The sequence below is a fragment of the Sebastes fasciatus genome, chromosome 22 (genome assembly GCF_043250625.1).
Source record: "Sebastes fasciatus isolate fSebFas1 chromosome 22, fSebFas1.pri, whole genome shotgun sequence".
Taxonomy (NCBI): Eukaryota; Metazoa; Chordata; class Actinopteri; order Perciformes; family Sebastidae; genus Sebastes; species Sebastes fasciatus.
The window spans coordinates 12,766,544-12,888,439 of record NC_133816.1 but is presented as its reverse complement, the minus strand read 5'-3'; the positions used below and the strand labels follow the sequence as shown (position 1 = coordinate 12,888,439).

The 121,896-nt window shown below is 40.4% G+C and overlaps 10 protein-coding genes, 1 long non-coding RNA gene and 2 pseudogenes across 11 annotated transcripts; 10 read left to right on the top strand and 3 right to left on the bottom strand.

Moving 5' to 3' along the window:
* The first annotated feature begins 2,836 nt into the window (after nt 1-2,836).
* On the top strand, nt 2,837-3,855 carry LOC141760279 (uncharacterized). Its single transcript, XM_074622942.1, has 2 exons — nt 2,837-2,892; nt 2,977-3,855. The coding sequence occupies exon 2, from the start codon at nt 3,045-3,047 to the stop codon at nt 3,747-3,749; it is 705 nt and encodes a 234-aa protein (XP_074479043.1). The 5' UTR covers nt 2,837-2,892; nt 2,977-3,044; the 3' UTR covers nt 3,750-3,855.
* An 11,003-nt stretch (nt 3,856-14,858) lies between these two features.
* LOC141760266 (uncharacterized) lies at nt 14,859-16,254 on the top strand. The gene has a single exon (XM_074622929.1). The coding sequence runs from the start codon at nt 14,864-14,866 to the stop codon at nt 15,908-15,910; it is 1,047 nt and encodes a 348-aa protein (XP_074479030.1). The 5' UTR covers nt 14,859-14,863; the 3' UTR covers nt 15,911-16,254.
* Nucleotides 16,255-21,152: 4,898 nt separating this feature from the next.
* On the top strand, nt 21,153-22,177 carry LOC141760277 (uncharacterized). The gene is made up of 2 exons (XM_074622940.1): nt 21,153-21,298; nt 21,383-22,177. Exons 1-2 carry the CDS (start codon nt 21,166-21,168, stop codon nt 22,069-22,071), a joined length of 822 nt encoding a protein of 273 aa, XP_074479041.1. The 5' UTR covers nt 21,153-21,165; the 3' UTR covers nt 22,072-22,177.
* A 779-nt stretch (nt 22,178-22,956) lies between these two features.
* Nucleotides 22,957-25,898, top strand: LOC141760281 (uncharacterized). The gene is made up of 2 exons (XR_012592310.1): nt 22,957-23,670; nt 23,742-25,898. It is a non-coding gene; the product is annotated as an uncharacterized LOC141760281 (long non-coding RNA).
* A 7,282-nt stretch (nt 25,899-33,180) lies between these two features.
* Nucleotides 33,181-34,576, top strand: LOC141760268 (uncharacterized). Its single transcript, XM_074622931.1, has one exon. It carries the CDS (start codon nt 33,186-33,188, stop codon nt 34,230-34,232), a length of 1,047 nt encoding a protein of 348 aa, XP_074479032.1. The 5' UTR covers nt 33,181-33,185; the 3' UTR covers nt 34,233-34,576.
* A 1,549-nt stretch (nt 34,577-36,125) lies between these two features.
* Nucleotides 36,126-42,709, top strand: LOC141760258 (uncharacterized). Its single transcript, XM_074622921.1, has 2 exons — nt 36,126-36,297; nt 41,022-42,709. Exons 1-2 carry the CDS (start codon nt 36,126-36,128, stop codon nt 42,452-42,454), a joined length of 1,605 nt encoding a protein of 534 aa, XP_074479022.1. The 3' UTR covers nt 42,455-42,709.
* Nucleotides 42,710-53,098: 10,389 nt separating this feature from the next.
* Nucleotides 53,099-55,597, bottom strand: LOC141760265 (4-galactosyl-N-acetylglucosaminide 3-alpha-L-fucosyltransferase 9-like). Its single transcript, XM_074622928.1, has one exon. The coding sequence runs from the start codon at nt 55,412-55,414 to the stop codon at nt 54,254-54,256; it is 1,161 nt and encodes a 386-aa protein (XP_074479029.1). The 5' UTR covers nt 55,415-55,597; the 3' UTR covers nt 53,099-54,253.
* A 6,805-nt stretch (nt 55,598-62,402) lies between these two features.
* LOC141760278 (N-acetyllactosaminide beta-1,3-N-acetylglucosaminyltransferase 3 pseudogene) lies at nt 62,403-67,741 on the top strand (annotated as a pseudogene).
* A 5,916-nt stretch (nt 67,742-73,657) lies between these two features.
* On the top strand, nt 73,658-74,990 carry LOC141760264 (beta-1,3-galactosyl-O-glycosyl-glycoprotein beta-1,6-N-acetylglucosaminyltransferase 3-like). The gene has a single exon (XM_074622926.1). The coding sequence runs from the start codon at nt 73,658-73,660 to the stop codon at nt 74,945-74,947; it is 1,290 nt and encodes a 429-aa protein (XP_074479027.1). The 3' UTR covers nt 74,948-74,990.
* A 4,618-nt stretch (nt 74,991-79,608) lies between these two features.
* Nucleotides 79,609-82,062, bottom strand: LOC141761296 (uncharacterized). Its single transcript, XM_074624631.1, has 3 exons — nt 81,716-82,062; nt 80,545-80,744; nt 79,609-79,948 (listed from the first exon to the last, which is right to left on the bottom strand). The coding sequence occupies exons 1-3, from the start codon at nt 81,824-81,826 to the stop codon at nt 79,609-79,611; spliced, it is 651 nt and encodes a 216-aa protein (XP_074480732.1). The 5' UTR covers nt 81,827-82,062.
* Nucleotides 82,063-90,851: 8,789 nt separating this feature from the next.
* Nucleotides 90,852-92,725, top strand: LOC141761196 (beta-1,3-galactosyltransferase 5-like). Its single transcript, XM_074624528.1, has one exon. It carries the CDS (start codon nt 90,852-90,854, stop codon nt 91,824-91,826), a length of 975 nt encoding a protein of 324 aa, XP_074480629.1. The 3' UTR covers nt 91,827-92,725.
* Nucleotides 92,726-101,173: 8,448 nt separating this feature from the next.
* On the top strand, nt 101,174-103,900 carry LOC141761295 (beta-1,3-galactosyltransferase 2-like; annotated as a pseudogene).
* A 7,297-nt stretch (nt 103,901-111,197) lies between these two features.
* LOC141760257 (putative polypeptide N-acetylgalactosaminyltransferase 8) lies at nt 111,198-120,016 on the bottom strand. Its single transcript, XM_074622920.1, has 11 exons — nt 119,843-120,016; nt 117,852-118,203; nt 117,508-117,674; nt 115,676-115,862; nt 114,615-114,812; nt 114,306-114,420; nt 113,033-113,218; nt 112,712-112,849; nt 112,439-112,531; nt 112,132-112,302; nt 111,198-111,895 (listed from the first exon to the last, which is right to left on the bottom strand). The coding sequence occupies exons 1-11, from the start codon at nt 120,009-120,011 to the stop codon at nt 111,776-111,778; spliced, it is 1,896 nt and encodes a 631-aa protein (XP_074479021.1). The 5' UTR covers nt 120,012-120,016; the 3' UTR covers nt 111,198-111,775.
* Between the last annotated feature and the right edge of the window lie 1,880 nt (nt 120,017-121,896).

Sequence of the window (121,896 nt, the reverse complement as noted above, 5' to 3'; positions counted from 1 at the left end):
ATCTTCTGTATCTAGGCAACTGTGATTATGTTTTTTTTCATTAGACCATAAATTCAGGAAGTACCCATCATTTCTATCTTGCTGTGATGGAGAGAAGCACATGGGAGAAGTAGTGAGTACTTTTTTTTAATGTCAGGAATAATGACTGTTAGGTCAAATCAAATTTATCCAGGTCTAAAAATATATATTACACATGTTGGTGATTTACTAAGGTATAACACCGTGTTAGTAACTTCGCTAAAGATGAGCCTGAATTGCTAAGCCAGGCCATTTTTTCCAAAATGTTAGCTATGGGGCAAAGTGAGCCAAAGGCTACGGGGTAAGTTGAGCCACCGACTCACTAATATTCTACTATTATTCTGAGCCACTGGCTCAACTTACCCCACCATAAGGCACTTAAAGGGACTATTTGTAACTTTCAGAAATGCTTCTTAACAGCGACACCTGTGGCCGTGAAATCAACGAAAGTCAGCGTCGGGCTCGCGCTTGCTCGCTCTAAATATACCTGAACAAGCATCACTCAAAACAGTGAGGCGACACACGTCAGCTAAAACCACAATATCACTCTATATTTCAGCTGCTTGGCAGTAATGTTAGCTGACCAGACGAAGGTCTCTCCATGAACATGATTTAGATCTGATCCTAGTGTTGGCTTTTCCTGCCTAAGTGCAGGCTGATGCAGCGGAGCTCTGCAGCGTGTCTCCTCTGCTCTCTCCGCCCGCAGCCGGAGAGCAGAGGAGACACCAGCACCCAGTCGGTAACGAGAAGCCTACGTAAATCTCTGTAGAGCTCTGTCACTTCACAAGACACGGGAAACCTCTGTTGGTCTGGAGGAGCTGCAGAAGTTATTTCTGCACAAACGTCCCCTGTACATTCACTAGATATTCTCAGAGCTAAACTAACTCTTCTGCAGTGTGGAGTGAGCACGCGTTCACGTCTAGAGGTGAAGCGAGCTGAGCTGTCTGAGTGAAGGCGAGCAGGCAGATGAGGAGTGTACAGCGGCTACACGCGAACGCGCATATGGGAGCGCACATGTGTGACGACCCGCTACATTTATGCGCGTACAAAGTTACAAATAGTCCCTTTAAGTTCAATTAATTCTCTGAAGTATAAAAGGGTATTACCGTTGAGTGTTACATACAGAAAAATATACGAAAGGCTGGGCCACTCACTGGAGGTGAGGTATATTGCCTCACCTCCAGTGTATTAAAGTTAACAAAATTAATGAAATGAGGTAAATTATGCTTGATGCTTGAATATGCTTAAAGAAAAAAAAACATCCTACATCACAACTTTCCATTAATGGGTTTCCATGTATTTTGTTACAGAAAGGGTTGACAGCTCATTCTCCAAACAGCAGCCTGAGATTGCTTCTTAGTCAGGATGGTGATCCCCCTTCACATACCTGTATACAGGGGGGACAACAAGGGGACAAGGGGATGGGTATATTGAAGCTAGTTATGCAAATAAGTTATTGGGGTTGTTAACAGATCAACTAACGTTTGTTATAAAATGCTATCAACTTTAATTGATTGAATTTATTAAGTAATTGGGCTTGTGAACTCATGAATACTGCATAATATATTTTAACTCACCTATAATGGGAACAGCGCCGCACTTAGTGGGAGCAGTGATGCTGCGCTTTGGACTGAACGATGGCTGGCAGGTCGGGAGTAAGTTTGGTGGTTGAGATGCGAAGGACAACACAGAGATGGCTGTCGGTCATTTTGGTTCTCAGTCTGTTTTCATTTCATAGTTAACAGAGAAAATGTTTGCTCACATATGTATGCTGAGCCGAACAGACTCGCATCAGAGGAAACTTGGCCTTTTCCAAGCTCCGGTAGAAGTCGGGTAGAGAGAGAAGCTGATGCTGATTCTTCAGAGAATCATCTCACTGCATTTCGATAAGTTCTAATAGCAGACTCTCTTCCACTTCTTCTGCATCCATCAGGAAGGGAGTCGAGAACAGCATGATTTCTTTCTCAATGACAAAAAAATCTTGGAAGCGCTCACTGAATTCTGTCAAGAAAAATATGACGACAGACACATATTTCTCCTTTTTAGCAGAACGGTTGACCTCTGGAAAAGCAACTTTGATTTCGGACAGCGTGGGGAAGTGCGCGACATTAAAGCTGCGTAGTTGTGTCTCAAAGAGACGAAGCTTCGCACGGAATGCTTTCATGTGTGCGTAAAGTTGTGGTACAAGCTGGTCTTTGCCTTGCAGACTCTTGTTCAGTGTGTTGAGATGATCAGTAAGATCTACTAGAAATGCCAGGTCTGCCAACCTTAGAGGGTCACTCAGTTCATGAAGAGGTCGTTCTTTCTCTTTCAAAAACTGGTCAATTTCCGCAGTTGGCCCGCGGGCCGTAGTTTGGACACCCCTGGTTTAAAGACATACTGGTTGTATTTGTCTGCTCAGATGTCTGTTTTTCTCTCATCACAGTAACGTTAGTATCATATTGCTTTTGTTCTCTGTCCCTCCAGAGCTCCCACAGCAACATGTCTGTAAGGAGGAGGAGGTTCCCGTTGACCAGCAGCTCTGTATTCAGGAGAGGAACTCCAGTCTGGACCAAGAGGACCCAGATCCTCCACAGATTAAAGAGGAACAGGAGGTACTCTGCACCAGTCAGGAGGGAGAGCAGCTTGTACTGAAGCAGGAGACTGATTCCTTTATGTTGACTCCTACTCATGAGGAAGCTGACCACAGTGAAGATCACACTCTTTACTTGAATGCTGCAGAGAAACAGTCTGTTGTCAACATGCCAGTTATAACCTCTGTGGTATCGGTACACATGAGAACCCACACAAGTGAGAAGCTGTACGTTTGCAAAACATGTGGGAAAAGATTCGATGACAAAACATCATTGAAGATTCATATTAGAACCCACACTGGTGAGAGGCCATATTCTTGTAAGACATGTGGGAGAGCTTTCAGACTGAATGGTGAATTGACAGTCCACATGAGAGTCCATACAGGCGAGAAGCCGTATTCTTGCAAAACATGTGGAAAAAAATTCAGTCAGACGTCATCATTGAAGACTCATATGAGAACCCACACTGGTGAGAAGCCATATTCTTGCAAAACATGTGGAAAACATTTTGGAAGTAAAAGTAACTTAATGATCCACATGAAAATGCACACAGGCGAGAAGCCGTATTCTTGCAAAACATGTGGAAAAAAATTCAGTCGGGCTTCGACATTGAAGAGTCATATAATAATCCACACTGGTGAGAAGCCATATCCTTGCAAAACATGTGGAAAAGATTTCAGACATAAAAGTAGCTTTTTGGTCCACATGAGAATCCACACAGGTGAGAAGCCGTTTACTTGTGAAACATGTGGGGAAAGTTTCACACAAAATAGTGAAGTGAAAATCCACATGAGAACTCATACAGGTGAGAAGCTATATCCTTGCAAAACATGTGGAAAAGATTTCGGACATAAAAGTAGCTTTTTGGTCCACATGAGAACCCACACAGGTGAGAAGCCGTATTCTTGTAAAACATGTGGGAAAGCTTTCAGACAGAGTAATAACTTGACAGTCCACATGAGAACCCACACAGATGAGAAGCCGTATTCTTGTAAAACATGTGAGAAAGATTTCAAACAAAATAGAGATTTGACAGTCCACATGAGAACTCATACAGGTGAGAAGCCGTTTACTTGTAAAGAATGTGGAAAAGCTTTCGGACGTAATGGTAACTTGATGGTCCACATGAGAACATTCCACCCAGGTGAGAAGCCGTAACTTCGTAAGACCTGTGGGAAAAGATTCTTTGTAGTGCTTGAATTGAAAAGGCATATACGAGTGAATACAGACAAGTAGTTTTCTATTTGAACCCACACAAGTCAGGAGCCACATAATTGCAACACGTGCGGAAAGAGATTTTCTCAAATCACATTCTTGAGAAAACACCTGAGGGTCAATATACACAGGAGAAACCATAGAGGTGAATCTCTTGTGGAGAGGTGTTCACTAACTGAATGAAATATACTCAAGCAATAGCTACATCTTTGTAACTGAATGTGAAATGTTTTCCACAAAAATTAGATGTCAATATGTTAGTATAAAGATTCCCTTCATTTGACTGTATTACTTATATTTCTGTTGGAAACAGTTTTTCTTTGAAACAATCTTAATCTCCCAAATCAAGGAAAAGTGTTAGTTTCACAGTTAAACATGTTTTGCTCGTATTTCCGTTCTTACTCAACATTTTGAATGCACTGTGAATTACACAGTGGTATTTCTACTTAAACAATTTGAATTCTTCTTCCTTCGCTGCTTATTTGTTTTTTGTTTTTTCATGCTAAATCATTGACTGCTATTAAACAAAAATAAAAAAACAGTTGTAGTTTACTAAAACGTTCCAAATGTCCTTGTGGAATGATACATGTACATCCTTACTGTGATGGAATTTTCCATCAATTCCTCTCTTATTGGTAGAAAGGTCAGAGTGTTTGTCAGAGTGTCCCTCTGTTGACATTCTTGGGTTGGAGTCCTGTCTAGAGGAGCCACTGTTATCTGTACAGCTGTGCCTGTAGTGGAGACCGTAGAGCCAGTTGCTAGGGCAACCAGGGGAACGAAGTAAGTCATAACATGATAAGGGGTAAGACACTGAGCACCGGGGGGGGGGAAGGACAGAGTTGTGAGGCCTTCACGCAGAGAGCATCTATTGTGGAGACCTGACAATTCTCTTTGATCAAGCTTCAATAAACCTTCTTTTGTAAGACATCATCAGCTCCGGACCTCTTCCTTCTAAAGATAACTTGTATATCAATTATTCCATCACAATTTGGCGTCACGAACAGGATTTCAACATAACAACAGAAGTGGTAAGTGCAAATTATCTGCTTTTGCCTTACCATGTCTGTGTTTGACGAGATCTAAAAGAATCTGAAATTTTAAAAATTTAGCTATAGAGTAACACTCCATCTCAAGGGAGTAAAGTAATAATTCGGCTGAGTAATTTCTGAAATTTGAAATAGAAAATGTAATGGATAAAAGTGGAAATTGAAGTTAACCAGTTCATGGTAAAGAGGTAATATTAAAAAGGGTAATATTACACTTCCAGAAGGGTGGGTGGTGTTCAAGATAAAGTCTGTGGGGTTTAGGTACCACAGTACCACCAACAGGGGTGGTTGAGTTTCCGGGTTAGCTTCGGGCTAGACCCGACCAGGGGGGACTCCCATGAGCTCTGGTCCAAGAGGGAAAGACGTTTCCGGGGAGTTTGAAATAGAACTGCCTCGGCCAGACCAAGATTGACGACTATCCCAACTCTGTGTCCAGTGGGAAACTAGAGGTTCTGGGGGAGACCCCAGGGGCCGAGGGATATCCGTTTTATTGTTTGTGTACACGAGGCGTCGGGCTTTCGGGGCTCCATCTTGAAAAAATAAATTGAAGCCTCACCCTGCTGGAAGGGGAAAGGAAAAAAAAAAAAGAGGAGAAGCTGTTGATGCAGAGAGGTGTTGTTGATGTGCATGTGCCCGTTTTGTGTGCCCGTTTTGTGTGTCTATGATGTTGAACTGTGATTGCTGCTTGTTTACTGATGTGCTGGTGCTTTGCGCGCTTACGCTGCTGAATTTTGCTGAATAACTGTGTGAAATTAAGTGCTGAATAAAATGGGTGCCCAAAAGTCCAAAGCAGCAAAGAAACCAGAGAAATTTATACTTATGACCGTTTCCAAAACAGCCAAGGTTAAAAGATTTTATCAGTCAAAGAACCGACAGGGTAAAAGAGAAGAGTCAACCTGTCATTGATAAACACCATGCAAACACACACTTTGAGACGATGTATGTGCCCTCTAGTCCCGCTGGAATAGTGGGCAGACAGGCCGGATGGAAATATGTAGTTCCGTTCACAGTATTGATGTGTGATTGGACGGATGGTGAATTGCCGCATGGAGGCTCGCTTGAGACGTAGAAACTGCGGCTAACTGAGATAAATGGGCATGGAGACAATGGAAATCCAGACTGGGATTTTGCATTTATGAGAAAGTGTGCACTTTGACGGAAGAAAGTCACCGCTCTTCAAATCTGTAGTGAGAGAGTGAGTGAGAATGGCTGTAAATGGGGTTCAGATGAATTAAGAAAAAAAATGGTGGATGAATGCGTACCATTTATTGCAACATGTCACAGGCCATTGTTAAAGAACACATTGCAGACCAAAGCGGCTGAGATAGTGAGAATCAGACAAAGGCAATGATGTATGATAGGATTAAACACCAAGGTAAAACTCCGTCCCCTCAGTGTTTGTTTGAGTATGGTGACTGAAGCTAAAATCCCACTTTTAGAGCAATTGAATTGAATTGAACAAATTCACTGTTTCACTTTACCCCAAGATAACGATAAAGCAAAAGCTTCAGAGGCAGAGTTAGGAAAAATGCAGACACAAGAGTTGATATTTTTGATCACTGCTGCAGTTGAAAGGGAGAGACGGAGAGGAGCAGACATGGCTGCCCTGCAAGGAGGCAGCAGAGCAACTGGCTCAGAATTCATTGATGATCCACCAGAGGGGCGGGGTCAAGAAACACACAGAGACACTGACACAAACACACACACCTACAGGGTGCAGGTTTTGTGTCCAGAGTAAGGGGGAGAGGCTGAAGGAATTCAGCTAACTCATTTATTAATTTTGGTATGCCAATAGATTATTAGGCGAAGGTGAATTATAACATTATCATGAGGTGTTCAAATATAATTTTGTAAAATGTATTTTTGGAGTAGAAACTTGAATAAATCTAGTTGTTTGAAGGAGATGTGTTCACAGCAATATAAAATAGATAATAGAGAGGGCTGGTTAACAGTAGCTCTAAGCAGCTTATAATACATACTTAAAAATACGAAAGCCAAGATTCTGTAGAAAGCAACCAGTGATGGTAATTGTTGCAAGATTGACCATTGCAAGACAGTTTTGACGAATTTTAAATGTTTTCTGTCAGTTTGAAAAAGTGCGTTTATAATGATCAGTGGTTAAAATGACAGTTTCTGTCAATAGTCTGGTGGCTTTGAGGAGAGCATAGTAATTGTATGTTTTTGTATATTTATAAATTATAACAATTGTGTAACTCCCTGTCGATTTTATTTAGTTTTTACCATAACCTGATGTCAAGTCATAGGCCTATTTAATAATATATGTAGCTAAGGGTTGATTTATATAACCTTAACTTGATATAGGCTACAACAAGTTTTTACAACAATTTGCAAATTGGCTAGATTTGTCACAAGATCCCACGTTAGCAATTGAAGTAAATGGTAACAGTTGAAATTTTGAACCAACCACACATTATATCACCACTATGGGTGTTTCCGGTGTTCCTATGGTAGAACCACTATCAAAAAAAAATAAATCTAAAACAACAGTTGAAGGCTCAGATGTATTGCATTCATTTTTGATATCTGAAAAGTGTCCCATTAATTTGTTGGGGAGAGATTTGCCTTGCAAACTTCGTGCTTCTATTCATTGTATTCCGGACGGGTTATATTTAACTATCCCAGAAGACAAGGCCGTGCAGGCAATGCAGTTTCTAAAATCAACAATTGATCAATTGTACTGCTGGACTTTGCTAAATTTTCAGAGGATGGACACATTTACTGTCTCCAATATCCAGAAAATCGCAAAGATATAACCAAAACTGCGCTATATTGATGTCTGCTATGAGGTCTCACTTAACGTTGTGAATACACTGCGGTTTTTAACCCTTCACAGGAATTAACTCGTTTGGCTGGTACCCATGTAAAAAAAAAAAAAGAGAAATTAGAATGCAAGCAAATTTTGTTTGTAGGTCCAGAGGGGAGCGCTCTTTCAATGCTGTTGACAGAGAGACAAAGTGAATTATTTGATGATAATGATTCTTGGCCTCACATTGCAGTGGCAGTCACACCTGGGCATGAGCCAAGGGAACTTGGTAAAATGGTGGCTCGGTGCCAGAAATTGAGAGCCAGTAACGAGGGCTCTAAAACTCAAAAAGTAACTACATTAGGTTGTGAGTTGTACATGATCAACATGCCAGCACGTATTGAGTTACCGGACAGCACATTTATCACGCAGCAGCCTCCCCTAGTGACAGAATATGGACCTCCGTCAGAACTAGCTGAGGTTCCATCTATTTTGTGGGCCAGACATAAAAATCATGTGGGTTTTGTAAATTCAGCGCCGCCTCACCTAGTGACACTTAAGCCTAATGTTAAGCTACCTATGATACGCCAGTATAACCTCTCCCACAAAGCAATTGCAGGAATTGAAGGAGTGATTTGCTACACAAACAGCCCCTGTAACACACCCATTTTGCCAATTCCTAAGCCTGGTAGACCAGACGAGTGGCGTTTTCTGCAAGATTAGCAAGCAATTAACAACATTGTGGTTCCAATGACTCAATTAGTCCCAGACACCAATTCCATCTTAGCCTCATTACCGGCAAACTCTACGTACTACACAGTCATTGATCTATGTTCAGCTTTCTTTTCCATTCCACTGCATCCAGACAGCCAGTATCTGTTTGCGTTTACTTTTAAAGGTCGACAGCTGACCTGGCGAAGGCTAGTCCAGGGATATTCCCAGTCCCCGAGTGTGTACGCGGCAGCGGTAAAACGTGATCTGGACGATCTCGATCTGCCAGGAGGATCAAGCCTTCTTCAATATGCAGACGACCTCTTGATGGCGTCCCCAACATTAGACGCGTGTCGCTCTGACTCCATTTTGCTGCTCAAAAGACTGGCGGAGTGTGGCCACAGGGCATCACTCACCAAACTGCAATTCTGCCTGCCTGAGGTCACGTATCTGGGTCATGTGTTGAAGAACGGCCAGCGGCTGTTGTCGCCAGAAAGAGTGAGACTGTTGTTGGATATGCATCCCCCGAGAACTAAGAAAGAAATGCATTCGTTCCTGGGGATGGCTAATTATTGCAGGAACTGGATTTTTGAGTATGCAGCTTTGGACTCTGTGTTGAAGTTATGTTAAAAGCTTTCCAAGACCTGAAACCTGCGTTGTTACAGGCCCCAGCACTGGGCCTGCCGGATTACAACTTGCTGTTCCATCTACACGTGCACGAAAAGGAGGGTTTTGCTACAGGTATCCTGGTACAGAAACATGGTTCGCGTTACCGTCCTGTCGCGTACTATTCGGCTCGATTGGGACCCGTAGTGTTGGGCATGCCAGGTTGTCTGAGAGCTGTGGCCTCAGTTGCGATGATGATTGAAAAATCAGCCCCCATAGTACTGGCTCATGACTGTGTAGTCCACGTTCCGCATGCCGTTTTACACATTTTGAACACCGCACCAACACAACACATGACAGCAGCATGACGCTCAGGTTATGAGGCTATCATTCTGTCCAGTCCACATATTACGGTGAAAACGCTCCGCACCGCTAAATCCAGCCACTCTCCTCCCACTGATCGAGACCGTCAAGGATCATGATTGCGATTACGTGATTGCAACATGTTCCTCTCCAAGGCCAGACCTCCAGCAGACACCAATCCCAAATTCAGATGTAAATTTCTACACTGATGGCTCTGTTAGCAGACCATCTGAGGTTAAATGGTTGGTTGGCTATGCCATACTTAAATATTGATTTACTGAAATATAATGATTATATAATGAAACAACAGAATTTGTTAATATTATGTTTAGCTTGAGTTTCTATCCGTTAATTGTAAAGCCAAGTAGAATAACGAGGGATAGTTTAACATTGATTGATAATATTTTCATTAATGTAATTGTTTGGGAAGTGGAAGTGGACTGTTAGTGACTGATGTGAGTGATAGTTTGCCTGTTTTTACAGTGTTGGAGATTAACAATAAATCAAGATTAAGAACAAAGAAACAGAACAATTTGATTAGAATAAAATCACCGGAGGCAAATATAGCTTTTAAGACAGAGCTCTTGAATTATGACTGCCAAGAAGTTTATGTAGATGATATTAATGAATCATTAAGCTTGTAGAAAGAAAAATAGGCTTTACAGGGAATTTATTAAATATCGAACAAAGGATCTGTTGAAAAATAAGTGTTCGTATATATTGTATTGCTCACTTATAATGCCATATATGTCATATGGTGTTGAGGTTTGGAGAAAAGTATATAAAATAAATATAGACCCGATAATTAAAATCCAGAAAAGAGCTTGTAGAATAATACATAAAGCTTCTTAGCGTGAAACTACATATCCATTATTCATAAAGTCAGTTATCTTAAAATTTTGGGATATTGTGCGTGTAAAGACATTAGAAATACTATTTCGAGTTAGGAATAAAAGCCTTCCGGTTAGTATTAAAAAAAACAAAAAAAACAAAAAACATTTAAATTAAGAGAAAGACATTTTTATTTAAGAGGGTTGTGTGGTTTTTTTTTTAAACAGCTTAAGTGAGAACCGTTGTAAAATACAGATGTGTCTCAGTTTTGGGAGTCAAATTATGGAACAGGCTTAGTGATGAGTTGAAATTTTGTAGCTCTCTGTTGAGCTTCAAAAAAGCCTTAAAATGTGAAATAAGTAAGGATTACGATTAGAGTAAATTTTATTTTTTCTTTCCTTTGTAATGCTGATATTCTGGGTTATTTTATGGATTGTATAGGATAGAAAAAAAAATAAGCCTTGGGGCCATTGGTCATTGATTATATGAACGTTGTTGTGTGAAAGGGATACAGTATTGGTTTATATTCACACAGATTGTAAAGTTTTGTTCTTTTTGATGTATGACCGAAATAAAACTATTCATTCATTCATAGTGAATGACTGAGAAGTGATTAATAAAAACATATTGATATCTGTAAGAAACATAGTTTCTAAGCCACTTAAACACAAACATTACCATAAAGGCCATATCTGTCCTAGTTCTCTCCTACATGTGTTGGCACATGTAGTACATGGGCCTGCACATGTAGGAAAAGGAGGGATGAATGAGGTAATTTGTTCACAATGGTTTGCGCCAGGCATCACACAGGTCTCACAAACACTTGTAGACGGATGCATGACATGCCAACAAACTAGGAGAAAGAACAGTTTGATAAAACATGACCATCTACCGCCACCATCGGGCCCTTTTGTAAATATGCAGATTGATTTTGTACATATGCCAAATTCACAAGGTTTCAAATACTTGTTGGTGATCACCGATCAGTTCTCAAAGTGGACTGAGGCGTTTGCAACAAGGAAAGAGGACGCTAGAACAGTGGTGAAGTGTCATCTAAAAGATGTCATCCCAAGATTTGGGGTGCCAATGAGAATAAATAGTGACCGGGGTCCATGTTTTGTGTCAAAAGTAACACAGGGTCTCGCCGCAGTATTAGGGTTCACATGGCAGTTACATGTTCCCTACCATGCACAGAGCTTAGGTCAAGTTGAGAGAATGAATTCCACTATCAAGGAGAGGTTGACCAAAACAATGATGAAAACAGGTCTGAAGTGGCCTGACGAATTGGGTTGTACTCCATCTGCAGTACACAAAGTGCTACGACAGGGCTAAGCCCACACGAGGTGCTCATAGGAAGAGCAATGTCAACAGGGTCAAGTCCCCCGTTGACACCACATTAAACTTTGCTTCTTTGGACTGAGGAATCCCTGGTTGATTATGTTAAAGCACTAACCAAAGTTTTAAAAAGGTATCACTTACAGGTGGCAGAACGGCTCCCAAAACCCTCGGTGGAGCCAATTCATCCGTTTCAAAGTTGGTGATCAAAATACTAATTAATTCCTTGGACAAGGTGTGCTCTCTGTTTGTCTCCCAGGTGAAAGGCCCATAATAGGTGCTGTTGGTGACCAAAACAGCGTTGAAGGTCGAGGGCAAAGCAGAATGGGTTCATGCTACAAGGTGCAGAGCAGCACCTCGTGCTACGGGAGAGGGCACGCAGGGACGTGGCAAGTGACAGGATGGTCACTCCTTCTCCTCGCACTGCTGAGTGGGTTCGGTCAGGGGACCGAGCAACCTGATTCAAGGAAATCGGAGCATGAGGGCTCTCATGTTCCAGGTGCTGAGCTGAGCCTTGAGCTCGGTAGAACAACGAGCAACCCAGTGCTTGCAACCATGAAAAGAGCCAGAGTAACAGCTCAAGCTCCACCCAGTTTGTTACGACTGGGACGTGAGCTATCAAGATGTCAAAGGTCACGTAGAGGGCTGTGACAACACTGTCCGGATTGAAGAGATGCAAGAATATAACTATCTCCTCCCACCAACAACATATTTTGAATCTATTTATACCATACGTGCAAAACTAAATGAAGGAAAAACGCCACTCAAACACGGCCATTCTTCTTCTCCTTCTCCTCTTCACATGTTTAGGGGCAATAATCAGAGCTCTTGTCCAGAAAACTGCTAGCACCGTGTTACAGGCTCCCCAGGTCCGTGTAAGTGTGGGAGGCCTGGCACTCCATCAGGTAGAGACCGGGCCTTTTGGTAATGCGGAGTTTCAAGATTGGGTTCAGAGGTTGGGGTTAGAAGACCTTAGTCTGGAGGAGGAGGAGGAAGAAGAGGAGGGAGAAGAGGAGAGGGAAACATGTGATATGTAATCCCACATTTCTCCAGATGTGATCATTTTTATTTTTCATGTTTGTATTTGATTGAGGTTTGATTTTGCCCGCAAGGAAAACATCCATATCACTGTGCATCGTATGTCTTGAGACCTCTCGACAGTGATGGCTCTGTGGTGCGCAAAGCACCTGAGTTGAAGAAGAAGACTTAATCAGTTATAGATAATCATTTTGAAGATGGGTACTACTCTAATATAATCAATGTTATTCATTATTGATCCCTATGATTCTGTGGGTTAAAATCAAAGCAATATTACATGTAATCACACACACATACTTATATTTCATTACACACACATCACATTAAGCCACACACCTCAGTACACACACTCACATTTTCAATAAAGATACTGCATACACATTACACTCATCACATGGATGACAGAAAACACGGAGAATGAGTTGAATCGGTTACTCTCTCAAGGTTTAATTGTTTAAGGTTTTTCAATTTTAGTTGGTGAATTTTATAAGAATCAATGTATCCTGATATTAAAGGCTGTAGGGATTAATAGTAAAAGTGTATTCTCTGTAAAATGAACTGATATTCTGCATGATTGATTTAGGAAAAATTGAGGAAAAGACTGGAGGATTTGAGGGGGGGTGTCTGAACTGCATTGATGGTGTCCGAAAGGAGGGTGAAATTGCATCCTGCTTCTGGGTACCTCTGTGGGTAAGGATACCTCTATCTCAAAAAGAGAAACAATGATTTATGATTTATGAATTGTAAATTACTTCTTTACTTAAATTTTGTGCCATGTATTTCTAATTCTATTATCTATCCTGTTTCCTTGTATAAGAAGGAAGATTGATTTTATATTAAGTTTAAAATGCAACGTGTGATGTCATTTAATCAAGTGTGTTTGGTTATATTTGAAACATAATCAGGTAAATCACCCTAGCTCACCCTGAAGATGATCGGTTTGTACGGATGTGACAATATGGATTTTCCCTCTTTTGTGATCTGAGGTTTTACCTTTGTCCGTTCCAGATAGAGTAGATAGCGCATCTGGTCTTTTTGCTCCATCTCCTGTGAAACCGAGGCGGAGTTTTTGGCCAGTTGTCAGTAGATGCATGTGACCTGCGACCTCTGTCAAAAGAGCTCTCTAGACCTTTATGGGGTTTGGGAGGTCTGCAGGTAATTTTCCTTAGGAGGCCTTAATTGGCTTGAAGACGGAACTCGTAGGTCATTGCTAGAGGTTAAGGGTGAGTTTTTTAATAATCATGATATGTAACTGTTTTTGGATTTTGACTGTTTAAATTAGTCACTACTGCGTGGGGTGGATCAGCCCTGACTTCTCCCTGGTGCTCAATTGTTAAATTGATATGTCACACTGGGAGGGGTAATTAGTGTTGATCTGTCGATCAAAAAGGAGGGGTTGTGATGGAATTTTCCATCAATTCCTCTCTTATTGGTAGAAAGGTCAGAGTGTTTGTCAGAGTGTCCCTCTGTTGACATTCTTGGGTTGGAGTCCTGTCTAGAGGAGCCACCGTTATCTGTACAGCTGTGCCTGTAGTGGAGACCGTAGAGCCAGTCGCTAGGGCAACCAGGGTCAGAGATGCCAGAGGAACGAAGTAAGTCATAACATGATAAGGGGTAAGACACTGAGCACCGGGGGGGGAAGGACAGAGTTGTGAGGCCTTCACGCAGAGAGCATCTATTGTGGAGACCTGACAATTCTCCTTGATCAAGCTTCAATAAACCTTCTTTTGTAAGACATCATCAGCTCCGGACCTCTTCCTTCCAAAGATAACTTGTATATCAATTATTCCATCACACTTACTACTGACACACAAGTTTGAATAAATGCCACAGCAGCAGTTGGTAGCCTGTTTTTTTGTATTAGTCTACTCTATAACATGATATATTGATAAAAAGATTTTTTTTAAAAAGTAAAAAGTGGTTGCTAAATCAATCTGAAATACCAAACTTTGAATAAGACATTAATGAATATAAATCTTTAAATAATGGTTTAAAGACATACTGGTTGTATTTGTCTGCTCAGATGTCCGTTTTTCTCTCATCACAGTAACGTTAGTATCATATTGCTTTTGTTCTCTGTCCCTCCAGAGCTCCCACAGCAACATGTCTGTAAGGAGGAGGAGGTTCCCGTTGACCAGCAGCTCTGTATTCAGGAGAGGAACTCCAGTCTGGACCAAGAGGACCCAGATCCTCCACAGATTAAAGAGGAACAGGAGGTACTCTGCACCAGTCAGGAGGGAGAGCAGCTTGTACTGAAGCAGGAGACTGATACCTTTATGTTGACTCCTACTCATGAGGAAGGTGACCACAGTGAAGATCACACTCTTTACTTGAATGCTGCAGAGAAACAGTCTGTTGTCAACATGCCAGTTATAAGCTCTCTGGTATCGGTACACATGAGAACCCACACAAGTGAGAAGCTGTACGTTTGCAAAACATGTGGGAAAAGATTCGATGACAAAACATCATTGAAGATTCATATTAGAACCCATACAGGTGAGAAGCCATTTACTTGTAAGACATGTGGGAGAGCTTTCAGACTGAATGGTGAATTGACAGTCCACATGAGAACCCATACACGTGAGAAGCCATATTCTTGCAAAAAATGTTGGAAAAAATTCAGTCAGACGTCAGCATTGAAGACTCATATGAGAACCCACACTGGTGAGAGGCCATATTCTTGTAAAACATGTGGAAAAGATTACATAAGTAATGATCACTTGACAGTTCACATGAAAACCCATACAGGCGAGAAGCCGTATTCTTGCAAAACATGTGGAAAAAAATTCAGTCGGGCTTCGACATTGAAGAGTCATATAATAATCCACACTGGTGAGAAGCCATATTCTTGCAAAACATGTGGAAAACATTTTGGACGTAAAAGTAACTTAATGATCCACATGAAAATGCACACAGGTGAGAAGCCGTTTACTTGTAAAACATGTGGAAAAGGTTTCAAACAAAGTAGTGAAGTGAAAGTCCACATGAGAACTCATACAGGTGAGAAGCCATATCCTTGCAAAACATGTGGAAAAGATTTCGGACATAAAAGTAGCTTTTTGGTCCACATGAGAATCCACACAGGTGAGAAGCCGTTTACTTGTGAAACATGTGGGAAAAGTTTCACACAAAATAGTGAATTGAAAGTCCACATGAGAACCCATACAGGTGAGAAGCCGTATTCTTGCCTAACATGTGGAAAAAAATTCAGTCAGACGTCATCATTGAAGACTCATATGAGAACCCACACTGATGAGAGGACATATTCTTGTAAAACATGTGGAAAAGATTTCATGTGTAGTGGTGATTTGACAATCCACATGAGAACGCACACAGGTGAGAAGCCGTTTACTTGTAAAACATGTGGAAAAGGTTTCGTAGGTAGTAGTAACTTGTTGGTCCACATGTGAAGATTCCACACTGGTGAGAAGCCGTAACTTTGTGAGACCTGTGGGAAAAGATTCCTTTGCTAACATAACATTACTTTATTATTTTTATTTCATAATATATAATTTTTTATTTAAGAAAATAGCATCACTTTTGTAATGAAATAATTGTTTACATGTAGGAGTATTGTAATTCTTCACCACCTTTTACCCCGAAACATGTGAATATTATATCATTATGTGGCACTGACACTGTGCATAATGATTTTTCTTACTTTAAACATGCTTGGCTAGTTCTTCTGCTCTTAATTAACACTTTGATTACACTGTGGTATTCCTACTTAATATAAATTCTCCTTCCACCGCTGCTTATTTGTTTGTTTATTTTTGCACACAATGATTATCTCCGAAGTAACAAAAAGCGTGTAGTAAAAGTCGTAGTTCACTAAAGAGTACCAAATATTCTTGTGGAATGAACAAGATACATGTATGTTGCTACACACAAGTTTGAATAAATGTTAATGCAGCAGTCAGTAGCTTTTTAGGGAGTTTTTTTGTATTCGCTTTCTCTGTAACGTTTAAAATTTCACTTTATAATGTTTCGAATAACAGCCCAGAGACCAAAGATGAAGAATTAGCCTTATTATAACTTTATTTATCCCCAAGGGGTCAATTCATGTGTAGCATTCCCAGTCCATACATCCATACATACAACAGACAACCAATAATTAAAGTCAAAGGAAACATATTAAAGGCATGGGGCAGTTGGAGGGACACGTTATGATAAGAACCATATAAATACATAGGATTATAGCAATAAAAGCCAAATAATAAGGAACAATATATAAGAACAGCATATCTTAAAATTCTTCTAAATACAGTCATTTAAAATGGGTATAGTCTGTGTTCAGCAGCTTAACAGCAGAAGGGATAAAGGACTTGGAGTAACGATTTGTTCTCCTTAAGGGCACAATGAATGAGGCATTTATTATTAATTTCTAAAAGTTACTCATTTTCCACAAAAAAATAACAATAGTTGGTCCATTTATTGTGTATAAATGTACAAATGTATATGTTTATTTTCTATATTTAAAAAAAAAAATTTTTAAAGTAAAAATATTTCATCTTGTTTTGTTTATTTACTTGTGTAAAAAAAAAAATAGCAGTAAATATATTTTATAGGCTACAAGGTATGTAGACCTCCAAGGTATGAAAGTGGAAAGAAAAGCTGTACTAGCTATACTGCAGACTGTTTTTGACCTCTAAAAGTTTTCTCAATTCTTTGAGGAATGTAGCGTACATTGTAAAAAAAAGCATCAAATTTATATGTACTATGTAACTAATGTATATGTTTATTTTTTATATTTTTAAAAAATATATATTTTTAAAGTTAAAATATATATTTTTAAATATTTGTTTGTATTAGCCTACTCTATAACACAATGTGTTAATAAAAAGATGAAAACGGTTGCTAAATCAATCTGAAATGTAAGCTACCAAACATTGAATATTACATTTATTAATAATTTCTTAAAGTTTCTCATTTGCAAAGAAAAAATAACAATAGTTGGTCCATTTATTGTATATAAATGTATATGTTTATTTTCTATATTTAAAAAAATATTTTTAAAGTAAAAATATTTTTAAAGTAAAAATATTTAATCATGTTTCGTTTATTTACTTATGTAAAAAAAAAAAAAAAAGCAGTAAATATGTTCTATAGGCTACAAGGTCTGTAGACCTCCAAGGTATGAAGGCGGAAAGAAAAGCTGCCTCACGTCCACTGTCGGACCTTCCCAGTGTGACACCCAGCGGAAGTAAACAACACTACTAGTAGCGTCATGAGCTGCATGCTGCTTGTTCAGTCAGCTGAAGACATGTTGTAGTCGTAGTGCGGGTAACTCTTCACTTGATGATCAAACAACAATGTCTTCAGTTGAGTCTTTGAGAGAGTTTGTTAACGAGCGACTAACTGCTGCTGCTGAAGAAATATTCAGAGTTTTAGAGAAAACTATCGTCGAGCAGGAGGAAGAGATCGATCGTCAGCGCAGACTGTTGGATATCGTGTTGAAACCCGAGATCAAGTTACACAGGAGAGGTGAGGACTACTACTATGATCTTTATAAAGAGATCCAGTTACACAGGAGAGGTGAGGAGAACTACTATGATCTTTATAAAGAGATACAGTTACACAGGAGAGGTGAGGACTACTACTATGATCTTTATAAAGAGATACAGTTACACAGGAGAGGTGAGGACTACTACTATGATCTTTATAAAGAGATACAGTTACACAGGAGAGGTGAGGACTACTACTATGATCTTTATAAAGAGATACAGTTACACAGGAGAGGTGAGGACTACTACTATGATCTTTATAAAGAGATACAGTTACACAGGAGAGGTGAGGACTACTACTATGATCTTTATAAAGAGATACAGTTACACAGGAGAGGTGAGGACTACTACTATGATCTTTTAACAAACTAATAATGGTTTAAAGACATAGAGGAGACTGTGGTAAGTTGAGCCATCCTCTGTATCTAGGCAACTGTGATTATGTTTTTTTTCATTAGACCATAAATTCAGGAAGTACCCATCATTTCTATCTTGCTGTGATGGAGAGAAGCACATGGGAGAAGTAGTGAGTACTTTTTTTTAATGTCAGGAATAATGACTGTTAGGTCAAATCAAATTTATCCAGGTCTAAAAATATATATTACACATGTTGGTGATTTACTAAGGTATAACACCGTGTTAGTAACTTCGCTAAAGATGAGCCTGAATTGCTAAGCCAGGCCATTTTTTCCAAAATGTTAGCTATGGGGCAAAGTGAGCCAAAGGCTACGGGGTAAGTTGAGCCACCGACTCACTAATATTCTACTATTATTCTGAGCCACTGGCTCAACTTACCCCACCATAAGGCACTTAAAGGGACTATTTGTAACTTTCAGAAATGCTTCTTAACAGCGACACCTGTGGCCGTGAAATCAACGAAAGTCAGCGTCGGGCTCGCGCTTGCTCGCTCTAAATATACCTGAACAAGCATCACTCAAAACAGTGAGGCGACACACGTCAGCTAAAACCACAATATCACTCTATATTTCAGCTGCTTGGCAGTAATGTTAGCTGACCAGACGAAGGTCTCTCCATGAACATGATTTAGATCTGATCCTAGTGTTGGCTTTTCCTGCCTAAGTGCAGGCTGATGCAGCGGAGCTCTGCAGCGTGTCTCCTCTGCTCTCTCCGCCCGCAGCCGGAGAGCAGAGGAGACACCAGCACCCAGTCGGTAACGAGAAGCCTACGTAAATCTCTGTAGAGCTCTGTCACTTCACAAGACACGGGAAACCTCTGTTGGTCTGGAGGAGCTGCAGAAGTTATTTCTGCACAAACGTCCCCTGTGCATTCACTAGATATTCTCAGAGCTAAACTAACTCTTCTGCAGTGTGGAGTGAGCACGCGTTCACGTCTAGAGGTGAAGCGAGCTGAGCTGTCTGAGTGAAGGCGAGCAGGCAGATGAGGAGTGTACAGCGGCTACACGCGAACGCGCATATGGGAGCGCACATGTGTGACGACCCGCTACATTTATGCGCGTACAAAGTTACAAATAGTCCCTTTAAGTTCAATTAATTCTCTGAAGTATAAAAGGGTATTACCGTTGAGTGTTACATACAGAAAAATATACGAAAGGCTGGGCCACTCACTGGAGGTGAGGTATATTGCCTCACCTCCAGTGTATTAAAGTTAACAAAATTAATGAAATGAGGTAAATTATGCTTGATGCTTGAATATGCTTAAAGAAAAAAAAAAACATCCTACATCACAACTTTCCATTAATGGGTTTCCATGTATTTTGTTACAGAAAGGGTTGACAGCTCATTCTCCAAACAGCAGCCTGAGATTGCTTCTTAGTCAGGATGGTGATCCCCCTTCACATACCTGTATACAGGGGGGACAACAAGGGGACAAGGGGATGGGTATATTGAAGCTAGTTATGCAAATAAGTTATTGGGGTTGTTAACAGATCAACTAACGTTTGTTATAAAATGCTATCAACTTTAATTGACTGAATTTATTAAGTAATTGGGATTGTGAACTCATGAATACTGCATAATATATTTTAACTCACCTATAATGGGAACAGCGCCGCACTTAGTGGGAGCAGTGATGCTGCGCTTTGGACTGAACGATGGCTGGCAGGTCGGGAGTAAGTTTGGTGGTTGAGATGCGAAGGACAACACAGAGATGGCTGCCGGTCATTTTGGTTCTCAGTCTGTTTTCATTTCATAGTTAACAGAGAAAATGTTTGCTCACATATGTATGCTGAGCCGAACAGACTCGCATCAGAGGAAACTTGGCCTTTTCCAAGCTCCGGTAGAAGTCGGGTAGAGAGAGAAGCTGATGCTGATTCTTCAGAGAATCATCTCACTGCATTTCGATAAGTTCTAATAGCAGACTCTCTTCCACTTCTTCTGCATCCATCAGGAAGGGAGTCGAGAACAGCATGATTTCTTTCTCAATGACAAAAAAATCTTGGAAGCGCTCACTGAATTCTGTCAAGAAAAATATGACGACAGACACATATTTCTCCTTTTTAGCAGAACGGTTGACCTCTGGAAAAGCAACTTTGATTTCGGACAGCGTGGGGAAGTGCGCGACATTAAAGCTGCGTAGTTGTGTCTCAAAGAGACGATGCTTTCATGTGTGCGTAAAGTTGTGGTACAAGCTGGTCTTTGCCTTGCAGACTGTTGTTCAGTGTGTTGAGATGATCAGTAAGATCTACTAGAAATGCCAGGTCTGCCAACCTTAGAGGGTCACTCAGTTCATGAAGAGGTCGTTCTTTCTCTTTCAAAAACTGGTCAATTTCCGCAGTTGGCCCGCGGGCCGTAGTTTGGACACCCCTGGTTTAAAGACATACTGGTTGTATTTGTCTGCTCAGATGTCCGTTTTTCTCTCATCACAGTAACGTTAGTATCATATTGCTTTTGTTCTCTGTCCCTGCAGAGCTCCCACAGCAACATGTCTGTAAGGAGGAGGAGGTTCCCGTTGACCAGCAGCTCTGTATTCAGGAGAGGAACTCCAGTCTGGACCAAGAGGACCCAGATCCTCCACAGATTAAAGAGGAACAGGAGGTACTCTGCACCAGTCAGGAGGGAGAGCAGCTTGTACTGAAGCAGGAGACTGATTCCTTTATGTTGACTCCTACTCATGAGGAAGCTGACCACAGTGAAGATCACACTCTTTACTTGAATGCTGCAGAGAAACAGTCTGTTGTCAACATGCCAGTTATAACCTCTGTGGTATCGGTACACATGAGAACCCACACAAGTGAGAAGCTGTACGTTTGCAAAACATGTGGGAAAAGATTCGATGACAAAACATCATTGAAGATTCATATTAGAACCCACACAGGTGAGAAGCCATTTACTTGTAAGACATGTGGGAGAGCTTTCAGACTGAATGGTGAATTGACAGTCCACATGAGAGTCCATACAGGCGAGAAGCCGTATTCTTGCAAAACATGTGGAAAAAAATTCAGTCAGACGTCAGCATTGAAGACTCATATGAGAACCCACACTGGTGAGAGGCCATATTCTTGTAAGACATGTGGGAGAGCTTTCAGACTGAATGGTGAATTGACAGTCCACATGAGAGTCCATACAGGCGAGAAGCCGTATTCTTGTAAAACATGTGAGAAAGATTTCAAACAAAATAGAGATTTGACAGTCCACATGAGAACTCATACAGGTGAGAAGCCGTATTCTTGTAAAACATGTGAGAAAGATTTCAAACAAAATAGAGATTTGACAGTCCACATGAGAACTCATACAGGTGAGAAGCTATATCCTTGCAAAACATGTGGAAAAGATTTCGGACATAAAAGTAGCTTTTTGGTCCACATGAGAACCCACACAGGTGAGAAGCCGTATTCTTGTAAAACATGTGGGAAAGCTTTCAGACAGAGTAATAACTTGACAGTCCACATGAGAACCCATACAGATGAGAAGCCGTATTCTTGTAAAACATGTGAGAAAGATTTCAAACAAAATAGAGATTTGACAGTCCACATGAGAACTCATACAGGTGAGAAGCCGTTTACTTGTAAAGAATGTGGAAAAGCTTTCGGACGTAATGGTAACTTGATGGTCCACATGAGAACATTCCACCCAGGTGAGAAGCCGTAACTTCGTAAGACCTGTGGGAAAAGATTCTTTGTAGTGCTTGAATTGAAAAGGCATATACGAGTGAATACAGACAAGTAGTTTTCTATTTGAACCCACACAAGTCAGGAGCCACATAATTGCAACACGTGCGGAAAGAGATTTTCTCAAATCACATTCTTGAGAAAACACCTGAGGGTCAATATACACAGGAGAAACCATAGGGGTGAATCTCTTGTGGAGAGGTGTTCACTAACTGAATGAAATATACTCAAGCAATAGCTACATCTTTGTAACTGAATGTGAAATGTTTTCCACAAAAATTAGATGTCAATATGTTAGTATAAAGATTCCCTTCATTTGACTGTATTACTTATATTTCTGTTGGAAACAGTTTTTCTTTGAAACAATCTTAATCTCCCAAATCAAGGAAAAGTGTTAGTTTCACAGTTAAACATGTTTTGCTCGTATTTCCGTTCTTACTCAACATTTTGAATGCACTGTGAATTACACTGTGGTATTTCTACTTAAACAATTTGAATTCTTCTTCCTTCGCTGCTTATTTGTTTTTTGTTTTTTCATGCTAAATCATTGACTGCTATTAAACAAAAATAAAAAAACAGTTGTAGTTTACTAAAACGTTCCAAATGTCCTTGTGGAATGATACATGTACATCCTTACTGTGATGGAATTTTCCATCAATTCCTCTCTTATTGGTAGAAAGGTCAGAGTGTTTGTCAGAGTGTCCCTCTGTTGACATTTTTGGGTTGGAGTCCTGTCTAGAGGAGCCACCGTTATCTGTACAGCTGTGCCTGTAGTGGAGACCGCAGAGCCAGTCGCTAGGGCAACCAGGGGAACGAAGTAAGTCATAACATGATAAGGGGTAAGACACTGAGCACCGGGGGGGGGGAAGGACAGAGTTGTGAGGCCTTCACGCAGAGAGCATCTATTGTGGAGACCTGACAATTCTCTTTGATCAAGCTTCAATAAACCTTCTTTTGTAAGACATCATCAGCTCCGGACCTCTTCCTTCCAAAGATAACTTGTATATCAATTATTCCATCACAATTTGGCGTCACGAACAGGATTTCAACATAACAACAGAAGTGGTAAGTGCAAATTATCTGCTTTTGCCTTACCATGTCTGTGTTTGACGAGATCTAAAAGAATCTGAAATTTTAAAAATTTAGCTATAGAGTAACACTCCATCTCAAGGGAGTAAAGTAATAATTCGGCTGAGTAATTTCTGAAATTTGAAATAGAAAATGTAATGGATAAAAGTGGAAATTGAAGTTAACCAGTTCATGGTAAAGAGGTAATATTAAAAAGGGTAATATTACACTTCCAGAAGGGTGGGTGGTGTTCAAGATAAAGTCTGTGGGGTTTAGGTACCACAGTACCACCAACAGGGGTGGTTGAGTTTCCGGGTTAGCTTCGGGCTAGACCCGACCAGGGGGGACTCCCATGAGCTGTGGTCCAAGAGGGAAAGACGTTTCCGGGGAGTTTGAAATAGAACTGCCTCGGCCAGACCAAGATTGACGACTATCCCAACTCTGTGTCCAGTGGGAAACTAGAGGTTCTGGGGGAGACCCCAGGGGCCGAGGGATATCCGTTTTATTGTTTGTGTACACGAGGCGTCGGGCTTTCGGGGCTCCATCTTGAAAAAATAAATTGAAGCCTCACCCTGCTGGAAGGGGAAAGGAAAAAAAAAAAAGAGGAGAAGCTGTTGATGCAGAGAGGTGTTGTTGATGTGCATGTGCCCGTTTTGTGTGCCCGTTTTGTGTGTCTATGATGTTGAACTGTGATTGCTGCTTGTTTACTGATGTGCTGGTGCTTTGCGCGCTTACGCTGCTGAATTTTGCTGAATAACTGTGTGAAATTAAGTGCTGAATAAAATGGGTGCCCAAAAGTCCAAAGCAGCAAAGAAACCAGAGAAATTTACACATATGACTGTTTCCAAAACAGCCAAGGTTAAAAGATTTTATCAGTCAAAGAACCGACAGGGTAAAAGAGAAGAGTCAACCTGTCATTGATAAACACCATGCAAACACACACTTTGAGACGATGTATGTGCCCTCTAGTCCCGCTGGAATAGTGGGCAGACAGGCCGGATGGAAATATGTAGTTCCGTTCACAGTATTGATGTGTGATTGGACGGATGGTGAATTGCCGCATAGAGGCTCGCTTGAGACGGAGAAACTGCGGCTAACTGAGATAAATGGGCATGGAGACAATGGAAATCCAGACTGGGATTTTGCATTTATGAGAAAGTGTGCACTTTGACGGAAGAAAGTCACCGCTCTTCAAATCTGTAGTGAGAGAGTGAGTGAGAATGGCTGTGAATGGGGTTCAGATGAATTAAGAAAAAAAATGGTGGATGAATGCGTACCATTTATTGCAACATGTCACAGGCCATTGTTAAAGAACACATTGCAGACCAAAGCGGCTGAGATAGTGAGAATCAGACAAAGGCAATGATGTATGATAGGATTAAACGCCAAGGTAAAACTCCGTCCCCTCAGTGTTTGTTTGAGTATGGTGACTGAAGCTAAAATCCCACTTTTAGAGCAATTGAATTGAATTGAACAAATTCACTGTTTCACTTTACCCCAAGATAACGATAAAGCAAAAGCTTCAGAGGCAGAGTTAGGAAAAATGCAGACACAAGAGTTGATATTTTTGATCACTGCTGCAGTTGAAAGGGAGAGACGGAGAGGAGCAGACATGGCTGCCCTGCAAGGAGGCAGCAGAGCAACTGGCTCAGAATTCATTGATGATCCACCAGAGGGGCGGGGTCAAGAAACACACAGAGACACTGACACAAACACACACACCTACAGGGTGCAGGTTTTGTGTCCAGAGTAAGGGGGAGAGGCTGAAGGAATTCAGCTAACTCATTTATTAATTTTGGTATGCCAATAGATTATTAGGCGAAGGTGAATTATAACATTATCATGAGGTGTTCAAATATAATTTTGTAAAATGTATTTTTGGAGTAGAAACTTGAATAAATCTAGTTGTTTGAAGGAGATGTGTTCACAGCAATATAAAATAGATAATAGAGAGGGCTGGTTAACAGTAGCTCTAAGCAGCTTATAATACATACTTAAAAATACGAAAGCCAAGATTCTGTAGAAAGCAACCAGTGATGGTAATTGTTGCAAGATTGACCATTGCAAGACAGTTTTGACGAATTTTAAATGTTTTCTGTCAGTTTGAAAAAGTGCGTTTATAATGATCAGTGGTTAAAATGACAGTTTCTGTCAATAGTCTGGTGGCTTTGAGGAGAGCATAGTAATTGTATGTTTTTGTATATTTATAAATTATAACAATTGTGTAACTCCCTGTCGATTTTATTTAGTTTTTACCATAACCTGATGTCAAGTCATAGGCCTATTTAATAATATATGTAGCTAAGGGTTGATTTATATAACCTTAACTTGATATAGGCTACAACAAGTTTTTACAACAATTTGCAAATTGGCTAGATTTGTCACAAGATCCCACGTTAGCAATTGAAGTAAATGGTAACAGTTGAAATTTTGAACCAACCACACATTATATCACCACTATGGGTGTTTCCGGTGTTCCTATGGTAGAACCACTATCAAAAAAAAATAAATCTAAAACAACAGTTGAAGGCTCAGATGTATTGCATTCATTTTTGATATCTGAAAAGTGTCCCATTAATTTGTTGGGGAGAGATTTGCCTTGCAAACTTCGTGCTTCTATTCATTGTATTCCGGACGGGTTATATTTAACTATCCCAGAAGACAAGGCCGTGCAGGCAATGCAGTTTCTAAAATCAACAATTGATCAATTGTACTGCTGGACTTTGCTAAATTTTCAGAGGATGGACACATTTACTGTCTCCAATATCCAGAAAATCGCAAAGATATAACCAAAACTGCGCTATATTGATGTCTGCTATGAGGTCTCACTTAACGTTGTGAATACACTGCGGTTTTTAACCCTTCACAGGAATTAACTCGTTTGGCTGGTACCCATGTAAAAAAAAAAAAAGAGAAATTAGAATGCAAGCAAATTTTGTTTGTAGGTCCAGAGGGGAGCGCTCTTTCAATGCTGTTGACAGAGAGACAAAGTGAATTATTTGATGATAATGATTCTTGGCCTCACATTGCAGTGGCAGTCACACCTGGGCATGAGCCAAGGGAACTTGGTAAAATGGTGGCTCGGTGCCAGAAATTGAGAGCCAGTAACGAGGGCTCTAAAACTCAAAAAGTAACTACATTAGGTTGTGAGTTGTACATGATCAACATGCCAGCACGTATTGAGTTACCGGACAGCACATTTATCACGCAGCAGCCTCCCCTAGTGACAGAATATGGACCTCCGTCAGAACTAGCTGAGGTTCCATCTATTTTGTGGGCCAGACATAAAAATCATGTGGGTTTTGTAAATTCAGCGCCGCCTCACCTAGTGACACTTAAGCCTAATGTTAAGCTACCTATGATACGCCAGTATAACCTCTCCCACAAAGCAATTGCAGGAATTGAAGGAGTGATTTGCTACACAAACAGCCCCTGTAACACACCCATTTTGCCAATTCCTAAGCCTGGTAGACCAGACGAGTGGCGTTTTCTGCAAGATTAGCAAGCAATTAACAACATTGTGGTTCCAATGACTCAATTAGTCCCAGACACCAATTCCATCTTAGCCTCATTACCGGCAAACTCTACGTACTACACAGTCATTGATCTATGTTCAGCTTTCTTTTCCATTCCACTGCATCCAGACAGCCAGTATCTGTTTGCGTTTACTTTTAAAGGTCGACAGCTGACCTGGCGAAGGCTAGTCCAGGGATATTCCCAGTCCCCGAGTGTGTACGCGGCAGCGGTAAAACGTGATCTGGACGATCTCGATCTGCCAGGAGGATCAAGCCTTCTTCAATATGCAGACGACCTCTTGATGGCGTCCCCAACATTAGACGCGTGTCGCTCTGACTCCATTTTGCTGCTCAAAAGACTGGCGGAGTGTGGCCACAGGGCATCACTCACCAAACTGCAATTCTGCCTGCCTGAGGTCACGTATCTGGGTCATGTGTTGAAGAACGGCCAGCGGCTGTTGTCGCCAGAAAGAGTGAGACTGTTGTTGGATATGCATCCCCCGAGAACTAAGAAAGAAATGCATTCGTTCCTGGGGATGGCTAATTATTGCAGGAACTGGATTTTTGAGTATGCAGCTTTGGACTCTGTGTTGAAGTTATGTTAAAAGCTTTCCAAGACCTGAAACCTGCGTTGTTACAGGCCCCAGCACTGGGCCTGCCGGATTACAACTTGCTGTTCCATCTACACGTGCACGAAAAGGAGGGTTTTGCTACAGGTATCCTGGTACAGAAACATGGTTCGCGTTACCGTCCTGTCGCGTACTATTCGGCTCGATTGGGACCCGTAGTGTTGGGCATGCCAGGTTGTCTGAGAGCTGTGGCCTCAGTTGCGATGATGATTGAAAAATCAGCCCCCATAGTACTGGCTCATGACTGTGTAGTCCACGTTCCGCATGCCGTTTTACACATTTTGAACACCGCACCAACACAACACATGACAGCAGCATGACGCTCAGGTTATGAGGCTATCATTCTGTCCAGTCCACATATTACGGTGAAAACGCTCCGCACCGCTAAATCCAGCCACTCTCCTCCCACTGATCGAGACCGTCAAGGATCATGATTGCGATTACGTGATTGCAACATGTTCCTCTCCAAGGCCAGACCTCCAGCAGACACCAATCCCAAATTCAGATGTAAATTTCTACACTGATGGCTCTGTTAGCAGACCATCTGAGGTTAAATGGTTGGTTGGCTATGCCATACTTAAATATTGATTTACTGAAATATAATGATTATATAATGAAACAACAGAATTTGTTAATATTATGTTTAGCTTGAGTTTCTATCCGTTAATTGTAAAGCCAAGTAGAATAACGAGGGATAGTTTAACATTGATTGATAATATTTTCATTAATGTAATTGTTTGGGAAGTGGAAGTGGACTGTTAGTGACTGATGTGAGTGATAGTTTGCCTGTTTTTACAGTGTTGGAGATTAACAATAAATCAAGATTAAGAACAAAGAAACAGAACAATTTGATTAGAATAAAATCACCGGAGGCAAATATAGCTTTTAAGACAGAGCTCTTGAATTATGACTGCCAAGAAGTTTATGTAGATGATATTAATGAATCATTAAGCTTGTAGAAAGAAAAATAGGCTTTACAGGGAATTTATTAAATATCGAACAAAGGATCTGTTGAAAAATAAGTGTTCGTATATATTGTATTGCTCACTTATAATGCCATATATGTCATATGGTGTTGAGGTTTGGAGAAAAGTATATAAAATAAATATAGACCCGATAATTAAAATCCAGAAAAGAGCTTGTAGAATAATACATAAAGCTTCTTAGCGTGAAACTACATATCCATTATTCATAAAGTCAGTTATCTTCAAATTTTGGGATATTGTGCGTGTAAAGACATTAGAAATACTATTTCGAGTTAGGAATAAAAGCCTTCCGGTTAGTATTAAAAAAAACAAAAAAAACAAAAAACATTTAAATTAAGAGAAAGACATTTTTATTTAAGAGGGTTGTGTGGTTTTTTTTTTAAACAGCTTAAGTGAGAACCGTTGTAAAATACAGATGTGTCTCAGTTTTGGGAGTCAAATTATGGAACAGGCTTAGTGATGAGTTGAAATTTTGTAGCTCTCTGTTGAGCTTCAAAAAAGCCTTAAAATGTGAAATAAGTAAGGATTACGATTAGAGTAAATTTTATTTTTTCTTTCCTTTGTAATGCTGATATTCTGGGTTATTTTATGGATTGTATAGGATAGAAAAAAAAATAAGCCTTGGGGCCATTGGTCATTGATTATATGAACGTTGTTGTGTGAAAGGGATACAGTATTGGTTTATATTCACACAGATTGTAAAGTTTTGTTCTTTTTGATGTATGACCGAAATAAAACTATTCATTCATTCATAGTGAATGACTGAGAAGTGATTAATAAAAACATATTGATATCTGTAAGAAACATAGTTTCTAAGCCACTTAAACACAAACATTACCATAAAGGCCATATCTGTCCTAGTTCTCTCCTACATGTGTTGGCACATGTAGTACATGGGCCTGCACATGTAGGAAAAGGAGGGATGAATGAGGTAATTTGTTCACAATGGTTTGCGCCAGGCATCACACAGGTCTCACAAACACTTGTAGACGGATGCATGACATGCCAACAAACTAGGAGAAAGAACAGTTTGATAAAACATGACCATCTACCGCCACCATCGGGCCCTTTTGTAAATATGCAGATTGATTTTGTACATATGCCAAATTCACAAGGTTTCAAATACTTGTTGGTGATCACCGATCAGTTCTCAAAGTGGACTGAGGCGTTTGCAACAAGGAAAGAGGACGCTAGAACAGTGGTGAAGTGTCATCTAAAAGATGTCATCCCAAGATTTGGGGTGCCAATGAGAATAAATAGTGACCGGGGTCCATGTTTTGTGTCAAAAGTAACACAGGGTCTCGCCGCAGTATTAGGGTTCACATGGCAGTTACATGTTCCCTACCATGCACAGAGCTTAGGTCAAGTTGAGAGAATGAATTCCACTATCAAGGAGAGGTTGACCAAAACAATGATGAAAACAGGTCTGAAGTGGCCTGACGAATTGGGTTGTACTCCATCTGCAGTACACAAAGTGCTACGACAGGGCTAAGCCCACACGAGGTGCTCATAGGAAGAGCAATGTCAACAGGGTCAAGTCCCCCGTTGACACCACATTAAACTTTGCTTCTTTGGACTGAGGAATCCATGGTTGATTATGTTAAAGCACTAACCAAAGTTTTAAAAAGGTATCACTTACAGGTGGCAGAACGGCTCCCAAAACCCTCGGTGGAGCCAATTCATCCGTTTCAAAGTTGGTGATCAAAATACTAATTAATTCCTTGGACAAGGTGTGCTCTCTGTTTGTCTCCCAGGTGAAAGGCCCATAATAGGTGCTGTTGGTGACCAAAACAGCGTTGAAGGTCGAGGGCAAAGCAGAATGGGTTCATGCTACAAGGTGCAGAGCAGCACCTCGTGCTACGGGAGAGGGCACGCAGGGACGTGGCAAGTGACAGGATGGTCACTCCTTCTCCTCGCACTGCTGAGTGGGTTCGGTCAGGGGACCGAGCAACCTGATTCAAGGAAATCGGAGCATGAGGGCTCTCATGTTCCAGGTGCTGAGCTGAGCCTTGAGCTCGGTAGAACAACGAGCAACCCAGTGCTTGCAACCATGAAAAGAGCCAGAGTAACAGCTCAAGCTCCACCCAGTTTGTTACGACTGGGACGTGAGCTATCAAGATGTCAAAGGTCACGTAGAGGGCTGTGACAACACTGTCCGGATTGAAGAGATGCAAGAATATAACTATCTCCTCCCACCAACAACATATTTTGAATCTATTTATACCATACGTGCAAAACTAAATGAAGGAAAAACGCCACTCAAACACGGCCATTCTTCTTCTCCTTCTCCTCTTCACATGTTTAGGGGCAATAATCAGAGCTCTTGTCCAGAAAACTGCTAGCACCGTGTTACAGGCTCCCCAGGTCCGTGTAAGTGTGGGAGGCCTGGCACTCCATCAGGTAGAGACCGGGCCTTTTGGTAATGCGGAGTTTCAAGATTGGGTTCAGAGGTTGGGGTTAGAAGACCTTAGTCTGGAGGAGGAGGAGGAAGAAGAGGAGGGAGAAGAGGAGAGGGAAACATGTGATATGTAATCCCACATTTCTCCAGATGTGATCATTTTTATTTTTCATGTTTGTATTTGATTGAGGTTTGATTTTGCCCGCAAGGAAAACATCCATATCACTGTGCATCGTATGTCTTGAGACCTCTCGACAGTGATGGCTCTGTGGTGCGCAAAGCACCTGAGTTGAAGAAGAAGACTTAATCAGTTATAGATAATCATTTTGAAGATGGGTACTACTCTAATATAATCAATGTTATTCATTATTGATCCCTATGATTCTGTGGGTTAAAATCAAAGCAATATTACATGTAATCACACACACATACTTATATTTCATTACATACACATCACATTAAGCCACACACCTCAGTACACACACTCACATTTTCAATAAAGATACTGCATACACATTACACTCATCACATGGATGACAGAAAACACGGAGAATGAGTTGAATCGGTTACTCTCTCAAGGTTTAATTGTTTAAGGTTTTTCAATTTTAGTTGGTGAATTTTATAAGAATCAATGTATCCTGATATTAAAGGCTGTAGGGATTAATAGTAAAAGTGTATTCTCTGTAAAATGAACTGATATTCTGCATGATTGATTTAGGAAAAATTGAGGAAAAGACTGGAGGATTTGAGGGGGGGTGTCTGAACTGCATTGATGGTGTCCGAAAGGAGGGTGAAATTGCATCCTGCTTCTGGGTACCTCTGTGGGTAAGGATACCTCTATCTCAAAAAGAGAAACAATGATTTATGATTTATGAATTGTAAATTACTTCTTTACTTAAATTTTGTGCCATGTATTTCTAATTCTATTATCTATCCTGTTTCCTTGTATAAGAAGGAAGATTGATTTTATATTAAGTTTAAAATGCAACGTGTGATGTCATTTAATCAAGTGTGTTTGGTTATATTTGAAACATAATCAGGTAAATCACCCTAGCTCACCCTGAAGATGAGCGGTTTGTACGGATGTGACAATATGGATTTTCCCTCTTTTGTGATCTGAGGTTTTACCTTTGTCCGTTCCAGATAGAGTAGATAGCGCATCTGGTCTTTTTGCTCCATCTCCTGTGAAACCGAGGCGGAGTTTTTGGCCAGTTGTCAGTAGATGCATGTGACCTGCGACCTCTGTCAAAAGAGCTCTCTAGACCTTTATGGGGTTTGGGAGGTCTGCAGGTAATTTTCCTTAGGAGGCCTTAATTGGCTTGAAGACGGAACTCGTAGGTCATTGCTAGAGGTTAAGGGTGAGTTTTTTAATAATCATGATATGTAACTGTTTTTGGATTTTGACTGTTTAAATTAGTCACTACTGCGTGGGGTGGATCAGCCCTGACTTCTCCCTGGTGCTCAATTGTTAAATTGATATGTCACACTGGGAGGGGTAATTAGTGTTGATCTGTCGATCAAAAAGGAGGGGTTGTGATGGAATTTTCCATCAATTCCTCTCTTATTGGTAGAAAGGTCAGAGTGTTTGTCAGAGTGTCCCTCTGTTGACATTCTTGGGTTGGAGTCCTGTCTAGAGGAGCCACCGTTATCTGTACAGCTGTGCCTGTAGTGGAGACCGTAGAGCCAGTCGCTAGGGCAACCAGGGTCAGAGATGCCAGAGGAACGAAGTAAGTCATAACATGATAAGGGGTAAGACACTGAGCACCGGGGGGGGAAGGACAGAGTTGTGAGGCCTTCACGCAGAGAGCATCTATTGTGGAGACCTGACAATTCTCCTTGATCAAGCTTCAATAAACCTTCTTTTGTAAGACATCATCAGCTCCGGACCTCTTTCTTCCAAAGATAACTTGTATATCAATTATTCCATCACACTTACTACTGACACACAAGTTTGAATAAATGCCACAGCAGCAGTTGGTAGCCTGTTTTTTTGTATTAGTCTACTCTATAACATGATATATTGATAAAAAGATTTTTTTTAAAAAGTAAAAAGTGGTTGCTAAATCAATCTGAAATACCAAACTTTGAATAAGACATTAATGAATATAAATCTTTAAATAATGGTTTAAAGACATACTGGTTGTATTTGTCTGCTCAGATGTCCGTTTTTCTCTCATCACAGTAACGTTAGTATCATATTGCTTTTGTTCTCTGTCCCTCCAGAGCTCCCACAGCAACATGTCTGTAAGGAGGAGGAGGTTCCCGTTGACCAGCAGCTCTGTATTCAGGAGAGGAACTCCAGTCTGGACCAAGAGGACCCAGATCCTCCACAGATTAAAGAGGAACAGGAGGTACTCTGCACCAGTCAGGAGGGAGAGCAGCTTGTACTGAAGCAGGAGACTGATACCTTTATGTTGACTCCTACTCATGAGGAAGGTGACCACAGTGAAGATCACACTCTTTACTTGAATGCTGCAGAGAAACAGTCTGTTGTCAACATGCCAGTTATAAGCTCTCTGGTATCGGTACACATGAGAACCCACACAAGTGAGAAGCTGTACGTTTGCAAAACATGTGGGAAAAGATTCGATGACAAAACATCATTGAAGATTCATATTAGAACCCATACAGGTGAGAAGCCATTTACTTGTAAGACATGTGGGAGAGCTTTCAGACTGAATGGTGAATTGACAGTCCACATGAGAACCCATACACGTGAGAAGCCATATTCTTGCAAAAAATGTTGGAAAAAATTCAGTCAGACGTCAGCATTGAAGACTCATATGAGAACCCACACTGGTGAGAGGCCATATTCTTGTAAAACATGTGGAAAAGATTACATAAGTAATGATCACTTGACAGTTCACATGAAAACCCATACAGGCGAGAAGCCGTATTCTTGCAAAACATGTGGAAAAAAATTCAGTCGGGCTTCGACATTGAAGAGTCATATAATAATCCACACTGGTGAGAAGCCATATTCTTGCAAAACATGTGGAAAACATTTTGGACGTAAAAGTAACTTAATGATCCACATGAAAATGCACACAGGTGAGAAGCCGTTTACTTGTAAAACATGTGGAAAAGGTTTCAAACAAAGTAGTGAAGTGAAAGTCCACATGAGAACTCATACAGGTGAGAAGCCATATCCTTGCAAAACATGTGGAAAAGATTTCGGACATAAAAGTAGCTTTTTGGTCCACATGAGAATCCACACAGGTGAGAAGCCGTTTACTTGTGAAACATGTGGGAAAAGTTTCACACAAAATAGTGAATTGAAAGTCCACATGAGAACCCATACAGGTGAGAAGCCGTATTCTTGCCTAACATGTGGAAAAAAATTCAGTCAGACGTCATCATTGAAGACTCATATGAGAACCCACACTGATGAGAGGACATATTCTTGTAAAACATGTGGAAAAGATTTCATGTGTAGTGGTGATTTGACAATCCACATGAGAACGCACACAGGTGAGAAGCCGTTTACTTGTAAAACATGTGGGAAAGGTTTCGTAGGTAGTAGTAACTTGTTGGTCCACATGTGAAGATTCCACACTGGTGAGAAGCCGTAACTTTGTGAGACCTGTGGGAAAAGATTCCTTTGCTAACATAACATTACTTTATTATTTTTATTTCATAATATATAATTTTTTATTTAAGAAAATAGCATCACTTTTGTAATGAAATAATTGTTTACATGTAGGAGTATTGTAATTCTTCACCACCTTTTACCCCGAAACATGTGAATATTATATCATTATGTGGCACTGACACTGTGCATAATGATTTTTCTTACTTTAAACATGCTTGGCTAGTTCTTCTGCTCTTAATTAACACTTTGATTACACTGTGGTATTCCTACTTAATATAAATTCTCCTTCCACCGCTGCTTATTTGTTTGTTTATTTTTGCACACAATGATTATCTCCGAAGTAACAAAAAGCGTGTAGTAAAAGTCGTAGTTCACTAAAGAGTACCAAATATTCTTGTGGAATGAACAAGATACATGTATGTTGCTACACACAAGTTTGAATAAATGTTAATGCAGCAGTCAGTAGCTTTTTAGGGAGTTTTTTTGTATTCGCTTTCTCTGTAACGTTTAAAATTTCACTTTATAATGTTTCGAATAACAGCCCCGAGACCAAAGATGAAGAATTAGCCTTATTATAACTTTATTTATCCCCAAGGGGTCAATTCATGTGTAGCATTCCCAGTCCATACATCCATACATACAACAGACAACCAATAATTAAAGTCAAAGGAAACATATTAAAGGCATGGGGCAGTTGGAGGGACACGTTATGATAAGAACCATATAAATACATAGGATTATAGCAATAAAAGCCAAATAATAAGGAACAATATATAAGAACAGCATATCTTAAAATTCTTCTAAATACAGTCATTTAAAATGGGTATAGTCTGTGTTCAGCAGCTTAACAGCAGAAGGGATAAAGGACTTGGAGTAACGATTTGTTCTCCTTAAGGGCACAATGAATGAGGCATTTATTATTAATTTCTAAAAGTTACTCATTTTCCACAAAAAAATAACAATAGTTGGTCCATTTATTGTGTATAAATGTACAAATGTATATGTTTATTTTCTATATTTAAAAAAAATATTTTTAAAGTAAAAATATTTCATCTTGTTTTGTTTATTTACTTGTGTAAAAAAAAAATAGCAGTAAATATATTTTATAGGCTACAAGGTATGTAGAACTCCAAGGTATGAAAGTGGAAAGAAAAGCTGTACTAGCTATACTGCAGACTGTTTTTGACCTCTAAAAGTTTTCTCAATTCTTTGAGGAATGTAGCGTACATTGTAAAAAAAAGCATCAAATTTATATGTACTATGTAACTAATGTATATGTTTATTTTTTATATTTTTAAAAAATATATATTTTTAAAGTTAAAATATATTTTTTTAAATATTTGTTTGTATTAGCCTACTCTATAACATGATGTGTTAATAAAAAGATGAAAACGGTTGCTAAATCAATCTGAAATGTAAGCTACCAAACATTGAATATTACATTTATTCATAATTTCTTAAAGTTTCTCATTTGCAAAGAAAAAATAACAATAGTTGGTCCATTTATTGTATATACATTTATATGTTTATTTTCTATATTTAAAAAAATATTTTTAAAGTAAAAATATTTAATCATGTTTCGTTTATTTACTTATGTAAAAAAAATAAAATTAAAAAAATAGCAGTAAATATGTTCTATAGGCTACAAGGTCTGTAGACCTCCAAGGTATGAAGGCGGAAAGAAAAGCTGCCTCACGTCCACTGTCGGACCTTCCCAGTGTGACACCCAGCGGAAGTAAACAACACTACTAGTAGCGTCATGAGCTGCATGCTGCTTTGTTCAGTCAGCTGAAGACGATGTTGTAGTCGTAGTGCGGGTAACTCTTCACTTGATGATCAAACAACAATGTCTTCAGTTGAGTCTTTGAGAGAGTTTGTTAACGAGCGACTAACTGCTGCTGCTGAAGAAATATTCAGAGTTTTAGAGAAAACTATCGTCGAGCAGGAGGAAGAGATCGATCGTCAGCGCAGACTGTTGGATATCGTGTTGAAACCCGAGATCAAGTTACACAGGAGAGGTGAGGACTACTACTATGATCTTTATAAAGAGATACAGTTACACAGGAGAGGTGAGGACTACTACTATGATCTTTATAAAGAGATCAAGTTACACAGGAGAGGTGAGGACTACTACTATGATCTTTATAAAGAGATACAGTTACACAGGAGAGGTGAGGACTACTAGTGATGGCGAGATGAAGCCTCATGAAGCTTTGAAGCTTTCCAGCAAATTGGTTCGGAAAAGGGTTCATTGCTCGAGGCTTCATGTGCTCACGAAACCACCTGGTGGTCAAAGAGTGTAAAACAGACAAATATGATCTTAACCATGTGATAAGATAAGATACTCCTTTATTAGTCCCGCAGTGGGGACATGTGCAGTGTACAGCAGCAAAGGGGATAGTGCAAGAAACAAGATGCATCAGCTAACACAGTAAAAAAGAGCTAAACAAAGTGTAACAAAATATGAACCAAGTATAAAGATTGGAAGTATAAAAATAGGAGTCTATACAGTATTGGCAATAAACAGACTATTAACAAAATTGCACAAGTGGAAAATGATATTGCACAGTGAGAATTAAATGAAAATCCACCTGAAAATATCAGGTTATTGTCAGTTTGTCAGTTTTTGGTGTGTAAGTGTAAGTGCTCTACTGGGATCAGTGCTGGTTGTGGTCTACTGGGAACACAGATCTGTGATATACTGTATTTTGCGCCAGTAAAGGCTGTTGGGAATGACTATAAACAATGAAAAAAAATCTATTACCATATAATCAATTTATATATATATATATATATATATATATATATCATATTTAATAAAATATATCATATTTAATAAAATGTCTATTTAGTAAGTATATTATGAGTATATAAGATACATGTATAATAAACTGTAATTGTTTTGTGAGTAATGCATCTTATGTGTGCAAACCAATCCTAAATTAATAATTGCATTGTAGTGTAGTGTAATATAATATAATAATTGCAGGAGGGTTAATATTAGTGTTCTGTGTCACTTCTGGAAAGCGGCATTGGTTGAACCAGTGAAGATCTGAAACACTTCATGAACCAGTGGGCGGTACGGCCGGGCAGCGAGGCTTCGGATGTCATCAATGACGTCATTGGTCTAAAACAATACAAGCCTCGATACGCGCATCGCAGGAAACTTCCTGGATTACTCGACACACGCTCCGAAGCCTCGGCACAGCACGTAACATCACTAAGGACTACTACTATGATCTTTATAAAGAGATCAAGTTACACAGGAGAGGTGAGGACTACTACTATGATCTTTATAAAGATGGGCAGTATGACTCCATGATGAGAGGCTACTGGTTGTTGGCTACTTGCAGTAGTGGTGGGGGACTTGAAACAGTGTTACCTGGAGACCGTGTTACCTGGGTTACCTGGAGACTGTTACCTGGAGACTGTGTTACCTGGATTTGAACAGTATGTTAAGGACCAGACCAGAAAAGACAATATCCTGGAGTGTTTTGTAAATGTTAAAGGTGCTTATGCGGCCAATGTAGGGATGTCACGGTACCAGAAATCTAGTAGTCGATACCAATACCAGTGAATTTCGATACCACGGTAAAAAAAAACAATAAATCCCATGTGATTCAACACGCACTCCTTTATTAAAACATTTGAACATAATAAAAACAGAGGCCTGTAGCCTTTAAGTAATAAATAAAAAGAAACGTCTATTAATCAGAATCAGAATCGTGTTTATTGCCAGGTGTAAGAGGTATACACTAGGAATTTGCTTTGGTTATGTTGGTGCAAGTCAAACAGTATAATAACAAAAGAATAGATAAAAATGTTAGACTAAAATAAGAATACAAAATTTAAATTCTACCAATATACAATACACAAAGTAAGCTATAAACAAAAATAAACATGATATGATCTTTAGGTGGTGGAGCACAAGGCGTTCAAAGGTCTTCATTATCACAGAGGTCAGAGCGACGGGTCTGTAATCCTGAAGACCTGTGATCCTTGGCTTCTTGGGGACCGGGGTGATGGTGGAGGCTTTGAAGCAGGCAGGCACCCTGCAGGTTTCCAGGGAGGTGTTGAAGATCCCTGTAAACACTGGAGACAACTGGTCTGCACAGTGTTTGAGGGTTGCAGGTGAGACAGCGTCTGGGCCGGCTGCCTTGCGGGGGTTTTGTCCTTTGAAGAGCCTGTTGACCTCCCCCTCCTGGATGGACAGAGATGTGAAGGGGGGGAGCGGTGTGCACAGGCTGGGTGCTTGTGGAGAAAGCTGGGGGGTGCTGGTGTGAACGGTGTTAACTGCTGGTTATATATTATATTTAGGGCCCGAGCACGAAGGTGCCAGGACCCCAACGGTGTCCTGGCACGAAAGTGCAAGGAAACCTATTGTTTTTCTAGGTATTGTTATTCTTTTTCTGCTGGAATATCGTGTTTTTGGGACCTTTTCCATCCCCACAAACTCACCAAAAGTGGAATATGTGTCGGAAGTGGCGCGAATTTCGAAGTTCTGTAGTGATTGGGCTCGGGTGTCGTCAGCGGGCGAGATAGCGCCCCCTAATGTAGGCAGTTTCTCAGGGAAAGTTTCTTCGATCTTCACGAAATTCAAATATGTCATTGCATACGTCTTGAAGTTCGTGTTAAATATTTTTGAGATTTTTTCGGCCAACAGGAAGTCAGCCATCGTGGACTTCCTGCGTGATTTAAAAATTTACGAACACATGTTTGAGGACTTTAGGATTTAAAAAAACTCATGAAACTTTACACGCACAACCAAACTAGTAATTACTTTGATTTAGTGGTGAAATTTTGCTTGGGCGTGGCATGTTGGCTCTCTAGCGCCCCCTTATGTCTTTTAGCCTTTGAACATGCCTTTGACGCCCTTGGTGTACTCGAAAACTCATGAAAGTTGGCAAAACGATGGAAACCTTTGTACTTTATGTGAATGTACAGCGATTGGGTTCAACGTATTTAGACGGCTCTATAGCGCCCCCTAATGAGTGGAAGGCCATAGTTTGGTCAAAGTTGATCCTATATTCATGAAACTTGATATGCATATTCCACTCATTATTTCAAACATATTCCTAATTGGGTTTCATTAGCTCCGCCCACCCGGAAGTCGGGCATCTTGAATTCTGTGTTTTTCATGTAATTTATGTATTTCATGCATACTTTTACGAACTCCTCCTAGAGATTTAACCCGATCAACTTCAAATTTGGCCAGTAGTATCTTAAGACCTTTGTGATGAAAAGTTATCCAAAGATTAAAAAATTATCGAACTATGTTGCCGTGGCATGGCGGCGAATAACCGCCTTTCGCCAAAAAACAGGAAGTTGTTGTAACTTTGGCGTACATTAACCTATATGCTCCACATTTCTCATGCCTGATAAAGGTCCCTGTCTGACGACATCCACATGCAAATTTTGACTCACAGTCATAGCGCCACCTAGTGGTAACAGGAAATATCATGTTTTACTCGTTGATATACTCTGCCTCAGAAATGAATCACATCTACCTCAAATTTGGTCAGTAGTATCTTAAGACCTTTGTGATGAAAAGTTATCCAAAGTTCAAAAAGTTATCGAACCATGTTGCCGTGGCGTGGCGGCGAAAAAGCTTCTTTGCCAAAAAACAGGAAGTTATTGTAACTTTGGCGTATAGTAACCAATCTGCTCCAAATTTCTCATGCGAGATAAAAGTCCATGTGTGACGACATCCACATGCAAATTTTGGCTCGCAGTCATAGCGCCACCTAGTGGTAACAGGAAATATCATGTTTTACACGTTGATGTACTCTGCCTCTGAAATGAATCACATCTACCTCAAATTAGGTGAGAAAAGCCTTAAGACCTCGATGATGCTTCCTTTCGAAAATCGTAAGTTTCTATCGAACGGCAGCGCAGTGGTGGCATGGCAAATTTTGATGAGTCGCCACAACACAGGAGGCTGTTGTTACTTGACTTTACATAGTCCAATCTGCCCCAAATTTCACAAGCTGGATAATAGTCCAAGCCTGAAGACATATATGTGCCATTATGAGTGAAAGTCATAGCGCCCCCTACAGGAAACCAGAAATGGTTGTATACTGCAACCAACCTTCATAGAAGTGCCTTTAAAGGACGCCCCACATGTTCTCAACAGGTCATATTCAGCGCCACACGCTCCAAGCAGAAAATAAACTCTAACTGTGGCCTGCGGTGTCCGACTTTCATGGGAATGCACGACAGCGGGTAACCCAACGTGCGCTTTCCCCCAACGTGCACACGGGGGCGAGGGCCCGATCATCGCTGCTTGCAGCTTTAATTATATTTAGATTTATATTATATAATATAATATATTACCCTTTGTTGAATAAATGCTTTCAAAAGAAGCATTTTAACATCAATGGTGCTCACTGACTACCTGGCACTGCAGCAGCAACTCTGTCAACACAGACGCTGTTTGCACGTCTGGCATTACGTGTACGGAACACCGTACCACAGCTCCGCAATGACATTTTAGAAAATGCCAATTTAACGTTAGTTAAATATCTGTTAAAAATAAAACAGGATTTTGTAAAATGATGGTGAATTACTTTTCAGAAAGAAGCACCGTTGGCGCTTAGACACTATGGTTAGACACTATGGTTAGCCTATGGGACTAACTATTTACTGCTACTTCCGCTACCTCACCGGAAGTTACGGCCCCAATCATTTCTACAGTAACGCACCTGAGAATAAGATGGATTGCTTTTGTTCTCTGTCCCTCCAGAGCTCCCACAGCAACATGTCTGTAAGGAGGAGGAGGTTCCCGTTGACCAGCAGCTCTGTATTCAGGAGAGGAACTCCAGTCTGGACCAAGAGGACCCAGATCCTCCACAGATTAAAGAGGAACAGGAGGAACTCTGCACCAGTCAGGAGGGAGAGCAGCTTGTACTGAAACAGGAGACTGATTCCTTTATGTTGACTCCTACTCATGAGGAAGCTGACCACAGTGAAGATCAGACTCTTTACTTGAATGCTGCAGAGAAAGAGTCTGTTGTCAACATGCCAGTTATAACCTCTGTGGTATCTGTAGCAAACAGTGACCACCAGCTCTTCTCTCACATCTCTCATGAAGCTGTGAGCCAAGATCAGAGAGGAGGCGAGCATGGAGACTCAGGATCAACTAGAGATGCAGAGCCGAAATCACAGAAAAGACTTTGCAAAAGCAGAAGTCACAGTAACAATGTAAACAACTCTAACTTGTTAGAGATTCACCGTACCACTAACACAGGTAAACAGTCTTTCAAATGTGACACATGTGGGAAAGATTTTAAGTATGATTTTAAATTGAAGATACACATGAGAATCCACACAGGTGAGAGGCCGTTTACTTGTAAAACATGTGGGAAAGATTTCAAACAAAGTAGAGATTTGACAGTCCACATGAGAGTCCATACAGGCGAGAAGCCGTATTCTTGCAAATCATGTGAGAAAACATTCACTCAGGCATCATCATTGAAGAGTCATATAGGAACCCACACAGGTGAGAAGCCATATTCTTGCAAAACATGTGGAAAAGCTTTCATCCGTAATAGAGAATTGACAGTCCACATGAGAGTCCATACAGGCGAGAAGCCGTATTCTTGCAAATCATGTGAGAAAACATTCACTCAGGCATCATCATTGAAGAGTCATATAGGAACCCACACAGGTGAGAAGCCATATTCTTGCAAAACATGTGGAAAAGCTTTCAGACTGAATGATCAATTAACAGTCCACATGAGATCCCACACAGGTGAGAAACCGTTTACTTGTATGACATGTGGGAAATATTTCAGACTGAATGATCAATTAACAGTCCACATGAGAACCCACACAGGTGAGAAGCCGTTTACTTGTAAAACATGTGGGAAAGATTTTGGACATAATAGTAGCTTGACAGTCCACATGAGGAACCACACAGGTGAGAAGCCGTTTACTTGTAAAACATGTGGTAAAGATTTCAGACATAATAGTAGCTTGATGAGCCACATGAAAATCCACACAGGTGAGAAGCCGTTTACTTGCAAAACATGTGGGAAAGATTTCGGATGTAATAGTAACTTGATGGTCCACATGAGAGTCCACACAGGCGAGAAGCCATATTCTTGCCTAAAATGTGGGAAAACATTCAGTCAGACTTCATCATTGAAGAGTCATATAAGAACCCACACTGGTTAGAAGCCATATTCTTGCAAAATATGTGGAAAAGCTTTCAGACTGAATGAACAATTGACAGTCCACATGAGATCCCACACAGGTGAGAAGCCGTTTACTTGCAAAACATGTGGGAAAGATTTCGGATGTAGTAGTAGTAGCTTGATGGTCCACATGAGAAGAATCCACACTGGTGAGAAGCCGTAACTTCATAAGACCTGTGGGAAAAGATTCTTATTAGTGCTTGAATTGAAAAGGCATATACGAGTGAATACAGACAGGTAGTTTTCTATTTAAACCCACACAAGTCAGGAGCCACATAATTGCAACACGTGTGGAAAAAGATTTTCTCAAATCACATTCTTGAGAAAACACCTGAGGGTCAATATACACAGGAGAAACCATAGAGGTGAAACTCTTGTGGAGAGGTGTTCACTAACTGAATGAAATACACTTTTGCAATAGCTACATCTTTGTAACTGAATGTAAAATGTTTTCCACAAAAATGAGATGTCAATATGTTAGTATAAAGGTTCCCTTCATTTGAATGTACTACTTATATTTCTGTTAGAAACAGTATTTCTTTGAAACAATCTTAATCTCCCAAATCAAGGAAAAGTGTTAGTTTCACAGTTAAACATGTTTTGCTCGTATTTCCGTTCTTACTCAACATTTTCAAATGCACTGTGAATTACACTGTGGTATTTCTACTTAAACAATTTGAATTCTTCTTCCTTCGCTGCTTATTTGTTTTTTTGTTTTTTCATGCTAAATCATTGACTGCTATTAAACAAAAAATAAAAAAACAGTTGTAGTTTACTAAAACGTTCCAAATGTCCTTGTGGAATGATACATGTACATCCTTACTACTGACACACAAGTTTGAATAAATGCCACAGCAGCAGTTGGTAGCCTATGTTTTTTTGTATTAGTCTACTCTATAACATGATATATTGATAAAAAGATTTAAAAAAAACAAAACAATGGTTGCTAAATCAATCTGAAATACCAAACTTTGAATAAGACATTTATGAATCTAAATCTTTAAATAATGGTTTAAAGACATACTCGTATTTGTCTGCTCAGTTACAATTATATTTTGCAGTAAAAAGCATGTGACCTTTGTGACTGAGGGGCTCATGATTATTTTTAATATTAGCATTATTTACTGGTAATTAGGTTTAATTTTTTTATTATAATAAACAATATTATAAACACCTCTATACCTCTCTTAGGTTCATTTTCTTTAATCTGTACACAAACATGAAGCCATTGTGAGTCAAATTAGTGAGGCTTTAGAGGTCAAAGGTCAAATTCTGGGTTTGAACATGCAGCGTTGGAAGTGGCCGGTGGATTGATGATGATATATGTACATCCCTACTACTGATGTTAAATACACAAGTTTGAATAAATACCACAGCAGCAATTGGTAGCCTATGTTTTTTGTATTGGCCTACAACATGATGTATTAATACAAAAATGAAAACGGTTGCTAAATCAATCTGAAATGTAGGCTACCAAACTTTGAATGAGTTCAGTTCAGCTCAGACAACTTTATTTATCCCCAATAGTTGGACCATTTATTGTATATAAATTTATATGTTTATTTTCTATATTTAAAGGGACTATTTGTAACTTTGTACGCGCATAAATGTAGCGGGTCGTCACACATGCGCGTTCGCATATGCACGCTCGCGTGTGGCTGGAGCCTCGTCTCCGCAGCATGCTCTCCTTCACTCAGAATGCGCGCGCGTCCTCGCTGTCTCGCTCCACCTCTAGACGTGAACGCGCGCTCACTACACACTGCAGAAGAGTTAATTTAGCTCTGAGAATATCTAGTGAATGCACAGGGGACGTTTGTGCAGAAATAAATTCTGCAGTTCCTCCAGACCAACAGAGGTTTCCCGTGTCTTGTGAAGTGACGTTGCTCTTCAGAGAGTTATGTTACCCTCTCGTTACCGACCGGGTGCTGGTGTCTCCTCTGCTCTCTCCGGCTGCGGGCAGAGAGAGCAGAGGAGACATGCTGCAGAGCCCCGCTGCATCAGCTTGCACTTAGGCAAGAAAAGCCAACACTAGGATCAAATCTAAATCATGTTCATGGAGAGACCTTCGTCTGGTCAGCTAACATTACTGCCAAGCAGCTGAAATATAGAGTGATATTGTGCTTTTAGCTGACGTGTGTCGCCTCACTGTTTTGAGCGATGCTCGTTCAGGTATATTTAGAGCGAGCAAGCGCGAGCCTGATGCTGACTTTCGTTGATTTCACGGCCACAGGCGTCGCTGTTAAGAAGCATTTCTGAAAGTTACAAATAGTCCCTTTAAAAAAATATTTTTAAAGTAAAAATATTTAATCTTGTTTCGTTTATTTACTTATGTATAATTTTTTTTTTAAAATAGCGGTAAATATGTTTCACAGGCTACAAGGTCTGTAGACCTCCAAAGTATGAAGGCGGAAAGAAAAGCTGCCTCACGTCCACTGTCGGACCTTCCCAGTGTGACACCCAGCGGAAGTAAACAACACTACTAGTAGCGTTATGAGCTGCATGCTGCTTGTTCAGTCAGCTGAAGACGATGTTGTAGTCGTAGTGCGGGTAACTCTTCACTTGATGATCAAACAACAATGTCTTCAGTTGAGTCTTTGAGAGAGTTTGTTAACGAACGACTAACTGCTGCTGCTGAAGAAATATTCAGAGTTTTAGAGAAAACTATCGTCGAGCAGGAGGAAGAGATCGATCGTCAGCGCAGACTGTTGGATATCGTGTTGAAACCCGAGATCAAGTTACACAGGAGAGGTGAGGACTACTACTATGATCTTTATAAAGATATACAGTTACACAGGAGAGGTGAGGACTACTACTATGATCTTTATAAAGATGGGCAGTATGACTCCATGATGAGAGGCTACTGGTTGTTGGCTACTTGCAGTAGTGGTGGGGGACTTGAACCAGCGTTACCTGGGTTACCTGGAGACTGTGTTACCTGGGTTACCTGGAGACTGTGTTACCTGGAGACCGTGTTACCTGGGTTCCAACAGTATGTTAAGGACCAGACCAGAAAAGACAATATCCTGGACAGGTGTTTTGTAAGTGTTAAAGGTGCTTATGCGTCCAATGTAGGGATGTCACGGTACCAGAAATCTAGTAGTCAATACCAATACCAGTGAATTTCGATACCACGGTAAAAAAAAACAATAAATCCCATGTGATTCAACACGCACTCCTTTTATTAAAACATTTGAACATAACAAAAACAGAGGCCTGTAGCCTTTAAGTAATAAATAAAAAGAAACGTCTATTAATCAGAATCAGAATCGTGTTTATTGCCAGGTGTAAGAGGTATACACTAGGAATTTGCTTTGGTTATGTTGGTGCAAGTCAAACAGTATAATAACAAAAGAATAGATAAAAACGCTAGACTAAAATAAGAATACAAAATTTAAATTCTACCAATATACAATATACAAAGTAAGCTATAAACAAAAATAAACATGATATGATCTTTAGGTGGTGGAGCACAAGGCGTTCAAAGGTCTTCATTATCACAGAGGTCAGAGCGACGGGTCTGTAATCCTGAAGACCTGTGATCCTTGGCTTCTTGGGGACCGGGGTGATGGTGGAGGCTTTGAAGCAGGCAGGCACCCTGCAGGTTTCCAGGGAGGTGTTGAAGATCCCTGTCGGGAGATTGCCTTTTTGGGACCTTAGCCATCCCCAAAAACTCACCAAAAGTGGAATATGCGTCAGAACTGGTGGGAAATTCAATGTTCTGGAGTGACCCGGCTCGGGTGTGTCCAGGGGGCGAGATAGCGCCCCCTAATGTAGGCAGTTTTTCAGAGAAAGTTTCTTCGATCGTCACGAAATTCAAGTATGTCATTGCTCACATCCTCATACCTGGATTAAATATTTTTGAGAGTTTTTCGGCAAACAGGAAGTCAGCGATCTTGGACTTCCTGCGTTTTTTCGAAATTTACAAACACATGTTTGAGGACTTTAGGATGCACAAAAATTCATGAAACTTTACACGCACATCCAAACTCGTAATTTCTTCGATTTAGGGGTGAAATTTTGCGTGGGCGTGGCATGTCGGCTCTCTAGCACCCCCTTATGTCTTTTAGCCTTTGAACATGTCTTTGACACCCTTGGTATACTCGAAAACTCATGAAACTTGGCAAAATGATGGACACCCGTAAACTTTACGTGAATGTACAGCGATTGGGCTTAGCGTGTTTAGCCGGCTCTATAGCGCCCCCTACCGCGTGGAAGGCTGTGATTTGGACAAAATTAATCTGATATTCATGAAATTTGGTATGCATATCCCACTCATTCTTGGAAACATATTCCTAATTGGGTTTCATTTGCTCCGCCCATCCGGAAGTCGGCCATATTGAATTTTGTGTTTTTCATGTAATTTATGTATTTTATGCATACTTTTATGAACTCCTCCTAGAGATTTAACCTGATCAACTTCAAATTTGGTCAGTAGTATCTTAAGACCTTTGTGATGAAAAGTTGCTCAAATCGTGAGTTTTCATGAAACGGTGTTGACGTGGCGTGGCGGAGAATTTAAATGATTCGCCATGACACAGGAAGCTGTTGTAAATTGACTTTACATAGTCCAATCTGCTCCAAACTTCACAAGCTGGATAATAGTCCAGGCCTGAAGACATATATGTGGTATTATGCGTGATAGTCATAGCGCCCCCTACAGGAAACAGGAAGTTGTTGTAAATTGACTATACATTGTCCAATCTTCCCCAAATTTGACATGTTTTATAAGAGTCTTAGCCTGAAGACATGTACGTGCCCCGACGTGCGCGTTCCCCAGAAGTGCCCGCAGGGGCGAGGGCCCGTTCATCGCTGCTCGCAGCTTTAATTATTTTTCTGCTGCGAGATCGCCTTTTTAACAACTTTAGCCATCCCCAAAACTCCCCAAAATTGGAATATGCGTCAGAAGTGGCGAAAATTGCAATATTCTGTAGTGATTGGGCTCGGGTGTCACTAGCAGGCTCGATAGTGCCCCCTAATGAAGGCAGGTTGCCAGAAAAAGTTACTTCGATCTTCACGAAATTCAAGTATGTCATTGCTCACATCCTCAAACCCGGATTAAATATTTTCTGGATTTTTTCGGCAAACAGGAAGTCAGCGATCTTGGACTTCCTGCGTTTTAAAAAAATGTACGAACACATGTTTGAGGACTTTAGGATGCACAAAAACCCATGAAACTTTACACACACATCCAAACTAATAATTACTTTGATTTAGTGGTGAAATTTTGCTTGGGCGTGGCATGTTGGCTCTCTAGCGCCACCTTATGTCTTTTAGCCTTTGAACATGCCTTTGACGCCCTTGGTATACTCGAAAACTCATGAAAATTGTCAAAAAGATGGACACCTGTGAATTTTACGTGAATGTACAGCGATTTAGTTCAGCATTTTTATTGGGCTCTATAGCGCCCCCTAATGCGTCGAAAGCCGTAGTTTGGTCAAAGTTAATCCTATCTTCATGAAATTTGGTAGGTACATCCTGCTTATTATTGCTAACATATTCGTCATCGGGTTTCATTAGCTCCGCCCACCCGGAAGTCGGCCATCTTGGAATATGTGCGTTTTTCATGTATTTTATGCATACTTTTACGAACTCCTCCTAGAGAGTTTATCGGATCCGTGTCAAATTTGGTTGGTATAACCCTCCCCCTACTGTGATGCTAAATTGCCAAGGAATTTTTGATCGCTCGAACGGTGATGTCATACGTCATGTGAGAAGACGCCATTTTGTCACTTTTTTGGTATGGAACTTTGCGATACTCCTCCTAGTTCAAGCGATCCATCTCAAAGTCGGGCAGCAGAATCTCAACACCTTCATGATGCTAAATTGCAAAGCTTTTGTGTTTTCGTGAAACGGCGTTCTTGTGGCGGCGCGTTGAATTTTGATGTTTCGCCATGACACAGGAAGCTGTTGTAACTTGACATTACATAGTCCGAACTGCCCCAAATTTCACAAGCTGGATAAGAGTCCCGGCCTGAAGACATATACGTGCCATTATGAGTGAAAGTCATAGCGCCCCCTACAGGAAACAGGAAGTTGTTGTAAATTGACTATACATTGTCCAATCTTCCCCAAATTTGACATGTTTTATAAGAGTCCGAGCATCAAGACGTATACGTTCAATTATGAGTGATAGCCATAGTGCCACCTAAAGGAAACAGGAAGTTGTTAGATTTACGAGCCCAATGTGGCATTATACTTGCATGTGAGCAATCCTTATTGTTGAGCCGTGCCTGAGGAACCTGCTCAATAGAATCAGGTTTTAATCAAATCAAACCATGTCACTAATCTTTCTGACTTAATGGAGTCAACACCGTAGTGTGTGAATAATTCACATCAAAAACAATAAATAACACAGACAATAAGTTTGTCTTTACAGCATCTTTTGGCCAAAAAGGTGTAACACAGAATTTGGTGATAGTTTAAACTGTATGCTTTATAAAAAGTCAAACCAGACCGGGTTCATTTTGACCCGGGAAGACAAAAGTTGCATGGTCGTTTTCACATAAAGTAATGGTTTGTTCTGTATTAGCTGTATAGGCCTACTGTTAATAGGCTACATTATTTTGAATTAATTGCTCATTTTTTCGTACAGAAGCTAAATTTCAGCCAGATTTCCTTGTATGTGGTGGTTGATTTAATATAAATTAAGGAGTGTTTTGTTCTTTCTTAATGCGTCAATGCTCGCCTGGGTGTTTTCGTTCTTTGATTTCCTTGCTGATTTGTGTGTGATTTGCTGATTTGGGGAATCACCAGAGGTCCCACGATATGATTATCGCGATACTTAAAGGTCCCATATCATGCTCATTGTCATGTTCATACTTGTGTTTCATGTTTCTACTAGAACATGTTTACATGCTGTAATGTTTAAAAACTTCTTTATATTTCTCGTACTGTCAGTCTGAATATGCGTGTGTTTACCCTCTGTCTGAAACGCTCTGTTTTAGCGCATTTCAACGGCATTGCAACGGAATTGCGTTGCTAGACAACAGCTTGGGACCATGTTTACTTCCTTACAGCTGATGTCATTCATACTAACATGCTATTTAGTACACTAAAACAATATATGATATTGTGTGCAGAGTTAATTGTCTTTGACTGACACAGAACATGTGTTTGTGCTACAATAGCCCGGTGTGTGTCTGAGTGTGTGCAGTCATAACATGTTAAATAACATGTGGTCTAACAGGTCTGTAGCGGATGCTGTATGTCTTTAACTACACAGTATCCTGCAGCACCTGGAGGAAATGTTTTTAACCATGAAAATAAATCATGAACCATTATAGACGACCATTATATAACCTTTATAGACGACGAAGCTTGTTGGGCTTTTTCTTGCAGCTGTTAAAGTAACATTTATAAAAATAATTGTGAACTTCAATAAAAAAATTATGGAACTTGAATATTCTATCCATTTTTATTTATTTTTTTAGATTTAATTCACCAAGTAGTGGGATTTTTTCACTCTCTTCCCTTGTCCTTTCCTTATGCGGACAGACACATAGGGGATGTGATTATACGCAACAAAACAAAAGGTTAAAGGGACTATTTGTAACTTTCAGAAATGCTTGTTAACAGCGACACCTGTGGCCGTGAAATCAACGAAAGTCTGCGTCGGGCTCGCGCTTGCTTGCTCTAAATATACCTGAACGAGCATCGCTCAAAACAGTGAGGCGACACACGTCAGCTAAAACCACAATATCACTCTATATTTCACCTGCTTGGCAGTAATGTTAGCTGACCAGACCAAGGTCACTCCATGAACATGATTTAGATCTGATCCTAGTGTTGGCTTTTCCTGCCTCAGCGCAGGCTGAGGTAGTGGGGCTCTGCAGCGTGTCTCCCTGCTCTCTCCGCCCGCAGCCGGAGAGAGCAGGGAGACACCGGCACCCGGTCGGTAACGAGACTACAACGTGTCTCTCTGCAGAGCTCCGTCACTTCACAAGACACGGAAAACCTCTGTTGGTCTGGAGGAGCTGCAGCATTTATTTTCTGCACAAACGTCCACAGACCTAAACTAACTCTTCTGCAGTGTGGAGTGAGCGCGCGTTCACATCTAGAGGTGGAGCGAGCTGAGCGAGAACGCGCGCTCTGTCTGAGTGAAGGCAAGCAGGCAGAGGAGGAGAGGCAGCGGCCACACGCGAACGCGCATATGCGAACGCGCATTTGTCCCGATCCGGTACATTTATACGCTTAAAAAGTTACAAACAGTCCCTTTAAATGCTAATTTAACATGCCAGGATTGAATCCTTCTTTCAGCACCATGGATAGCGCCTCTCAGCCAGACGTGCCAAAACACTGATTTATAAACTTCAATATTTAGAAATTAATCTCAAAATGCAATAGCACAGCATGCTGTCAACATAAAAAAATAAATAGGCTAGAGCATCTGTCTACTTGTCAGACTGAGAAAACAGTCTGCTTTGATGACGGACTTCTGTCTTCATTTTTTGAGACAGTGTTTTGCTGTTATTGCATTTGTGATGCAGAATGCATGCAGAAAATTGAAAAATGTTTGTCCTATATATGATTATCATAAAGTGGGCATGTCTGTAAAAGGGAGACTCGTGGGTACCCATAGAACCCATTTTTATTCACATATCTTGAGGTCAGAGGTCATGGGACCCCTTTCAAAATGACCATCCCAGTTTTCCTCACCAAAATTTAGCGTTACACATTATCACGTTAACTTTGACAGCCCTAAAAAACAGATGACAAAAAAAGAAAAAAGAAAAAACATACTGATTATTATCTCTTGCCTGTAGTTCTTTCTAGTCAGGCAGACAGGTTTTGATATATTTATCTCTGAGACGCTGATGAGATAAGTAATACTTCAATGTAAACAACAGAGGCCCTCAGACTGGTTCAACCGGTGCCACCACTAACATTAGAGCACATGCAATCCTTCATCTGTAAAGGTATTTCTATAATTATAAATAAACATATTTTATTGGATCATTTGCATGGTTTAAGGATTTTATTGCTTGCAAATAATAAAGTCCTGTGTTAGAGTGCATTATGACACCTTCAGCAAAGAAGTGAATTAAAGACACAATATGTAGAATTTCAGTGTGAGTGATGACAACATGTTAACCCCAGAACCATTTGTTAAGATTATGAACAACTTGGTACTCCTTGTGGTTTTGTAAGTATTTAGAAGTTTGGCAAGCATGTTCACTTATTGAGTTGTTCTTTGCCCGATGCAATTTGCAGATACAGTTATTTTTTTTGTTTACAGGCATTGTGTGCCGTGCCCAAGAGAGTTGCCAAAGTTGCCTTTGGCTTCACTCCCAGAACCGTAAGCATGGAAACCCCAGTCGGTTTCGTCCAGTGACAATAAAAAGAAATGTTGGCTGTGTCATCAACAGTGTTGACTTAAAAGAATTCTACTATCAGAGTAAAGTAAGAAGAATAAAAGAATAATATGGAGCAGGAAGATGCGGACAATATTGTGTCTGTTCTGCCATGAAGTTCAGTTTTATATCTCAGCAGTCTCAGCCACCACATGCAAAATATACATGCAATAATATTCAAACAAGCTCACTACTTTTTATGACAGATTTTTTGACAGCAGCCATGAGGGAAATCGGACTTTAAAACAGCTCAAACTGCAAGACAGCCGAGCAAAAATTTCTAACGCCCGAAATCCATCCAAACTTCTGAGAGGCAGATCGTTGACCGTTCAGGAATGAGGCGCCATGACGCCCCCTCAAACTGCCTGTTAGATGAGAACCTTATCCGACAGACGGTTACTTAGTTTGCATAACCAGCATCAGACTGCATCAAAATGACAAACCCCTGTGCTCTGTGAGACCTCTTTATCTTTACTGCTCAAACTGTCAATGCTTGTTAAACTCCACTGTGATGTGATGCAAAACAAAACAAATGTTATTATAAAAAAAAAGTACAAAATTGCTTGTGAATCAAAATAGTTATGGGTTCAGTCAGTGGGATCAGTTTATTTGCGGTTAAAAGGAAGGAAGCTGTCGAACGCAGTGCTGCATGAGGAAGCTTGAAACGTGTTGCAGTCCAGAGTAGTTGCATATCCAAGCCTGTTATTGAGTGCCTGTGTTTGTGCACATATTGAGCCTATTAAATGATCTCACTGTTTTTGCATTCGATGACTCCCCTTCCCTTTTTTCGGAGTGGAAAAGTCATCGACACGAATGAAAGATCAGGTGGGATATTGTCCTCATAGTTTTGTCAACTGATGACGCTATCACCCTAGCCCTCCACACAGCCCTCTCACACCTGAGCCTGGATAGCAGCATACAAGAAAGCCAACGTTCATCCATGACTGTCCTTTTACTGTGTTTACAGAACCTGGCACCTGGATGGAAAAAACTGTGTCTTCATTCAGTGTGTGGGTAACACCAGCATGTTAGTGAACATGAAAATCAGAACCAAGCAAATTAGTTTCTTTGCATTTTTTCACCTGAAACCCAACAGCAACAAAACACCCACACCTCCCGCCCACGAGGCCCTCAGACTGGTTCAACCGGTGCCACCACTAACATTAGAGCACATGCACTCCTTCATCCGTAAAGGTATTTCTATAATTATAAATGAACGTATTTTATGGGATCATTTGCATAGTTTAAGGATTTTATTGCTTGCAAATAATAAAGTCCTGTGTTGGCTGCTCATAAAGCAGGAGGACAGCAGGCCCATCATCATGGTGAAACATGTTGCTGCTTTACATACAGAGAAAACGTAACCTCAAAGGAGAGCCACAACTTTTATAAGCAAAATAAATATACCAATGGTAACCTCTATGTCAATAGAAACAAATCTGGAGCTTTTCAGCATTAGTTCAAATTGAGTTCATAATGTGAATTTTTAATTTACAATATCACATGAACAATAAAACAACAATAACAATAAAATAGAATTTCCAATAAAAAACAGTTGAGATGGTATTTATGATATTAAAAACAGTGGTATTTATTTATGAGAAATTAAATTCTCGATTGAAGAAATACAATTTTAACTTGTTGCACGGCTAATTCTGAACACTTCCTGTTGAAAAACGAAGTGCATATATACATTTGCATAAAGTTCAGTTAAAAGTTAGAAAAACAAACAGTAGGGCTGTCAATCCATTAAAATATTTAATCACAATTAATCACATGATCGTCCATAGTTAATAGTGATTGTTTGGAAATCAATTGCACTTTTTTTTATCTGTTCAAAATGTACCTTAAAGGGAGATTTGTCAAGTTTTAATACTCTTATCAACATGGGAGTGGACAAATATGATTGTTTTATGCAAATGTTTATATTTAACAATAGATATTGTCAAGAAACCCTCACAGGTACTGCATTTAGCATAACAAATATTTTCAAATCACAACATGGCAAACTCAAGCCTAACAGGCTGTCCAGTGTGCTGACTTGATTATGACTTAACCAAAACTGCATTTGATCTACCTCATTGCATAGGGATGGTAGAGCAGCTATGGCAAAGGATGTAAAGAGCAATTAAAATAATATAAATATATGACAAATGTCAAAAACAGCATTTGTGAAAATAATGATACCTCAGATAACCTTTTGATCACAGTGTTCAAAGACCTTCTACTGTGCCCCTTACAAAATATAATATTGTCTTCCTTTTATAAGGATATATGTGAAACTACAAACCACAGAATCCAAGATTATTATCACTACAGACTTTCTGTAACTTCTTAGAAATGTAACAGTTGAGTGCATTATGACACCTTCAGCAAAGAAGTGAATTAAAGACAATATGTAGAATTTCGATGTGAGTGATGACAACATGTTAACCCCAGAACCATTTGTTAAGATTACGAACAACTTGGTACTCCTTGTGGTTTTGTAAGTATTTACAAGTTTGGCAAGCATGTTCAATTCCAAACTGAGTCGATTTAACTTTATACCTGCTTGTCCAGCTAAAGTATCTCATGTACTCTGTATGATTTTGGTCAAGGTAAAGTAGCCGCTCTGCCAGCTCCTTTGGAGTGGAAAAGTCATCGACATGAATGAAAGAATCAGGTGTGATATGGTCCTCATAGTTTTGTCTTTGAGTGCCCAGAGCTACTGGTACAGTTCCCAACATCATAGGTCTGTATACCTTCTCTGTGATGTAGTCTTTGTAGATAGAGTTTTCAAAGGAGAGGTAGAATTTACAACTAGAAACTATCTCTATATAGCCTTTGTTACTTGGACGATGGTTAAAGGCTCCTCCATAAGTATGAATGTTGATGTGTTTCTTCAGTTCATTGTAGAACTGAACTCTCTTTGACCCCGGGTTCCAGTTGCTCACGATCCAACACACCAACTTGTCCTTTGCTGCCATTTTGAAACTTTTATCTTGAGATGTCACTGGCACCAGAGACCCATAAGGCACTGGAATATTTGAATCGAGGCGATAATTGCATGTTAAGTTGAATACGTCATTAAGTTTAGGGTTTCGAGTTGTGTGTGCAGGTGACTCCATATTAAACCACACCCATTTCTGAAAATAGGGACGCGGTTCTGTCGGCATGCCTCCTAGATCCCTGTGGTGGAAGAGAACCCCATGGGCCTTAGGGTATAGTGTCTTGTCAGCTGTCAAGCGGCATTTTACAATATTGAAAATACTGCAGGTCATATCATGTTTATGGCCAAATGGAAACTTCCAGATCAATACTATAGTGTCGGGCTCAGCGTCCACTGCTGCTGCCTGGATCTTCTGGGTGTCGCTGGGTTGTGGGTTAATGTGCAGCTCTGCAGAACTGTTGTTGTTTGGGTCCTGGGTCTGTTCTCTCTCTGCACACAGAAATGTAGGACAGAATTGACGGCCTTTCTTCATGTAAATGCCAAAATTGGGGTACTTGAAGTCAGACATATATGTGAAGAGAATGCAAAGAAAGCCAAACAGCAGTAGGCTGCTGAAGATAAATGTGCGCAGAGAAGTCGACTGGCAGGCTGAGCAGGACATGGCTTCACCTTCGGAGAGAGAATAGATCTATTGATTGTAGACATGACATTTGACTGGACAATGCATTGAGTTGTCTGATTGTAAGCTAGCTATATTATAGGTTGTTCTGAACACCTAAATACACAAAGAGCCCCCTGGTGATGTTATTGGACATTCTTCTTTACTTCTTTTACGGTTTTATCTTATTACTATCTCCCACAGAGGAGGTTTGCAAGCTGTTGCCCCCACATATATACAGTACAAACATACATAAGGTATAGTACATACATATGCACATATTTACATACGTACACCCTTCCCCACCCTGTGTCTTGTCTTGTCGCTCTTTAAACAACATCACCGAACCCCTCACATACTTTCCCTGAGCGTTTAGTATTATCACGGATGGACAAGACTGATGTGTATCAAAGCCTCGGTATTTGACGTAACCTAATCCACCCTCCTTAGTAATGATAACAAACTGGTAACACAACATTTGGCGGAGATTTCGAAGGGCCTCAGACTGGTTCATCTGGCCCCACCACTAACATCAAAGCACACGTACTCCTTCTTCTGTAAAGGTATTTTTATATATATACTTATATGAAGGTATTTTATTGGATCATATGCACAGTTTAAGGATTTTTTAAGGCATAAAAACTCTTAAATAGTTCTTAGTTTTTCAATGAAATGTCAGTGATGGGATTACATTGTAAAAACTGTGAAGATTTTATTCTAATACTTATTTTTTTTATTATACAGATAACAAAATGTCTGTTTGAACATTCACAAACTAAACTGATCACTCTTAAAAAATGTCCAAATGTCCTGAAAATGAAGCTAAGATGATTCAAATTGAATTAAAATTGAATTTAACATTTAATTTCTATTAAACAGAACAATCAAATAAAAGCAGTTTCAGGTACAAATAAAGATTAAAGTGCTTCTTACTGTGTTTTTTGCCTCTGCAGAAATTCAGGTGGAGGACTGTAAAGACTAAGACTTCACCTCCATCCATTTGCTTATATCAACCAGAGATCAACTTTTTACTCCCAGGATGACGAAGTCGTGACCCACCTCTCTCTGCCTGTGATTGGTTAGTACTTTCTGCCTTTGTGGGTTGGGTTGGTCAGGTTTATTAATTTATTGCACACACATTGTTAATTATTGTGTCCATTTCCTGGTGAGATCAGTTTACAGTCGGACTGGTTCAGTTTGCGGCTCATTTTTAGAAACACTTTCAGTCGACTGTCAGGTCACTGAACCCTAACCCTGACCCTCACTGCTGCCGTCGGACTCGTCTCACGTTAACCACGATGTTTCAGCAGACTGCCAACACGGAAGCTGTCAGACCAAACTACATTCAGAAAACACCTCATTTAATGTGAAGTTTAGCAGCTGAGTGAATGTCTGAAGGTGTGATGACAATCATGAATGACGTGCTGGAACAGAAAGTCTTTTTTGTTTCTGGTAAATATGGTTCAACCAGTTCTGTTCTGAAGAACATCATACCAAAAATAGCACGCAACAACACACACCTAGACACTAAGTACACACCTACACGCACACACATTGTTCATTATTGTGTCCATTTCCTGGTGAGATCAGTTTACAGTCGGACTGGTTCAGTTTGCGGCTCATTTTTAGAAACACTTTCAGTCTTTATATGTAAATAAGTCTGCTTTCACATCAGGGAACTGGACCCGGATCCGAGTCCACTTGTCCCCAAAATCCAGTTCGATTGATTTTAGTGTGAACGCTCCGTACCGTACACGGGCATGGTTCGTCGATCCGTTCTGTCTGTAGTTCATTTACTTTTGGGACTTTGCTGCTTGTGTTCTTCCTTTGCTTGGATTGTCTTTCTGATTCAACACTAGCAGCTTCATTCATGCTGTCGATGAGTATTTCATCTGTCACCCTCTGATCATCGAGATAAGGCTTAAACTGAAACTTGATATGGTCACTTAACAGCCCAGTACTAACTGACCTCAAGAATTTCTTCTGGATGAGCTCGGAACTGTACTGTTCATCTGGCTCTACTTCTCTTGAAGCAAGTAACAGCCTTTCCTTTAACTCAATTGCCCTAAAGAGGAAGTTTTAAGGAGACTCACGACTGTCTTGTGTTATATTTCCTAGTCTGTGATATAGATGTGTAGAATTGTCTTCTTTGAAGTGTCCCTTTAATATGACCTTTAGCTGGGGGAGGGTAAGGTCACTTTTTATCTCAAGCATATCACGAAGACTCAAACCTGGACTGATTGACTTGACCACAGCCTCCATGACTTCAGCCTCACTGTGTCCTTTACTCAGGCCTTTGTCCATCTGATGCATCAGGTTTGTGTATGACAGTCTGTCCTTCTGTCCCTTTTCCCCTATCTGACCACAGATCTTGAATTCTCTCCTTATTGTCACTTCTGGAAGCCTGTTCACAGCTGGAGGCAACACACTCTGTGGAGCTGAAACTTGGCTTGGAGATGCACTGTTCACTCTTTCACTCAGTCTCCTAACTTCATCCTGCAGCGCTTGACTATTTAGCTGGAGCTGTATTTCTCCTCTAAACTCATTTCTTCAGCCGTTTTCTGGCTATCTTGTGCTATGCTCTCTGTGTTTTCTTCACTATGAGCATTTTCAGTCTTTTCTATGATTTGCTCAACTAATTTCAGCAGTTTTTTTAGATGATGCCTTGCAACATCCTCCTCTTCATCATTAATCACATCGTCCATGGATTCTGTAATTTGTCTGATCAATGCTCGCCTTGTTGTGACATTTCCCCTCGGGATTTCCGCTGCATCAAACACCTCTTTGAGCTGATCCAGCTGCAAAAGCCATAGTCTCTGAGACACGGTCTCAGCCAGCTCCTCCAGATCCATTGTGTTTGATGTAGCTGCGCCCCCGATGACGCGCTCTCCCGTCGACGTCAGTGAAAGGCAATCCCCGTCCACGTTGTCACACTGAGCACGGCGTTGATCATCCCAGCGGTGCCTCCAATATTTGTTGCACACTTTGACACAAAGTGACTTCCAGGCGTGCATAAGTTTAAAAAATATATATTTCACTCTTTTTCTGGAAACACAGAAACACAGCACATTAGCATTGCGCGGCTACATACTGCCGATACGTCTGCTGAATGACGCGCTATAAACATTCACGTTCGCTATGAACATGCAATAAACATAAAATGTCTGCTTCCTGTATAATCTTCAAAACACATTAACCCTGACAACATTCTGCACACTCACAATTTATATCCTAGCAGGCCCCTGTTGGTTACACTACGAATGTCCTCATTAGCAAACGGCTAGCACTATTTCACACAACATTGTAGGGACCTGCCATTTCGGGTGGCAGACACAGTGAACTGTCTCAGGATCCTTACCATTGGTCAGTGGACCAAGCTCAGCTCAATCTCCATTGGCCACTCTAACATTCGCACCTAGGTGTGAAAATCACACAGAACAAAACCAGAGGAATTTCTTTGTTCCTCCTCTTTCGTCTTCACCTCCTCACCCAAGCTGACCAGCTGCTGGAGGTGAGCCACAGCTCTCTTCCTGCTCTCCAGACCGGAAGCAGCTCTGCTCTCTGATTCTATGTTCTGTTAGGAAACAGCCATAGCAACAAAAGGAACCAAAGCGGAAGACGCGAGCGCCCGCCTTCTCACAGTTAGCACCAAGCTAACCAAACTAACAGCAAAGACGACCTCTTTGACTTGGAACCACAACTTCAACACATGGAATTACAAACCCTGTTCTTCCATGGGGTAACGTACTGGGCCTTAGCATTAGCAATCGCACACGGCTGAGCAAGACAGTTAAACTTTGATTTCTAGGATGTACCTGTATTAATATGTTTAATGTTATTCATTGAGTTTGACGGTGGTGATTTATCTGTATTTGATTTTTGGGTAACTGGCTTCGCCATATCTGATGTGTTTAGTTTATGCTTCACATAGACAAGGTCTTGCATGCAAACTAACCATCTTTTCTAACCCACTGCATATCTAACACACATAAAGATCACATACAGAAACTGTGAATTAGTTAAACATAAACATACAGCTTCAGATAATCTTAACCCCACATCACCCCCCCCTGTCCTTCTTCTCAGAAGAAAAAAGAGGTCACGTGATGACATGCTGGCGGCCATCTTTGATTCCGCCATCTTTGTAGTTTTACAGTGCTCGCCATTTTGTTTGTAGGCCATTCAGACATTTTGAAACAAGCCGCCATCTTGTTTCCCCCCCCCTCTCACACACACACACACACACACACACACTGTGTTTGGTTTGTTTAGTTTAGTTATTTAGTTAGATTAATATTGTGTTTTGAACCTTTATTATCTTGTAAATAAATGTTTGTGGAATATACATGCTGGTCTCTTTAATGTTGCACAAGAGTGAATAACAACCTCTGCTATGTCAAGAACTCCGATATCCTTCAACCTTTACTATCTATTTTGGTTATAGTTATTAATTTAATTATTAATCAACATTCCAAATTGATAGTTTAGCATATATAATGAGACTATATTAACGTTTTGGTCATTGGTCCCTGATTCCAGGGTGGTGCCCCGTTTATTATTGATGTTTATTGATAATCTTTATTAATATTAATAATTCTATTATTATTTATTAATTAATTTGCTAATAACCAAAACCTACTAAGTAGAACCCCTACAACATCCTTGTAACAACTTGCAAAACTCCGATATAAATCTCATGTTTGCATTACCGCTGGTCCCTTATTCATACACATTCTTTATACATCTGTGTCGCTACTTTTATACATCCTTTAACCACTTTAGCTCACCTGGAAACACAGAAACACAGCACATTAGCATTGCGCGGCTACATACTGCCGATACGTCTGCTGAATGACGCATACGCGCTCCTGCATCTCACCCAAAGGACCCCTTAGCTGGCCAAAGTGCCTGTGTGAGTTTTACTCTTTATAAACACAGATTAACCTACCAAAACATTAGCTCCTAGTGCACATACACATATATCAGATTAAAAATAAAACAATACATAAATTATACATGTGAATGAGAATGGGGGGTGTCCAATGTCCATCACTATGTCTAACATTACTGCGGGTCCCACACATGCAAACTAACCATCTTTTCTAACCCACTGCATTATCCGACACACATTAAGATCACATACATAAACTATTACATAAAGAATTAGTTTTAAACATAAACATACACATTCAGATAATCTCAACCCCCACATCAGCCCCCTCCCTTTGTCCTTCCTGAGCACATGTGCTCCGAAGAACAAAGAGGCCATGTGGTAACATGTTGGCGGCCATCTTTGATCTGGCCATTTTTGTAGTTTTACAGTGTTCGCCATATTGTCTGTAGGCCATGCAAGACAGGTAGCCATCTTGTCTTTGTCCCTGCCTCTCTCAGTCTCACACACACATGCTCACACACTGTGTTTGGTTTGTTTAGTTTAGTTATTTAGTTAGATTAATATTGTGTTTCAACCCTTTATTATCTTGTAAATAAATGTTTGTGGATTATACATGCTGGTCTGTTTAATATTGTACAAGAGTGAATAATGCCAACCGCTGCTATGTCAAGAACTCTAATATCCTTCAACCTTTACTATCTATTTTTGTTATAGCTATTAATTTAATTATTAATCAAAGTTCCAAATTGATAGTTCAGTATATTTAATGAAACTTATCTTTGAGACTACATTAATGTGCTATCATTTTCTCTTTGTTTCAAAGAGTGGTGCCCAGAGGATGATTTCAGATAAATTAAATCATATTATTCAATATAATTAATAATTATTTTGATAATTAGGGCCCGAGCACGAAAGTGCCAGGACCCAACGGCGTCCTGGCACGAAGTGCAAGGAAACCTATTGTTTTTCTAAGTATTATTCTTTTTCTGCCGGGAGATTGCCTTTTTGGGACCTTGGCCATCCCCAAAAACTCACCAAAAGTGGAATATGCGTCAGAACTGGTGGGAAATTCAATGTTCTGGAGTGACCCGGCTCGGGTGTGTCCAGGGGGCGAGATAGCGCCCCCTAATGTAGGCAGTTTTTCAGAGAAAGTTTCTTCGATCGTCACGAAATTCAAGTATGTCATTGCTCACATCCTCATACCTGGATTAAATATTTTTGAGATTTTTTCGGCAAACAGGAAGTCAGCGATCTTGGACTTCCTGCGTTTTTTCGAAATTTACAAACACATGTTTGAGGACTTTAGGATGCACAAAAATTCATGAAACTTTACACGCACATCCAAACTCGTAATTTCTTCGATTTAGGGGTGAAATTTTGCGTGGGCGTGGCATGTCGGCTCTCTAGCACCCCCTTATGTCTTTTAGCCTTTGAACATGTCTTTGACACCCTTGGTATACTCGAAAACTCATGAAACTTGGCAAAACGATGGACACCCGTAAACTTTACGTGAATGTACAGCGATTGGGCTTAGCGTGTTTAGCCGGCTCTATAGCGCCCCCTACCGCGTGGAAGGCTGTGATTTGGACAAAATTAATCCGATATTCATGAAATTTGGTATGCATATCCAGCTCATTATTGCTAACATATTCTTCATTGGGTTTCATTTGAAACACAAGTTTCCGAACTTTTTTTTCCCAGATTATATACTGTAGATAGGCTATATGCATAGACCTGAGTACAGGATGCATTGTGCACTATATCATACCTACTTCTGGTGCAAAGTTCAAAAGAGCAGCAGCAATATGTTTTGGGATGAAGTCAGTAAAAAATATAATGTTATAATTGTGATATTTGCACCGGTTATTTGGTGCAATCAATGCAATAATGAGATCCCATAATGATGCCCAAGAATAATGAAAGTCAAAGGAATGAAGACTAGACAAGTAGAGATCTGGATGGATGGATAGATGCATGGATAGATGCATGGATAGATAGATGCATGGATAGATGCATGGATAGATAGATGCATGGATAGGTGGATGGATGGATGACGCTCCCCTGCAGGACTCTCTCTGACGCTGCAGTTGCAGGCACCGCCCAGTAGGCAGACAGCAGACAGCAGCCCGGAGCGCAGAGTCATGCCGCTGCACACTGGACTCATCAATAATCTGTGGAGCTACAGAGACGCACTAGAGGAACTATCTCCTTTTAACGGTAAATTGTCTACACTTAGTTAAATATACAAACCAACTTCATAGGCATAATGCTGTTTGTGCTGTAGGCTGGCTGTAGATCCACTTCTCTGGGAGTTAAAAGACTGAGGAGTGAGTTTCCGTTTTGAGGTAACGGAAAATATTTCCGACAGCCAAATAACAATAACATTTCTATTTCCATCAAGGCTTAATCGTGTCATTCTCATTGCATCTAATCTGGATACTTTATTGAAAACGAAAATAATGACAAATCAACCATCAGTTTGGAAAAAAAACAAAAACGCCTCAGAGGTAGCTAATTTAAAATTAATGAAAGTGTTAATTAAATTAATTAAAGTGTTAGACTACTCAATAATACATCGTTAGGTATCAATTACTAGTAAAATCATTCAAAAGCCTACTTACTGTAAGTGTAAGTACATAGTTGAAAGTAAAAGTACTCCTCCTGTAGTAAAATGCCCCCCCCTGTGACTGATATAGGCTGATTATTATAAATTGCACTATAATGATTGTAAATACTGATGCATCAGTGTGTAAGCAGCATTTTACTGTAGCTGGTGGAGGTGGAGATAGAATAGAATAGAAATCTTTATTGTCATTGTATTAAATACAACGAGATTCAAAGTTGCCACTTCTGGTCAGTGCTTTAAAACAAATACTTGACAAGTCTAAGGCAGATAAAACATATAACAGGTAAAACACACAAAGTTATAAAGTAAATAAAATAGGTAAAGTAGATGTAATAAATAGATATAAACAGAAGTGTTACACTAAAAGTATAAAATATAAAAATAGATGTAATGTAAACAGAGGTAATACTTACTTTATACACAGTACAGGAAGTTTAGTCCAGTGGTTCTTATCCAAAGATAAGTTGTGAGATGATTAGTGGAAGAAGAATAAAAACAAAGTCCTGCTTCACAAATCTGTTTTAATTGTTTGGACTTTATTGTAATCTTTGCCTTTTTTTTTTTTTAAACATTGGATAATTTGAAATTTAACAGGGGGCTAAGAAACTTATATCTATTTTTTTAAGTAACTAATATCTGTCAAATAAATGTAGTTGAGTAAAAAGTACAATATTTCCTTCTGAAATGTAGTGGAGTAGAAGTAGGCCTATAAATAATAGTACAAGTATCTCAAAACTTTACTTTAGTACAGTTCTTAAAGCAGCAGTGCGTAGAATTGAAGCAGTTATTAACAGTTATGAGTTATTTTTGTAAAACAGTCACTATATCCTGACAGTAGCTCCAGTTCTAACCACGGCTGCGTTAAGGCACTCTTAAGCTCTCTTATTGACTATTAACCTGGATGAGGTAGATTTCAAGGCTTCATGCAGTTGGTCAGTTATGTATTTTCTGCTTGATTTCCTCATGTTGAGTAACAGGGTGAGGCTAGTGTTAAGTCTAGGCGTTTGACATTTGACATGTTTGGTTGGGCATGTCCTTATTTTCCCCCACGTTTCTCTGAATGAGTATTTAGTTTGCTCTGATGCTTTCATGTATGACATCATCTATATGTCAAAGATTCCACCCATTTTGAGGAGACATGACGGCATTTGATGTGTTGCCGCCCCATATACACTACTGTAATAGTACAGCATGTGAGGATTCTGCAGGCAAATGCCAAGCCACCTCATGTCTGCTCGGTCCTGTTGGTCTCTGCTTGTTATGCAGAGCAGTGAGATGAAATGTGTGAAAGCTTTCAATTATGGGCGTTCATCCTCTTTGTGCCTCATGCTCTGAGACTAAGCCCACAAAGTAAAACTGTTGTCTCATTAGTCCAGAACAACTTCTTTCAGTTCTCAAACATCCAGCTCTAATGTTTTTGGCACAGGAATATCTCTTCCTCTGATTCTGTATTTTGCTTTGATGCATTGTTTTCCAGAGAGGCAGGTCAATACTCAGCTTCTCAGTAAATACTCAAGTAAAGTACAAGTATCTCAAAACTTTACTTTAATACAGTTCTTAAAGCAGCAGTGCGTAGAATTGAAGCAGTTATTAACAGTTATGAGTTATTTTTATATGACAGTCACTATATCCTGACAGCAGTGCATGAGACAGGTTATCTGAAAAAAAATCATGTGCATCTGTGTCCTCGGGTGCTCCGAATGGCATCTGCAAGAGGAGGAAAACAACCGGTTAGAGCTGATTTGGAGCCTGCCGTCTGAGCAGCTGTCAATCACTTGCGAACTCCGACCAAACTGTCAAACTAGGCAGCGCTGATCAAATATGAATCAATATTCTGTTACTATAATGCCTATTTCTGTAAAATGAGAAAGTTTGCTCCAGCTGTTGGGAGGTGCTTAGTATTTCTTCAACTGAACTCAACACAGAGAGGCAGGTCTATACAACAGCTGATGCTAAAAATCTGTGCGTCTATTGGCAAATTTAGTTAAGCTTTCAGGGGCAGATTCATATTGTAGATATAAAAGTATAATTCCACGGTCTATATTTCTTGCCTCCTACCTCCGACCAAAAAAACTTTGGGATAAATTTAAAACCACCTCCAGACTATCTGTTACATCTCCAGTAAATCCTCTGTTGGTTGAAATGATGCTCCACTCATCTGTGGATGTAATGCTCATTTTAGAGCAGTGTTGCAACATACTGACTTCAGGAACAGACTACCAAAGTACTCTGGTGTGTACTAACTTTAACGTTAGTGTTTAAACAGGTGCTTTCTAAAGTAAACTGTGGAGTTGGATGTTGGAGTTGGAGTGCAGGGTGCACATCTGGGTCTGTTTAGCATGATAATACATGTTTCTTCGCCAGCTGCTGGTTTGCTTTGCACTGAGCAGGTAGTGTACAAATCTATGAGATTATGGCTCCCCACAATTGTTTCTGTTAAATTGATGTAGTGGGACTGTGGCTGCAATGCATGCAGGTGTGATATTCTAACCTTAATTTACTTAAGCAATTAATAACTGATTATAAGTTGTTTTATGCCATACTGAGATGTTTTGATAAGAAAACTGTGTTTTTTTTGTCACTGCAGAGTTTCAAGGATGAGAAACATCAGGGCAAAAACTTTCTTGCTGGTGGGACTTCTTGGTCTGTTGGTCCTCCATCTCTATAAAGATTTTATTGACCACAAAACCATCCGCCCTAACATAGATGGGAAAGAGGATGGTATCCTCTCAGGAACAATGGATACTGGTTTTGAGAAAGAGAGACTGAATAAACTACTTGAAGTGGAGCAGCGAGAGTACAATGACATCATCCAATGGGACTTCAATGAAAGATTCTACAACCTCACCTTGAAGCAGATACTGTTCCTGGAATGGATGGAAAGAAACTGTCCAAACACTCGCGTCCTGCTAAATGGTGATGATGACGTCTTTGCTAACACAGAAAACATGGTTGAGTATCTCCAAGGCCTCAAGGACAACAATGGAAGCAAGCACCTCTTTACTGGCCATCTGATCCAGAATGCGGTGCCCTTTAGATCATCAGGGAGCAAGTATTTTATCCCAGTTCAGCTCCATGAGTCAGACTCATATCCCCCCTACTGTGGTGGTGGGGGCTTCCTCCTGTCTGGCTATACAGCTTTAGTCATATACAAGATGTCCAAGTCCATTACCATTCTCCCCATTGATGATGTTTACATGGGAATGTGTCTGGCTAAAGCAGGACTAGGTCCTGCTTCTCATATGGGGGTAAAGACGGCAGGACTGTACATCCCCTCAAAGAAACTTGATGCATACGATCCTTGCTATTATAAAGAAGTTTTACTGGTACACAGATTCCTTCCAGCTCACTTGTACCTCATGTGGCACAGAATACACAATCCCAATCTGAAATGTGGTCTCTCCAAGATTCTTTAGCAGCACCAAACTATAACTTAAAGGTGGTGACGGGGCTTGTTGACACTTTGTTTCCTGCAACTGCTCTGAGGTTGTGAGTGCAGGTAGGACCTTCTTCATGACATCATGAGAAAAGGTTTGAACTGTTTTTCTACCACTGTTCAGCTGCAGGCTTCGGCAACTTTTTTTTTCCTTCATGTCATCAATGTGGGCGAGCAGTCAGCCTGATTCAAATGAGCATGGCAGTAGTGTGTTTTTTTTACCCACATACTGATTGGGTGATCAGCTTTCACTGGAATGAAAAATGGGAATGCAAAAATTGCTCCGCATCAGGTTTTATTGTCGGCTACACGTCAGCTGAGTGATACATTAACAAATGATTCCCATATGCAATTGTTATTTTATGGCTGATGTGTTATAAAATGATTGCCTGCATAACCATCCAGCAGACATGGAGCATTATTAGCATATGTATGGCCCCTGACAAAGTGTAATATTCACTGGTCTTGACTTTACTGGTTGAAGTCCATCGACTGCTGAGAAAAAAATATCTTGGCCTTTGTAGCTCACAAAATGATACACTTTTCTTTACCAGTTTGTCTAATCTCTGTTGCTGTGAAGGCACCATACACAAACTTACTGCTGGAAACAGGGTTGATGAGAGCTGTGAGATCCAACCATACAGTAAATTTGCAGGCCATAAAATGCAAAACAAAAACAACAACCAAATGCGATTAAAAGCTTCTCAGAGCTGCTGTGATGGGTGAATATACGAGCATGTCTCACTTTACATGGGGTCATGAGGTAGACTGTGGAGTCTGCAATCTTGCAAAAACATCATTGAAAAAATCCTCAGGTTTTCTTAAGACTATTGATGTAATGCTACATCATCAGTTTACAGTTTTCTTCTATTTAAAGATTTGTTTTCAGTATGTGCCAGTGTATTTGTGTTCAGAAAGAGATTAATGTATGTTTTTGTGCCTTACATCTGTGCTTCTCAACCAGAAACAACTGTTAGAATCGCAAAAAGATGTTTTGGAGGGAAAAAAAACATTGATATGTTGAATATATACAGAAATGTCCAAATTTATTTAATTTTCATGCTGCTAAGGAGAGGTTATACTGTATATTGTGATATTTTATCATTAATGGCTTTGAGGTGAAATTGTGTACTGAATATATCAAACATGTATTTAATACAAACTAAAACAAAATATTGGTGTCCGTATCATGTTGTTAGACCTTTTTCAGGACACTGCTGATGTGTACATATGTATTTACATACAGTATGTATTTACTCATATATGCGATAGCTCTGTACACAGCTTTTTGTATTTTTTTCAAATATATTTAAATTATATGTTTGTACCACTGTAAATGAGCATGTGTTCAATAAAGAAAGCATACAAAAATGATACTGTCACGGCACACTATCTCCCTATTGGCTTGGGGCGGGTTTACCAAGCCGGACCGGTTTGAAACAGAATTTGCCAGAGTGATTAAGAAACTTCTGGGAACAGGTGGGCGACTGGAGCTTTTGCGAGAGGAAATCTTAGTTAAATTGATAAGGATGTTTTATCTAAAGGAGTTTTTGTTTCAAGTTACTGTCTGCGTGTTTAATGTCTACAAATAAACTGTCAATGGAGCACCGAAAGAGTGACGGAGCACGGAGCAAAGGGCAAAACAATCACAATATAATGTTTAGACAATTTACACACGAAACATGCGATTAAAAGCGTCAAAATAGGATGAATAAAATTATAGACAAATTACTTCCTGACATAAGTCTAAAAGCAACTAAAAATACTATAAAAGCATAGTAATCATAAAACCCTAGGGGAGAGCTAAAAGGAACAGGTGAGTTTTAAGATTCGATTTAAAAACAGCAAGTGATCCTGAGGCCCTAGTTGTTCCTGGGAGCTGGTTCCACAGACGTGGCCCCAGCGACGAGAAGGTACGATCCCCCATGGTTGTCAACTTTGTCCGTGGCACGGTGAGGACGTTCGAGTCGCCAGACCTGAGTGTCCTGGGTGAGGATTTAGGGGTGAGGAGCTCCTGCAGGTAGTTGGGACCGGTGAACACCAGGAGGAGTATATTGAAGATGATTCGTTGGTTTATTGGAAGCCAGTGAAGGGAGTGGAGGACTGGGGTGATGTGCTGTGATTTCTAAGTTCTGATAAGGACCCGGGCGGTACTGTTTTGGACATATTGTAATCTCTGGATAGTTTTGTTTGGGAGGCCTGCTAGGGGAGAGTTGCAATAGTCAATGTGTGAGCTGATGAAAGCGTGAACCAGTACAGGATGCATTGTGCACTATATTATACTTACTCCTAATTCTGGTGCAAAGCTCAAAAGAGCAGCAGCAATATGTTTTGGGATGAAGTCAGTAAAATATATAATGTTAGGAAAGGGGTAGTTGTGATATTTGCACCAGGTATTTGTTGCAATCAATGCAATAATGAGATCCAGTGGCGACTGGTGAACATTTTTCTTGGTGGGGCTGTGCCGCATCCAATCAATTTCAGCAAACATCCCGGTATGATTTAATGCAAAAACAAAGTGAAGGTATCAAAAACACATTACTACTTTGCAGTTAAATAATTAACAATTATTTTATTCCAACAGGAAGAGTAAATAATGCTTTGAAAAACACAACAGTATAAAATGTACTCAGTGGTGGAATGTAGCTAAGTACTTAAATACAATTTTGAGGTACTTCTATTTTACTTGAGTATTTCCATGTTCTGCTACTTTCTACTTCTACTACATCTCAGAGGGAAATATTATACTTTTTACTTCTCTACATTTATCTGACAACTATAGTTACTTTACAGACTCAGATTATTAATACAAAATATAATCACATTACAATCAAATTACACATATTACAATCAAATTACACATATTACTGGGTGCATTCCATATTTAAAACACAAATATTGACAATTTGTATAATTAGGGCCCGAGCACTGACAACGTCGGGTCCGAGGACCTATTGTTCTTCAAATGATTATTATTAGGGCCCGAGCACCGACAAAGTCGGGTCCGGTTCCTTTGGGGTAAACATTAAGAAAAAGTGTGTCACTGCTCTGTGGAATTTTTATTTCCATCAGTGAAATAATGACAATAAAAATGATGAATTCATACTTTTAATGATAAATAACTGATTTCATGTCAAGTTTGTCAATGAAACAAATGAACTTCCTGTTGGAATACAAAAAACATTTAAAGAGACTGTTTGTAACTTCTTACACGTATAAATCACCCGGGTCGGTGGCAGTTTGTTTTGAGCTGCACTCTTTTCAGGAGGCAACTCTTTTTCAGGCACCAAAGATTGCTGCCTGAAAAGTGTGCAACTCGAAACGTGTTGCTGTGCTAGTGGTCTGCATGTACAGTAGATTTAAGAAGTGTTTTTGTAAAAGCCTGAACGCTGTGAAAGAAGAGTGTTTTAAGGCTGTATTCAAAAACGTTTGTGCGCATTGCCATGCTTACCCTCCCTGTCACTCTTATGGTTTTGTTATATTTGGGAATTCTGATTATTACATTTTTGTGTGAAGCTTTCATTGAGTGAAAAGTAGATATGAATACCTGAGAGAATGTGGTGTGTTGTTGTTTGGGTCCTTGAAGGCCACAGGATAGCACAGCTTCTTCAGCAAGGAGACAGCTGGTTTGTCTGGGTCCGTGTGGCAGGCTGCTCGGATGTTTGACGCAGTCACCCTTCCTGCCTTCTGGTCAAACCACATGGCACATTTTGATTGTAGTCTTGTCTCCTTTTGTATGACACGGCACTAAAATTGAATAAGGTTGATTTAAGTTTGTGATATGTGACAAAACAAAACAGTGATTAATTAAATGTTATTGAAGGAAAATGTGAAAAAGACAACTTTAATGAATTCTGTGGAAAAAAATGTTTTCTGAACTTGAGCTATCCTATTTACTTGTCCCTGTGATATTCCTGATATGCACGTTTTCAACCATATTTACTGACTGACCTGTTCTTCTGTTATGCTCAACTCTGTAAAGATCTCTTCACTCTTTGCCTGCAGTTCTTGGTGTGACAGTGACCTGTACTGGGGCTTGTACATCTTGTTTAGGGATGCGGGGATGTTCAGCTGCACTGCCCGAGGAATGTACCTCTTTGCATGGCCAGGGACAACAGACAAAATGGAGCTTTTGACAGGTTCCCTTTCAGTGTCTTCTGATACACGTAGCATATTGTACAATGCTGTGCATTCATCTGTGGTTGGAGGTGGAATCTTGGCAGGGGGAAGGTCACCGCAACCATCAGCAGATCTCTTTCTCTGGGCCTTTGTGAAAGCTATCTGGCTCCCTGGTGCATACCCTACTGTCCTTACGGCTGCCATACTAGGCTCATTCCAGGCACAGGCTTCATCTGTGCATGCAGTGCCACTCAGTTTGTTAACAGCTGCTAGCAAAGCGTAGAGTATGGCACCCACATGTGAACACACCTCTCCTAAACCTGCCATACAGGTGCAGTGGCCAAATCGCACCAGTCCCTCCTTCTCCACAACAACCCAGGCTGTCAGTGGCGGCTCATTTAATCTGTAGGAATGGTTTACCTGACATCGAAAAAAGAAGTTTTCAATAGACTTATATGTCATTAGACACTGTGTTAACCATACCAAATGAATACTGCCTGTCACTACTGTCCTACCAACGCTGACTACAGTGACCCTGAAACTAACCACACACGAATCAACGTCAGATAGCAAGCTAAAATTAACGTTAGTTAACTCACCTTTGCTTTGACAATGAAGAATTTCTTGTCCTTCACCTCCCAAACGGCAGCATTATTGACCCATCCAGAACGAAAATACATGTAACTGTCCGTACTTTTGTAGGCTTTCATCCTGGCGACCGTGTAAGGTGAGGGAGTCTCCACAAGATAAATGTAAACATCGCCAAAGTGGAGTTCTGGCAGCGACTTCGCTGTTTTTAGTGAAATAAATACTGCGGCGGGTGCTGTATATGGATCGCAGGTCCCCAAAACCTGTAGTTTGTGCTCGTATCTTCGTTTTTCTGATGTTGATAGATGATCTAAATATTCGTGGCTTTGAACAGATGGAAAGTTGACAGGCTTGTGCTTCCCTGCTACGGATAATTCACTGTGAGCCGCCATCTTGGTCCATTGTTTTGCCCTCCAGTTAGCGGCGCGTGTCACGTGTCTGAAAACTATGAATTGCATGTACATGTCCTCAGGACTGGACCCTCATCATAACTGAGAAATTTGGGGCAACTAAATCTAGTCTAAACCCAGAATAAATTAGATCACATGTAAATCATCAATTGAAAATATTATTACCACCATTCATCACATTTCCAACATAAATGTGTCATATTTTAATATGTTAGACTGATCACATGTTTAAGGAAACTCAGGTCCAGGACCAGGTCTTGGACCAGGTCCAGCACCAGGTCTTGGACCAGGTCCAGCACCAGGTCTTGGACCAGGTCCAGGTCCAGGTGGTTTCCGTCAGTCTCAAGGTTTATTGTTAACTGTTCTGCAATGTGGTCAGACTGGTCCAATCAGGACAGGAATGTTAATGTTGATGGTTTGTTCGCATGTGGATCACGACCCGCCCGCTCTGCATCATTAAAGCTAATTGTTAACAACAACAATGTCATTAATAATTAATAATGATAACCACGATACTTAACTGGAACTAAATGTTCAGGCGAATTTCAGGTCACTGAACCCTAACCCTGACCCTCACTGCTGCCGTCGGACTCGTCTCACGTTAACCACGATGTTTCAGCAGACTGCCAACACGGAAGCATCAGACCAAACTACATTCAGAAAACACCTCATTTAATGTGAAGTTTAGCAGCTGAGTGAATGTGTGAAGGTGTGATGACAATCATGAATGACGTGCTGGAACAGAAAGTCTTTTTTGTTTCTGGTAAATATGGTTCAACCAGTTCTGTTCTGAAGAACATCATACCAAAAATAGCACGCAACAACACACACCTAGACACTAATTACACACCTACACGCACACACATTGTTCATTATTGTGTCCATTTCCTGGTGAGATCAGTTTACAGTCGGACTGGTTCAGTTTGCGGCTCATTTTTAGAAACACTTTCAGTCTTTATATGTAAATAAGTCTGCTTTCACATCAGGGAACTGGACCCGGATCCGAGTCCACTTGTCCCCAAAATCCAGTTCGATTGATTTTAGTGTGAACGCTCCGTACCGTACACGGGCACGGTTCGTCGATCCGTTCTGTCTGTAGTTCATTTACTTTTGGGACTTTGCTGCTTGTGTTCTTCCTTTGCTTGGATTGTCTTTCTGATTCAACACTAGCAGCTTCATTCATGCTGTCGATGAGTATTTCATCTGTCACCCTCTGATCATCGAGATAAGGCTTAAACTGAAACTTGATATGGTCACTTAACAGCCCAGTACTAATCCATGTGGGCAATTGACATTGGTCCATTATGGAACCCGCTGACAATCCCATATAGGGCCCATTTTTCAGCCCATTTACTACCCAAATGGGCCCCACACACTGGGAATATGCCTCACACTTGGCTGGGAAATGAGGCATATTTTGGCTCCACCTTAAACCTGAGCAGAGGTCTAACCAGATCAAATAATTATATATACTAGCCATTACATGAATATAAGATAAACATTTTGGATTATTTATAAGGTTTTTGTTAAGCATCCCTTAGATTTGGTTAATAAAGAATTGTACAACCTTCTGAAAAAGACATGTCCCCTGTAAATTACACCCTTGCACGCGTGACTTTTTAAGATCGTGCAGTATCTCACTCAATTTCACAGGACAGCTCACTGATTCAAAAGGTCAGTTTATTATACCCTGCTGATCTTCCTCAAATGCACATCTGAGCTGTATCAGCATGTTGAGCATCCGTGCAGCTTTTAGAGATGATAGACTTGAGCATCATTTAAAAAAAAAAAAAGAATTCAAACATCAACCGGTTTAATAAATCATCTTTATTTCCAAATGAGAATAAAAAGCAATGATCAATATTTGAGAACATACCAACCCCACATACAGAAAACAAGCATAAAATAAAATACAAATGAAAAATATATGAAAAAAACATGCCTGCAAAAAAATGTCGTTTGAATGCATTTAACATTAACATCAGTATATGGGTGCTCTATAGTTGTAGCGTCAGCCAATTTGACCACAGAAATGCGAGTTACCTTTCCCTCCACGCCTTAATTTGACACAACTACTTACTGAATCTGAGTTGATCATTTATACGGCACTTGTCAAACTGTAATTTGTACTGAGGATGAGCTCACCTGCTTTGTAGTTACCTCAAGCAAGGAAATGTTTTTTACAAGGCAGTTGAAGATGTTGAGGATCCCCTGTCTTATCCTCACAGGTATGCTCCTTTTTTTTGTCCTTTGGAAAACTGCATTGAACTGGCCGTCATTGCCTGATCTCAGAATACCACAGCAGCTCTCTAATGACCTGCCTGGCTGCTCGGGTCTCATCAGTGGAGACGTAGAGGGCAAGAAAGACAAATTAGAAATGCTTCTGACATCCAGAGAGAGAAAGACTCTTTTATCTGAGGACTTCTACCTTAACGTGACTCAAGACTGTCCTTCATACATTGAAAGGAGAGGTTTCTTTACAGAGCCTCTCAGTGAAGAGGAGAAGGATTTTCCCATTGCCTACTCCATGGTGATCCATGAGAAGATTGAGATGTTCGAGCGACTTCTACGAGCTGTTTACACTCCGCAGAACATCTACTGTGTACATATGGACCAGAAATCCCCAAAGGAATTTCAGAAGGCCGTGGAGGCAATTACTTCTTGCTTTCCTAATGTGTTTATAGCCAGCAGGTTAGAAAGAGTGATATATACCTCGTGGTCGCGGGTGCAGGCAGACTTGAACTGCATAAAAGACCTGGTGAACTCACATATCCAGTGGAGGTACCTGCTAAACACCTGCGGGACAGACTTCCCCATCAAAACCAATGGAGAGATTGTTCAGGCTCTGAAGGCCCTCAACGGGAGAAACAGCATGGAGACTGAGGCCACCAATGACTACAAGAAAGGCCGTTGGCAGTATCATTACGATGTGACTAAAACAGCTGTCACCAGGACAGATGTGAAGAAAAGTCCCCCACCCATTAGCAGCCCCATGTTTCAAGGAAATGCTTACATTGTGGTCACGAGAGCCTTTATGGAACATGTAATGCAGGACAAAGAGGTTCAGCAGCTTCTGGAGTGGGAGAGGGACACACACTGCCCTGAGGAGCACTTGTGGGCCACTCTACAGAGGATGCCCTCTGTTCCCGGATCAACACCAGCCCACTCCAAGTACGATACATCAGACATGCTGGCCATCGCTCGTGTGGTGAAGTGGAGCTATTTAACAGGAGATGTGAAACACGGAGCCCCGTACTATCCCTGCACTGGTATTTACAGAAGAGCAATTTGTGTGTATGGAGCTGGTGACCTCCCGTGGCTCATGAGACAACATCATCTCTTTGCAAATAAGTTTGATCCTCTGGTTGATGATGTTGCTATCAGATGTCTGGAGTCAGTCCTGTATCACAAAGCTTTAGGCCATGACCCACTGCTAACAGATCAATATTCCACCACGTTGTAAAGCTTGTAATTATTTCAAATGTAAAATATGATGTACTAAGGAAACACTTGGTACTTAAACAGGTAAATATGATAGAAACCATATTCATTGATTATTATATTGTCAAGATTTTCTATTGAAATGGCTTTAAATATTTCTTATTCTTTATTTTCAAAATATCTTGTAATGGGATTTTTTTTTAGGTCTGTGGCTTTTAATGTTGTCAGTATATTGTTATTGTAATTGTATTGTAATTTATAAAATTCAGGGCATTTTAATCTATTGTCAATATATTGATATGTATCTTGCTATGTCATTTCTTATAATATTCTTTTCTTTCTGATTTCAATGAGATCTGTATTTGTGGTGCCATCTAGTGGATTCTAAGCGGAAGAGACAAAGGAAAAAAAAATGACATCAATAGCAATTTGGAGATTATTATCTGAATCTTTTCAAACATACTTGGTGTTTGGTCACTATATATACTATATAAAGATTTTCTATTGAAATGGCATTACATACTTCTTATTCTCAAAATATCTTGTAATGGGATTTTATTTTAAGTCTGTGGCTTTTAATGTTGTTGTCAGTATGTTATTATGATCTATAATTTATAATATTCTGTGCATTTGTATTTACTGTCCAGATATTATTATGTATCTTGCTATGTCATTTTGTTTCCGTAGCAGAATTCGGAAACTATTTAACTTAGGAATTTCAAATTTGGTATGATGGTTTATAGTGTGGTCTCGTTGTGTCTTTTGGGGTTTAGAAGTCCAGGGTGCCCCACATTTTTGAAATTTCGCCAAAAAACTGTAATTCCATTAGTTCCAAACGGGCAAAACCTTTGGCCCTACTTTAGTAGGGGTCAAGCAGTGAGCGGGGGTATGTGAGCCATGCTCAGTTTTGCCTTGTTGTCAGGAGCACTAGTCATTTAGCCAATATTTTTCTAAACTAGCAAGTAAAAACAATTTTTTTTTTCATCATGTCATCTAGTAATCTCAGAACAATGTTGCATTACATGTATAAGTGAGTTTTATTTTTGTAATCAGTGCCTGAAATGGGTCGGTTCTCACTGGTACTGAGTACAGGTACTTCTGTTTTTTGTCCACATGCAAATTGACTCTGAGGCTGTTGGTAAGTTTTCTGTTTTACTCAATTTATGTTGATTTGACACACTGTAGCCTACTTCAAGGTGACATTTGATGTGAATGCATCATTAGAGTTAAATAAATGCCCCCAGGTTTTGCCCATATATATGCAATATTATATTTGTGTACAATTTTATTTGTATAAATAGCTACATTTAAAGTTGTATTATTAACTATATACCTTTATGGACAAACTGTGGAAATGTATGTTATACTGTTTGTACTGTTTGTAATGCAGATTAATTTAAAAAGTTTGATTATGCCTTACATGCAATCCTTATATCCTGTGTCATCTTTTTTGTGTAACTGTTTGACCATCAGAAAATTAAACATTAAACATTTTCCCACACTAATCTTCACATTTAACTTGTGTAACAGTGGTGTAAGAGATGCTAGACTCCTACAATAGCAGGTAACATGTTGCAGGTTTCATACACACCAACTGCATCCATCATTTGTGCCTAAGCAACACCATACTTACAGCTTCTTATGCCCCCATCTAGTGGTAAAGGTGGGTAAAGCAGACATTTCTCAAGTTTTTGTACTCAAGTGCTCAGGTCAACAGGACACTCTCTCTGTGTTCTGTCAAATGTGATGTTTTGTTATAGTATGAGATGTGGTTACTCTGTTTATTGTTTTTATTTTAGGCAAACATAGCGTATGTGTTGTGCCCTGAATAGGGGAATATTTGTAGTGAGACTCGTGACACGATGCCTACTCTCTGGCAGTCTCATGAGAATCTTTAATTTTCTTAACAATATTCACAGTGACATGAATTATTTTAATTTATAATGCTTTGATTTATGCGCATTTTCATTTTAACACTAGGTCAAATTAACAAATGCACATCTCTCATTTTCCATCAAACAGGATAAATATTACTGCAAACAAGTCAATAAATCAATAAACATTAAATATCTAAGCAAAAATAATTAAACAAAAATATCCTATAAAACATAAATTACTTTGGATTTCCTCTCACAATTTCTTGAATTAAACAATCACTTTATAATTAACACACAAATGCATCCTCTTTATATTTAAACACACATATACACTTCACTGGCTCATACTATGTCCTCACACATACACACGCGATGAGTCGCACTGCACTGCATCGTGTGGCGCTCAGGGGAATATTTGTAGTGAGACTCGTGACACGATGCCTACTCTCTGGCAGTCTCATGAGAATGAGGCACCGTAGTCGCGAGCTTCCCCTTCAGGCCTCGGCAGGTATCACTAATCAATCTCAGAACAGATTTAACAGGTAGATCCCAGATGAGCTACTGACAGGAGATATTCTGACATTTAGAGAGGTTTTAACCAAAATAATGTTTTTAAAGTGTTTTTAATCTTTTTAAAAAGACTTTGTTTTCAACACTCAAGACTCTTAAATGTTTTTAACCCTTCATGGATTTCAGTTGTTTTTATGACCCATTTAACAATGACTTAACTTTTTATGTCACTATAACTGTTTTTATTACTAGAAGTTTATAGCTGATCAGCTTTCTTCAATTAAATTCTACCTATCACATATGCCACGCATGTGATGCATCCTGTAAGACCTGCTTTGGCCCACAAGTACTGGATTGTTCTTCTTGTTTGAAAGGTACAAATACTCACTGTCTTTGGTCATGACAATAAATTTAAAAAAATCCATCTGGCTACTACAAACTCTGCCACTCAGCTGTGTGAGGACTGCTCGCAAAACTGTGAGGCCTGTGTGGACACCAGTGATAACTGCATCAGCTGTTCTAAAGGCAGCTATAAACTTTTTCTCCACCAGGGGAGGTGCTTTTCAAATTGCCCAGAGTAAGCAGTCGGATCATTTTTGTAATGATGGTGTGTTTTTATTTACTTTATTTTCCTCCTTACACCTTAACAAATCTCCTGACTAATTTCAGAGGTTCTTTTGAGACAGCAGAGGGGTCAAGTCCCAGTGTCTGTCCTGTGCTGATGGCCACTATTTGGAGAGTGGTATGTGTAGACTCAACTGTTCACTGCGGACATACCCTGCAGACGATGGTACCTGCAGACGCTGTTCTCCCCACTGTGACGTTTGCTCAGATGACAGGACGTGTTTCAGTAAGTTATCGGCTGTGTGGGCAGCTAAGTTTTAAGAGAAAAAATATTCCAAGTGGAGGATATTTTAAAATGAATTGTAAGACATTGTATCACATACTGAAATCTGTTGTGACAACTCCTCCTCAATATCCTCAGAATGCAGTTTCCTTTACCTGATGCTGAACGGTGTGTGTAAGGCTAGTTGTCCCATGGGCTACTGTGAGGACATGGAGGAGGGCAGCTGTGGTCAGTGCCACCCGACCTGTGGCAGCTGTTCAGGGTCCCTGGCAGATGACTGTGAGACTTGCTCGACGTTTAGCCCCAAACTCTATAAGGGTGTATGCTCCAAAGACTGCCCCACTGGTACCTACTATGAAACCGAAGCCATGCATTGTCAAGGTGAGCCTCTTGATACCAAGATGTGACTTGATAGGATTTTTAAGCAGTGCTAAATATGCAGGGTAACATAGATTGAGTTGCGTTATCGTCTCTCACCGGGTGCCGGTGTCTCCCTCCGGCCGCGGTCGGGAGGCTGAGGCAGGAAAAGCCATCACTAGGATCAGCAGTGATTCATGGAGAGACCTCCGTCTGGTCAGCTAACATTACTGCCACGCAGCTGAAATATAGAGTGATATTGTGGTTTTAGCTGACGTGTGTCGCCTCACTCTTTTGAGCGATGCTCGTTCATGTCTATTTACAGCAAGCACAAGCGCGAGCAACAGGACGCTGACTTTCATTGACTTAACGGCCACAGGTGTCGCTGTTAACAAGCAATTCTGATTCTTACAAACAGTCACTTTAAGTGTAACATTTTTTACCGTATGTTATTACACAAGTATGTTTTTTTTTTACTGTATGTTGTCATGACACAAGCATATGTGCCACAGAGAGACACTCCAGTCTATATAACAAAACTTGTTTGTGTTATTAGTGGTTCAACTGGGTTTTTAAGACACATTTCTCTTTCATAACTATATGCATCTCTGTACAAAAACTATGCATGTACATATGCCTCAAAGTATGTGGTCTGTGTTAAATAAAACACTTTAAACTTCTATTCTGTTAAGTTTTTTTCCTGTTATCCTTCTTTTGTTTAGCTATTTCCCGCTTACAGTCACTGCATTTCCAACTTGACATTTTTGAATGCGAGGTGTCAAGTTTTAAACAACTTCTGTGGATATACTGTCTTTTACAAATCCCTGATTTACACTCAAGTCTATCTTCATTCTGCAGGACAGGCAGCCCACAGTAACAGCCCTTGCTTTCAGATGGTTTGCTGGTATCATGGGATGTTGGTAGAACAGGAGCTGTAAACACTTTTGCTACTAGCTCTGGAATGACACATTTCTGTACAAAAATGTGAACCTTTTCACACGTGGTGTCAAAAAAGTCAGTGTCAGGCAGTATTCTCTCAATGTGGATTTCCCCTTTGCCTTCTTTCCCTGGTCCCCAGACAGCAAAATCGCACTAGCTTGCCTGTGTCAGGTGAATTTGAGTCTGCACCTGACAAAAGTACTGATGGTCCCGCTTCAATGAAAGCTTCCCCTCAACCTCTTGGAGACAAAACATGCTGTCCTGTTTGCATTTCTCCATCAAAGTGCTATTCTGAAGGCTGCTGGGTGCCTTTACCTCCAACACACCCATCTCATGGCAGTCACATGTTAGTATGCCATCTGGGGATGCCCCTAACCATGGGTACTGGGGGTTGATGACCAGCCCTGCCTTCTTGACAGTGAGATTGGTGTGGAACTTTTCCATCATCTTGGTGTACTCCTCAACTACTTTTCTCTCGTGTTCAATGCCCCACCTAAAAACAGAAAAAATTATATACACCTTAAATATAAAATGACAGTAAGAAATTATTACCATAACAATGTACACTTATATCACAGTAACATTACTTTCAGAAGTCCAAATAACATCTTTATTTGCAGATGTGTTATTTATCTTGATCATTTGTATATTACCAGCAAGATGATAAGTGGATGTAAATTACAAAAGTAATGGGGAGAAAAGTTTTTAATATAGCTTTAAAACACTCATCCTTTCACAGCCTGTTTGTCTGAAACTCACATGCAAACCACTTGCATGGCAGTTTGTTTTGAGCTGCACTCTTTTCAGGAGGCAACTCTTTTTCAGGCACCAAAGATTGCTGCCTGAAAAGTGTGCAACTCGAAACGTGTTGCTGTGCTAGTGGTCTGCATGTACAGTAGATTTAAGAAGTGTTTTTGTAAAAGCCTGAACGCTGTGAAAGAAGAGTGTTTTAAGGCTGTATTCAAAAACTTTTGTGCGCATTGCCATGCTTACCCTCCCTGTCACTCTTCTGGTTTTGTTATATTTGGGAATTCTGATTATTACATTTTTGTGTGAAGCTTTCATTGAGTGAAAAGTAGATATGAATACCTGAGAGAATGTGGTGTGTTGTTGTTTGGGTCCTTGAAGGCCACAGGATAGCACAGCTTCTTCAGCAAGGAGACAGCTGGTTTGTCTGGGTCCGGGTGGCAGGCTGCTCGGATGTTTGACGCAGTCACCCTTCCTGCCTTCTGGTCAAACCACATGGCACATTTTGATTGTAGTCTTGTCTCCTTTTGTATGACACGGCACTAAAATTGAATAAGGTTGATTTAAGTTTGTGATATGTGACAAAACAAAACAGTGATTAATTAAATGTTATTGAAGGAAAATGTGAAAAAGACAACTTTAATGAATTCTGTGGAAAAAAATGTTTTCTGAACTTGAGCTATCCTATTTACTTGTCCCTGTGATATTCCTGATATGCACGTTTTCAACCATATTTACTGACTGACCTGTTCTTCTGTTATGCTCAACTCTGTAAAGATCTCTTCACTCTTTGCCTGCAGTTCTTGGTGTGACAGTGACCTGTACTGGGGCTTGTACATCTTGTTTAGGGATGCGGGGATGTTCAGCTGCACTGCCCGAGGAATGTACCTCTTTGCATGGCCAGGGACAACAGACAAAATGGAGCTTTTGACAGGTTCCCTTTCAGTGTCTTCTGATACACGTAGCATATTGTACAATGCTGTGCATTCATCTGTGGTTGGAGGTGGAATCTTGGCAGGGGGAAGGTCACCGCAACCATCAGCAGATCTCTTTCTCTGGGCCTTTGTGAAAGCTATCTGGCTCCCTGGTGCATACCCTACTGTCCTTACGGCTGCCATACTAGGCTCATTCCAGGCACAGGCTTCATCTGTGCATGCAGTGCCACTCAGTTTGTTAACAGCTGCTAGCAAAGCGTAGAGTATGGCACCCACATGTGAACACACCTCTCCTAAACCTGCCATACAGGTGCAGTGGCCAAATCGCACCAGTCCCTCCTTCTCCACAACAACCCAGGCTGTCAGTGGCGGCTCATTTAATCTGTAGGAATGGTTTACCTGACATCGAAAAAAGAAGTTTTCAATAGACTTATATGTCATTAGACACTGTGTTAACCATACCAAATGAATACTGCCTGTCACTACTGTCCTACCAACGCTGACTACAGTGACCCTGAAACTAACCACACACGAATCAACGTCAGATAGCAAGCTAAAATTAACGTTAGTTAACTCACCTTTGCTTTGACAATGAAGAATTTCTTGTCCTTCACCTCCCAAACGGCAGCATTATTGACCCATCCAGAACGAAAATACATGTAACTGTCCGTACTTTTGTAGGCTTTCATCCTGGCGACCGTGTAAGGTGAGGGAGTCTCCACAAGATAAATGTAAACATCGCCAAAGTGGAGTTCTGGCAGCGACTTCGCTGTTTTTAGTGAAATAAATACTGCGGCGGGTGCTGTATATGGATCGCAGGTCCCCAAAACCTGTAGTTTGTGCTCGTATCTTCGTTTTTCTGATGTTGATAGATGATCTAAATATTCGTGGCTTTGAACAGATGGAAAGTTGACAGGCTTGTGCTTCCCTGCTACGGATAATTCACTGTGAGCCGCCATCTTGGTCCATTGTTTTGCCCTCCAGTTAGCGGCGCGTGTCACGTGTCTGAAAACTATGAATTGCATGTACATGTCCTCAGGACTGGACCCTCATCATAACTGAGAAATTTGGGGCAACTAAATCTAGTCTAAACCCAGAATAAATTAGATCACATGTAAATCATCAATTGAAAATATTATTACCACCATTCATCACATTTCCAACATAAATGTGTCATATTTTAATATGTTAGACTGATCACATGTTTAAGGAAACTCAGGTCCAGGACCAGGTCTTGGACCAGGTCCAGCACCAGGTCTTGGACCAGGTCCAGCACCAGGTCTTGGACCAGGTCCAGGTCCAGGTGGTTTCCGTCAGTCTCAAGGTTTATTGTTAACTGTTCTGCAATGTGGTCAGACTGGTCCAATCAGGACAGAAATGTTAATGTTAATGGTTTGTTCGCATGTGGATCACGACCCACCCGCTCTGCATCATTAAAGCTAATTGTTAACAACAACAATGTCATTAATAATTAATAATGATAACCACGATACTTAACTGGAACTAAATGTTCAGGCGAATTTCAGGTCACTGAACCCTAACCCTGACCCTCACTGCTGCCGTCGGACTCGTCTCACGTTAACCACGATGTTTCAGCAGACTGCCAACACGGAAGCATCAGACCAAACTACATTCAGAAAACACCTCATTTAATGTGAAGTTTAGCAGCTGAGTGAATGTCTGAAGGTGTGATGACAATCATGAATGACGTGCTGCAACAGAAAGACTTTTTTGTTTCTGGCAAATATGGTTCAACCAGTTCTGTTCTGAAGAACATCATACCAAAAATAGCACGCAACAACACACACCTAGACACTAAGTACACACCTACACACACACACACATTGTTCATTATTGTGTCCATTTCCTGGTGAGATCAGTTTACAGTCGGACTGGTTCAGTTTGCGGCTCATTTTTAGAAACACTTTCAGTCTTTATATGTAAATAAGTCTGAACCCGGATCCGAGTCCACTTGTCCCCAAAATCCAGTTCGATTGATTAGTGTGAACGCTCCATACCTGACTGCTACAACTAGTATTAACAAAAATCTAAAATTGAAAACATAGAATAACCCATTATATACATTAGCAAAAGTATGCAATAACATAATATACATTAGCAAAGTGTGCAAGTTACAATGTTTTGTTAATAATTGAGGTAGTCAGTGTGCAAATAAATAAATAAAAAAATAAAAATAAAAAAAGGCAAGTTATTCTCGCGAGAGTTTCCTCACAACTTGCGGGTTCCCTTCCATCCACCAGCAGCAGCCGCTGGTTGATGTGGGCGGTGTTCAACACTCAGGTGAAGAGCAGCTCACCTCATTTACCTGCTGGAACGGAACGGATCTTACTCAACGAGAGGAAGACAACGGAGCTGCTCTGAAATAAGGACGAGAACAACAACAGGGTAAATTACTCTGACTCTACGGTAACGTTACTCCGTTACTCCAGGTAACTTTGTTTAATCCAGCAGGTTGAATGTCCTCAACTAGTCCTCAGGAGTCTCCGTTAGATAATGACTCCGGGCGGTAACAGACGCACTTGTTGTCCGGGTACTGGAGGTTCCGCCCTGGACAATATGTTTATCTACAACTGGCAGACAGTCTGCTTTAGGGGGATAAACCTGCTCCTTGATAACGTTTTATCTGTTCAAAATGTACTTTAAACAGAGATTTGTCAAGTATTTAATACTGTTATCAACATTTGAGTGCTCAAAAAATCAATTAACAACACAAAACAATGACAGATATTGTCCAGAAACCCTCACAGGTACTGCATTTAGCATAACAAATATGTTCAAATCATAACATGTCAAACTGCAGCCCAACAGCCAACAACAGCTGTCAGTGTGTCAGTGTGCTGACTTGACTGTGGGTCTTTCCCATTAGTGCTTTTATACGGCTTGACACCTCGACTCCTCGGCTCCTCGACTCCTCGACTCGCGTCTTAGTCCCGCCCCCGGGAGATGCGAGCGGAGGAGGCGAGGAAAAGACTCGAGAGAGGAAACGAGTAAATATGTTTTTAGAGACATGAGACGTCGTTTCCTCTGAAGCGTCACGTGAAGCGACGTCCGTTTCTGATGACAGCAGCAGCTGATAACAGCTGGATCAGCTGTCAGTTGGCTTCAACAGCTGTTTATGTCTGAACTGATCTAATAGTAATAAAGAAACAGAGTTATCAGAGCAGCAGTGTTTCCTCTCTGTAGCCTGTTACCTGTTTAACAAACACCTGCACATGAATAACAGCTGCAGTCTGTATTTCTACTGTGGACTGAGTCCTGCTTAGAGGACCAGGAACCATCTCTACTGGCACAATATCTTTATATTATTTATTCATTATTAGCGTCTGTATTCATTTATATTCTGACAGTAGAAGTTATGTATTAGTCTGAATGTTTGAGGGGAAAGTGAAATGATATAACTCATATCAAACCCGACGCTCAGGAATTATCAGCTTCACATGTGACTGAATGGAAATGAGGATAAATGATGTAAAAGGTATAAAAGACAGACTCCCCTTCTCTCTCTGACTTTAACTGGATACTTAATAAAAGTGAATGAGTGAAATAACAGATCATCAAAAGAAAACTCTTTCTAATAAATGAAGAAAGTTATTTTAAGTCTGTTCATTGTCAGCTTTTATAAACCCCTCTCAGTGTCAGACTCCTTCAGTGACAGTGTGTGAAGCAGAGAGACTGCAGGTCCTTCTGCTGTTGGAACACTTCACCATCAACATGATCCGTTTGCTGTTCACACCTACAGTTAACACAGATTATAACTAGACGGTGAATCAGAAGACAACTAAAATATAAAACTGTTAATCTGTGATCTGTCTTCACTCCGGTATAAAACTCTACTGATGTTGATGTATCAGATCAGTCTGATCGGGCGCAGCGTCCAATCAATAACTGATATCCAATAAGGGGGCGTGTCGGTCGGTGATAAACTTCCGTGCAGGAAACACTGGAGGATGCACTGGTGTATCCTCGCTCATAGCTCCTCCAGCAAGCCTCCTCGCTCCTCGATGCGCATTTTATGAATTGGGACGTCCTTCAAGATGGAGGACTGAGATCGATTTCCGGGTCACAGCCGGAGGATCGAGGAGACGAGGAGGCGAAAAATGCTGAAATGAGATGCAGCTTGTGACTTGCCCCAAACTGCATTTGATTATGATAAAGTGGGCATGTCTGTAAAGGGGAGTCTCGTGGGTACCCATAGAACCCATTTTCATTCACATATCTTGAGGTCAGAGGTCAAGGGACCTCTTTGAAAATGGCCATGACAGTTTTCAGATTTTCAACCTAGCAGACAGTCTGCTTTAGTGGGATAAACCCACTCCTTGATAACGTTTTTATCTGTTCAAAATGTATCTTAAAGGGAGATCTTTCAAGTATTTAATACTCTTATCAACATGGGAGTGCTTAAATATGCTGCTTTATGAAAATGTATGTATATATTTATTATTATTTTTTAAAACAATATATTTATTGAGTTTTTTCCCCCCACAAGCAATAGAACACAATCAATACAGACAGCAATACACATTGATCCCCCCAACGTAAGATAATTGCATGAATAAACTTAGCATATATGATAACAAAATAACAGTAGTCACAATTGTGATAAATACAAGTGAAATTTTTTTTAAATAAATAAATTAAAAAAAAGGAGAAAGTAAAAAAATAATAGAAAAGGAAGAAAGAACATATATATTCATATATATATATACATATATATATATATATATGTATATATATACATACATACATACACATATAAATAAGTAAAAATAAATAAAGAGAGAGAATTACAGAAGTAATAGTAGTACAAGAGATAGACAAGCTATATACATGCAGTATCTTCTCTTACACGGTCTGACCATGGACAGCACCATTTATTATTGTAAATTATTTATTATATTGTCAACTAATTAACTCAATCGATTTAAAATATTAAACCCCGATTAATCACATTATTGTCCATAGTTAATCGGGATTAATTGCAAATTAAGCACACATTTTCATCTGTTTAAAATGTACCTTAAAGGGAGATTTATCAAGTATTTAATACTCTTATCAACATGAGAGTGCTCAAATATGCTGCTTTATGAAAATGTATGCATATATTTATTATTGTAAATTATTTATTATATTGTTAACTAATGAACTGTTGCAACATACAGTTGAAATAACATCCTGGTTCAAACCTGCTGATAACAAGCAGGTGTCCAGAGGTTGCACTGAGCTGCTGATAGAGAAAGTCAACTTTATAATGCATACATACTACTGTAGGGCTATCAATCGATTAAATATTAAACCCTGATTAATCACATTATTGTCCATAGTTAATCGGTATTAATTGCAAATTAAGCACACTTTTTTATCTGTTTAAAATGTACCTTAATGGGATATTTATCAAGTATTTAATACTCTTATCAACATGGGAGTGCTCAAATATGCTGCTTTATGAAAATGTATGTATATATTTATTATTGTAAATTAATTAACAAAACAAAACAATGACAGCTATTGTCCAGAAACTCTCACAAATACTGCATTTAGCATAAAAAAATATTCTTTTACTAATTAAAAACTAAAGTTTTATAGCGTGTTTTAGGGTGAGTACTTTCAGACCCTGTTGTTCAGGGTGTGATAGCCAGCAGCTCTGGAGGCACAGTCCAGGAACCTGTGGTCAGAGCTCTGCTTTTTATTTTATACTATTTTCTTAACATCAATAAAACAAATGGCATCAATACAAGAACAAAGGAAACTCACTGACAGCCAACAGACCAAAGACCACAGACCAAAGGCAGAATTAATTAAGTAGGGCTGTCAATCGATTACAATATTTAATCGCGATAGCAACAAATGTATTGGGGATTTTCCGTAATGTGACACGTACACTTCTTCTTCTTCTTTTTCTAAAGGATCTGAGTACATCCTCCCCCACTGCTGCTCGCAGCTATGTGGTAAATAATACATGCATTGTTTGTATAAGCCATCGGCTGGAGACGCGTCATTGTGTTTTGTGGACATTGGCCTCATAATAAAAAAAATTTCCTGTTCTTCTGACCTCATTTAATTTGAATCGTGTTTATTCTTATGCTATTCTTAATCTTGTTGTGTGCTTGATCTATCATTTTTAGCTGTCACTCATAAATTAATAAAGTACCTACCTACCTACCTTAAAGCCAGTAGTTAGGTGTGTCCATTTGGCACAATAAGAGCATTGTTGGACCACATATTTCAGGTTTTAACTGCTGCATTGTTTTCTGCCAACAACGATATATTCTTTTTGTTTGAGTCATTCACCAAAGTCATTCATCACAGACAAAGAAATGCAAGCAGTCCAGCGAGGTCAAACTCATGCATAACAGAAATCCAGTTTAAACTTTATGAAGGATTTATTGCAGGACTAGATCTAGACAGGCGTACCTGAGAAACTGGCTAAACTAATCAATTCATCAAGAAAATAACTTGCGAATAAATCGATAATGATGATTACTTATCAAAAGTTACAAGGAGAAAATAAAAGAAGTCTTGTTTTAAGACATTACATGGAGATTATACACAGCACATTTTAAAAAGTGTTATTATCTGCAGACTCATCTCTCAAAATGGCACTTTCTATTTCAGCTGCTAATGTTTTTTATGTACACGTTTCTAAATGTCTTGTAGTTTGTCTTAAGAAAGGTGTTGCCCTGGTTTTGACAGAATCCTAATTTGTCAACTCGTGTCTAAACTTGAAGCTTGTGCTTCGATGTCATCATCGGGTGGAAGAGGAGCGTGGAGGCAGAACTTTATAACAGAAACAGGATGTTAGTGTTTTTAACTCCATGTTCACAGCTAAGAGCTTATATGGTGCTTGTTTTTTGCCGCCGTTTTTTTTATTGCTGTCATGGGTCACATTGCAGTTTGTGTGGTGTGGACAAAGCACAGTGAGTATGAAAATAGAGAGTGAAAGTAAACAAAGACGTCGCCTGTCACAGGACAGAGCTGCTACTTCCAGGAAGCTAAAAGTGTGGCACCGTTTTAACTCTGTCTGCTTCATGTGCATGTGTTTGAAGTGTTTCCTACAGATCTGGGGTCCCTAAACAGTCTTTGAATTACATAACTTGGGTATCACTGTAAAGCTGAGACTCTTGTGGATCCAATGAGCTCAACTGTATTCATGTGTGATGATGTTTGTCCCCATAGTAGCCATTTCATTGTAGTGAGACCATTTTTTGAAATTTGACCTCACTGTATAAAATGTTCTGTGGTGACCTCTAGGATACTCACATGAAGTGACAGGCTGACATTTGTTACTAGCGATTGAGACCATAAACTCATGTTTACAATGTTTACTGAGGTAATAAATCAAGTGAGAAGTAGGCTCATTTTCTCATAGACTTCTATACAATCAGACTTCTTTTAACAACCAGAGGAGTCGCCCCCTGCTGGCTATTAGAAAGAATGTAAGTTTAATGTACTTCAGCAATGGCTTCACTTTTCAGACCTGGAGGTTGACCACTGACGCAGAGGCATAAAACCATCATAAACTCACTGTTAGGTAGCCTATGACAGATTATTGGACCAGTGTTCTTAATAAGAAAGTAGCATATGTGTTAGATGGGAGTGCTACTTGCCTTGAGTTGAATCTATGACAGGTCTAATGAGCGGTGTATCAATATGCAAACTAGGGATGCTAATTTTGAAAAAAAAATCTTAAAGGGACTGTTTGTAACTTTTTAAGCGTATAAATGTAGCGGGTCGGCACACATGCGCGCTCGCGCGTTCTCGCTGTCTCGCTCCACCTCTAGACGTGAACGCGCGCTCACTCCTCACTGCAGAAGAGTTAGTTTAGCTCTGAGAATATCTAGTGAATGTACAGTGGACGTTTGTGCAGAAATAAATGCTGCAGCTCCTCCAGACCAACAGAGGTTTCCCGTGTCTTGGGAAGTAACGGGGCTCCGCAGAGAGAAACGTTACCGTCTCGTTACCGACCGGTTGCCGGTGTCTTCCTGCTCTCTCCAGCTGTGGGCGGAGGGACACGAGTTTCTCGCTGGGGAGCCCCGCTGCTGAAGCCTGCGCTGAGGCAGAAGAAGCAAACACAGTATCAGCATTGATTCATGGAGAGACCTTCGTCTGGTCAGCTAACATTACTGCCAAGCAGCTGAAATATAGAGTGATATTGTGCTTTTAGCTGACGTGTGTCGCCTTATTTTTTTTAAGTGATGCTCGTTCATGTCCATTTAGAGCGAGCACGAGCCCGACGCTGACTTTCGTTGATTTCACGGCCACAGGTGTCGCTGTTAAGAAGCATTTCTGAAAGTTACAAATAGTCCCTTTAACCGATAACCGACCCTTGTTAACCGATTATTAACCGTTAACCGACAAGATTAGTGCCTGCGGTGCGCCAGCTGCAGTGTACGAGTAACATCAGACAACTGAGTCTCCAGTTCACTGTCCGGGAGCGTTAACTTAGCATCTGCGATGCTGCATGTAGTTTTGCGGACATGCAGCCACTTTCCCAGTAAAAGTCTCTACCACACATTTAGTTTAGTTTAGGAGATTGTCCGCTGTGTGTCTGCCCGGCGTAACGATACTCTGTCTGCCTGGAATAACGATAGCGATTGTCCTACAAACAGAGTGTGTTTTTGTGCTACGTTAGCAGCTGTAGCTCTGCTGGTAGCTTCGTGATCGTCGCCGCTATGTCATTTCGGCGTAACTTTTGCGAGTGTGCGACAGACCGTATGTGTGTGGCGGCGGGGAGTGTGGGTTTGTGGCGTTACAGCTGTGAACGCAGTTGTAGCAGACAGTGTGTGTACAGTTTATTTGTTGGTGGATAAATGCTACGAGGCTACAACTCGCTTCGCTCAAGCGAGCCAGAGACTGGAGCCAACTTCCTGTATCTTGCGACTCCGACTCCGCCTCTGGACCAGCTTTTCTCCTTAAAGAGACGAGCCGCTCCACTGAGTTTTTCTCAGCTTTTTAATTGATTATTCATATTTATTTTAACCGTTTTAACCGATAGCGTTAATCAGTTAAAGATCTTAATGTCAGTTACAGGTTAAACGGTTAATTATTAACATCCCTAATGCAAACAGATGTTTAAGGGCATTTCTACATCTATTCATAGCTACCTGTGGGAGTGAAAATGAGGCAAGCATGTGTTGAATAAATAAAAACTTGAGGGGAGACGTTAACTACGATTCCCAAGGTGCATTTCGCCAGTCACTGAGGTTAAAATGCTGGCATGTGAGCTGCTAATGGGTGGATGCCAAAAATGATGGTGTTGAGAAAACTAAAGTAGCTGCTCCTCCCATTACCTCTTCTATAGAACACACTGGGACGGGGTTTAGTGAACTGGTCAGACCAAACCCCCAGGAAGAGCGCCGGTTATTGACCCCAACTTTTGTTGTGGCCAAACGGTGGTACTACAACTTCCGTGTCTGTCATGTGATGCTATTGGGCCCATAGATGACTTTTTCCCATAGACTTACATTGGGAAAGAGACGTCTGTAACTCGACGTCAACACAGTTTATTAGGAACTAGTCAAAGGATACTGATCCGCATTACATTGGTATTGTGGTAAACCATTTTCTTGCAGCATTAAATCATGTATTTCTTCTCTCAAACACTGCAGATTGCTGAATTGTGTGTTGCTGTTTTCTCAGAATCAGAAGAGTGCTGCTATCATGTGATAACGTGAGTCTCTTTTCTGTACAGTTTTAATGGATACCAGGAGGAGAAACTTAAAAATCATCTTGATCTGCATCCTGGGAGCAGCGACAGTCTTCTTCTTCTATCTGAACTATGACTGGAACTTGGTGAGCAGGTTTAGTCCAGCACCGTTATCGGATCCTGGGCAGTACTATGTGGCCTATCCACGAAACTATAAAGTCATCATGGATGACATGCCGACGTGTAAGACCACGACTCCTTTCCTGGTCCTGATGGTCCATGTTGCAACCAGGTACGTGACAGGTCGGGACACCATCCGTAAGACATGGGGAGATGAGAAACTGGTTCTTGGTCAGCTAGTGGAGACTGTCTTCGTACTGGGTCTACCTGGGGGAGCTAATGCTGAGCAGCAGCAGGAGAAGCTCCGACAGGAGAACCTGCAGCACCATGACCTGATCCAGAGTAACTTCCAGGACAGCTACCACAATCTGACCATCAAGACTATGATGATGCTGGAGTGGCTGGCTGCGCGCTGCGTCAAGACTTCCTATGTCATGAAGATTGACTCTGATATGTTGTTGCATGTCCATAATTTGGTTAAACTGCTGCTGGACCCCAGCACGGCCCAACAGAACTACATGACAGGTTTGGTGTGGTGGCACAGTCCGGTTTTAAGAAACCCATTCAACAAGTTCTACATGCCGACAACCGTGATTGCTGAGGCAGAGTACCCCCCGTATCCTCTGGGCATGGCCTACGTCATGTCCCTGGACCTGCCTGCCAAGATCCTGACGGTCTCTCCTCACATTAGACCGATCTTCATTGAAGATGCCTACCTGGGGATGTGCCTAAAGCGCCTGGGCATCTCTCCCACCGACCCTCCTGAAAAACAAATGTTCATTGTCGACCCAGTGCATCCTCTGAGCAGCTGCAGCCTTTCAAAAGTGATCGCTGTGACAACGACAAGCATCCCACAGATGATGAGTTACTGGGAGAGGAGCAGACAGCCAGACGCTAAATGTTGAGCTTCATCAGGTTTACCAAGATTGAACTTAGACTTTTGTTTTTGGCTGGACCGCAGAGGGCCAGCCCTACAAACGCAAAAGTCTTTCACTGACTGAGTAATAAAGCTACACGATTGGTCGGCCGAGGGTTGGAGTTTCCTCATTGGCCGTTGCTCTTTCAAAATGAACCGGCGGAGAAACAGTCCTTTATGCAAATGAGCCCACATGGACCAAGCTGTTAAACTAAGCGATCTACACCGATCAGCCATAACATTAACAACATTTAGACCACTGACAGGTGAAGTGAATAACATTGATTATCTCGTTACAATGGCACCTGGTAGTGGTAGTGGGGGGGGGGGATATATTAGACAGCAAGTGAACATTTTGAACTTTGAACTTTGTGTTGGAAGCAGAAAAAATGGGCAAGCGTGAGGATGTGAGCGACTTTGACAAGGGCCAAATAGTGATGACTAGACGACTGGGTCAGAGCATCTCCAGAACTGCAGCTCTTGTGGGATGTTCCCGGGCTGCAGTGGTCAGGACCTACCAAAAGTGGTCCAAGGAAGAAAAACCAGTGAACCGGTCAGGGTGCCCGTGCTGATCTAATGTTATGGCTGATCGGTGTAGTTCTAAAATGAAACGAGATTCAGCAGTGGCATCGCCTATTTATCGCTTAAATGTTTTCAGAAGTAGATTCTGGTGGATTGTTTAGACAGAATAACAGAAAGTTTACGAGCAGGCCGCCAAGTTGTTTCCTGTTTGAAACGACGAGCAGAAAACCAGGAACCAATCGGGTGCATTCCACGAGAGGGTACGTCACCACTTGAACGGCCAGTCGAGTGGAGCAGCACATCTCCTAGCGTCCTCGTCAGACCTGGTGGACATGTACCGCTGGATTTAACATTATAGACATGGACACTGACGCCGGGGCCACACAGCGCGCATCATGCTCGCGTGACGGCAGCGTCACGTCGTGGCCGCGTCATGCCCACCTAGGGTGTTCACACTAGACGCGAGTTACCCACGTCTCCGGAGCGTCCCGGAGCTACCTGTCAGCTGTGTTTTTGCTGTTGCTGACAGCCCTTTCTTTCTACATAGAGTTTGCCTTTTAATGGCCATTTAACTTCATAATAAATGTGATTTATATTTATTTAAGACAAAAAAGGGTAAGAACTGTGTGGTAATTTGTAAATATTATTAAAAACAAGCAAATAAATTCATACATAAATATTAATATATAGCCCATATAAATCCCTCTTTTCTGTCAGTGAAGAGGGATTTATATATATATAAATCCCTCTTCACTGACAATGAGGAGGGATTTATATGGGCTATATATATAAATCCCTCTTCATTGACAGTGAAGAGGGATTTCTGTGGGCTATATATTAATACAAAAAAATAAATAAATACATTAGTAGTAAGAGAGAGCCTACAGCAATCCCTCTTCACTTTGACTGGCACAGTTTTAAACAACATTTCCAGGGGGTTTCGGGTTCCTGTTCTACAGCATTCCAGGTTGCGGCTTTTATCGAAAACGACTTAATTTACATCTGGGGCGGGACAGCAATTTACATTATAAATGCTGATGTTCCGACATCTCAGGCAACTTGGAGCTTTTCACCACCTTGTTGCTGAACTGCGCCTTGATGGAGAAAAACACCTGAAGTATTTCAGAATGATAAATATAAGTAAAGTGTTTTTTTTTTTATTATTATAAAACAAAGCAAAATAAACAGTTTCGTTATTTGTTAACCTTTAGAAAACGAAAATTATTATTAAATATCTTTAAAAAAATTAAATAACTCCTCTAAAAGAAAGAACAATAAAGTTACGTGGTGTTTGTTGAGAGAGAGAGAGAGAGAGAGAGAGCGAGAGCGAGAGAGAGCGCATTGGAAAAATACTGCCAACTATCACCTGATGTTCTTATAACCTATTAACCCAGTCTATTATATGTATAGCATATGTAGGGTTTCTGCTATGACTACTACAGTGTTTACATAATTAAAAGCCTGTACTATATTAACTTGATGGAAACCTGCAAGCAGACAACTGCTTTATTTAGAGTATTTCAGAATAAAAGCATTGTGTTAATGAATGAATGATTCTGTGCACTAAAAACGCTAGAGGACTTTTATTTTGAAATCTAGATAGGAAGTGTAAAATATTGATGGTCAGTGACATATTCTACAGATGTCTAGACATGGAAACTGTAGTAATCTTGCTCATATACTGTCAATAGATCACCTTCACTGTCTGTTGCTGCTGGGAGACGCAGCCGAGAGGTAAGCGGCAAGCGTGAAAAATAGGCGAGCCTTCTATTCTATAAAATAGACGCACATCTGACGTGCGTCTGACGCGCGTCTGACGTGCGTCTCATGCGGGCAGTGTGTCCACTCTAACCTGTTAACATGGACGCCGAAATTAAAAACAACACGCGACGTTGCCGTCACGCGAGCATGATGCGCGCTGTGTGGCCCGGGCTTGACTATTTGTGTAACAATTTAGCCACAAATTCGCAGACTGACCGTACCGTAATTATAATAATAATCATAAACACTGATTCTCTACGTCATCACATTGTAACCATAATTGTATTCTCCATTTTGCCAGCTGGTCTGAAATGCGTAATTAACTCACAACCATTGATTAATGTAGATTTCTTTCAACAGATTTAACTCTTTCCTGATTTGAAGGTGAGCGATGTGGCACATTTTCTTGATATCTTCTGTTTGATCTGAGTTAATTTTTTTGTTTTGATAATTTAATACTGGATTACCAACTCAGGTTCACCATGTGGTGTTTTGGTAATTAGTAGACATTGTCAGTACTGTATGCACCCCAAGGGCACAATATAAATATAAACTACAGGGACTTTTTCAGGTGACACCCGCTTTGTTTGGTTTTTCGTATCTCCATCTTGGATTTTCGGCCGTCGGTATTTTAGTTTTTGGCCGATACCACCTTGAGGAGGAATGGAAGGGACTTGCATGCGCATCAGTATTTGTAGAAGAGGCAATAGGAACGCTCTCTCTCTCTGAAATGACCTGTGATTGGTCAAAGTCTTCCATCACTGGCTAGATTTTCTAAAGCCTGAAAACAGAGGCATGAGCAGGTGCGGAAGTCTAGTTTTCTCTCAGACCTCTTGAATTACAATATGCTGAAAGGTCAGAGAGGGCTTTAGGAACGAGTCCGAAAACCCAGAAATTAGTTTTTAGCACTTCCGGTTTCCTCGTCTGGAATGGGTTTTTAGTTAGATGCCTAACACAAGCTGAAGAGATTTTAACGCTTTGTTTTACGATATAAAATAAGCCAATGGTGGAATACGTGGACTGATATCCCTCCAGATATTAGAGTAATGTTAAAAAATGTCATGTTGTCTCAGCAGGCATCTCTCTGCCCCGTCAGAGGCTGCTCTTCCCCTCCCCTCTTCCCTCGCCACTCTGCTGCTCTGTAGCCGCTCTGTGAGCGCCACTGGCCGGCTCTCCAGCGAGCTACACCAGCGGGCGATTGTGGAGCTTTTCAACTCCAGAAAGACAGATAACCACAGGTTACCGTTGATTTATATTACGGTTAGGGTTATATAAACTCTTGTCTACATACTGGTCTCTAGAGAGCTCCAGTCAGCTCATAGCGGTCTGTGAGCGTGACTGCCCGGCTGGCACGGTAGCGACCCCGGCAGGCGCTCGGTAGCTGTCACGGCAGTTTGTGGAGCTTCTAAACTCTGAAAACGTTCAATTCGCCATCAATTTTTGTAAAAAAGGCCAATATTCAAAATCTACACAGTTGATTTCTTGCCTCAAACATCTTCAGAAGTGAATTTAGTGATGAAATAGCTACGAGAAATGTAAAAAACAGGCCGTTTTTGGTTGTTGTTGTTGTAACCGTGGCCTGAACTGTTCCATCGCTTTGCATTGTGGGATACAGTAGGTGAGGTAGACTGGTCCGATGCATACATTTTTTCCGAATCAGTACGACATCCGGGTATTTTTGTCATACTGTAGATTTTGCTTTCGTTCACATACTGCATACTACATGCTACATTTTGGCCAAATCAGTGCGTACTACTAGTATAGTATGAGGTTTTGGATACAGCCTCAGTCTCTATAGTCTCCCTGTCCTACAGACCCACAATGCCTTGCGTAGCTCACCACTGCTTACGTCACAATCCCAGACTCTATTATGGAATATTTGCCCAATGATGCAAATAACCCCCCCCCCCAGCTTTAAAGAGTTTAAAGTGTAATAAGGTCAGTAATGTGTTATGTATTGTAATTGTAATGTTTGTGAAGAAGTGATTTTAATTAGTAAAATCAGACTAGTGTTGTACTTTGGATGACTCAGTGGAGTTCCTGCTGTGTCCTCAGCCTCTGTTGTAGTTGGTCCTCAGCCCAGAAGAGGGCAGGCTAACATCAGATAACGTCTACAATCAGCTACCACATGTATTACTCAGGATAAAGTGACCGTTTTATAAAAATATATATTTTTTTTAATCATATTTCCTCCATTTGTCCAGACTGCAGCTTTAACTCATCACTGCAGACTGATATGTGTGTGTGTGTGTGTGTGTGTGTGTGTGTGTGTGTGTGTGTGTGTGTGTGTGCACTGCATGAAGTAGAAAAACAAAACATTACATGAGGATGTAAAGAGGGTATTTAAAGGGAAAACACAACTTGTGTGGAATATTTATCATCATTATCAATAAAAGTTTGACTTCTCTGTTTTATCAGTGTGTTTTATTATTATATATATATATATATATATGTATATATTGCCTTTTTCACTGAGGTCAACATACTTGGTGATGTCTTCAGTGCAGTAACTAAGTACATTACATTACTCAAGTACCGTAGTAACATTGTGAGCCGAACACTGACAAACACTGACACCGACTGTCTGCACTACAATACTTACATTTACAGCTACTTTGTATATACTGTATGTCTATACAGCTTTACAATCCGTTTTTTACATTTTAACTGCACCCTTTGTATGTGTATATAGAACTACAGATGTTTACATTCCAACTGTACCTTAGTTATTCCTTTGTACAATTTGTATTCCTTTATTTCTTTATTACTTGCAAGCAAACACATATTTTTATATTTATAATATATCTTTTATTATTATTATTATTCTTTAATTTTACTACAGTTTAATAGATGTGTATGCACCGTCAGGATTACTTATTTAATTTCGTTGTACTCGTACGTGTGCAATGACAATAAAGGAATTATATTCTTTTATTCTATTCTATTGGATACGACGGAGTATTAGGGCCACATTGAGGAAGAAATAAATAAATCTGAGATTTCGAGAATAAAGTCATAAGTTTACGAGAAAAAAAAGTTGTAATATGATAATAAAGTCATAAGTTAACGACAAAAAAAGTTGTAATATTACGAGAATAAAGTCAGAAGTTTATTAGGAAAAAAGTTATAATATGAGAATAAAGTCATCAGTTTACGAGAAAAAAAGTCGTAATATGAGAATAAAGTCATCAGTTTACAAGAAAAAAGTAGTATTACAAGAATAAAGTCATAAGTTTACGAAAACATTTTTTTAATATTACGAGAATAAAGTCATAAGTTAAGAGAAAAAAAGTCGTAATATTACGAGAATAAAGTCTTAATATTATAAAGTAGTAATTTTTTGTGGTTTTTTAGAGGGGAAATAATGTGAAAATGAGGAACGTGGAGCATCTTGTGAAGTTATACATTCGTTTAGGTTTCACAAATAACAAAATACTTCATCTTTTGGCACATCAGCACCACATTATCATCAGTATCAGGACCTTGAAAAGATTGTGCAAGAAACTGCGTTTATTCCGAAGAAAGAACCACACGGACCTGACGGGGAAACTGACTCTTTTGTGGAGGAGGAAATCACTTTTTTTCCCGTAAAGTTTTGACTTTATTCTCGTAATATTACAACTTTTTTCTCGTAAACTATGACTTTATTCTCGTAATATTACAACTTTTTTCTCGTAAACTATGACTTTATTCTCGTAATATTACAACTTTTTTCTCGTAAAGTTATGACTTTATTCTCATTAAATTACGACTTTTTTCTTGTAATATCATGACTTTAATCTCGATATCTCAGATTTTTTTTCCCCTCAATGTGGCCCTAATACTCCGTCGTAATTGGAGGTACTTCCCCTGCTTCTTGAATTAAAATCTGCAGCGGTAAAATGCAACGTACACATTAATGCAGCTGTAATATTAATCCAGAAGCATCAGCTATAATAGGAAAACACTGACAGGGAACATTTTACTGACACAGCAATACTTTTACTACTTTAACTACATTTATATGATAATACTTACATTTGTATGCAGGACTTTTCCTTGTAGTGGACACAGCTATTCAACATACTGGGGAGGGGTCTGGTAAACTGGTTAGGTGAGAAATGTGTGTGAAAAACAAGAAACGTCACAGTCTGTGCATACATGTAGAGAGTATTCAATCTGGGCAACACCTTCATTTCTCCAAATGGACTGAGAACATGGCAGCATGGAGGAGGACGCTAACTGCAGGTAATACCAGAGACTATTCAAGTTTTGACCTGTTAGCAAGCTTTTTGACAAGACTTTACCTCATATTCCAAAATTGCATGGAGGTGGATAAATAATGACAAATGTAAATTTGTTGTTTCAGTGTTACAAAGCTCATTCTTGTTGTTTTCTTCAGATTTTATTTACTATCGTGGGCGTCTGTATTATGACAGAACTGTGTTGAATTTCTGCACTGGTACGATCCTAAAAATACTCGAAACATTTGAGTAAAACAAACAAACAAACAAACAAACAAGGCTATAATCAAGCGTCCTTCTGTCTCATAGCAACAGCGTGGGTCAGATCTGTGGTTGTGTGTCCATGTAACAATATCCAGCAGCTGGCTGGAGGCAGTGCTGTGGTGGGAACAGGAGTACTTGTTATAATACTCTATATAGTAAAACATTACATTATCTGTGTTGTCTTTGCCCCAAGCAAGTGTCATAGGGAGTAGTTTAGTTAAAAGGCCGTTTTTCCAGTTTGGTGTGATGTGGATTTCTGTGTAATGTAAATGGTAAATGGACTTGCATTTATATAGTGCTTTTCTAGTCTTCCGACCACTCAAAGCTCTTTACACTACATGTCTGCATTCACCCATTCACACACAGATGGCAGAGGCTACTAAGGTGCCAACTTTGCCCATCAGGATCTAATCTAAATACTCATTCACAAACCGATGGCTATGCCTTCGGGAGCAATTTGGGGTTAAGTGTCTTGCTCAAGGACACATTGACATGTGACCCGGAGCAGCCGGGGATCGAACCACCGACCTTCCGATTGGTGGACAACCTGTTCTACCCGCCGAGCGACAGCCGACCCCATGTATGCTTTAGTAGCGCTGTGAGGCCTGGATCCATAATCTCCTTCTGTTTTTAGCAAAGACATGTGATCCCCTCAGAATATTAAACATATTCTATCCATCTTGTCTGCGGTTGATGCCGTTTACAGCACAACAACTCCTTGTCATCTCTGTTTGGAGATGACAGACTAGCCGTGCTTTCTGCCCCCTAGCTGCGACTCTGTGATGACGTTGCACCGAAACCTGTCTATGTGTTTATGTATTAAACTGTGCAAATCATTACCTTACTAGATATTTATTAAATCAGCTCATTACTTTTATTAAGTCAGGTGGAAATGTTCCCATACTTTCTAGTGCACGTTGCCATACTTGTTAACTATTCTCCTCTCCTCTTAGCCTACTAATGTGCTGAGCTGTCACACTGGTCGAAGCTCTTTCTGAAGCTTCTGACATCATCAGTCACGTGGTATTCTTCATTTATTACATGGCTGTGTTGAATACTCGATTCTGATTGGTCAATCACGGCGTTCTGCGGTCTGTAATTTCTGTATAGCAGACCGTTGCTATGGGCGCAGCTCTGATGTCGGACTCAGCTAGCGGGTAATTGTTGTGAAAAAGTCCCCTTCATGGCGATGAGAGACATTATTCCTTACTTAGCATGTGTTCCGACAATAAAGCAGTGCGCTTCACAGTAGCTCCATTATCATCCACACATCTCTAAAGATATACCAAAATATGTACTTCCTTTGACTGAGAGATGGCTTAAAGCAAACATGTTTTAGCAGACAATAACTTCTAAGCCACTATTCCTCTTTGTCCTCCATTTGGCTGGCGGAGCCCAGACATAACAAAAGATTCCCTTTGGTGGAATGCTTGGGGCTTTGGTTCTTACCTTGCAAAGTATGCTTTATGTTGAAGGGCTGAGGGGGCTTGGCATTTAAAACATGTCATTCAGGTTTTGCTGTTTACACACATGCAGGATGGAGTTGCTGGGTAAACTGCAGCCCAACAGGCAGCAACAGCTGTCAGTATGTCAGTGTGCTGACTTGACTATGACTTGCCCCAAACTGCATGTGATTATCATAAAGTGGGCATGTCTGTAAAGGGGAGACTCGTGGGTACCCGTAGAACACATTTTCATTCACATATCTGGAGGTCAGAGGTCAAGGGACCTCTTTGAAAATGGCCATGACAGTTTTTCCTCGCCAAAATGTAGCGTAAGTTTGGAACGTTATTTAACCTCCTTCCTGACAAGCTAGTATGACGTGGTTGGTACCGATGGATTCATTAGGTTTTTTAGTTTCACATGATACAAGCATCTTCACTCTAAATTAGTGGCGTTTAAACTAATTTGTGTTAACGCGTTATTATCACATTCACTTTGACAGCCCTCAAATATATATATACATACATTTGCAAAAAGCAGCATATTTGCCCACTCCCATGTAGATTAGAGTATTAAATACTTGACAAATTTCCCTTTAAGGTACATTTTGAACGGATAAAAAATGTGAAAAAAAGTCGTAATATTACGAGAATAAAGTCTTAATATTATAAAGTAGTAATTTTTTGTGTTATTTTACTTTTTGAACAGATAAAAAATGTGAGATTAATTTGTGATTAATCGCGATTAACTGTTTTAATCGATTGACAGCCATACTTCATTCATTCTGCCTTTGGTCTGTGGGCTGAGGACCTGTCCTTTATGTCAGTGAGTTTCCTTTGTTCTTGTATTGATGCCATTTTGTTCTATTGATGTTAAGAAAACAGTAAAAAGCAGAGCTCTGACCACAAGTTCCTGGACTCTTCCTGGAGTCTATTAGGAACTAGTCAAAGGATACTGATCCACATTACATTGGTATCGTGGGACAACATTTTCTTGCAGCATTAAATCATGTATTTCTTCTCTCAAACACTGCAGATTGCTGAATTGTGTGTTGCTGTTTTCTCAGAATCAGAAGAGTGCTGCTATCATGTGATAACGTGAGTCTCTTTTCTGTACAGTTTTAATGGATACCAGGAGGAGAAACTTAAAAATCATCTTGATCTGCATCCTGGGAGCAGCGACAGTCTTCTTCTTCTATCTCAACTATGACTGGAACTTGGTGAGCAGGTTTAGTCCAGCACCGTTATCGGATCCTGGGCAGTACTATGTGGCCTATCCACGAAACTATAAAGTCATTATGGATGACACGCCGACGTGTAAGACCACGACTCCTTTCCTGGTCCTGATGGTCCATGTTGCAACCAGGGACGTGACAGGTCGGGACACCATCCGTAAGACATGGGGAGATGAGAAACTGGTTCTTGGTCAGCTAGTGGAGACTGTCTTCGTACTGGGTCTACCTGGGGGAGCTAATGCTGAGCAGCAGCAGGAGAAGCTCCGACAGGAGAACCTGCAGCACCATGACCTGATCCAGAGTAACTTCCAGGACAGCTACCACAATCTGACCATCAAGACTATGATGATGCTGGAGTGGCTGGCTGCGCGCTGCGTCAAGACTTCCTATGTCATGAAGATTGACTCTGATATGTTGTTGCATGTCCATAATTTGGTTAAATTGCTGCTGGACCCCAGCACGGTCCAACAGAACTACATGACAGGTTTGGTGTGGTGGCACAGTCCGGTTTTAAGAAACCCATCCAACAAGTTCTACATGCCGACAACCGTGATTGCTGAGGCAGAGTACCCCCGTATCCTCTGGGCATGGCCTACGTCATGTCCCTGGACCTGCCTGCCAAGATCCTGACGGTCTCTCCTCACATTAGACCGATCTTCATTGAAGATGCCTACCTGGGGATGTGCCTAACGCCGGGGCCACACAGCGCGCATCATGCTCGCGTGACGGCAGCGTCACGTCGTGGCCGCGTCATGCCCACCTAGGGTGTTCACACTAGACGCGAGTTACCCACGTCTCGGGAGCGTCCCGGAGCTACCTGTCAGCTGTGTTTTTGCTGTTGCTGACAGCCCTTTCTTTCTACATAGAGTTTGCCTTTTAATGGCCATTTAACTTCATAATAAATGTGATTCATATTTATTTAAGACAAAAAAGGGTAAGAACTGTGTGGTAATTTGTAAATATTATTAAAAACAAGCAAATAAATTCATACATAAATATTAATATATAGCCCATATAAATCCCTCTTTTCTGTCAGTGAAGAGGGATTTATATATATATAAATCCCTCTTCACTGACAATGAGGAGGGATTTCTATGGGCTATATATATATATATATATATATATATATAAATCCCTCTTCATTGACAGTGAAGAGGGATTTCTGTGGGTTATATATTAATACAAAAAAATAAATAAATACATTAGTAGTAAGAGCAATCCCTCTTCACTTTGACTGGCACAGTTTTAAACAACATTTCCAGGGGGTTTCGGGTTCCTGTTCTACAGCATTCCAGGTTGCGGCTTTTATCGAAAACGACTTAATTTACATCTGGGGCGGGACAGCAATTTACATTATAAATGCTGATGTTCCGACATCTCAGGCAACTTGGAGCTTTTCACCACCTTGTTGCTGAACTGCGCCTTGATGGAGAAAAACACCTGAAGTATTTCAGAATGATAAATATAAGTAAAGTGTTTTTTTTTTTATTATTATAAAACAAAGCAAAATAAACAGTTTCGTTATTTGTTAACCTTTAGAAAACGAAAATTATTATTAAATATCTTTAAAAAAATTAAATAACACCTCTAAAAGAAAGAACAATAAAGTTACGTGGTGTTTGTTGAGAGAGAGAGAGAGAGAGAGAGAGAGAGAGAGAGAGAGAGAGAGAGAGCGCGCATCGGAAAAATACTGCCAACTATCACCTGATGTTCTTATAACTTATTAACCCAGTCTATTATATGTATAGCATATGTAGGGTTTCTGCTATGACTACTACAGTGTTTACATAATTAAAAGCCTGTACTATATTAACTTGATGGAAACCTGCAAGCAGACAACTGCTTTATTTAGAGTATTTCAGAATAAAAGCATTGTGTTAATGAATGAATGATTCTGTGCACTAAAAACGCTAGAGGACTTTTATTTTGAAATCTAGATAGGAAGTGTAAAATATTGATGGTCAGTGACATATTCTACAGATGTCTAGACATGGAAACTGTAGTAATCTTGCTCATATACTGTCAATAGATCACCTTCACTGTCTGTTGCTGCTGGGAGACGCAGCCGAGAGGTAAGCGGCAAGCGTGAAAAATAGGCGAGCCTTCTATTCTATAAAATAGACGCACGTAGACCACTCTAACCTGTTAACATGGACGCCGAAATAAAAAACAACACGCGACGTTGCCGTCACGCGAGCATGATGCGCGCTGTGTGGCCCGGGCTTAAAGCGCCTGGGCATCTCTCCCACCGACCCTCCTGAAAAACAAATGTTCATTGTCGACCCAGTGCATCCTCTGAGCAGCTGCAGCCTTTCAAAAGTGATCGCCGTGACAACGACAAGCATCCCACAGATGATGAGTTACTGGGAGAGGAGCAGACAGCCAGACGCTAAATGTTGAGCTTCATCAGGTTTACCAAGATTGAACTTAGACTTTTGTTTTTGGCTGGACCGCAGAGGGCCAGCCCTACAAACGCAAAAGTCTTTCACTGACTGAGTAATAAAGCTACACGATTGGTCGGCCGAGGGTTGGAGTTTCCTCATTGGCCGTTGCTTTTTCAAAATGAACCGGCGGAGAAACAGTCCTTTATGCAAATGAGCCCACATGGACCAAGCTGTTAAAGGGACTATTTGTAACTTTGTACGCGCATAAATGTAGCGGGTCGTCACACATGCGCGCTCGCATATGCGCGTTCGCGTGTAGCCGCTGTACCCTCCTCCTCTGCCTGCTCGCCTTCACTCAGACAGCTCAGCTCGCTCCACCTCTAGACATGAACGCTTGCTCACTCCACACTGCAGAAGAGTTAGTTTAGCTCTGAGAATATCTAGTGAATGTACAGGGGACGTTTGTGCAGAAATAACTGCTGCAGCTCCTCCAGACCAACAGAGGTTTTCCGTGTCTTGTGAAGTGACGGAGCTCTACAGAGATTTACGTTGTCTTCTCGTTACCGACCGGGTGCCGGTGTCTCCTCTGCTCTCTCCGGCTGAGGGCAGAGAGAGCAGGGAGACATGCTGCAGAGCCCCGCTGCCTCAGCCTGCACTTAGGCAGGAAAAGCCAACACTAGGATCAGATCTAAATCATGTTCATGGAGAGACCTTCGTCTGGTCAGCTAACATTACTGCCAAGCAGCTGAAATATAGAGTGATATTGTGGTTTTAGCTGACTTGTGTCGCCTCACTGTTTTGAGCGATGCTTGTTCAGGTATATTGAGAGCGAGCAAGCGCGAGCCCGACGCTGACTTTCGTTGATTTCACGGCCACAGGTGTCGCTGTTAAGAAGCATTTCTGAAAGTTACAAATAGTCCCTTTAAACTAAGTGATTTGTGATTAATCGCGATTAACTGTTTTAATTGATTGACAGCCATACTTCATTCATTCTGCCTTTGGTCTGTTGGCTGAGGACCTGTCCTTTATGTCAGTGAGTTTCCTTTGTTCTTGTATTGATGCCATTTTGTTTTATTGATGTTAAGAAAACAGTAAAAAGCAGAGCTCTGACCACAAGTTCCTGGACTGTTGTGCTCATTGTGCGCGTTTTTGGGACCTTCGCCATCCCCAAAAACTCACCAAAAGTGGAGTATGCGTCAGAACTGGTGGGAAATTCAATGTTCTGGAGTGACTGGGCTTGGGTGTCTCCAGGGGGCTCCATAGCGCCCCCTAACGTACGCAGTTTTTCTAAGAAAGTTTCTTCGATCGCAAACAGGAAGTCAGCGATCTTGGACTTCCTGCGTTTTTTTTTAATTTACGAACACATGTTTGAGGACTTTAGGATGCACAAAAACTCATGAAACTTTACACGCACATCCAAACTCGTAATTCCTTTGATTTAGTGCTGAAATTTTGCTTGGGCGTGGCATGTTGGCTCTCTAGCGCCCCCTTATATCTTTTAGCCTTTGAACATGCCTTTGACACCCTTGGGATACTCGAAAACTCATGAAACTTGGCAAAACGATGGACACCCGTAAACTTTACGTGAATGTAAAGCGATTGGGCTTTGCGTGTTTAGCCGGCTCCATAGCGCCCCCTAACGCGTTGAAATCGTAACTTTGTCAAAGTTGATCCGATATTCATGAAATTTGGTATGCATATCCCACTCATCATTTGAAAAATATTCCTCATTGGTTTTCATTAGCTCCGCCCACCCAGAAGTCGGCCATATTGGATTTCATGTCATTTTTAGCGTTTTATAGGCCGCGTACTTTAACGAACTCCTCCTAGAGATTTAATCAGATCGAGTTGAAATTTGGTCAGGACCATCTTAAGACCTTGAGGATGAAAAGTTATTAAAATGGTGAGTTTTCACTTAACGACCTGACCGTGGCGTGGCGGCCATTTTGAGCCATTCGCCATGAAATGGAAAAATTGATATCCGCGCTCCGGTTTCACCTACAAGTACAAAATTTGGTAGACAGATGTAAGATGTGGAGAGAAACAAAAAAGCCTCTTGGAGGTATGCCCAAAACTCAACAGGAAGTCAGCCATATTGAATTTTATGTGCGATTTTGCCCATTTTTCGCCCATTTCTGGGGTTTTTTGTAGGCCGTATACTTTAACGAACTCCTCCTACAGATTTGATCAGATCGAGTTGAAATTTGGTCAGGACCATCTTAAGACCTTGAGGATGAAAAGTTATCAAAATCGTGAGTTTTCACTTAACGACCTGACCGTGGCGTGGCGGCCATTTTGAGCCATTCGCCATGAAATGGAAAAATTGATATCCGCGCTCCGGTTTCACCTACAAGTACAAAATTTGGTAGACAGATGTACGATATGGAGAGAAACAAAAAAGCCTCTTGGAGGTATGCCCAAAACTCAACAGGAAGTCAGCCATATTGAATTTTATGTGCGATTTTGCCCATTTTTCGGCCATTTCTGGGGGGTTTTGTAGGCCGCGTACTTTAACGAACTCCTCCTACAGATTTGATCAGATCGAGTTGAAATTTGGTCAGGACCATCTTAAGACCTTGAGGATGAAAAGTTATCAAAATGGTGAGTGTTCACTTAACGACCTGACCGTGGCGTGGCGGCCATTTTGAGCCATTCGCCATGAAATGGAAAAAATTGATATCCGCGCTCCGGTTTCACCTACAAGTACAAAATTTGGTAGACAGATGTACGATGTGGAGAGAAACAAAAAAGCCTCTTGGAGGTATGCCCAAAACTCAACAGGAAGTCAGCCATATTGAATTTTATGTGCGATTTTGCCCATTTTTCGGCCATTTCTGGGGGGTTTTGTAGGCCGCGTACTTTAACGAACTCCTCCTACAGATTTGATCAGATCGAGTTGAAATTTGGTCAGGACCATCTTAAGACCTTGAGGATGAAAAGTTATCAAAATGGTGAGTGTTCACTTAACGACCTGACCGTGGCGTGGCGGCCATTTTGAGCCATTCGCCATGAAATGGAAAAAATTGATATCCGCGCTCCGGTTTCACCTACAAGTACAAAATTTGGTAGACAGATGTACGATGTGGAGAGAAACAAAAAAGCCTCTTGGAGGTATGCCCAAAACTCAACAGGAAGTCAGCCATATTGAATTTTATGTGCGATTTTGCCCATTTTTCGCCCATTTCTGGGGGGTTTTGTAGGCCGCGTACTTTAACGAACTCCTCCTACAGATTTGATCAGATCGAGTTGAAATTTGGTCAGGAGGACAGATTCTTCAACTACTATGCAAGCAAGACAGTTGTTTGTTTGAATGAAAGAGACAATGAAAACACTCATAACTAGTATGGCAACAGTTCAGTCTCTAAGTGATGCCAATACAAATATGATGTGCCATGTCATGTTTGTGAATGTTGTTGAGCTCCTTTTCAGTGATTTGGTTGCTGCGCATTTAGTGCTCTGTCATTGACGCTCCAATTTAACTTGTGCTGTATATTAATTGTATTGTCGTCTCTTCATCAACTTCTACAAGCACCAGTGGAGCTATTGAAAATGTTGCAGTTAACAGCTAACCAATGAAAATGTATGTGTGTGTATGTGCGGCTTTAATCCTTTTTCAGACATGCGCTGGTTTGGCAATGCTGTTCCACTCATATCTCTGGGGAAAAAGACTGTGAAGCAGCCTGTTCATGTAAGTTTATAGAAAGGAAGCAGCTATTCAAATATTTCCCCTTATAATAAATGTAAACTTCCAGAAAATAACTTCTAAAATAATTCTATTTTTGGACTGTGTGCAAAAAAGTCCTGTTGCCCATCCTAAAACCAGTTTAGTCATAGTTCAGTTTTGTGACAACACCCAAGTTTTGTTGTTATAGGCATACCTACTGCTAAATGTGTCAGATGACAATGTACTTTGAAACAATTTGTCTCATTAACTTGGGTTTCCAATATTCATGCTTGTCCCATTTTGTCTAACGGAGACAATACACACTGAGTAACTCTACACACTGAATGTGCTTATCAAATGAACCCAACTAAACCGTCTCTTTTCTCCCTCAGGTGGTGGATGTGGCCAAGGCTATTATCAATGCTGTCAGAGACCCTGATGCTAATGGAAAGACATTTGCATTAGTTGGGTAGGTGGTCAGCACTCAAATAACTTTGTTGTTTCGAAAACCTGTGCCTAGGAATAGAGCAACTACTGAAATTAAAGCACAGAGACGACATAAAGCACAAATCATTTATAGACTTAAATTTGTAGCAAGAACAATCAACAGTAATTACCATAATCTGTACTGAGCAAGAAAGAGTACTCTGGTGAAGTCATGGCCGCAATTTACAGAATTTTGCCTTTGCCCACAAAAGAAGTACATTTAAGGGGAAGACAAAATGCATGTCACCATGCAATATCATTATGCTGAATTTGCAGTTCTTAAAGTTTATGTTCACAAGAAAAAAAGTTGTAATTTTTTAAGTTAACTTACACAGAAGGTCAACTGTTTTGTCTTTGGTTTAGAGTTCAAAAAAGCATGACCAGGGCCTGAATGGCAGCAGTGCACTAAAAAGACATGTTCAGAAATGCGTACTGTGTATTCAACAATAGTACAATCAGAATTTTACAAAACAAATTTTGGAGTAATTTTCATTAGTACAAGTTATTGAGAGGAAAGAGAATGTCCTGCATATAGAGAGGTGACAGACAAGGATGCATTTTAGTGAAAGTTATAGCTAGTTCGCGCTACACAACGTTAGCCCTGATTTTCCACTCCCTGACAGTTTTTGGAGCTCCCTGTGGAAAGCCCCATATCAGAAGCAAATTGGCGTTGGCTCACCTGCACATCGGCACTCACGCATCATGTGTGAACTGCTCAAAGACGTGAGCAGATATCTAGCATGCTAAATATCTGGACCTGTCGGCGACTCCGGCCACGAGCTACAGCCAACGAGAGCGCGAGACACGGGTTGACAGGAGAGGTCGCCTGTAACAACAGGAGCTTACTGTATGTGTTTTATGTGCAACAGTATTTGTAGTCAGCCAGCAGTAGCGAGCAGAAACCGGCAGATACGACCGGCGGAGGGTCGGCGTGGATACGGCCTGCACCCTCACATTATAAATCCAAAGTGATAAACACTACACATACAGCAAAGTATGGAAACACTTTGGGTTTCACACATTGCCAAGTAAAGCAGAGCTAGACATTACGCCTGAAGCTGCATGCTAACTCTGTCATGGACAGGAAACGTTATCGTCTTGCGGTAACGTGCAATCAAGCCAGCCGTCACTCGCATCTCTGTGATCAAATCAGCCGACGCTACAACTGTAGAGCACCCATATACTGACATTTATGTTAAATGAATTCAAACAGCCCCGATGGAGCTGACCATGGATGTATAAAGAGAACGAATCTGACGGCAGTGCTAGCGACGGACTTGGCAAAGTTAATACATGAAACAGGAAACCTGAAAAAAAACAAAAAAAATGTGCCTCTGGTTTCCTCCAGTGTCCTCCGGAGGAAAACAAACAGTCAGAGCTGACCTGAAGCCAGAGCCCTGTACTATGAAGCAGGATTTGTGGTTAGCGAGGTAACTTCAGGGTTAACTCTGGGTGTTTCATCCTACGAAGGTGGATCAGTTCTTACCTGGGTAGATCATCATGATAAATGCTGAGCCAACCTGCTCCGGAGCAGGTTATGTTCCAGATAAGATATCAGTCTGTCTGCATGTAGACTTGGCCAATAGATTCAGCCTATGTTTATGATGACTTATGATGTCAGAAATACTTGAATGTCATGCATGTTTTTTTTGTCATATCGACTGGTGATTATCATCAGAGTGATTTTGCACAGATTGTAGTTTTCAATGCAGTACAACACAACTGGTTTTAACACACTTGATGGTATTTTTTTGTAGTGATTGTTAAACTTAATGTTGTGGGTTTATGCATGCTGTGTTACAAAACAGTGGCAACCAAATCAATGTGTATATTCTCCACATGGGTTATGCTGGGGGTACCTGGGTACCAAGTGGGTATGGGCCCAAATGGGCATCTTATCTGTGGCCCACTTGGATCAACTAAGTTGGTCCCATGTGGGCTACCTTGTGGGTCCTAGTTGGGTCACTATTGGGAAATTAGTGCATGGAGCCAACATGGAAACTGTGGACAAACCCACTTACAACCCATATCTCAGCTTATGTAGTCCCCATGTAGTTCCCACATAGAACTTAAAGCTGGGACTAAGATGGGTTTTGGGTATGTTGCCCAGTTGGGGCCCACATAACACCCATTGTAATCCTGCATGGAATCCATGTAGGCAATTGACATTGGTCCATTATGGATCCCGCTGACAATCCCATGTAGGGCCCATTTTTCAGCCCATTTACTACCCACATGGGCCCCACATACAGATGTAGGCTGGGAAGTGAGGCATATTTTGGCTCCACCTTAAACCTGAGCAGAGGTCTAATCAGATCAAATAATTATATATACTAGCCATTACATGATTTTAAGATAAACATTTTGGATTATTTATAAGATTGTTAAATTTCCCTTAGATTTGGTTAATAAAGAATTGTACAACCTTCTGAAAAAGACATGTCCCCTGTAAATTACACCCTTGCACGCGTGACTTTATAAGATCGTGCAGTATCTCACTCAATTTCACAGGACAGCTCACTGATTTAAAAGGTCAGTTTATTATAACCTGCTGATCTTCCTCCTGTCTGTGCTGCACAAAGCCACATAAAAAACTAATCTTTCCAAATTACATGAAAGTATATTGTTGTTGGTGGTAAACCCTTCCAGGATGATCATTGCAAGTACCTCTTCTCCAAACTTTCAGTGGACACAAACGCACATCTGAGCTGTATCAGCATGTTGAGCATCCGTGCAGCTTTTAGAGATGATACTCGAGCTTCATTTAAAAAAACAAACAAATTCAAACATCAACCGGTTTAATAAATCATCTTTATTTCTAAATGAGAATAAAAGCCAATGATCAATATTTGAGAATATTTCAAACATCTGGCCTTTGTCTCAGCACAACAACAACTTTGTTGGCCTCCACTGAGGTGTGCTGTAAATAAAAAGACTACCACCCTCCATGGTCTGTAAATCCATGAACTAAGTCCCAAATATGGCTATCCCCGTTCTTGACACCAGGTGTCAAGGCTCTCGAGAGATTAAGGCTGTGGGTAATTATATAATTCATCAAGCCTTTAGAAAACACCAAGATCCTTTATACACTCAAAATAATTAAGTAATATACAGTATACACTCAAGTTCAAAATTCAGTACAGCCAAAACTTTATTTAAACAGCTCAACACGTCAAGGTGTAAACGCCCATCTTTTGATTTTTGCCCCAGGGTTTAATCAAAATTTTTGCATTATCCTTTATGCTTGGATAGAATGTATTTGGTGTCCTTGAGTGGAAAGATTGAAGGGAGGAAAAAGGATTAACTTGCATTTCTAAGTTACGTAAAGGTGGGTATGCCTTTAATAAGCAGCCTGAGGTAAGATGCCTTATGCCCATATCTGTAATAAATACCTACTGGGAAACCGCTTGCATATCACCAACCATGAGTCATGCTCATTATTACAGCATCAACTCCACTAAACTTCCCTTTGTTTAAAAAACAGGAGTGAGTTTGTATCCAAGTTAACAGTCCAACAAGTCAAGCCCTTTTATACATTTTATCTGATCAGCACAGTAGGAACAACAGAGTTAGATCTTACAACATGAAAGGAATAGAACTAAACAATATATTTTTCTCTTGTACATTGAAAACCATGGCATTTTTGACAGTCTCCTAGTCCAATAGGCAATGTTTACACTTCAGTTTAGTACGGTCAATCGAAAAAAAGCAGATTAATGAATAGTAGAAATAATAATTACTTGCAGACCTAACATTCATTCATAAGATGTTGAGTGAATTTCCAAAATTCAGACTTTAGAGAGAAATCACATAAGATTTACAAAATCCCTCAATAAGTGTACCTTTAAATTATTACAGGAGTCATAGCGGTTGTCAAATTTCATTGACTTTCTGTTACATTTTACACATTCACGCAATAATACCCACTGACATATGAGCAGAAAAGTGCACTTCTTTTTAAAAGGCCTTGATGATGTTTTGGATTTCCCATCTTTGGCCGGAGCATTCCTGTATTAGAAGTTGGCCTTTTATAATCTCCAGACATCTTTTTGTCTGTTTGTTCTTCACTTCTTTGCCCTAGAAAAGACGATAAGTGTCAAGATTGCAAATGCACAGTATGTCATCATAAACATTCAGACAACCACAGTCAATATTTTGAGCTATGAGTCACCTTAAACTCATCCACCCTCTAATTTGAAAAGGGTGAGACAGTGACTTTTACTAACTATTTTCCTGAAAAAAATTCCCTTTTGCCACACCTCTTCCCTGACTTTCATATACTTTGCTATATATGTTAGTTTAACTTGTAGTACCTGAGTGAAGTCCCAGTAAATCCCCATTCCTTTCTGCATAGCCTCTTTGCAGTTGTGAAGGCCAGGCTCCGTTTCTTTTTTGCCGATGTCAGTTATACACCGGTTGTCATTGTACTTGTGGGACTTGAGGCCACCGATATAGAGCTCACCATTTGAGCGATAATAGGCGATCTAAAAATATATATTAAAGAAACGTTAAGCAGCAACCAGATCGGACAGTTAAATAAGCCAACAGCGGCAAACACACTGTATATTTCTTGCAACTCAGAGACTATAATCATTAATAATTTTTAGCTGCTTTACTTACTTGAGGTCCATAGTAGTAGCAATTGTAGGCAATGGGTGTGTGACCTGGCACTGGGCCTTGGTCTAAGCACATGTTGGCATCAAGATTCTTCATCTAGAGGTGGGGTTCATCATTTTGTGAGTGACAATGTATTGAACACTATGGCATGTAGGAGTGAAGCAGTAAAACACAATTTAATGTGGCAATGCATGTGGCTGTGCTGTGGCACACAACCTGCACACCCCTGTAATGCCTCTACCACACGTACAAAGCATTACATTAAACTAAACTTACTCCTCCATAACCAAGAATGTTGTCCCAGGGATCCAACTTGGGATACACGTTTTCCAGGTACCATTTGAAAGGTTTGCACTTCAACCTTTCCCTGAGTTTTTTCCTCTCTGAGACATCCCCGATGTCAATTCCGTGATTCTGCAGAGAATATGGCGTGATTTGTTTGTCGTATTGAAACTGAAGAAATTCAAATGCACTCACAACCAATTATCTATGTACCTTTGGATGTTCTATGTGTATGTCATCCTATGTGTAGAAGCATGCAGTATGCCATAAAAAGGGCATCATCATTTGTGTTCTTCTTGATTACATATGAAGTACCTCAAATGGCAAGTTCCAAGCCAAGTTGATGTTGTGTTTGTATTCATCCATCCAGACTTCTGCTACTCTCAGGGCATTTCTCTTCATGGCTGGGGCCAGGTCAGGCAGGTAGGGCTTGTGGGCCCTCTCGATGTGGGCGATCTTGGAGCATGGAACTACTTCAACACTGCCTCCACATGTCCACACCTATGAGCAAAAAAAAAGCACACCTTTAACTTTATACTACTCAGTAAAACTGAATCATTATCAGTCACCAATGATAATTGTGAAAGTGCAAAGCATGAATAAAAACAAAAGTTAAAGAGGGCCTATTGAGCTAATTTTTAGGTGCATGTTTACATGCTGTAAAGTAAAAAACAAAACAAAAATGCTTTGCTTTTCTCACACCGGCTGTGCTGCAGCACCTCTTTTCAACATCTGTCTGAAACACCCTCTGTCTGAAACACTCTGTGTCGTCATCAAGTTACGGAAGAAAAGGCAGGACTTCAAGCAAGGCATTACAGGCAGTTCATGAGCAGTGTTTCTGTGGGGGAGAGTAAGTCCCTTTGGCCTGGACTTTGGGCTTAGTAACTTTGCAGACCTTTTACATGCACAAAAAAAACCCCGTATAGCACTAAAGGAAAGGGGAAAAGCACTAAAGCACAATAGGTCCTCTTTAAGAATAAATAAAAGCTACTTAGAAGTTTACAAACTGTGGGCAGCGCCGCCGCTTGATATATACACATTTAACACATAATGTTTGTAGGGCCCCAGCTCATCCTACCAAATTTGCCAGACAACCAGCGGAGACTCCAGGAAGTTACTGCCTCTAGCCAAGAAACAGTCCGGCACATAACAAACAAACAAACTAGATATAACATGTTAAATAAATCAGACTTAGAGGTACTGGTTGGTAGATTTTGTGACCTTTGGACAGAGCAAGGCAAGCCGTTTCCTCGTGTTGCCAGTTTTTATGCCAAGCAAATTGAATGCTAGCTGTAGCGTCATATTTACCATACAGACACAAAAGTGATATCAATCTTCTCATCCAACTGCCATCAAGAAAGTGAATAAAAAATGAGGCAGGATTTTACGACTTCGGAAAGATATTACGGTAGGGTATCATTTTATCCTCCGTCTCAACAATTGTGAGGTAAACAGCTCTGTTTATTTTACAAAGTGAGAGGGGTAATTGTGCTGATGCCAGAATCTGTACTTTATATTGCTGCAAGTTGGCCTGGGACTGCGTCATCAGGTGTAAGATTTGATGTTAGAGAGGTGATGCTTTACTCACCCGGATTCCCAACTCAACGTTTTCTCCACCGTACACTTTCATTCCTTCATCGAGGAGTCCAATTTCTCCTAGAAACTTCCTCTCGGCCACTAGGATCCCCATGACCGATGGACTTCTGAAGTGAAAGAAGAGAACTGTTACTGCTATATAATTTAAACCATATTCTACAGAGTATAACAGTATAAAGGTAAAGTTTTTAGATAATCAAGAATGCCTCATCCAAGATACGATTAATAAGATCATGGCATTATATTTGTTTGACACGTGTGTAAATCGGAAACAAAACTGACAGTTTTCTCTTTAACTTACTTTCCAGGCAATGAGCCGTCTTTGAGTTCGTAATAATCTGGCGAAAAACCCTCATACATGCACCATAAAGCCCAGTCGAAGGCATGTGCTGCTGGAGAGTATGGAATTACTTTGAGGTCATCAAAGTTGACTCTGTCAAATACAGGGGACGTCACCACCGTCCGGTCAGCTTTGATCTGTGTCAGCAGGGGTTCAATCCTACATGACGGGAAGGGAGGAGAGGTGATTCACACATCACTGCAACAACTGCTTGTTCAATATACCTCTGTCTCATCCCATTTATGAATGGTAGCTGGCATGCGTTGTCAAGTACCAGCCACTCCTTTAGTAAATCTCAATGGCCACAAAGTGTTGTCAGAGGTCAAGGGACCAATTTATCCCTCGTGCACTTAGTTCCATTTTTACACAACCCAAGTGCACATTGGTGCAGTATTTGAAAGGTGGAGGGGGACTGAAAAATGTTCAATACGGATGTGTAGATTTAGCTGTTAATCAAATTTTATCAAAATCAATATTTTTTTTTAAAAATTGCACAACAAATGAGTCTGAAGGTTTCAAGTCTGAGCAGCACTTGCCCTTCCGTCATTGCCAGCCACCACTGCAATGCCCTTGTGCAAGCCCTGATTACCTCAAGGGAGCTGCTCAGTGGTCGGTATATCAGACAGTGGCTGCACTGGGATCAGAATGTGGTTGCACTGGGCTGTTGCAAATGTATGAAACTGCGTAAACAGGGCGTTCCTGAAGAAGTTATTCATAGTTCAACTATTGTGGTTAAACAAAAGCTATGATTTGAGTCAACTTTGGCATCAGAGTCAGTACCTGGTGGTGGAATAGACACTTCCCAGTATTGACATTTAATAACTGTGCAGAAAATATACTAAACATTGTTTAGCACACCTGCAATTAATATATAATGTTAAAGACTACTACTGCAAATTTCCCCACTGTGGGACTAATAAAGGAATATCTTATCTCTTATCTTACAAATATTACACATATACCAGTGAAAATGTTCTACATTAACCATGGTATGAAAGGATTTAATTTTGCCACGTTCTTACCACATCTCATGGACTTCGATGTGTGCATCCAGGATGGCCACCACGTCAGCAGTACAAGCCCTCCACCCAGAAGCCCTGGCGTATGCAAGGCCTCGCTGCTCATTGTGCCTCACTCTCGTAATATGGAGACTTGGGTTCTGCTGCTCGAGCGACTTCACGTACGCGTCGAGGTCCCCCTTCAGGTCCTCTGAATTGAGAGGAGAATGTGGGAATGTGTTTTGAGATTAGGGGAGAAGAGGCGTGACAGATATTGGTTTTACCATAACAAGTTTAGACGAGATTGATTAGAGAATGACAAGTTTCCACACTGACTGCCCAGAATGCAAAGCAGACTTCAGAAGATTTTGAGAGGGAGCTACAGTCCTGACCATAGACATGCCTCACATGATCCCAAATTTATGTATGCAATTTAAATAATTTTTCTAACATCAAGTAAGTTTATGTTGTGACTGATTGCATTATACTGAAAGGTGTGTCTAAAGTTAGGATGGACAAAAAAAAAAGAGAAACATCATTTAGTATATTGCAATCCAGTGCCACACTACCACTATTTACAGCCTTGAAATGCGGGACCATTGTGTTACATCGTACAGGTCAACATTTTGGGAAATGTGTTTATTTGCTGAGAGTTAGATAAGAAAATCGATACCACTATCATATCTGTCTGGTAAATAAAAGGTTACCGCCAGCACCTGATTAGTTTAGCTTAGCATAAAAACATGGAAACAAGGGGAAACTAGCTAGCTTGAAAGGTCACAAAGTCCACCTATAGCAGAAACTGTAAAGCTCACTAATGAACACATTATATCTTGTTTGTCGTTTTTACACTTCGGTTATTATAGGCATTTAACAATTTGTGGTTTTACCGGGGCTAATGTGCTGGAGCTTTAACATCCTGATTTTATGTTGTTACTGTATCCAGCACATGACCAACAAATTATTTTTAAACTTCGGTTTTTGTACAGATTAAACAAACAAGGTATAACATGTTAAAGTGGGTAGAAATGCAGCAAATATGATTAAAAAAGGTTATTTTTTTAAAACACTATATCCTGAAAAAATCAAGTGCCTCTGTGTCCTCCGGTGCTCCTAATGGCAGCTGCAAGATTTCACAGACCGGAGGAAACCAACCAATCAGAGCCGAGCTGGAGCCTGCCCTCCAGCTGCCATCTATGAGCCGGCTGTCAAACACTCGCGAAGTCTGATCAAGCGGTCAAACTAGGCAGCGCTGATCAAATATGAATCAATATTCTGTCACTGTAATGCCTAGTTCTCTCCTCAAATGTTTTCAGAAACATCTTGTAGTGTACAGTTTAGCTGTAAAATGTGAAAGTTTGTGACCTGGCAGCCGTGTTGAGATCAATTGAGGAAATACCAAGCACCTCCCACCAGCCGAAGCACAGCCAATAGGAAAGCTCAATAAAAACGTTCACTCTGAAATGACCTGTGATTGACCTGAAGTATCCCGTCATGGGCTAGATTTTTTTAAAGCCTGAAAACAGAGCCATGAGGAGGTGCATAAATCTAGTTATCTCTCAGAACACCTACCCAATGATGCCAAAAATATACTTACTCTCAATGCCAGAGTGGGGAGACAAAAGTTCCAGTCCAGTCTTTTCGCTAGATAAGCTAACCAGCTGCTGACTGTAGTTTCATATTTTACCATACATAGATGACCGTGGTATCGTTCTTCTTTTACAACTCTTAGCAAGAAAGCAAATCAGTGTATTTCCCCAATATATCATTCATTGTGCACCGGCATCTGCACAATGAAACATCATTTATAACATCACAAAACATGTTTGCCTGGTGATGCATTGCTGCCAACGAACCATTGGAGCTATTGTCATCCACCATGATTATCTCCTTCAGCAGGTTTTTAGGGGTGCGGTCGATGATGCTGCGCAGAGCTCTTTTGAGGATGGACAATGCCTCATTTAGGTAGATCAACACTACTCCCACGGTTGGCAGGTCCTTTGGGTAAATCTTTTTAAGACACCTATTCAGAAACAGAAGTCTTTCCATCAGTAAGCTCTGTAAATGCTGGCAAAATCTGACAAACTGTATGAACAGAAAGGTGAAGGATAATCAGCAAACAGTGAACTGGGTGCAACATTTGTGTATGAAGTAGAGTGACATGTTTGGCATCGCAGAACATGACAATGACACAGTGTACCTTTTATCCCTGGTATCTGGAAGAACTCGATCTAGAGGAAGGCGATCGCTGAGAAAAACGTTGTATCCGTACTTCTCAAACAAACCCTGTGCCTCTCTTTGGTCATCCTCAGACAGATTCTCCCCCCACTCCTTGAACAGGCTAGATTTGGGAAACAGTTTATTGGACTTTTTCTCTTTGGGGACCTCCTTTTGGTCCTGGATCTTTGCTGCAGGTTTCTCCTTCTCTGGCTCTGGCTGCTTTTTGACTGGTGGCTGTTCCACCTCTGGAGCTTTTCTCTGTACGCCCCTTTCCTCTTCGAGCATTTTCTGCAGGGTGTCCTGCTTTTTTTCAAAAGATTTGACGACATTGTCTGGAAAAAAGGATGACAGGGAGAGAGTCAAATGAGCTAGAGGCATGATCACTTTTTGCAGAAAATAGTAGACTAGATGTTTTCTAAATCCAAATGAAGCATTTCCCTTAAGATGAATGTTCTGATGAAATAACATTTTATTGATACCAAGAGGGAAACTAGGTAAGCACACGAGAGAGACTAGGTAATGATATAAAAAAGGTTAGAAACATCAGTAAAATTACATAAAACACAATAAACAATATAAAATAGGTTAAAGTCTGACCTCATCTATCATTAAACCTGCAGTAGGCATTATGTTTTTGGCATCATTTGGCAAAAATTACCATTAGCATATTGTAATTCAAGTGTTCTGAGAGATAACTAGACTTCTGCTCCTCCTCACGGCTCTGTCATCAGGCTTTAAAAAAATCTAGCCTGTGACGGGAGACTTTGGCCAATCACAGGCCATTTTAGAGAGAGAGAGAGCATCCCTGTTGGCTGTGGTCCAGCTGGTGGGCGGTGCTTGGTATTTCTTCAACTGATCTCAACAAGGCTGCCGGGTCACAAACTTTCTCATTTTACAGCTAAACAGTACACTACAAGATGTCTATGAAAACATTTGAGGCGAGAAATAGGCATTACAGTGACAGAATAGTGATTCATATTTGATCAGCGCTGCCTAGTTTGACAGTTTGATTGGAGTTTGTGAGTGATTGACATCTGAGGCGGCGAGGCTCCAGCTCTGGTCTGACTGTTTTTTTTCTTCCGGTCTGTGAATTCTTGCAGATGCTGTTCGGAGCACCCGAGGACACAGAGGAACATGATTTTTTTCAGATTACCTGTCTCATGCACTACTGTCAGGATATAGCGACTATAACTTTTGATTTTAATCATATTTGCTCCATTTCTACCGACCGAAAATGTAATATCCACAGCAAACTTTAAGAAAAGTTCCATTAGAAGCCATTCATCTAATATTCAAAACCACATTATGGAGCATGTTTTGCTTTCCAAACAAATAAATTTGTGACATACATGGCCTACAACCATTCTTCTCATGGGTCATCATTTTGTCTGCAAACAGGCATACAATACCTTAGAGGAATTAAAGGTGATGGGGACATAATGGGATTGTATAACTATACTATACATAAAATGGTCATAGCTATTTTGCACAAACCTGTTTATTTGTGCTAGTGAGCCATAACTATTCCATAAGTAAGATATAAGGCAACACAAATAAATCTCAAAACAAATTCCGCTCAATATCTCATCAGCCTGTCTCAGGGAAAGAATGCATTTTTTTTTTTTAACCTCAATTAAATATGTTCAATAGAATTTGTTGTGACGGCGCACCATGAATCAAATAGGCGAGTCCTTGCTGCAGCGGCCCAGGGTTCAAATCTGACCTGTGGCCCTTTCTGCATGTCATCCCCTCTATCACTTAATTCATCTTTTTGTGCAGTGAACCGACATTTAATCCACTTCAATGTCAATGAAATTAAATCAAACTGAACCTAGAACTTTCTTTCCATCTCCCCATCTTCATTTGTAGTGAAGAATTTTTTAATTTAACCCCCTTGTGAAAGACAGAAATCAGAGTAACTTGCATACATAGGAGAGAAAGATTAATGAATCATCATTTGCCTTAACTCACAGAGATTGCTGATGCTTGACTCCAGATCAGAAAACCTCCTGACTGAACGCATGTCCTCTTTGTCAGCCGCAGCTTGATCATATCCACTCATCACAAACATGACCCCGCAGAGGACGAGACCAAAGCCCCCCAGTACCACGACTGTCCGCTTAAACCAGGCGGTTCTCATGCTGATAACACGCATGCTCCAGCAAAGAGAACAATTATGCCGTTTGATCAGAAGCGCGCACAGCAGTGACTTCACTGGACTGACGAGTCTAACACACGTAGCTGATCCTTATCATGGGTGTTAAATCAAAAGTCTCTAACCCATCTGCAGGCATTTTATAGAATGCCACTCTTGATTAAACCACTCCCTCTAGATTATATGAATCTGCCCTCCAGGCCTGAAACCTCCCTTTTCCCTCCAAACAATTCCAGGCAGAACAAAGATAAAAAATCATCCACCAACTGCCATCCCACTTCACACCTTGACTTTAATAAATTGTTGGAACGGCTCCCTGGATCCTGTGTTTAAATGTGCACCACATCAGATGTTTTATGAACCAACACCACCACAAGCAACATAGCTTCTTCAATGGGCTTGTCAATCTGTTTTCTTTCCTGCCCAGGAAACTCAACTCAACCACAGCTGAATGGATGATGTACGAAATAGCCGGTTGGTCGTACTACGGTTGCTAAAAATAGTAACACACTACCAGAATATGTCTGATGATCCTCGCCTCGAAACCCGTGTCACCCAAACCTCATGCCATTAATATTTAGCAAACACACATGAATAGATGGTTCTAAGGTGGATCTTTTATCGTTGCCGTTATAATTGTGACAGGGTCAAAAATGACTTATGCATGATTTGTTTTATGGTTGATTTTATTCTATTTTGCATGTTTTATGGTTTTTATTCTATTGTGTGTTTTATCCCTGCATGTTGGTTGTTTTGATTGCTTTTAGTACGTAAATTGAAGTGTTTTTAAGAAGTCATGAACTGGAATGAGACCCATGGACAGCCACACCCCCAATCAAAGACTGATTAGGAGAGGAGCGGCAGGTGTGGCGGAGAGCCTGCAATTAGCAGGATGCAGCACAGGTGGAGAGGACACAAAAGGAGAGAACGGCTCGCAGCAGAAGAGAGATCTTCAGTCAGAGACAGCAGTGCAGCAGAAAAGCCCTCCTGCTACTAGTGATGTTACGTGCTGTGCCGAGGCTTCGGAGCGTGTGTCGAGTAATCCAGGAAGTTTCCTGCGATGCGCGTATCGAGGCTTGTATCGTTTTAGACCAATGACGTCATTGATGACATCCGAAGCCTCGCTGCCCGGCCGTACCGCCCACTGGTTCATGAAGTGTTTCAGATCTTCACTGGTTCAACCAATGCCGCTTTCCAGAAGTGACACAGAACACTAATATTAACCCTCCTGCAATTATTATATTATATTACACTCCACTACAATACAATTATTAATTTAGGATTGGTTTGCACACATAAGATGCATTACTCACAAAACAATTACAGTTTATTATACATGTATCTTATATACTCATAATATACTTACTAAATAGACATTTTATTAAATATGATATATATATATATATATATATAAATTGATTACATGGTAATAGATTTTTTTTCATTGTTTATAGTCATTCCCAAAAGCCTTTACTGGCGCAAAATACAGTATATCACAGATCTGTGTTCCCAGTAGACCACAACCAGCACTGATCCCAGTAGAGCACTTACACTTACACACCAAAAACTGACAAACTGACAATAACCTGATATTTTCAGGTGGATTTTCATTTAATTCTCACTGTGCAATATCATTTTCCACTTGTGCAATTTTGTTAAGTCTGTTTATTGTCAATACTGTATAGACTCCTATTTTTATACTTCCAATCTTTATACTTGGTTCATATTTTGTTACACTTTGTTTAGCTCTTTTTTACTGTGTTAGCTGATGCATCTTGTTTCTTGCACTATCCCCTTTGCTGCTGTACACTGCAAATGTCCCCACTGCGGGACTAATAAAGGAGTATCTTATCTTATCACATGGTTAAGA

Bases quoted from the DNA above. Each gene is read 5' to 3' on its own strand.
- LOC141760277 (XM_074622940.1), top strand. From the start codon at position 21,166: ATGCCAGTTATAACCTCTGTGGTATCGGTACACATGAGAACCCACACA. The intron at 21,299-21,382 runs GTGAGAAGCCAT...GAGTCCATACAG, and splicing joins TCATATTAGAACCCACACAG to GCGAGAAGCCGTATTCTTGC.
- LOC141760258 (XM_074622921.1), top strand. From the start codon at position 36,126: ATGTCTTCAGTTGAGTCTTTGAGAGAGTTTGTTAACGAGCGACTAACT. The intron at 36,298-41,021 runs GTGAGGACTACT...CTGTCCCTCCAG, and splicing joins GATCAAGTTACACAGGAGAG to AGCTCCCACAGCAACATGTC.
- LOC141760266 (XM_074622929.1), top strand. From the start codon at position 14,864: ATGCCAGTTATAAGCTCTCTGGTATCGGTACACATGAGAACCCACACA.
- LOC141760264 (XM_074622926.1), top strand. From the start codon at position 73,658: ATGTTTTTTACAAGGCAGTTGAAGATGTTGAGGATCCCCTGTCTTATC.
- LOC141761296 (XM_074624631.1), bottom strand. From the start codon at position 81,826: ATGAAAGCCTACAAAAGTACGGACAGTTACATGTATTTTCGTTCTGGA. The intron at 80,745-81,715 runs GTGAGTTAACTA...ATTCAATTTTAG, and splicing joins TCTTCATTGTCAAAGCAAAG to TGCCGTGTCATACAAAAGGA. The intron at 79,949-80,544 runs GTATTCATATCT...TTCTGTTTTTAG, and splicing joins AACACACCACATTCTCTCAG to GTGGGGCATTGAACACGAGA.
- LOC141760279 (XM_074622942.1), top strand. From the start codon at position 3,045: ATGAGAACCCACACTGGTGAGAAGCCATATTCTTGCAAAACATGTGGA.
- LOC141760268 (XM_074622931.1), top strand. From the start codon at position 33,186: ATGCCAGTTATAAGCTCTCTGGTATCGGTACACATGAGAACCCACACA.
- LOC141760257 (XM_074622920.1), bottom strand. From the start codon at position 120,011: ATGAGAACCGCCTGGTTTAAGCGGACAGTCGTGGTACTGGGGGGCTTT. The intron at 112,532-112,711 runs GTAAGTTTAGTT...CCCCACCTCTAG, and splicing joins ACATTCTTGGTTATGGAGGA to ATGAAGAATCTTGATGCCAA. The intron at 112,303-112,438 runs GTAAGTAAAGCA...ATATATTTTTAG, and splicing joins GCTACTACTATGGACCTCAA to ATCGCCTATTATCGCTCAAA.
- LOC141760265 (XM_074622928.1), bottom strand. From the start codon at position 55,414: ATGTCCTGCTCAGCCTGCCAGTCGACTTCTCTGCGCACATTTATCTTC.
- LOC141761196 (XM_074624528.1), top strand. From the start codon at position 90,852: ATGGATACCAGGAGGAGAAACTTAAAAATCATCTTGATCTGCATCCTG.